At 40.1% G+C, this 113,230-nt stretch overlaps 2 protein-coding genes across 7 annotated transcripts; both read right to left on the bottom strand.

Moving 5' to 3' along the window:
* Positions 1-380: 380 nt before the first annotated feature.
* Positions 381-61,580, bottom strand: bmpr1bb (bone morphogenetic protein receptor, type IBb). Its single transcript, XM_074618105.1, has 14 exons — positions 61,444-61,580; positions 57,015-57,084; positions 54,625-54,780; positions 18,850-19,174; positions 7,009-7,168; positions 6,428-6,530; positions 6,025-6,127; positions 4,633-4,723; positions 3,094-3,238; positions 2,501-2,693; positions 2,102-2,399; positions 1,821-1,990; positions 1,581-1,711; positions 381-599 (listed from the first exon to the last, which is right to left on the bottom strand). Exons 4-14 carry the CDS (start codon positions 18,935-18,937, stop codon positions 474-476), a joined length of 1,608 nt encoding a protein of 535 aa, XP_074474206.1. The 5' UTR covers positions 18,938-19,174; positions 54,625-54,780; positions 57,015-57,084; positions 61,444-61,580; the 3' UTR covers positions 381-473.
* Positions 61,581-62,153: 573 nt separating this feature from the next.
* pdlim5b (PDZ and LIM domain 5b) lies at positions 62,154-109,731 on the bottom strand. 6 transcript variants are annotated; one of them, XM_074618104.1, is made up of 14 exons: positions 109,582-109,731; positions 103,574-103,679; positions 90,666-90,817; positions 81,697-81,730; positions 78,891-78,913; positions 77,259-77,285; positions 76,385-76,539; positions 73,352-73,379; positions 69,778-69,941; positions 66,238-66,421; positions 65,063-65,243; positions 63,971-64,091; positions 63,765-63,880; positions 62,154-63,639 (listed from the first exon to the last, which is right to left on the bottom strand). In XM_074618104.1, exons 2-14 carry the CDS (start codon positions 103,670-103,672, stop codon positions 63,550-63,552), a joined length of 1,374 nt encoding a protein of 457 aa, XP_074474205.1. In that variant the 5' UTR covers positions 103,673-103,679; positions 109,582-109,731; the 3' UTR covers positions 62,154-63,549. The 6 variants fall into 6 exon arrangements, with proteins under 6 accessions (XP_074474205.1, XP_074474200.1, XP_074474204.1 ...); XM_074618099.1 differs by lacking the exons at positions 77,259-77,285; positions 78,891-78,913 and adding an exon at positions 80,858-81,363; XM_074618103.1 differs by lacking the exons at positions 77,259-77,285; positions 78,891-78,913 and adding an exon at positions 80,858-80,973.
* Positions 109,732-113,230: the final 3,499 nt, after the last annotated feature.

The following is a 113,230-nucleotide window of genomic DNA, read 5'->3' as shown; positions in this document are numbered from 1 at the left end:
TGAGCATGAATTAGACATTTCTTTGGATGGAGTTGACAGTGACTGAGTCAAAAACATGAAGACAGCTGTGACAGTACAAAAGACTGCACATAGAATACTGCTATATGGCTTTAGAAGAGCAGAGCAGGAGCTTCCTCTGATTGCTCCCGTCCTGCGAGGATCCCTGTCCGCCCGGACAGTCTGGACCCGACAACCACTCAGCTTTCACAGAAAGCACAACCTGAACACTTGGTCCGAGTCAGACAATGGGAGGTCAGATCTCCCCTGACATAATACATCTTTTGCCTCTCACTTTTCTGGCTCCCTGTCGACCGTTATCTCCATTGCTCATCCTTGCCGTCAGTTTCCTTTGTCCTATCTTTCACAGTCTCTTTTCCCCCCCCCCACCTTTCCTCTATTGGCCAGTGTAAGTGGCGCTGTGCCAGTGGCAGTGACAAGTCTCTGGTGATGAGAGCATCTCTCTTAACTCTCTGTCACAGTTTGATGTCTTGAGTCTCTAACATCTTCGCCAGGGTCTTCTTCACCCTCAGGGCTGTGAGGCGGCAGGTCGGGTTGTGAGCCCAACACTCGGACATCAGTTTTCCCATCTGCCGTAGACACTGAAGACACACATGTACATAATGAGAATATAACAATACTTTTTAAAATGTTTGAAAGTTGTGATAAATGGATTATTGCTGATTAATAATCAGTTATAAGTAGGGCTGTCAATCGATTAAAATATTTAATCATGATTAATCGCACATATTTTCTGTTCAAAATGTACCTTAAAGCGAGATTTGTCAAGTATTTAATACTCTTATCAACATGGGAGTGGACAAATATTGTCCATAAACCCTCACAGGTACTGCATTTAGCATAAATAAATACGCTCAAATCATAACATGGCAAACTGCAGCCCAACAGGCAACAACAGCTGTCAGTGTGTCAGTGTGCTGACTTGACTATGACTTGCCCCAAACTGCATGTGATTATCATAAAGTGTGCATGTCTTTAAAGGGGACTGTTGGGTACCTATAGAACCCATTTTTACTCAAATCTTGAGGTCAGAGGTCAACAAACCCCTTTGAAAATCATCATGCAAGTTTTTCCTCGCCAAAGTTTTCATGCGATGCCAGTATCTTCACTCTAGCTTTTAAAACTGAGCCCGCTACAACCTCCGGAAGATCGATTGCGTTAATGCGTAAAATAAATTAGTGGTATTAAAATGAATTTGCGTTAACTTTGACAGCCCTAGTTATAAAGCATTTTTAAGACCAACATGTCTTTTATCTAGCTCTTTAAATAGTCAGAAGACCGCTTCAATTAATTTATTAACCACTAATTATAATTTAAAGTATGACTGCAGAATTGATGGCTTTTTAATTTGTGAGAAACCCGTGACTCACTCACTTTCTCTGCAGTTATAAATGTGGAGGAGAATATATACCAACCTGGCAACCCCAAGTGTTCTTTTTAATGTCTTATTATTCTATAAAACATGTATAAATAATTTACTAAACATTAATAAAGCCTTTACAACATATAAGACTTATAAATATGCATGGTTTGAAAGTGAAATAGAAAAACATGTAGAATACCTCATCGCTGCTCCAGCGATTAGCAAATGAAGGTCTTTGTTTCTTAATGCAGACGACTTCTCTCATGTCCTCATAGGACGGATCAGTGGGCACGAGGTCATGATAGGGCAGCTGATACTCCTCCACAATGCCTTCAGGAAAAACATATGTGAGAATCAGTATTATCATTCTGAAAAAAATCTATATACATGTATACATCATGTTTAAATAATAAAAAAGATGATTTTTTTTCCCCCTGACCTCCAGAGATGCAACGTCGGGCCATCTCCCAAACGATGAGGCCAAAACTGTACATGTCAGCCATTATAAAAGACTGTGTCTTGTTCAGGGTCTCTTCCAACACTTCAGGCGGCATGTAGCGCTTCGTACCGACTCGTAGGTTGGGAGGGAAATCCACCTCATGGGTGTCACTGCGAGAGGGAGGAGAAACCGAGGTGGAATAAAGATATTTCAGGAAATGTCAAAGACGCTCCTAAACTGTATTTAAATAAGTGTTCAAATGTACAAAACTTATGTTGTACCTGTTGAACTTGACAGCCAGTCCAAGGTCCGCTATACAACAGAATCCGTTCTTTTTTACCAAGATGTTTTTACTCTTCAGGTCTCTGTGTGCGATGGCCGGTTTGCCCTGTGTGCCGTAGATCTCGGTGTGCAGGTGACAGAGGCCCGATATGGACGAGTAGGCCAGCTTCAGCAGAGCCTTGACGTCTAAGGTGTTGGACTTGAGGTAGTCGTATAAAGATCCATTCTCGTGGTAGTCTGTAATCAGGTAGAGCTGAGTCCACGAGCCGGTTCCTTTAATATCTGCTGCTATGAATCCTGGGGGTTGGAAAGAAGGGATGAGAAATATGTGTGGACATAGAAAATAACACAAACAATTTAGGAACATTTGTACTCTGGATCTATTTATATCACCTTACCCAGTATATTGTCATGTCTCATCAGAAAAGTCTGATATATTTCAGTCTCTCTGAACCAGCTGTCTTCTTCTGTGGTGAAGAAGACTTTAACAGCCACTCTCTCTCCTCTCCACTTGCCCATCCAGACCTCTCCGTATCGCCCTTTTCCAATCTGCTTAACCATCTGAATCTGTTTGGCGATGGTGCGCTGCACCTGGAAACAGGTTATTGTAAAACAAAGTGATTTATTATGCCATTTTCCTTTTAAAACTTGTGGTTAACTTTCTTTCTTGTTGCTTTTTTTCATTAGTTGCACGACCATGGAAGACACATTTTGTCCTTCTGTCTCACAAAAGTGCAGTTCATTGATAATTAAAAAAAACCTAATTATTCTAGACAAAATGTGATCAATAATTGTGAATAGTTTTAATTTACATTTTCTAACATAATGCAAAGAGTTTATTGCACTCAAAATCAATGCGAGTATTTTTATAGTATTTAAAAAATAAATACATTCCCAATAATAGCATGAAACTGATTTCATCCATATCACCCAGCCCTCTATGAGAGCTGCGCTTGTGATGTTGAGACAGATGTGAACCAATTTTTCTTACCAGTAGAGGGAGTCCTGACCCAGAGCCAGACCCAACGCTGCGGGAATGCTCTATCAGGTCCTTTAGGGACTCCCCAGGGGGGATATAGGTCTCCTCCTGCTCCAGATCGATACTGTAGCGTGGTCGTGACTCCTGCCGCTTACATCTGCCACAAAAAGGTTATGCAAAGTGTATTAACTGCCAGTGTTGGAGTACTCGAGATTGGTCTTGGTCTATAGAAAACTTTTTGAAGGTTTCTGTGTTGTCTCGAAATCGACCGAATTTGTACCGTCTTGTCTCCATCTCAGACAAAAAGGACTCTGAAATTTATTTCAAGACCAGTAAAGACCACAACTGCAGGTATATTACTAATTTGTCTGTGCATTGTCTGATGTATTTGTTAACCTCATTACTGTGATAACTTATAAAAAACAAGGTAAAATTCCCATCCCTAAAATTCACTTCTGCAATGCTACATTTTATCAGGATATTATAATGACAAATTATTCTATATTATATACTATTATTATGACTATACTATTTTTTATGACATACTATACTGACTTTTTTAGACATATACTACAACTTTTTGGACTTTTTTTGACACACTATACTACGACTTTTTTATTTAGTCAACTTACTACACTAACTTTTTGTCGACATACTATACTATGACTTTTTATCATGACATTTTCGACATACTATACTATGACATTTTATAACATACTGTAATATGACTTTATCTTGAAATTTTCTGACTTTTAATTTTTTTTGACATACTATACTATGACGTTTTTTTCGACATACTATACTTTGGCTTTTTTATTTTTTCGACATATACTATGACTTTTTTTTTTTCCTACACACTATACTTAGTTTTATTTTTTCAACACACTATACTATGACTTTTTTTCGACCTACTATACTATGACTTGGCTGCAGAGCCGGCCAAAAATGGCAAATCCTGTGAGGCAAAAGGCAAAAGAATTGGCAGTAAGCCAGTAAATAGCGAAGCTGTCCATTTCATTACTTGTTTTCATGTAATTAATAAATAGGTAAATTAGATAGTAATCTGCATGATGAATGAAGCAAAACAACAAACATTTCATTATAATAATCATCTGCTTACATTGATCAATTTGACCTGGACACACTGTCATTAATTGTGACAAAAAAGTCACAGTATTATATGTCATTAGTTTGTTATAAAAATGTCATAAAGTCATAATATAGAATGTCATAGGAAATCATAGTAAAGTATGCCATTAAAATGTAAAAAAAAGTCATAGTATAGTATGACTTTGTGACTTAGTATAGTATGCTATAAAAAAGTCATAGTATAGTATGTTGTAAGTCATAGTATAGTATGTCATAAATAAGTCATAGTATAGTATGTCATAAATAAGTCATAGTATAGTATGTCATAAATAAGTCATAGTATAGTATGTCATAAATAAGTCATAGTATAGTATGTCATAAATAAGTCATAGTATAGTATGTCCGCACATTAGGAAGTGTAAATTTGTTTATACACGCATGAGATGTCTTCTAGATTCTTACCTGAAGTAGCAGAAGACGAGACCAAGGATGATACTGCAGACTGTTATTGAAATGAAGAGAGCCATGTACTGGATACTGCTGTCAACGTAATCTAAAAAAATAGGGAGACGCATTCATATTATTTCATGTCATTTTTATTATCTTACCACCCCAAAATGTGAATAATCATGTCCTAAGTGAGATGGAGAGTCTGTAAAATTAGAAGTGATGAATAGGTGGTGACCAGGTCGCTCATTTGTTCAATGTTATCAGCTCCAACATCTTTCTGATTTCCATTGGCAGGGACAAGCTTCTTTTCCCCTTCCTCCCTCTCTAACCCTTCACTGCACCCCCCAACCCACCACCCCTCCCCCTCTCTCACAGCGTGTGATCGATCACATCCCCTTCCTGAATCCCAGAGATCAGTTGTCACACTGACATCGCTACAGAAACCCCAGAGGCCTAAAGCAGCTCTGGGACTCTAGGCTTTCTGCCGTGCTCCTGCCAATCAGACACACATAAACAGATATGCATGAACACGGGGGTATTTCATGATGTGCATAGAATCACACACACACACACACACACACACACAAAATAAGGAGGACTAGTGGACAAAAAAAAACTGCATGGACAGCAATGTGTCCTATGAACACCCTACAAGTTCATAGAGGTAAAGCATAACTGTCCTTAGCCAAACCGTTTTTGGAAGAGAAAACAAAGCACGCTCAGAAAATGATTACCAAAGTACGATACTTGCTCTTAGTTGTTCACTGACAGCTTTTTTTCTTGCTTCGTTGTTGCGATGTTGCCATGTTCTCAAATCTCAGTGATTACTTTGTTGAATACAGTGTTATGCTAGCTGATAGAAATAATGGCCAAAACTATGTAAATAAGACCCAAGTTGTAAAAAAAAAAAATTTGAATTGTCCTTTATTTCTCTCCAACTGACTTGACAATTCGTTTTGACCTTCAAGCAAACAGCGACAAACTGAAGTGTGTGAGTTTGTGTGACAGGGACAGGGAGCGCGAGAGAGAGAGAGGGAATGTGTGAGTGTGTGTGTGTGTTGCGGAGTAACAGATGGACAGATATCTCACATCCGTCCCGAGGCAAGAAACTCAAGCAGGCCCAAGGGAGAGGCTGTCCTTTTCATTAGAGGGTGAGAGAACAAGCTGAGCCTACAGGCTCTGTTTCACCTGCCTCTCTTCCTCTCTCTCTCTCTCTCCCTCTCCCTGCCCCCTGGAGCAGCATGTGCCACTTCACTCCAGCACCACACTGTGGTTTGTAACAGTTTAAACTGTCACTACCCATCACTACCCAGAGTGGCCTGAATGAGCCCGTTCTAAAAGGCCCTCGAGTGGGGGGCAGGATTTCAGTGTGTGAAAACCTGTGCGAACAAGTGTGTGTCTTACCTGATGTCAGGAGTGGAGGAAGAGTAGGTTGCAAGTCTCTGTTGCAATAATCCTGATCCATGCAACACTCCATAGCTCTCCTCGAACGGGAGTTCCACGTGTCCTATCACACATACACACACATAAGACACATGCCTTTCTACATAGCACTAATGAAGACACGAAAGTAGAGGATATTTATAGCCACACTTATTCCTAATGAGAACATTTTACAATACAACGTTTTTTTCCCCACTGTGTGTAAAGATAGCGGGGCTGGACAAGTCTGATTTAAATAGGTCTCATAAAGAGCTGCTGTGAGCAAAGAAAAGCTTGTAAAGGCTTAACAACAGCTCGTGAAGGACACACATACACAGATAAGTGCACAAATACATATACAAAGACACACATACAGCTGACTTACTCTGCACTGGAACTCAAAGCCGGCAAGTCCTAAACAACCTGCGGTGAGTACTGCCACGCCCCCCTCCTCCTCCTCCACCATGGTGAAGCAATAACCATCAGTCCTACCAAAATGCACATACATCATCATATGAGTAAACACAAGCCTGGGAGTCTTTTCATCATTGTCTTCATCTTCATAGGTATTTATTGAATCTAAATCCAGAATTAAACATGCTTATTGAGACAAATCCTTTCAGAATCTGTTTCAAATCTATTTATCTTTCAACTATTATAATAAAACATGTATTTATTATAAGCACCTACATTTCTGTAACACCCAGCACATACCATATGCACAAAGATGAATTAATGCAAGAGGGTTTGCTAATGAAAGTGTTAATAAGCTGCATCTCAAGAGGCTTGAGGGATCTCATTAAAGACTAGCTAAAGTCAACATTTGAGTACTTCTAATCAGGTAATTAGAGGTGTCTCGGATAATTACTGTGGATAATGGTGTTGTCTTTTAATAGCCTTGTTATAGTTATTTTTATAGTCTGCGTGCGTGTGTGTGAGCAGAGTTTTGTGTGTGCTTCACCGTACATGCAAGTGTTGTTGACAGAGTCTTCAGGGCAGTGATGATAGCAATGACAGCGAAGCATGTTCGGAGATGAAACCGTCGCTGTGCTGCTGCTTTCCTCCGGCCTTCGCTCCGATCCCCCCTTCCATCCGTTTCTCAGCAGCATGGTGTCCAACAGGTTGGCTGTAAAGAGAGAGCGATACTTAGCACCACGGCAAGCCAAAACACCTGGACACTCCTCTGGCTCCAGCAATGCCAAATCAAAGGGTCAAAACAACATTTTCTGCTAATTTCCAAAGGCTCTTTTGAATTATATTGTTTGGCCTGACTTGCCACGGTTACCATGGCAATGCAATCCACATAATGTGTGAAGATGTGCTGCTGAAAGCAACCATGCTGCTCTGGACTGGACTCAATGTACCTGCATGAAGTCTGGAACCAGAATATCACTACTCACCAGAAAGAAGTCTTTGTGCTGTGTTTGCGTGCATGTCTGAGTATGCATAGTGGTTTTGAAATGTGTATGAGTCTACAGTACATTACTGTAATATTCAACAGAATCTATCTTTCATATTATTTGGTTAACATAAAGAAAACTTTCCGTGCCTGAGCTTTTCTAATATTAATGGTATTCTTCAATTTAATCCCTTTCTACAATAACTCAAATCCTCCAAACCACAATGGAATTTAATGTCAAAAGAACAGATAATCAAGTTAAACATATTTAAATAAACCTGTTAAATATTGAACTACTCTATGGTGAGAACGTCACTCCTTAAAACATATATATACTAACAAATATACAAACAGAAAAAGGAGAAAGTTCCTGTAATTTGTTAATTATCACCTTCTTTTATTCACTCTGGCTGCACAGAAGCAATAATTTCCATCCCAGAATCAATCTCCAAATAGCACAGGGCAGCTGACAGACCTCATTATTTTGTTGTCAGAACTGCTAAAAAGCAAAGTATTTAGGTAACTGTTTATATGAGATGATTTAGAGTTTACCTACGGAGAGGAGGAATAACATTTCCACTAGGCAATAGATACAATGCCTAGTGCATTGTATCTATTGCCTGGTGGAAATGTAGCAATACTTCAAATGTAGCAATACAGAGTCAAACACAGTAAACGTGTATTCACATAAACCAGGAAATGAATATTATTGCTCTGGACTTGCTCATCCTTGAAAGTGTTAACTTTTGCAGCTGCAGCTGAATACTGAATCACTCCAAGGTCGTGCTTTGAGCTAAAAAGGGAATTCCATCTTTTAGTTCTCAACTGTACTTCATTAAATGTTTATTATGAAGGAAAAAAAACAAGGAACCAACTGGATTTTTTAAAACATTAACGCATAAACTGATAAATGGATTAAAGACAGGATTAACATCCACTGATTTAACATTTAATTGTTTGGTAATAAGAATAATCCAGTTCATTTGTAGTACATGAATAATGTTCATTGTCAAATGTTTAGACAAATGTGTTAATTATTTGATTAAAACTGTTAAATTGTTCATTAAGAATGATTAATACAATGTGCAAACTTTTTTTTCCTAACTATCAAAGTAACTGAAGGTACATAAATTCATCAGTGGAAAATAAAACCAGTTCAGACAGCAGCTCGTCCCTGAAGACCTCTGTGGTCAGAGAGCTGAACAGTGTTGTGCCACACTAGATGGATGTCTTCCTCACTCTCTCGCTCTCTCTTTCCTCTTCTGCTCTCTTTATTATAATATATATATCATAAATCTGTAGATAAGTTAATCAGTTATTCATCTGCATTGAAAATCCTGACTTAGCTTGCGTAACAAGAACGTTCACAAGCAACTATAAACTATGAAAGCCGAGACATCACAGGTGTACATCCCTGCATCCATATATAAAATCCAAGAATAGCTTCCTTATACTGTGGATGGGTTTCCCTATAGTAGCTGTAAGTAGATCTAAGCAGTGCAACAGCCTGAAAGCCAGCCATTGAAAAGGGGGACATGGGTAATACTCCAGAGGACTACGTGATGAAAAGGCTGAATGGGAGTGTGGGACAGTATACACACACACACTGGCTGTTCTTTAAGTGGTACTCCGTGTCCTTCCAGCCTGATCTGTGTTATCGTTTCTGTCAGAGGAGAGGTTTGTCGACGTGTACCGATCCTCCCTCACAGTAGCCTTGGTTTGTCATCACATCTGCTTTGCAAGTGTGCGGGAAATGTTTCATGATGTTGTCAGGCTTACAGATACATTCTGTCCACATCGACTCTGTTTTATTAAAACTTTTACAAAGGTGGTAAGTGAGCAAAGAAGACAGAGGCAGGTCACTCCAAAGAAAAGTGTTACAGGAAAAGCTGACGTAAGGGAAGGAGAATCCTGCTTTGGAGTAAAATAAAAGCGAATGTTGGGGCTGTCAATCGATTCAAATATTTAAAGGAGATCAAACATATATTTTATCAGTTCAAAATGTACCTTTAAGAGAGATATGTCAAGTATATGTCGAGTAAATCGGCAAATATGCTTGCTTTATGCAAATGTATATGTATTTATTACTGGAAATCAATTAACAACAGAAAACAATTACAAATATTGACATTAAATGCACTAAATACATTTTAACTCCTCACAAACTCCGCCAAAATTAAATGATGATTTTTTTTAATCTAGAATAACAGGCTTACAATAGCCTTAATGAGAGTTTGATTGTCATTTATTGTCATGTTTGCTCAGCACACAACTACCACCTAGCATTGACATAAGGGGTTTAAGTTTTAACATTTAAGATCGAACATGCGTGCCATGAAGTATGTAGTAATTTCTCGAGACCTCTAGGTAACATAAGACTGTCTTCTTGTCAAAGAAAGGTGTGTGTGTGTGTGTGTGTGTGTGTTTGTAGAGGGGGGGAGTTTGTCATGCTTGGTATATAAGAGAAGGTTTACTACAGAGTCACTGTGTGTTCACCAGACTATTAAAGAGGCTATAGGATGTCAAGCCAGCAGGAGTCTTACAGTAAGGGAGAGGCCATCTTTGTTATGCTTAGCACAAGTTCTACTACTGTAACAGAGAGCTTTTCTTCCTCAAGTTAAACACCACATTGAGGGAAGAAATATCATCCAGGTATAAAATCGCCTACTTTTATTAGAAGATGGCCCTGCAACTAAACAGACCATAACTTAATAGATTTGGATATATAAGATAAAAGGTTGAGTTATTATTATAAATACACCACAGTAGTCCATTGTTAATCACACACACACTTCATTTTCTCTTTGTTTCTGTATTCACATACACAACAGACTTGCTGTGTCAGCTACGGGGCACACTCAAGGTCACCCCGAAATCTGATCTGCATCCCCCACACATTCCACAGGCTGGTCCTCAAACTAGACACACACACACACATACACCGGCAGTGTATTACACACAAACATACCCACTTCAAGCAATTAGAAGTTACATATAGTGAATAACTCCAGCTGGAGACATTCAGTCACAGCTCGTCACCATCAGTGGCACTGCATCCTTGGGCCCGTCGGCACTGACTTCAGCTTTTCCAAATATATCTGAATGAGTGATGACATATCATGTGCTGTCTTCAAGGCCGCGTTTGTCATCTCTTTTCATTTCTGGCTGAACACTATCAGCGTGGTCTGACACTTCCTCCCTCCTCACTTCCAGTCAAGTTTTCCGTGGTGACGGAGGTAGCATGACTGTGGACTGTATGTCATTCCTACGGTGATACTAAATGGAGACATGAAACGCATATCATTTATCCAACAGCACACATGCTGTTACCTTGGCCTTCCTGTTACCTTGATGCAAAAACAAAACAGATATTAAATATAAGTCTTGGGTATGGCCAGTTTGCCTTAACTACAAAAAAAAATATATGACTTAGCTTATTAAAGACTTACTGTAGCTGTTTTTTGTGCAAAATGTTTGATTTAATTTGAATTATTTGCGTGTTTTTTACGACAAATCCCCCACTATTTCCAATCAAGTGGTTGGCAGCATAAACAGGAGGCTAGAGCATCGGCAAGACATTGGTGATTTTCTTTTCTTTTCTTGCATATGACCATTTCATACCAGTTCAGGAATGATGATGAGGACGATTATCCTAAACCAAGGTACAGATACTTGGATGAACAGTGTATGGTAACAAGTATGACACAAAAGCAACAGCCAGAGTTAAAAGGTGAAATGTAATAAAACCGTTAAATGTTAAATGTGTCAAAGACGGAGGATCTTTGAGAATGGCTCGTTGTAGAACGGGAGTCAGCGATGAGTCATGAGTTGGGCATTTCAGAGAATGTGCTATGTGACCTTGAATATCTGAAACTGTAAACTAAAGCCAACTTGTTCCTTTCATTTGTAGCTCAATATCAGAGGACGTACTGTTGTGCACCGTAGAAACATTTATCTGAAATTGTGTCCCGTGAAAACAATAATTAATTAGATTCGAGAGCTATAGGCAGGATGTCCTCTATTAATCTCTAAATTGAATTCCTGATGAATATTCATATTGTCCACAGCTATACTGGATTTGTTTTGTGCACTAGAGATAGAAGTGTGTGATGTGATCTTTACAACTAAAGTTGTAATCCAGACTGACACTGGCGATCAATAAATATACTGTTACAATATTGGATTTGTTTTTTTCCCATCAAGAGATAACTGGAAATCGATGCAAAACAGAATTACTGCCATTACCGGTGAAGTTAGGAGAGAAATGTTGATGGGGGAATTTCATGTGCAGGAAAATGGAAAAAAAAGAAAAGAAAAACTCTCCATAAAGTGTTCCAATTAACACGGTTGTTTCACAAGAGCCGACTTCACAGCACTACAGCCATTTAATCTGTGAGCTGAGACCTTCACACTGTTCATCACAGGCAGAGAGGAGGACATGAGAGAAAAGGGAGATAAGTTACTCCAGGTGGCCATTGTAAATCACCTCCTCAAAGGAGACATCTTCCCCAGGGGGAAGATGTCTCCTCAGCGTGCACTCTGACCCCGAGGGGGTCACAACCAACCTGCAAAGGGGCCATACATCCTCCTCCACCCTACCACCGCACTCTCATCCCTCTTAACCCCCTACAGGCTTCAAAGGACTCTGCCACTCGAGACACTCACAGATTGTACACGCACACACACACACATTCCACACACTCTCCTCCGTCTCTTGCTGCTATACACCCGCATCAGGTCATCCGTTTCCACCGTGCAGCTTCCAGCAACCTGTTCTGTGTTTACCGGCCGTGACCAGACCGCCTTTGTGAAGGAATGAGATGGACACTTTGAGGCTCCCACCACCCGCAGCAATAACGCCACAACTAATTTATCAACTGTCTGACCGGTCTGCCGTAGTAGACCCCGCTCCACATTGTACCCCAAACTAACCATCTTCAGAAAAACTAGCTTGACTATCAGGGATTCGCAATGTTTGCGCAGAGAAAACTTTCCACAAGGGTGTGTGAAGACAGCAGAGAGCTGCTATATCCACAGCAAAAATACCCAAACACACAGCAGACACACAGACAAACTGACTTCTGCTATATTCCAATGAATGCCAAGAACAGAGAGAGACAGACAGACAGACACTTGAATCAAGAAGGAAAAAAGTATTGTGCACTGAGATGAATCAGACTTACCGATAAATCACAGAAAACCCTGCATATGAAAGTATGAATGATCTTGCATATGGAAGGTTAAGAAAAACTGATTTAGGAGGACAATTGTCTAAACTTTATTATAAGGAACACACACGTTAATTTCTTTAAAAAAAATATATATATATGCATTTCTCAGAGAAATTAATTTGTGATTAGAAAAGTGTGTTTTTTTGCCAGCATGTCAATTTCCATATTTATTTTCATCTTTTTCCTTTTATGTTTAGTTACATATAATATTGTTTAATGTCTTTGTGGATCTCTATGTAATTGTGTGAATACTTTTCTTTCCAAATAACAATGCAGTACTTGAACATAATAATAAAAAAAGAAACATAACGTTCACATTATGTTAACATTCAAGCATGCAAACATATTCTAGTAGAAACCCCAAATACAAGTTTGAACCTGAAAATAAGAATAAAAGGTCCCCTTTAAATTAAATACAACACACATGCGGACAAACAGACACATGCACACACACACGGAACAGGTGTGGATGCAGGCATGCTATGAAACCAAGGCTTTGTATTGACCACAGTGTGGTGTACGTGTGTGGCACTCATCCCGACACACCATCACAATCCCATCTTCTCTTATTTATTCCTGCTCCTGTCAAGATCAAGATATCTTTTTAACATCGTCTATCCACAATGCTCATCAGTTCATCTCACTGCTCGTCTATCTATCCATGTGGTCTGGACTTACTGGAAAAAGCCACGAGCCACTGACTAATGCTGGGCTCTATTACAGACATATTGAGAGACGACAGCCATAGCGCCACCACAATATGTCATTTTACCCCACAATATTACCTCTGCCTAAAGAAAAAGTGTTTTTCTCCTCAAGGTTGTTCAAGGTATTTATAACATAAAACCAGATGTGTTTTAGGTTCATATAAGCTTGAATTTCCAACACTAAAAATGACTCAACCTATGTTATACACTTTGTTGAGTTGTGTACTTGCATTATCCAAAATGTTTCCAACAATGTTCAAGAAATCTATAATTTTATTCAAGGTAACAGCCGGGACACACTGGACCCGTGAGCTGCACGTGACGGCTACCTCGCTGAACTGCTGCATGTCTCACGCGTGTGGTGTCCACACTGGCTGCGTTTTTTCTGCTGCGTGGCTACTGGCAGCCCTTTCTTTCTACATAGAGTTTGCCTTTCTTAATGGCCATTTCATTTCATTATAAATGTAATTTCTGTTTATTTTAGACAGACTAAAGGTTAAGAAGTGCATGCTCATTTGTAAATAATGGTACAGTACTATTCCACAATTAAAAGCTGGTTCTCTATTCATTTATGGAGCCGTGCAAGTCACTGCATTTTCCACAACACTGTCCTGAAAATATTTCAGAATAAAAGCCGTCTGAAGAATTCTGTCCAAACAAAAAAATGCTAGAGGGCTTTTATTTTGAAATGGAAAAAGGAAGTGTTGAGTTAAAAATAAATATTAACTTCGTTCATGTCTGTGACATTTAACAGATATTGACAGTCAATATACTGTCAAAAGATCATTTTCACTGTGTGTTTCATGTTTAAGCTGTGAACTGTGCATGGCACAAGAAAAGAAAATAGGCAAGACCTCGAATCTCTAGAAGAGACGCAGCTGACATGCAGCCGAGCCGCAGCCAACCCACGCCTGAGCCGCGCTGCTCACGCGGGCTGTGCGGCTGCTCTAACCTGTTAACATGGGTGCCGAAATAAAAAGTAAAAGTCCCCATGACGCACACACGCTGCTCACGTGTCAAGTGTGTCCCGGTAATGGTGTGTTTCATTTGGTCGCCTGTCAATGGCGTCGTATCCCATTTACACCATGACATGCGTCAAAGAGTGAGGAAGGAAGTTAACGCCATGTCAACTAATGTTACTTGCGGCTATTTCATTAGAATGAAATGTGAATAAACGTAACGTGAATAAAACTTTAACACATTACCAGATGTTTTTTTCGGAGTCACGTCAGATTGATTTTCATCGGCAATGGTGGTTGTTTAATGAAGACAAAAACTCCCATGATCCCACTCTACTTCACAACGCCATCAAAATCCGTCTTTTGCTATTGTAACGGCAGAAATGACATACCGTGTGTTTCAGTACTCCCTGAATTCACAAAAAGTAGTCCTAAGTGTCCAAATCTCACAAGGCAGATATACTCATGTGGCTCACATGAATAACTTTTACACAAACACACATAATATGCTCCCATGCCTGACTGCTGGAGCAGCACATCTGCCTGGGGATCAAATTCTGTGTGGGGGAACCGTATCCACATCCTGACAGGAAGCAGCTCACAGAAGGCTGGAGAGGCCTGGTCCTGCCGAGGACCAACTGCTGCTGTTTTGTACTTCTGGACCACTGCACCACAGTAACACTCTGACCTTGTTCCACAACAACTCAACTCCACACAGATGTCTTCCAAAGAGCGATAAGTGTAGTCAATGCACCTTCCGTTTCAAACTGTTGAAGAAATCTTTTTATAAATGTCGTTTTTCGTCAATTTCCTACCCTTGGAATATTCATCAACAGGGTTACATATAAACTGATTCTATGAGAACCCAAAAAACAGTTCTCAAATACAACAACCCTTACAAGAATATCACAATTGTCCTGTTTTCCCCTACCTAAACGGTTGCTGATAAAGAAAAGTAATACCTCCTCTGAATGTTCCTACAGAGACGCACTCCTCCAGAGACACACTGACATTTTCAGATATTCGAAAACACTGTGAAAGAAAACACTCGACATTGTACTTGGAAAGGACATTGTTCTTCTCAGAGAGTCTTGTTGATTATACAAGTCTGTTCAGAAGACCAGATGATATCTTTCAGTGGCGTAAAGGGAACTTGTGGTTGACCTTCTGTATTTTGGAGTCACGGGATGAGATTGAAAACAGCAATAGCCATAAACAGCTCGTATCAGTTTGTGCGTCAGTGTCTCTCTAGGTGGGTGTTTTGGGGAGTTGTCGTATTTGCGGCTATGACGCAGACACATTGGGTTCTCATAGTCACTCAGCGGTTTTGTGTACAAACATGGGACAAAGCGAAACCAAAAATGTGGATGAGCCAAAACCAATATAATAAAAAAGAAATGAAACCATCACAAAGTATATTATCGAACATACAACCAACTTCTTTGTATTTCCACTGCATTGCGACCGGAAGAATGAGGCTAGGCCTCATCTACTCTCTGTGAACCTCACCAGCCTACAGAAACAGGTGGCAAATTGACCATGCTGCTTAGATTTATGGGTAACCTCCCACATGTTTTACTCATTTGGGAGACCTTTAAAATATCAGATCACAGAGGAAAAACTGAAAAGCAACTGGTGGCTCAAGTGTTAGTGAAAGAAAGTGGACAAAAGGAGTAAAACTGTGGAAGCCCAACACTGTAGAAAGAGCTTTAGTAGGAAATCTGTCCAAGAGGGCTCACAGCTTCAGTCCGCACTGACAGGAACAAGCAGGAACTTTGCCTCCTGTCATTTAAAATCAGACTGTTCTGTTGAGACTGTGAATCAATGCTACTCTTCATACATGATTCTGTTTGAATTTCACTCCATCTTCCTACATCCTTTCTATCTGTGTGTACTGCTGACCCTCAAACACGCTGGACTAATATTGGATGAGAAGTTAAACACTTTTGCTCAGTCTGCACAGATACAAATGAAGGAAATTCTCTGAAGAAACATCCATCAGCAGCTGAGGTATTTGGTGACCAACTGCGAAAGTTACAGCTAGCTCTGAACTATTCAGTCAGTCTGGGATTTTACAGCTGGTCTTTATTTTAGACGGTGAAGAATCTCTTTGTAACCAGGATTAAAATCAGAGTGCCCTTTGTGTCCTAACGTGAAATCTACCTGCTTATTATTCCTTCCGTTTCATTTTTGAAAGCTTTCCGGTTTTCTAAGAATTTTCCAAAAAACGTATCGATGACAATTCTGTTAATATTCTGTAAAAGCCTTGGTCGGAGATGTATTTACATTTTTACTATATGAGGAAAAAAAACACTAATACCCTGACAAGTCTGCATCAAATGAGTACTGGAAACATATACATATATACACTATACTGTATATCATACACTATGTAACTAAAATATACCAAGAAGAGTCCATGGCAGCATCAGGAGAGCATAAATAGGTCGTTAAATTAAAAGAACTGACACATCATCTATCATTTAAGGGCAATCCAGTTGCAGCAAAGAGTCATATGGTGAAATTTTCCAGACCATCGCTTAATGGTAATATTTATAAACACTGTGCTATTGTGTGTGTATGTGTGTGTGCATGTGTGCGTGCGTGTGTGTGTGTGTGTGTATCCAGATGCTAGCTTTACAGCCTGACACCCAACTGTGTTCTTAGGGCGGCTGTGGCTCAGAGGGCAGTCCACCAATCGGAAGGTCAGTGGTTCGATCCCTGGCTGCTCCGGTCACATGTCGATGTGTCGTTGAGTAAGACACTTAACCCCAAATTGCTCCTGAAGGCAACTATCGGTAGCCATCGGTGTGTGAATGAGTATTTAGATTAGATCCTGATGGGCAAAGTTGACACCTTTTATGGCAGCCTATGCCATCAGTGTATGAATGTGTGTGTGAATGGGTGAATGCTGACATGTAGTGTAAAGCGCTTTGAGTGGTCAGAAGACTAGAAAAGCGCTATATAAATGCAAGTCCATTTACCATTTGTTCTTAATAAGTGTTTGACAACGGAGTATTTCTGCAAAGGTTAAGCTTGTCCACAGAAACCATTAAAATAACAGTAACATTTAGGGGGATCCATTGGCAAAAATGGAATATAATAGTCATAACGGTTTTCTTTAGTGTATAATCACCTGAAAGTAAGAATCGCTGTGTTTTCGTTACCTTAGAATGAGCCGTTTGGATCTACATAGGGAGTGGGTCCTCTCCACGGAGCCGGCCGCCATGTTTCTACAGTAGCCCAGAACGGACAAACCAAACGCTGGCTCTAGATAGGGGACATTCGTGTTTTTACCCGATTTTGCATAGTTCTCCTAAACGCTTGGCACACAAAAGAAGAGACATTTCAGTTGGTTGCAATCTGCAACCTTGCTGCTAGATGCCGCCAAATCCTAAAAACTGTTCCTTTAAAAGTAGGGCAGCAACTAATGATTATTTTCATTATCGATTAATCTGTGGATTCATTTTCTATTAATCAATTAATTGTTTGGTTTATAACATTTTAGAAAATATTAAAAAATGACCATTACAATTTCCTGAAGCCCAAGGTGATGTCTTCAAATGGCTTGTTTTGTCCAACCAACAGTCCAATACCTAAAGATATTCACTTTACTACAATAATACAGTAAGACAAAGAAATGACAATTATAAAAATAGTTGCAGATCCATTTTCTGTTGGTCGACTAATCGATTGATTGTTTCAGCTCTCATAAAAAGCCACACTGGGAAAAGAAAAAAGTAAAATGTGTATATGTGTAACTTAAACAAATGGTTGAATTAGTATTTTTAAAATAGAAAATCCCAAACTCATACTACCACTCACACTGACCAATAATGTCTCTCTCCTTTCTGTGATCACACACGGAACAAATGCACAAGTGTCATCTCCTTGAGGCAGGGAGCTTGTCGACCCTCCCCGCCTGTCACAACCTTACGGGGCACCGTGACACTGTTGGCATTCATCGTAAAAGACAACTGGCTGTCCATCTTCAAACAATTCAAAACATGACCAGGGGGGGGGGGGGGGGGGGGGGGAGAAGGTGGGGGGTGGAGGGGTGGAGGGGTCGAGAAGGGGAGAGGACGGGGCAGATAAATGCACACCCGTTCTCATGGTTGCCCCCGTGGAGATCATAATAGCTTTTGCTCATCATAAATACCGCAGGGTAAAAAATAGACGGGTTAACCTCACAGCTAGCGCGGTCAACCTGCAGCCTGACTTTACTCACAATAAAAAGTGTGAAAACATGCTTCTGACAAAAAAAATAAAGTACAATTAAGCGTCTTCCACCACAAATCACAAAATATAGATAGATACCTAAGAAGAAAATATGCACAAATTTAAAAAGAGGATCTTTCAATTTACTTCTTGCAGATTTTCATTACAGTTCAGCCAATGAGAGACAAACTAGAAGCAAACACATGAAGGCCTCGGCCTCATCAGCCTCGCAGCCACTTAAAACATAAAGGCAGCGGAAGCGTCAAAGAGCTGGTGTCCAGCACAGTACTCACCATCAGACCCACGGCTCAGTGATGCCAGTCCAGTCACCAGGAGAATCGCCTGCCAGGCGTACTCCTGAGGCAGCAACGCCACCACCATCACTCCAGCACCAACTCCAGTCGCCCACCTCCTTCAAATCCCTGTGGCGCAGCCACAACGAACACACCCGTGCAAAGAGACAAAGGTGTGAGACCACGTTTTATATCCTTTCCGTAAAAAAGAGCGCCAGTCCACTTTCTGTACAAGTGTCTCTCTGTGAGTGACTGCCACTCTGCACACTCTCAGGAACTTCCCACAGCAGCCTTGCAGCCTCCAGCTCTACTCCACACTGACAGCCTGGGAGAGTCAGACACAGAGAAAGAAGAAGTGGGGAGAAAAGAGGGAGGGGGGGGAGGAGGGTGTTACTTAGTTGCTCTCTCACTGTGCTATTTGTCCAGCCCTTTCTATGACCGCTCCACTACAGAGGGAACAGCTGAGTATATGTGAATCCACGTACAGCCTAACACACATACATGCACATTACAGATTCTCACATCACTTATACACAGAAAGTAGAGTAGGATGTGAGCCGGGGCTGAACGAGGTGTGAGAGGCAGCAGTGAAAAGCGTTATGAGCTATTGCCACAGGCATACAAACACACAGCATGCCAAGAGGGACACGGGAACTACCGTAAGAACTAAGGAGTATAAACTTACAGAGGGCATGTACATATACTTTGGTAAAACCATCTGGTATCAAATCCTGCAAGGCTGAGCAAGTCAGAGCTACGAAGTGTTTGATGCACTGAAGAACAAGACCTGTATTTGTGGTTGGAGTGAATGGGTCAACGCGGGTTATCCAAGCTGGCTCAGCAACACTGTTTTATGTGTGTCAGTCACTGCTTAGCGATGGTGTGAAAGGCTGAGTTGCTATAGTATTTTCTGCCAGACAGAGATTATGTTCCCGTCAACTGCAAAGATGGTTAAAAATACATTTACAGAAGAAGTTGTTGCATTACATTTCCAAGAAATTCTTTCAAGTTCCTGTTATGTCAGATGTCACCAGATCACCCGTTTCTGTATTTTCTTCATTGTTATACATAATCTCACGGTCATTTTCCATAATAATATACAACACAGAAAAACAAAATAACAAACAAAAAAGGAGACAAAGTGGAAAAACTGTAGAAGTCAAAGTTCAACAATACAACTCCACATTTAAAGGTCTTATTGATAACATTTTTATGTAGATGATTATTAAAAAAAATATTTAAAAAATAATAAATCCACAGAGATGTCTTTTCCTTTCCCTGTGAAATCATCATTTTTGGCAGGTCCAAAATTAATGTTTTGTTTATCTCTGTGGAAGATATCTGACGTTTGGTTCCCATTTCTAACACGGCTTGTGAGCCAACAGTAAAACAGCATTTGTATCACGTGGCATCTCTGGGTTGTGGAAAAAAAAAAGGATAAATGGCTGAGATGGACGGTAAGTACCTGGCAACAACTTGTTGTGAAGTAATTGCAATGGAACAGAGAGGGAGAATGCAACATCTAGAGGCTGACTGTTATCAATAGCACCTTTAAAGCGGTAAAGCCTGCATACGTGAATTCCCTAGAAGGAATGCAACTAACAACCACCCTCTTACAAAAAGTACAAAAGACTTCAAAATAAAAAGTACCTTCATTTGTCATACAATCCACAATGATGAACAAAAAAACAACCTCTCAACAACCCCATCTTCATGTAATGTGTACGGAACTACAGCTGCAGACACAGGTGCTGTGTGAATGGCATTAATCTGTAACCAAGAGTCTGGTATTAAAGGTCAGACGTGGGCTGAGTCGCGTTCAGTTCCTCATGTGAAAGGGGGTGAAAACACAAACACTTGTACGGGGATCAGACCCTCACACATCAGGTGATTAGAGGTGATTAGAGCTCACACCTCCAGGCACCGCCACAACTTTGCAACTTCACACTGATCCAACGTACGCATGCAAACATGCAGTACCACAAGGACAAAAAAAATGATAACAATAGGGACACATTCCAGTGGTGAAGATTTACAAGTTAAGAGGATTAAGTGAGCTATTAGACAGATTACATCAAGTCTAACTACAGCACCTACATGAATCGTAAACATCTCAGAGATGGCCGAATTTCCACAATCGCACATGTAAGATCCTTGTGAGCGAGAGAAACAGTTTCCTTGAAGAGAGAGAAGTTTATCCGTTCCAAATGGTTAATGGGAAGCAAAAAAAAAAAAGTCCCGGTGGTGTTAAAGCAATGATGGAGGAGGGCGAAACAACAACAACAACCAAATGGGCTTCTCTACTCCACACCTGTCCCCTCTTAAAGTCTGACTGGGTGGGAACAGCAGCTCCCAGAAGCCACTTCTCTCCCTTCCAGTGCTCCACTGGCCCTATAGCTGTCACTCCTGATTTGTGCAGCGCTGTGCATTACATGTGATAAGTCAGCCTATTCTGGAGCACGAGTGCATGGGGAGCAATGTGAATGGGTCAGTGCACCTCACACACCCTTCTGCGCTCCATCAAACGCCCAGCGTGGAGCCTCGCTGTATTCTCAGACAGCCCACTCAGCCCACAGGGATGGGGGGTCCAGGGGAGTGAGCAGCTCTGTAGGTGGGGGTCACTCCACCACATAAAGGGGGTTGAAAGTGGGGCAGACTGCTTGGAAGGCTTGCTTTCAGTTAAATTAACTCTTCACTTCCCTTGCTTTTTTTTTTTCTTCCCCTCCCTCTCTTAGTTTGAGTTTTAACTGCAGAACTCATCTGTCATCACGCACATAGTTACAGGATGATTAATACTGTCGGAGAATTAGATCTGTCAGCACCTTGATCGTTCTGTAGAAACCGCAATGTTTGTTGCAACTGGAATGAGAAATAGTCACATTAGACATGCAAGCGCCATAAAATCTGTGTTAAAAGGGCACTCCGTCGATGTCAGTTTACTCATGTGAAAACAGAGGTTTCATTTATTTTGTGGCTCTGTCCAGAGGAGTTGGGTTAACTTGGCTTGAGTTTGAAGACCACACAGTTTTTAAAAGAAAGCTTGTGTTACTAACAGGGGTATGCAATTTAAAGGTTAAGGGCATTCACAAGGCAGGGGAAGTATAAAAAAAAGTTGTATTATGGGAAAGTCAGGATATCTCAGCCTCTACTGCTCTGATTTTGACCACTTGTTTGCCTCTTGCAAGCCGCCTCCCAACTTTCCTGGAGTTTCTATTAATCAATCAATTGTTTGGTCAATACGATTTTTTTAAAATTATGAAAAATTACGATTACAATTTCCTGAAGCCCAAGGTTACGTCTTCAAATGGCTTGATTTGTCCAACTAACAGTCCAATCACTTTACGGTCATATAAGACAAAGCAATGACAAACTATTATGAAAATAGTTCTAGACAAATTTTTCTGTCGATCAACTAATCGATTGATCGTTTTAGGTGTAATAAAAAGCCATACAAGGAAATTTGTATCTAAAAGCATAAAAGCAAAATACGTATATGTGAGACTGGTCAACTCGAATAAATTATTAAATTAGTATTTACCTCTTTAATTATTGCAGACATGAAGAAAACAATTGTTTGCCATGTGAAGGATAGCCTGTCAGTCCACCACAGATCTGCTTGCAAAGACGCCAGGAACAGGGCTAAGCTGTGAGGTGATTCTGGTGTAGTGGCCACAGTCAGAACTGCAGGTCCAAAATAGACTTTCTTTTGCACAATAATTACCACATAAACTGCTGTATCACAATGAATGTTTTTCCCCCAAGTCTTTAAGAGCTGTACTTAGAAATTGTTTTCAAAAGTTAGCAGGAAGCCACCTGAGCTGGCTCAGTCACAGAATGACGTGAGAAGCCTGAGGAAGCCTAATAAAGTTTTTTTCAGTGTATGTGCATAGTGAGCAACTTTTATTGCAATGAATGGAGGGCCATCTTGGAACATGGTATCCAGTTCCCTTAATACATCCATGGTTTCAGCTCTCTAACGTTTTTCAACGGACTGAAAAACACCACCTCAGTGTTCCTGACACCACGCCTCATCTGTTCTCCGATCAGCACTATAAACCCTCTGCTCACTGCTCCTATGATACAATGTTAGCAAAAGAAAAATGGCAGATGCTCAAGCTCAAAGGCCTTCCAACAAAACCCCAGAGATTAAAATATGTGTTATAATAACTGTGTCTAAATAAATAAAACCATGCTCGAGGAGCTGTGTGCATGCCACACATTGACTGTCTGCAAACACTATGCCCATCATAGAGGGCATATTGCCTCTTTTCTTTGACCAAAATTTGTGTAAAATAGAATTTTTTTCACATAAACACAGTCAGAAGTTATTGCGCACGATGTACTTCACTTGGTGGCACATGTAAAGATAACGTTTCTGCTGGCACTGTGTTTTCATCCATGGTGCTCCATGTCTAGCTTTGACCTCTTAGTACAGAGGGCATTACTGTACGTTCTGATTTGGGAGAGACTGGGAGGGAGTTACGGGGAGTAGTTTAGCTGTGAGATTATTTTCAATTTGTTTTGCAGACTCTGCATCGCCCACGTTCTGCCCTCCAGCAGTCAGAGATCAATTAATGCAGCTCGGTTGTTTGTAATAATCTGTCTCCATTTCATAAGCCAAACATTTTCTTATGAAATAGAGACCTTACAATAATACTAGCAGTAGTGTTACAATGCACCGTGAAAACGAGCCACGTTTTTGATTTCAGAAAGGCACTTTAAAGGAGCAAACGCACCTTTCATCATACAGCGAGAGGAGCGGGGATGGATGACTGTGAAAAATCACCGCTAACCTGAGAAACAAAGAGCCATGGCGGAACACAGATGAAGAAATTACTTTTGGGCAAAGATGGAATGCGTATCATGAGCGATGTTCCAGCCGGGGCCACACTGACCCCCAGCTCTGTGAAATTAGGAGGATTTTCAGCAGCTCAGTGTTAAAACTGCTGTCATAGAATCCTGGAAAGCAGTTTATTACCGTGGCAACACAGCTGTCTGGCACCCAGATGGTCCAATCAGGTTGCAAGAGTGGAGAGAGCGTGACACCGTCTTCATCGTCCAGCTAGACAAAGATGTGCCTCCTCTCCTTATTGAGTTTTTAGAAACAATGACTATATTTTGTACCATGGAGCAGCACTTTTATTTGATTACTTTCATTATCAATTCATCAGGTTAAAGGATTAATCATTTAGTCCTACAATACGTCAGTAAATAGATCTGCCACTTCTTAGTCGATTAGTCGACTAATCCGTCGTCTTGGTCTTAGTCGACTAAGATTTCTTTAGTCGATTAGTCTTTTTTAAAGCTTTTCTTTATTTCTAAGAAATGTATGAGCATATGTATGAGCATGAGCATATCTCTGGTAAACACAAAACTTAGTTTTACAGATCTTTGGTTGAGGAAAGCTCTAGTAAATAGTTTAATCCTGCCCATCTCAGTTTCCAGCAGCCTGATGTGACATCTTCAGATTGCTTGTTTTTGTCCAACCAACAGTCTAATCCCAAAAGGAGTAAGCAACTATTTTGCATTTTTGCTTAAAAAAAAACAACTTAAACAATTAATCAATCATCAGAATTGTTAATATCCCATTAATTGATTATTTGACTGATTGTTTCCGCGCTGTGCCGAACAACAACCTCTCTGCCTTTTCAAGTCCCCGGCTATAAACTGCATTGTGAAACAGGCTTCGTCTAACAACAAGCTAATCATTTATGTTTCATTTTTTTATTTTTATTAATAGGAACACAATGGGAAAAGGAGTACAAAGGAAGGCTGGTGTAGTCAACATTTAAGCGTGAAACTTAACTTAATTACTCTGAGACAGTATGTATCCATCTAAATCCAGATACCCTCGTTCACACAAGACATCAGACGATATTTATATGGTTGTAATGGCACTAAATATATTAATAATAATGGGAGTATATATTGTGAGATCCCTGCAGATCCATAGCAGAGTCTCAGCCCTCAAGCAAAAGAAAGACCCTGATGAATATTCAAGATTCACACAATAGTGGGGCCAAATCACTCTGCTGAGATTGACGCTTTGAAGTCCCAAAGAATGCTGAGGGGGAAGAAAAACGTCATTCATAAGGAGTGAAAGGGCTGTCACAGCGAGATTCGCCCTCCTTCCCCTCCCTCCGTCTGTCACGCTGTCTCATTCTCTCACTCCGTCTGTCTCACTGTCTCTTTCTTTCATGATGTGACGACGTAGTGAGATATTGAAAAACGCTGAAACATCAACAAGATCACTTTGAATCAATTATTTCTGCCAATATTCATGTTGTTAGCCAGTATGACTTCTGGGAAACCATGAGTACCATCAGTTCTGAAGAATTATGGAAATGATCTTGAATGAAGTGATCCTATAATAATAATATATCATGTGTCGCTGTTTAATTCAGGATCTGACCTGTCTGATGGAAGAGAGCAATGCTTGTAAAGTCATAACTCAACAAGGAGAGAACAACATGACGTATCCAAATACTTGAATTTACAGCATTCAGATGTCCATAAAGATGCAATGTGTACAGGTAATAATTAAGTTTGTTGGAACGGCACAGTTTCTGTGAGCTGATTGTCTGTGTCAGGCAGTAAATGTCAAAACTTTTGTGATACCCATAAATATTTCACTTAACACGGCTCCTAGCCAGTTAAGAAAACTGAGCCCTGAGACGGCATGCAAAGCAGCAATTTGATGCATTAGTTTTTGTTTTTTAATATAAAGCACAGTAGGTGCTTGCAATATGATATAATCTCCAATCACAATATATGTAATTCTATTTCACTATAGAGTACCTATATCATAAAATATGTTTTCTAAAAATGTCATTGCCAAAAAATAACCAAATGATAAATTGGTTAATCAAGTGAATTAAATACCTGACAAATCAAGGTGATTCATCACATTGATGCAAAAATCCTGTAAATCTAATAATACCTTAAAGTAAAATTGTAGGAAATATAGTATAAAGAACACACCACCGTGTGCATAAAGTCGGAGTAAAAAAAGTAAAGAATTTGATGCAATCAGAACAGTGGGATCTGCATTTACATTTATCACAGTCCCTGTAACATCCAACATCATAGCACTTTGAAAGGACATATACACTGAGAGGCCACATGAAATAATGCATTTACAGAGTTAATCTTTGCATGTAAACTATTAAATAAAAATCGATAGAGTTAAGAATCAATGCAGTATCACGATACTCAATATTTTCTTACACCCCTACCATAAAGTAGTCGGGCACATTCATTTGCAGGACCGCACACAATCTGAGATCCCTGTCCAACAAAGGATTAATTTCAAACAAAGCCCATGACCTTTTCCATCACTCCACTCCATCAACAAGCACTGGACCTGATGTGACAGGGCCCTCTTCACTACAATGACTCATTTTGTTTTACTCACCTAATTTCAGTCAGAGACACCTCAAGGACTTGGTATACAGATGAAGAAGAATCTGCTCTTTGAGTGGGTTATCCAAGAATCCAAGTGGCAACAAGAACCCTGCCATCTAATGTTCAATGTTTGAAGCAGTTGAACCAGTACAGTTTGAAGCTTGGAGCTACCTTGAGGGGAGTGGTTAACAGTTAAACAGCAATACTGTGAATTGGCAAACGCTGCAAATATAAATCGTCAACAGAACCTTTGTGGTTCAGACGGATAATTATAACGTTTCTGAGAGCATTTTTTACAACATGCTTTTACAACAATGTCTCAAACGTATTTTATAGTTATTTTATAGAAGAGGATCACAGACTCATCGCCTTGCAAATCTCTGTGATAACATGGAGTTACATTTTAGACTGTATATGTAATAATGCAACGGTTGTGTGGACCGTTTTGACGGCCAGCTAGAGTCTGCTTGTTATTTGTTTTTTTATCTGTTCCATTTGTAATGCAATATACTTGCTTTATAGGTTTGGTGAAATAACCCTGATGTCAGTCTTATCTTGAACAACTAAGCTGTGGTACATCACAGCAAAGTGTAAACTAAATTGTCAGATTTCCTTATAAACTTTTTCTTTACCCACTGATGTAGCTTCTTCATGAGAACCTTATCAAATCACTCGACGGGACAAGAATGTTGTAATCTCTTTATATTGGACCACTAAACACTGAAACTGAAAGGCTGCGATTACAACAATGCACAAGGGCCTTTCTGTGGACCAACTGGTGACTGCACCTGAAACACACCTGTGGCTCAGGTTTCACCCATGGGCACCGGTGGTTACAAAACAGCCACACAACCTTACAGATGGATTCCATGTAAAGAAGTGTCTGTCTGGCTCTGAAGGTGCCGTTAAGAAAGTGCTCTGTGATTTTCCACGGCCGGGGCAACAACACGCGCCGGCCAAGAACAGCAGAATGAAATCCTTCCCCTCTCTCTCTCTCTCCCTCTCTCTCTCTCTGTCTCCTTCTCTCAGTCTCTGTACCACTGAAGGTCACTGGGCCAGGTCTTGCTGGATCTCTACTGAGTAAACCTCCTTGTTTTTGTCAGAAAGGCCTGGCTGCCAGTGGGCTGTGCTTAAGTTAATTCCCCTCATAGCTCTGTTCCTAATCATTTTCTGGCCACTTGATCACTCTACCCTTACATAATGGTATGCACTCACATTGCAAACATGCACCAAACCAAAGGCAACATTTTGTTTAAATTACACTGTGCAGCAGTGTGTAAACCTATAATTAATCATTTGGAACTGCTGCAATGACAAAAGACATTTTGGAGGAGAAAAAGCATGTAAGCAACGTTTTACAGTCATACTACTGTTTCTACATCAATGTTTTTACAACCTATAGTATGTTTCAGTTCAGCAACTTACTTAAAGGTGTTATTGATAACATTTTTATGTAGATGATTTTTTTTTTTTTTTAAATAATACATTATCAGAGCTTTTATAAAAGGTGCCGAATAAAAATATATTTTTTCCTAAAAAAAAGTTCCGATTGTGAATTAATTATTTAAAAAAGTTTGGCGGGTCCAAAATGAATGTTTTTGTTTAACTCTGTGGAAGATTCTAATAAGGCTTGTGAGCCAATAAAACGACGTTGGCACCGCGTAGTATCTCTCGGTCGTCAATTAGTGTGGAAAAAATAGATAAATGGCTGAGATTGACAGTAAGTGCCTGGTAACGACTTGTTGTGAAGTGAATGTAATGGAACGGGGGAGGGAGAATGCGACATCTAGCGGCTGAATGTTATCAATGTTATCAAAGCACCTTTAATGCCATCTTTTACAGCAGCACTAACAGTTGTATGCTTTTTGCATTGATTGACATTTAGAGACAGAATGAGACAGAAAATCAGCTCAGAAAGTGAAAATTTAGAAACCATCCACAACATCCACCTTGGTGAATCAGAATATTCTACTAAATATGGATTACACAAAGTCACTTCTCAGTGATGGAAAGAGAGGACCAAGGGCTCACAATTCAAAGTGAAAAATCTGAGATTTTCTCAAACATGGCTTTTGTGCAGCAGGAATTGTGAAACCGAGGCTCTTCTTGCCAAGTCAACCAGGAGCATTTAATGAAGGGATTGTTGCCGAGTGTCCGCTGGGCTGCGTCGGGCAGACACCGCGAACCAAAGGGTCTAATTAAGGGGTTCCTCTGACGGTCAGACAAAGCAGACAGCAGGGGTCAAGACACTGGCCCACAAACTGGCTGTGACCCTCACACCTGCCTGGTTGCATTATACTGCAACATGTCGGCGCACAGTGGACACGCTCGCACCGACACATCATTACTGAACTGGTGCCTTATACCACACACACTGACACAGAAATGGGGAAAGAGACCGAGAGAGGCAAGTGATCATGCCGGGGTGTCAGTGCAGAGCAGTAGCATCTTGTATCTTAAAATCTGTATGAACAAACAAAGAGAAAAAAAGATGCACCACAAGAGTTTAAATGACATGTAGACTACCTGTTCAGAGTAAAAGTAGCATTTTGTTTTTTAAGCATATTCATGGAGAGCGGTGTTTTGGCTTGGTTACTCGGAGAACCTTGACATTAACCCACAATAAGTGAAGCCTGGCAGGCTGCTGAGGGGCCCCATAGATGAGTGTGTCAAAAGTTCATGCCCTCCTTCTATCGTTCATGCTGCAAAAACAAGAAGATCACCCAGTGTGAGCTATAGCCCCGCCACTAACAAGACCGATTGATACAGAGGGCCTCCACCTGTCTCTTGCTCCAATTAGTCCTGCAAGCCACTGAAGTGCTAAATAACCAGCAGGGAGGGAAGTGACAGGACAGCAACAGGGTCAAAGAAATGGAAAAAAAAACGCAAGAAGAGCATTGAGCAGAGAATGGAGGATGAGCAGAGACAATAGTTTAGCTTTTTCTTTACATTTCAGTTTAAAAGACAGCATATTTTTGTTTAGGAAAGAGGAGGAAGCATTACGTTTTAGGGGGAAGTTAAGATGTCCCAGTTTAGTCACCCGGAGCACTTGCCTCCTCTAAGGTTCACAGGAGGCTGTAATTATGGGAAACTGGTGGTGTATTTACCATATCACATGCTCTTTAACAAGCACTAATTGTGTGTGTGCACTAAGCGCGTGTAGGAATGTCGTACCAAAGCTGCAGGAAATGTTTAATGAAGAGAGCCGCTTGGACGACATGGTTTGTGTCAAATCTGTCAAAAACAATATAAACCGGAAAGTGTGAACCCGAGGTGACTGGGACAGACCGAGAAACAAAAGAGGGTGGTCACTAAACGGCCAGCTTTTTAATTCTTGTCTGTGACAAAAGCTATTGGTAAGCAGAAATTTAGTTTTAAAATTACAATATCTAATGTTCACCAATTTTCCGTAAAAATAAAAATTTTGGATGGTTAAAAATGGCTCTTCAGATTTTATATGTCAAAAAAGTTCTTACATCTCCAGCTGCAAGCTGTTCATCTCCATTTTACAATAAAGAAGGTCAACATGTCCTGTGGTTAGGACAGCACAGAACGCTTTGGGTAAAAATAAAGTACGACAAAATGAGAAAACACAATGTAAAAACAACAACAAAGGCATTTTTCACACTGCTGATCATTTTCATCTGACTTTCATCAGTTTTTTTTTCAGAAGAAACAACACAACCACACAATATAAAGACTCAGTGATCCCTTCACAGGTGGAAACACAGAGTTCGAAAGTCCAACTGACCAATCACAGCATCGGCAATCTGACTAATCTATCTAACCAATTGCAACATTCTCCTTTAATGCAGATCAATACTGGTTCAAAATAACATCCTCAATGTCATCTTGTAGATTTGTTTGTTGTCAGGCATTTATGTGCATTTGGTTGGAATGTTTTTGAATACTAGGGGTGAAAAAAAAAAAAAAATCAATACAGCATAGTATCGCGATATTTTGCGCGGCAATACTGTATCGATACAGGGATGTCAAGTATTGAACTATTAACCTCTTAACATCAGATCTGTAGAGGGTTCAGTTTTAAAGCTAGAGTGAAGATACTGCTATCATATGAAACAAGAATTAATCTAAGGAATTCTATCCAATTTTGGGCAAGCCATAGTCAAGTCAGCACACTGACAGCTGTTGGTTCCTGTTGGGCTTGAGTTTGCCATGTTATAATTTGAGCATATTTGTTATGCTAAATGCAGTACCTGTGAGGGTTTATGGACAATATTTGTCATTGTTTTGTGTTGTTAATTTATGTCCAATAATAAATATATACCACATTTGCATAAAGCAGCATATTTGCCCACTCCCATGTTGATAAGAGTATTAAATACTTGACAAATCTCCCTTTAAGGTACATTTTGAACAGATACAAAATGTGATTAATGCAATTAATCACGATTAACTATGGACAATCATGCGATTAATCTTGATTAAAGATTTTATTCGATTGACAGCCCTGCTTATTAGATAAAAAACAGATGTTGACAAACCGCATAATTTGCAGTTGAAAAAAGGTACCTTATCGCAATACTCGCAAAATGGTTAAAATCGCAATAAGGTCATATCTAACTTAAGTGTCGTGATAATATCGTATCGTGGGGCCTCTGGTGACTCCCACCCCTCGTAAATATTGTCCCTGTCAATGCCACAAAAGCGAAGTGTCTTTAAACGGCGACATCATATTTTTAGAAATGCCAAAGAAATTATATTAAATTATATTAATATATTAGCTCAAATCCACAGATAAGCCAAACTGCACAAGAACCAATCAGGTCAAATGGCTCCATGTCCCGACAGCATATAAAAGCCTGCATGCTATTCATCAGGGCCTTTTGCACACTGGATCCTTTTTAACATGCCCAGTCCCTGGCTGTAGTAATGCATGAAGGAATGGATACAACCCAACCCTTGGAACAGCTATTGGACCACATTTATGCACCTCTCTACGGACTAGTTGACACAGACAGGTGGGGTTTAAATGGCAAATTAACCGCTCCGTAGATGCCCCCAGAAAGACTCTGTTCATTAAAACAGACGCTCCTAGCCATTGTGATTAATGGTGTTTGGTTAAATTTAGTTTTACTGCTTTATAATTCAGAGGGAATTAATAGAAAGGGCCGGTCCATTGCCTCTGGTCAGACTACCTGCTCTGTGTTGTTGGAGTGTGATTGAGAGGGAGTGTGAGGCGAGAGCATATTTTCCATGTGCACCCACACCCCTCCCTTTGGCTGTAGTGCTGAAAGCTCTTTTGTGTGTTTGTGAGTGGTGTGAAGGCTACAGTGATACAGCGTAGACCTCAGATCTTGACTGCAGGGTCACTAGCAACATGTCAATGGCAGATTGATGCTAAGAGAGGGGATTACAAACCGCAATGAAGCTTTCAAATTATTTGTCATTTCAGAAAAAACACCAGCTTTAGATCTTATAAAGATTTCCTGTATATCCACTTAGCTTTTCGAAAATTAAACCAGGAAATGTAAACACGTCTAACTCTGGACCAGCTTTTCCATCCTATCAAACCGCTCAGCCTTGTTATCAATCGTAAAAGCACATGACGATAATAAAGATCAACCTCAGCTAAAGTGAAGATGCACTGAGAGGCTATAAGCACTCACTCAGACAGCAATTAAAGACAACGGAAGAAGAGAGAGAGAGATGGGAAGATGCAATTACCATAATTGTCCATTACTAGCACATGACTGCTACTTCTTAAATTAAGTAAATACCCTAAATGGGCAAATGAAATGGAGGTGTTCTGGCCAGACGAGGACACACAGTAGTCGTAATGTATGAGTCTCACAGCTGTTGATACTTAAGGTCCTACAGTGTTTCCATTCTGGAGCAAATCAAGCACAGTGACCTTTTGCTGAGGTGGATTGTTTTCCGTCTGTGACGGCTAATGCCACATTGAGCTGGAAGCTCAATGGAGGTACAAATTGGATGTCACACTGCGTGTTTGAACATACAGCACATAAGGACAGTGTCAGGCGAGGACATAGTGCAGCTATTTTGTGCTTCTTTCATCGTTCTTTTTGATCCCAGTAAAAAGTGTCTGCATTGAGCTACGTTATGAATAGATGATTCTTATCAGTCAGCCAAAACTGCTTGTAGGCTGTATGAGATGTTTCAATTTTAGTTTATTAAATCCCCACAGCAACACTTCATCTGCACCTTTTGAAGGATGTGCCGCACGTATTCAAAGCGCCGCAAAATTGCAAAAGTGACCTCCTCCAAGGTGAACACATTAGTTGCAATGAGAAAATGTACTTTGAACTCACACATCAAGAAGGTCACACACATAACAAAGATGTAATGTTTATACAGTGTAAATCAGTGCCATTAACATGGATGGTTACGCATCATCCTGAAGATGAACTGGATGCAGTTCACACAAAAAGCAGGACATTTTCAGTCTTCATTTTGTATCCTCATTAACAAAATGCCTCAGCCGCTACATGCCACCTCTTCTTCCTCTTTTTCTAGTAAACTTAACCACAACTACATTCTATTCAAGTAATGACAAAGAGCCAGCATGCACAATACCAGGACCCTGAAACTGAAGCAGCTAAATGGAATTCAGCCTTCATTCAATTTATCATTTACACTAGTGATGTGTCTATGAAAAAGGACTATTTCCCCAAAAGTAGTACTTAAAGCAATGCTATTGTCCTGCAGCCACACATGTTTTGGTTGATTAGACCTCTGCTCAGGTTAATGTCGGGCAGAGCTATTAAAGGAATAAGCTGATGTCACCGAACTCAATGTGCTAATTAGAATGGTAAAAGCCGAAAATGGTTACAGACTGAACCTACAACAAAGACCGTTTGAAAACTAGTCATAAAATCTATCCAAAGTATGGAGAGAATTACTTTTCTGTTAAATTTATGAGTTGATAAGTTCTTGCAATACTGAGGGAAATGGATTTTGTTTGTGACCTCATGAGATTATTACTGATCCATTGCTTTATGAATTGGCTTGTATTTCCATCGCTATAACGTTTGTATGAATGCATAGGTGACCAACTATTTGTTGTACTATTTATTGTTGTATATACTGTATGCTTCTTTAACAAAGTATAAAAAAAAGGGTAAAAATCTGGTCACTCCAGCATTTAAAACAACAATTTTGTGTGCAAAACAATTTAATTCCATTGGAAACCACATTTGGATGTGGTCACATGGAGAACACAATAGGGCTGAAACTAGCGATTATTTTTTCATTATCAATTAATCTGTTGCTTATGTTCTAAATAAAATTGATTTGAGAAACTGCAACCAGAGAATTTTTCTGACCACCCAGCTTTGATGTTTGATGTGGTCAGAGAGACTTATGCCTTTCAACCTCTAGTGGCCAGAGCAGCCGTGTTTTATATGCTATAAAAGCTCCGCAAAAGAACAACTACACACGGGAAAAAGTCAAATATAAAATAATCATTACGGTTTAAGAGCCTAAGGAGACAGACTGGACCAAACTCTTCATCACTGTCACACTTCATCACTGATGTATCATTTCCACCCACTCCATACACATTTTCCTTCTTCTTCATGACTTTGTCTTTATATCCCTTAAGCCGCCCTGTCTCTGAATCCATCCAATGATAAATACAGATGGCATAAATCTAAACAGATGCTTCTGTTGTTCCTGTCGACAAAAAAAACACACCCATCCATCACAACACTATAACTAAGCCTGGGATTTTTCAGGATTTTCCCCAACTCAGGGTGAATCCTCTTTAGGAGAGTTGGATTAGCAGATGCTCATTTTAGAGAGAAACGCTGTTGATGATAACCACCGTAAACACAGATCTTTCTGTTGTCCATCCCGTAGTCAATAAGCTTAGATAGGCAAGAGCAGATGTGGATGTTTGGATGCAACTGCACATGGACTGATATGAATGAAGGAATAACATGAACCTTTGACATTGTCATCATTAGATACCAGGAATGTGATTTCTAGGCAGCATAAATCCAAGTCCGGCCCCAGCAGAATTTAACATAATGTGACGTTCAGATGTGTCATAGTTATACATAGAAAATAAGCACTAGCCTTTCTATACAATGCAACATTCAGTGGTGCACAGTTGCTCACAGTTTAGAAGTCAGTAATCTGGAGTTAAGTATGAAGTCAAGTGAAGGTCGAGTCTGAAGTGTAACTCGAGTGCAAAATCAAATCTCCATCCCATGCACACTACGTCTACAAGCTGAGAGATTATGCATCTACTGCATGCGGAAATCAATCAATAACACTCAGCAAACAACAAATTCTATTTGTTATTTTTTTGTACAGTAATCCAACTTGTTGCTGTGCTTCCTTACACATGTTAATCCCACAGCTCTAACAAAAGCAGATGAGACTTCCCCGTTTCCTTCGAGGAAAGCTCTGACTGAGCGTTAAACCGCCTGCTCCCCTGGCTGATGGGAAACCCAGGGGCTTTGCAGTCTTGGCAGGGAAACCCTGTCTCTGGTTGGCTGGCTGACCCTGAGCTCATTTGTCAATCAGGCGCCTTTTCCCTTAATTAGGAGAAACAGTCCACCAGTTTGAGTTGAGCTTCAGCAGGAACATGTCATTCAGTGGGAAAAGCAAGTCGGTTTACAATTCTCTGCTTCTCCGTCTGTATTCCCTCTCATTTATCCAATACTGGAAAACATTGACACCTGTTTTTTGTCTTTATGATGAAATTATCTAAACTGCTTTGAAACAAATTCTTAACACAAACTACTTTTGATGTTGTATTATTTAAACTGCACAAAAAAACACTTCACAGTCCTGTTCCAGATGAAAATAAATATGTCTGTATAGCGGAATATTTATTATTTTAGGCACCGCATTTGTGTTCGAGGTAAAAGAATGTGACGAAAAAAAAAATATCCTTTAATACGAGTCAAACGTAATTTGAAACATTCATATCCTCGGCGTGGGAATAACAACAGACACGCTTGATGTTTGTGATGGACTGTCTGTGAGGGAGTAGAGTGCCACATGAGATGCACAATAGTTTGTCTCGATAGTTCACATCTGTGTGAAATTATGGAGCACTTTGGATGCAATTCGTGTGCAGTCGTGGTGTGGAAATTACCAGAAGAATCATGCAGTCCATGCACATGTTCCTCTTAAGTCATTAAGTCAGCGGAGACGTCATACAGCGGCTTCTCCTCTCTTAAAAATAGCTTTAACAATCTTTAGGATTAACTTTTTTTTTTTGCACTGAAAACAGAAAAAACAAATACAGGTACAATACAGTACATTTATTTAGATACATACCAACTAAGCCTATTCATTTCATCTAAAAAAAATGGAGGGGTCTTCAGAAATTTGTTTCAGTTGGGCAAGTTTTAATTGTTCTTTCATGTCCGCTAGTACTGGCCATGTTTCAGGTTGTCTGGAGACAAAGACAAGTGTTTGCACGTTATGGGAATATCCAGGTCATGTCTAGAAGGCAACTCTAAGACATGAAATCTGCAAAAACTCTCGCGAGACTCGCAGCCCGATGACTTATCCTAACCTTAACCATCACACAAGAGTTTCCCCAACTCGCAGGTTCCCTTCTAGACACGACCAGAAGTCGCCGACAGCGGAAACGGACGATCAGTCATGTGAGTTAAAAGTTCGCTACGTCAGAATTTATTCCTCAAAGGCGTTTCCATAACACATTTAGCACATTAACTCTTTTCCATTAAAAGGCAAAAACCACCTCAAGCGAGCGTAAAAACTTTTTTCCATACAGTTTTTCTAATGAGATACTTTAAAATGTGCATTAAAATATGTGAATGGAGACAACAAATGACTAAATCAAGAAGCAAATTTACTGAATTATCAGGAACTCTAATGAGTAAATTACAGTACAGCCATTTTATACTTACTAGTCCATGTTGCAGATTTAAGAGGCTTCCTGGTATACCCATACATTCTACACAAAATGTTTATTTTTCATCTAAAAGTCAAACTATTAAGTCGATTTATATGATCAAACTACTACCGATTAGGCTTTGAAGGGTTTTCTCAACATGACTTCCACTGCAGTGCTCCTAGCAATAAAATATCCGATATAAATAGAATGACTCTGGACCTTTGTTTTAATACCAATAAAAGACACCACTATTGGACACATATGAAGCAATAACTACTCTGTGGCAGTGTGTATGCGTAATATAACTGTGTTGTGAGAACGTTAATTGTAACTATTACAGCTCTCATTCCAGCAGTAATAGCCTATTCAGTGGCATCCAGACGTACATTATTAGGCATTCTAGTTCATGTAAATCTCTCTCCCCGGAGATGCAAAGCACATTAGATACAGAGCTATCAGTAGCCTTTCCCCCTGACGTTGTTGTTTGCTCTCATCCAATGATAGCCCAATGAAAACACAGGAAGCAGCTCAGAGAGCAGTGGGGCTGCGATCGATGCCTCCGTGTCAGACTATGAGCTAGGTGATGTCTTAACGTCTGCCCTCCTCACTTCTCAGCCCCCTCTCTCTCTTCCTCCAACAGGCCCGTCAAGTCTCGCTCTACCGCTAATGTATCTGAATGCAGTGTCATCCAGGGCCGCCTCGCAGCAGTCGATAAATACTGGAAATGCTATCCATCTCTGAAACATCACTCCTTCACTTACTGTAAGTGCGCATCACTGCGGGCACCATCCCCACGCTGCTGACAGGGAGGAAGACAACACCAGGCGGCCCCAGCTATGACCGAGCATCATCAGATGCAACCACAGACGGAGTTGTCACTGCTAAAGTTGCAGAGGACAGACTGCGTGTCTGAATTGGGCTCTCGTTTGTAAAATATGAGCCGGTGTTTCAAATCATTCTAGGAGTAAGGAATAAGGTACAAAAAGCAGACCTTATGAATGATGAAGTATGATAATATGCACTTTTTCTCCTCATGCCCTCGGAAATTGCAACATCTATTGACTTCAGTGTTGGTATTTATTACTTCTGGGTAAATGACTATTTCACCAGAATGATCCACTGCCGAGGACAACTAATTTTAGTTTTTAAGTCCTACTGGACTAGGTGGATAAACACCAGCTGAAGGTGAATTTGAATCATGCATGATGTCAGGAACAACACCGTCCAAGTGTATTAAACTCTTTAAACTTGTTAACCATTTCTTTGACAAGACATTTTGATTATAATATAATATAGACTTTCTAATTCAATAAAACCACAGTCAGAAGGTCTGTCATGGATAAGTCTTAATTATTAACTGATCTGCGATGGAGGGATTGATGGAAAGAAATACAAAGCCCCAGGCCTTTCTGACAGAGCTAGACTGATAAATCAACCTGGCTAATATATCGCTAGATATTAGCTTATGGCAGATATTTTGGTATATGTTTGCCAATAAGTAACAGGAAATTGCAGTATGGAATGCCAATGATGCATTTGAGGTAATGTAGAAACAGTATTTTAATGATATAGTTTGTCACTAGAACTCACTGAAGCTGTAAAATATCCCACTCACTACATTTTGGTCACAATTCTCTAGAAACCATATTGAAGGGAATGTGTTTATGGGTAAAGTTTTAGCCTGATTTAGCCTAAAAAAAATCAGTATCAGTCTGGCAATACTTTCAAAGAGAGGCAGGTTAAACAGCTAATTAAACAAGAATAAATTCATACTGTCAAGACTATAAAGCTTTCTGTTTTTTGAACCAACTGGTATAAAAATGGTGTGTAAAATTCGATTAAACAAAATGTATCCAGCAACCTTTAAAAGTTTTAAAGGAGGAGGAAGAGCATCAGCAACACTTCTGTGATTTATTGCTTTGCCTTGAGACTTAACAGTAAGTCCACGGTAGACTGAAAACAGTTCCCGTGAGAAACTTGTATGACTCATAATATTGCTCAGTAGCACTGCAGACAAAGTATCTTGGATCAATTAATCTATGATTCACACACCAATTCACCACCATCCTTAAAGGGATAGTTCAGGTGTTTCGAAGTGGGGTTGTATGAGGTACTTATCCATAGTCAGTGTATTACCTACAGTAGATGACCGTCGGCACGCCCCCAGTTTGGAGAAACAGACAGGAGTACCAGCAGGGGAGCAAAGCAATGTAATGCTGTGGACGGGAGCAGCATCAAAACGTATTTTAGCCACATAAGACCTAAACAGACTGGTACTCCCGTCTGTTTCTCCAATCTGGGGGGCGTGCCGACCGCCGTCTACTGTAAGTACTATACTGGCTATGGAGAAGTTCCTCATACAACCCCACTTCAAAACACCCAAACTATCCCTTTATTACACCTGGTGAGATGTCAACTTCTGTACCTGATTTACAAATACATAACTACCTCCATCTCTCATCTAATCCTTAAAACCATACATCAAACATCTTTTATCTGTGATAAACACTGTTGGCCGAGAAGCCATCGCTTGTCTCACAACAAGAGAATGCTTTCAGTCAGCGCACACTAGTAAAATCCACCCCCGACTCCGTGGAAAAGTGTTGATTTTCTGAGAATAATTGCATTCGGTTGTTTTCTGCTCTCTTGACTCGGACTATTGGCTGTGAAGGCTGGAAACTTGTTGGCAGAAGCATCTCATTAGACCGTTCAAACCTTCTGCTCTCTCTGTACACTTCTGGAATATGCAACAGCAATTACAAGTCTTGGTTATTGTGATCATGATTGTACGATTTAAGCTATAGACTTGAGGAAACTATTATGCACACACTGTAAAAAAGTGCATGCAACATCAATGGAGCAGGAATAAAACATGTGGAAACAGAGTGTGAAGAAAATTTAAAAGCTAAGTCAACCGTATTGGAGCTGCACGGAGAACGTATTATTGTCTGTGTAAATTATATAGACAGTGCTCTATTTAAGTTTAGAGCAAAAATAATAAAACTACACCCGAATGTGTTGGAATTCACTGTTGTATGTTAAGAAAATGTTTGAGCTCCAAAAATATAATATCTGAGGACATTTCTTCAGCTGCTTCATGGCTACACACAAACAAATCAATAATATAGTACAGTAAGGCCTGCTTAAAATGTAAATACTGAGTGCTATTTGTATGATTTATCATAACTGTTTCTTTTGCACCACTTAGGGCTTCATGGCACCGAGTCAGACAGCTGGGCGCACCGTGTTTAAATTCTCATTAGAGCTTTCAGTTTTTCCTTTCCTTTGCAATAAAACAAGCTCTTGTTCGACCACATCTGAAAGGTGCCTTCTGTCTTAATTCTTACAAATTCCTATAAATTTTACACCTCTATTATATTTGTCAATTTTAAGAGATTTCCACCTGATTCTTACCCGATCTAACTTCCACTGACAAGCGCAATAAATCAGCGCACTTTCCAATAATATTTTGAGTTCACCGTAGCCTCCACGGTCAGTGTAATTAATGGCGCCATGGGTCCTGTGAGAGTGGGACCAGCTGCTTGTTATGTCTTGTCACCAGTCCCACTCTCTTTGACACCTTCGGCCACGGCCCTCTCTTCCGATGCCAAGAACACTGGCGGAGTACACTGCTGGGTCTGAGGACTCTTTGTGCCCACCCTGAGAGAACAAACACTATTAAGACTCGACAGCGTGCCCCTTTGCCCATCCCCAGAGTGCAGGCAGTGCCAGCGTCTGTAACTGGAGAACAGCGAGCAAAACAGCTGCTCCCAGTCTATCCTGCATCTGCCACAACTGTGATCTCATGGAACAAAGCGAGAATGCAACCACACGTTTCGACTGGGTGTTCAATCACACTCCCGCCATTGTCCTCTCTCTCTCACACACACACACACTAACACTCGCTCTCTCTACCTTTTCTTCTTCTGTCACACTTCTGTCACACCCAGATGCATAGCATGGATATTCATCTAACATATTTTCAACCCATCATCAGTCATTGCTCTGATTTATTTTTTTCTTTTGCATATTTAACTTAACGCTGTACTGAGAGATCTGGATTCTTTCATGACAGACTTTTATCCTGTAAAGCAGCGGTGCACCCCAGTTGGTCACCAAAGCCACTGGCTGAGTTCTTCCAACTGATTGATGGGGATTTTTTGGGTAGCTGCTGTCCCACAGACAGGTGTCTCAAACAAGCTGGCTGCATCTACCATTGAAACCTAGACCGCCCGTTTACTGATTTACTTTTACTCTTATTAAAAGGGGCACTTTCATAAAGTTACGGGACTTATTATACACAGATTTTCAAAAATAATGGTTTCAGCAGAGGGCAGGATATACTGATTAAGGATTTCACAATACCAGAAACTTAGTACCTTGATACCAATACCAGTCACATTCCACAATTCTCAATACAAAATTTGGTACCACGGTAAAAAACAAAACTATAAATCCCAAGTACTTCAACATACACGCCTTTATTAACATTTTCATACTGGTTTTTGCAAATTTATTATTAATCCTTCATGATCTGCCTCAAATTTCTCACCAACCCATTATTACTGAATAGTTGTAGTTACTTGAACACATCATAATGTAATTCAATGCAACCCCCGTACGTTAGCTGCTAGCTTTGTCATTTAGCCAAGCAGGACTGTGCTGCCTGCCGGCTGCTAACAGCTAACGTTAACTAGCTCTCCTCCTGCCGATTTAAACACGGATTTGTTGTTCACAGTGCAGCATTATTATGGAAATTTTCCATCGTCCCTGAGACGATGGGACGACATTAATCTCGAGCCCTGATCCCCGGTACCAAGTGTACCTGCGGTACTGAAGAAAAACGAGTACCATCAAGTTTTCAGAATTTTGGCATCGACTTGGTACCCAAGTATCGGTTCTCATGACATCCCTAATACTGACTGTATGGGTCAGGCTTAAAAAATGCTCAATCTTACATTTCCCGTAATGCAACAAGGGAACGTATTGAATTGACTGGTAAACAACTTTTTTTCACAGGCAGAGTAGAACTGCTATTGGACAGCGTTGTGACAACATGATTTTTCAAATGCCAATATGCCAATATTTATTTTAATTAGAGATACACTATTTCAACATATAGGAAAGACTGATTGCATGAAACCAGTGTTTAAACCAAGATTAGAGCAAGAGTCAACTAATTACCAGTGTTTTCCTTTAAAACACCCAATGGCTGAAATCAGAGTCCATTTGTTCAGAAAGCATGAAGTAAAAAGGGCAACATTTATAGCTACAATATGTACTGATCATCAGTAGCATGTCTGTGTCTGTAACTTGATCCAGCGCCAAATACAGTTGAATTCCTTTCATTCCATAAGTCGAAGCTTATACAGCGTGGGTCTCCTGGGAAATTACAACAAAAAGAAATCTACCTCGAACTGACTCACTCTAATTCTTATTCACAGATCCCTCAAAGCTCTTTGACACGTTCTCAATGAAGCGTTAACAGCTGCTTTTGACAGCACACCTGAACACCGCTCCCTGCACTGGCTGCATCATTTTACTCTACAAGAAACTGGAAGGTATTTGGGAAACCACTCAGCACTCTGGCACACATCAAAATTGAAGCACTTATCTCAGAAAAAGAAGTAACCCTTTTTCAACACCCACCTGCAGCAAAACAGTCCGTCCTTACAAAATATAAACATTACTTGACTGGAAATAGTACTTATCTGTTAAAGAATGCAAGTTGTGAGTTTTTTTTTTAAGATGCAATTATGTGTGTAAAGTTTCCCAATCCTATCACTGGCCAGTTCCACACTACCAGGCTACTGGCCAATTACAGCACTGGTATTGGCAAGCTACTCCCGTGTATAAAAAGTACTATATAAATAGCAACATGTTACAATCAAATGTTCATTTATGCAATCCTCTTCAGACACCGGTTTTACCTCCAGTGCTCTCGGCCAAACAAAATCGCACAATTTCCAGCATGCTCAAAGCTGCTTCAGGAGACAGTCTGCTGGTTAAAATTACACTATGTTCTCATGAAAATACTATAACACTTTGTTCTTCCAACAACCATCTCTTGTACATGTTTTCTGTGTTCGGTACATTTGATTCTGTTTTTATTGCTCATCATTCTGAGAATTATTAGCCTCATAAAAAACAGGTACTATAAACACTGCTATAAATTCTCCTACTTTATGACGCTGCCACTTCTCTAGTTACCATGATATTTGCAATTATATAATTATATTGATAATCAGGGATGGATTGTCTCTGAACTGTGGGGACCTTCCATGTGGACCGGTGTGCTGATGAGGATCACAGCAATACCAATACAAAAAGACAAACTGGTTTTGAATAAAAATGTTTTTTTCTGCAGGAAAGAAGATTTATAGCAGGAAAAAAGCACGTATAAACCACTTCAATCTCTGATTTGTTTCATTTTAGCTGTTCAAATTAATTATGATGTCAGGTTCCATTAAAATTGTCCATGCAGTCGCTGGTCTACAAACGAAGCTAAATGCAACATACTTTTGTTTTAGGATACTCAACAATACTGTTGGATTTCTTAGCAATAAAATAATTGAAAACATTACAGATGCAATTAAATGAATATTACCTTGATTTAGAGCTAGTTACTTTATTACCATCTATTAATGATGGCTGGTTTACAGACCATGTGCGTCTAATCATTCTTGTGTAATGAAACAAATTAGAAAGCAGACAACAACAAACAGTGGGGCAACATTTGAGCTTGTTTATAGAGACTCCCGGCTGGCCACTTTTTGTAAAGTAGCTGATTTCGCTCTTAAGTGCCTTTTAGTTTGATAGATGGATGCAGCGTGTTAGTCAGCAGCAGTGAAATGTCCACACAGGCTTTACATACAACAAGCTAATAATGCATGGACGTCTGGGACTGACATTTAAACTGGAAAACAAAATGGTCAATTCTGCCGTTCTCTACCCAACATAACGACTCCGCCATGTGCCATTAAATCTGCCACAAATTGGCCTCGGCTTGTATTCACTTCTATAGTTAGATGTGGTGAGGCACGCAGCCAGCGTGGCTGTGTGCATGTAGGTATGGCAGAGTGTCAGTCCACCAGACAGCCCGTCTAGGAAGGATCAATACTGGATTACGGACAAATCCCTCGCTTCAGACCTTGTTTTTAAGGGCGTGCGATCCTCAAGCGTTAAAGGTTTCCCCTCATGAAGCCAGGTGATTTCCGAACTTTCCAGCTTGCCTGTCGGACAGTCAACTGCATGAACCATCTGTTTCTATCCATCACATTTTAACATAAAAACTATAGGCAGAAACAAGAAAATTAAGTCTTGAATGGCAGCACTTCCTTGAAGATGCCTCAGTTTTGGATGCAAGTGTGTGTGTGTGTTCTGAGCTGATCCAGGTGTGTCCATGTGGGGAGTGGAAAAATAAAACTGAGGAAAGCCGAACCACGGTGCTTATTTTGACATCACAGTGGAAGAGGTTGACTTTGCAGGCTCCAGTGACTTTAAATAACTAAAATAGATGATTGACAGAATGAATGACACTTACTGGTAAGCCTGCTCTGTGCGGCCTGGGAAAAAATCTGCCAGAATAAGCTATATGGTCTATTTTTATATTTTACATGGAAGTGATCCTGTGCAAAGAATTCCTGCCTCACCGCCTTGGTGGTTTTTAAATGGTCACAAAACAAACGTGGGCATTGTCTTTGCTTTCTGACTTCTGTTGTGAATCACTTTGCTGTGCAGAGATAAAGTCACTTTTCTGGCCAGACAGCTTTTAATGTGGCTTTGGTCACTGTATTTCCATCACAAAGTCACACAGAAAATGCCATCCTTACAGCACAATAATACATACAGCATGTCATCTGTCTGGGAATATTTAGCCCCCTCTCCTGAAAATAAGGGGAAATAAAAATGTGAGCAGGCCCACACACACACACACGCTGCATATTCCCAAATAAAACACACAGAGGAAAATCATAGACAAAACAGAATTTCTTAATTGACAACACAGGCTTCTTAAACATACAAACCATCTCACCAAATGCCATGAAGTCAAATTATTCTCGTTGCTCAGCTAATTCCAGAGCTTTTCAACTTTGAAAACAACACCGACAAACTATCTAGAAGAGGGGAACACACATCTGTCTCGTCTGTCAACACATCATAACTGAGCCAATAACAAACTCTGAGCTCACAGCGAGGTGGCAGAGAGGTCAGTCGACTGTGTATGTGCGCGTCTGAGCACCGAGCAAAGAGAATGAGTGTCTATTCAAAGCGCGGAGCTGCTCTCCAGGTCTACGCTCAGGCTCCCCCCCCCTACATACCCCCCTACATACCCCCCTACCCTTACCCCCTGGGAAACTGAAGCCACAGCGGGCAACCTGAGACCCCATGATGTCATCCTCAGAGAGCACGGGCTACCGGCAGTCAGTGAGAAAGTGTACAAAACCCAAAGTCAACATCACACAATTACTGGGGTTAATTGTATTTACAGTTGAGCAGCTGTGGTGGATTACGGGGCTCGCCGATAAAGTCTGGTGCATGTGTAAGGAGAGGCAAAGGGTCCTCGCGCGGGAGGTTTGAGAGAAGAAAGTTGAATTGACAAGGATTCATTTGACTAAAAATTCAACACTGGCTCTTTCTGATTTGAGTGATGAAGTAGAACAAAGATCCATGTGCCAGAGTCTGCAGGTTTTAATTCCAACCTACAATGAGACTCGGCTTGTGTTTTCACTGATAAACTCAGCTTCGACCACAGAGGAGGAACTGATCAGTATGATCACAATGCTCTAGTGTTTTGTTGGAATGAAAACCTGCACATTCTTGGCTTTCCCATGGCACATGATTGGCTATCATAAGAACATTTTGTTATTCTTTTTTTTTCTCATTTTGTTCTGTACACACATGAAAAATGCAGTTCTTAAAATCCAGAAAATGAAGAAAATAAGAAATGTGACAGGAGAGGTCATGAAGCCACAACCCCCCCTCCTCAACATAGGGAGTAAGCAAACAATAACACAAAAAATATATATTATTAATGCCGTCCATATCTTTATGTTGCTGTAATACATAACTGGCAGCATAGGTAAATTCTCTTTTAACAGCCTGTTCCAAGAACAGAAATGTTTTTCCCCAGCTACAGAGGAGTGGACTTGAATATGGTGGAGATTGACTGTTCTTCTAAAAGACATACTGAGTGACCTCCGTACATTTTTTGTAATTATACGTATCTTGGGTCTGTGAACAGCCGATACGAAGCCTTGCTGAACTATTGCCATAATGCAGAAAAGTTTAGATGTATTAGATGCTTTGTTAAACAAATCAGATGATCACATTGATTTGTGTGCAAGCAGAAAAACTCTGCTTCGTTTTTCAATAATTTACAGAATTGTCCCCCATTCGTATTCCTTTTTCAGTCAGTGGTCAATGTATCCATTATTACTACCTCCGCCAAGGAGGTTATGTTTTCAGTTTGTTTGTCCGTTTGTCAACCGGATTACGGAAAAATGTACTGGCCAGATTTTCATGAGAACTTAGTGTAAGGGTGAAGCATGGGCCAAGGAGGAATGCGCCAAATTTTGGGGGCGGATCCGAATAATGGGGCACATCCAAATTATTTTTCACTTTCGTTAACATTGCGAGATAGGACAAGGCCTTGGTGAATGTCTGCACGCTCTGAGTGCCCTTCTAGTTACATTATGCTATATTTAGTATAATTGAGGACTTTGTCAAGGTGAAAAAGTCAATGGGAAATACAGGTAGAAGCATTCTGAGACATAGTGATAAATGGCACTAAATGAGGAAACAATGTGATCTGAGGCGAAGCACTGGCAGCCAGACTACCAGCATTATGTGTGTGTCTGAAGAGGGAGAGAGAGAGACAGAAAGAAAGAAAGAAAGAAAGAGAGAGATAGAGGACACGGGGTCAGACATGTCATCACATGCTATCCATGATGGATGGCCATTTCCTCCCACTCCACAGGTTCTTATAGAGGACTTCTGTTCCTGTTCTGCTTTATCTTAGGGCTGGTGTGCAGGGCTGATACGAGGCTCTTTCCCCTAAAGGACCCACCCAACACAAAGGTATGAACCCTGGATCCTTAAAGCAACTACTAAGACTATAATATTCCTATCTCCGTGGGCAACTCAGTCTCACAGGAAGGCGTATCAATAGTGCAACATTACACGGACATTCCGCTTGTCATGAGGACGCATTTTAGGCTTTTCGCTTGTCATTTTTACGCCACCCAACAAAACTACGGTAACGTCCACAGGTTTAGGAAAAACGTCATGGTTGAGCTTAAAATAAGTACATAAACTAAGTAAAATACGTACAGAAACAACGCAACATGGAAAACACAAACGTCACTAAAAAAAATATGACAAACATCAGTAACGTAACTTACAAAACAAAACACAGGTCTCGAGCACCAGTCTCCTGGTGGATCTATCCACCTCCCCATCCGCCCACCACAAGGGATCTTATTCTACGTTTTCTACGAAGCGTGGCATATTTACATGGATGCGTTTACATTGCAGTCAATACATACTACATGGTGTACAAATGACACACCAAAAGCGTTCTTATTGCACGCTAAATGCCTTGCACATTATCGTGCCATTCATACGCCTTTTTTGTGCAAACAGGCGGCCGTGGGTATTACCCCACAGGCATCATCCATTTACTACAATGCCAAATTATGTTTTTTGTTGTGCTGCAACTGGCTTTGTAATTCTTTTATGCAGCTACTTGGGCATTCCTGCTGCCATAGCCTTAACTTTAATTTCTCCTGGTTCTCCGAGTGACAATTTTCATCTCTCTGACAACTGCTCTATATCTGCCACTACTCCCGAGTGACATTCAAATGTATACTTTTATACATTATATGTAAAAACTATTCATGATCATTCTTGGGTCACAGGTAGGGATGGGACGATAAAGGATTTTGTTACAGATCGCAATAAAAAACACTCCCAATAAGTTAATCGCTGTGAATTTCCATTATCGAGATAATCGTGAATATCATCACGAGTGACTTGAAAAAGCTGTCTAGTGTGCCATTATAATGAAGTGAAGAAGTGAAAAATAGAGCCTGATTTTAAAAAAAATACAGGAATTATCATGCAAGACAGAACAGACACACAGAATGTTGCTATTTTTTTTATTAATTTATCCTATATTTATGCAGGGGGACCTGATGATTTATTATTACCTTATTTAAGATTAAAAAAAGTGTGTCCTCTGTGATGCAATAAAAAGATTAGTTTCTTAACAAAAGTAAAGTGATTCCAGTATGTTTTAGTGCCATTTTAACAGTTTTAAGCATATATTTTGATGATTAATCTGAATAATACCATGAATCACAATAATTTTGGCCAAGATAATCATGATGTGAAATTTTCACTGTCCCATGCCTAGTCACAGGAATATTTCATCAATTGTGAGGTCACTATGGCGTTTCTTACCTTGCTATTATGTTATATATGTTGCTTTGAAAATATGGTGTGTTTTTTTTTTTTTACTGTTCCACCACTCTAAATTAATATTCTAACTAAAAGCCTAAAAGTGAATTATCAAACAGTAAACTACAGAGCCGCCGTAGCAGAGCAATCCTGAGAGGACAACCTAAAATGAGCTTTGAAATGTAACCATGTGACCCTGCGTTCTCTCCTAACATGTGTTCATCATTAATGCCAGGATGCTGCGAGAGCAACATGTTGGACTACTTTCTAAAATGTTTTAGGCTGACTAAGAACTGGGTTGAGTGTCAGTGAAATGTCAGGATGATCTTCTACGGTACGTTTATCATCTTTTCGCATGCCGATCAGCAGTTTTGACTCTTATGATCTGCTGAGCTTCTATCTGAAGGCTCTGTGTGGAAGAATGTAAACAGTCATGGCAAGTAATTATAGTCTCATTATGGTTCCTGTTTGTTTATGACAGTCATCTGTGCTTCTTGGCCCTTAAGATGAAGTCATTTGTTCTTTGTGTTTCACAGCAGGAAACTTGTATTTGATTGACAATTGACCACTAGAGGCAATTTTACAGTTGCCTGACAGACAAAGTACACTCTACTGTCTACATGATAAATTTTGCATTGCACATAACCAATTCTTTGGCATAAGATGAGTGTGACATGTTTTCCTCTTCACACAGCGCATTAACCCCGCACCCTCACTGGACAGCCCTGTGATCAAAGCCTGCCAAATTCCTTGGTGATGATTCCCCTTTTGGGTCCAATGTCAGGATCAGAGGCTGGAGCAAAGAGACAGCGTACTCAGTCAAACAAGCCACATAACATTAATTTGCCATGCCAGATCTATTGCAAAGGCACACATGCATCCCTGTGCATGGAAACGTGGACCAAGACGAGGCATGGAGACAGCTGTCCTGTCACCCTGTGTCTAATATAGACAGACAGTGGGTGAAGAAACGATTGGACGCAGTGAGACATCCAGTCAACTCACAGGGGGGCTGAGAACATCAGGATGATGATTGAACTCCGTTTGTACTGGGTCCACGCAGTATTAACATGTGTCTGTGGACAAGAGAATTACGGCCTGCTTATGTTTCTGCAGCAACATATCAACTGAAACAAGAGCAGTTTAAGAACTGTATCTTCAAAGTCTTCCCAAAAAGTCTAATTTATGTTTTAAAAGACAGACGGTGGTTGCATTTTCATGCACGCCAATAAATTAAATTATTGCATGATTTAAGAAGTACTCAAGACAGTTTGGGTAATATACATATTCCCTTTCTTGCTGAGGGGTAGCTGAGAAGATCAATCCCACATTCATGTGTGTACTAGAGCCAGGAGACGATTAGCTTAGCTTAGCATGAAGACTGAACACAGGGGGAAACAGCTCGCCTGGCTCTGCCCAGGCAACCACCGGAAAGTGCAGAAAGTCTCTTGCAGTGCAGTATAAATATAATGTTTGCACAGAGATATCCATGAAGGTACGCCACAATATAATTGTGACAGAAATATCTGGGTTTGGGTTAAATACCTAAAGGAAAATGTGAAGTTCTAATGTATTGTGGAGGGGGACCCCAGCCAATAATGCTCTGTAGCATGGAAATACAAGTCATACAAGCATCTGCTTTCTGTTCCGTTTTAGTTTTTTTCAAATGGAAACGCTCACTCAGCCGTTGCAAAAAGCAGTGATGCAGGTTACCAAAGTAATCCAATTGAAGCAATCATCAATCATAAATAAGGTTATGAATAAGTAAAGAAGAAGTGGGATGTGTATACTCCAGTGTGAGGTATAATAACTGCTTTTGTTAATGGAGTCTGGTGGCTTTGAAGGGAGCGGCTTCAGTTCCCTTTCAGAGAGGGCTGTCTGACGGCGAGGTAAAGCGACTGTGGACGGGAATAGAAGAAAAATGTATTTTAGCCACCTAAAAAATAAATAAATAACAAAAGAATTAATATAAGTTTAAGAGTGTGCTATATTTAGAATATTTTCACAGCTTTACTTCGCCATCACACAGCCCTTCCAAATGGGGAATTATCATTTTACCTTGCATTTTAGAAGTGCTTGGGAAAATAGCATTTTGACACTAAAACATACACACTGTGATCAAAATTTTAATGTTCGGATTTGAATACATAAGGAACACAATAATATAAAAAAACATTTAAAAAATATTTTTTTACCAAGTTGTTGGTGTACGATTTATTATTTCAATAATAATAAAAATGGACCCGTCCTTTAATGAAGTGTGAATGGATGCTGAAAATATTCAGTTTGTCACAAAAGAAAGGCAGAGAAGAATAGACACAAATCTGAAAAATACCTTCAATACCTACTTCATAACGCCCCGAGAGGGCTCGACCACTACGCTGAGAGCCACTAGACTAAAGAAAATGAACAACATTCTTGTATCTCAACTATTCATTCCTCTCCCCTTCCCCAGATCCATACACTCGGTAGGCTTCACATGTAGCACTCTTGACACACACACACGCATTGAGTTTGTCATTCCAGACATGTTTACACAGACGAAGTTAGATCTCAGAGCAGAAACCCCGGGGGCTTTCGTCTTTGCCAGAGGATCCCCCGACCCCCTCCTTCCATCCCTCGATCCCTCCTTGTCCTTCTGAACCCTGGTGAAGGTTACATTTTAGGGACTAAACTCCAGCTTGGCCCCTCAGGGCTGCCCGTCTCCCTTCGCTCTGTTTTTGCTTGGTTAAGGCCAATTTACTGCCTGCAGTTATACTGTTACCAGTAAACTGTCAAGCCACCATGAGAATATTCCCACAACACACACATAGATGGTTTTCATGATCCGCAGCTAACACCGACACTGAAACCTAATAAAACAACACAGAGGAGGATCTATGTGAGCGCTGCCAACAGGCCGTATTGACAAGTGACGGCCATTAGCTCCACTCTGCCGCTGACGTTGGTTTGATGTGATGCCTCATCATCAGTCAGTCTTGAACGCCTTGGAGGAGTTCCAACCAAACCTGACTCAAGAGGCTGCAGTCAGGTTCTGGGAACGCAGCCGCCACCGGCACATCCACACGCAGAGAGCGGCCAAATAGACTGCCTCCTCTCTCTCCGAGCCTGTCAGCGCGACCGAGGGCCTGCCGTCTGTGATTGATGACCAGCGTTTTTCTGAAGCCGCCGACACGTGTTGGCTCCGTCGGCTGGGTGTCGTCTCTGCTCTGTTTAGTTTACATTATTCTTTTTATTTCTCTGACCAACCCAGCTGTTGAGTGCATGCATGTGTGTGCGCTTGCACATGTACGCACGCACGCAGGGAGGGGTTTTTCCATGCCCTCAGTTGTCCAGGTATGTGTAATGAAATCTGGAGTTGTGTTTTGAAAACCCTCGGAGTTCCAGTCATTTTCACATTTAAGGTTTTTTCTCTCAGCTCCCTCTCTTCTCCTTCTCCCTCTCACTCATATGTGCTCCCATGGAACAGTCCGCCCAAGGTTACTTACAGCTTAATTTGCAGCACTTTCAAAAAGTAAAATAAACACAGGTTTTTAAAAAGGTGGGGAACACCCACCATCTCGACCACTTTGTGTCCAGAAGCGGAAAACAGTTCTTAATTGTAGAAAAACTGAGTGCGTCTGTGTGCTTAAATCAAGCCTTTTCAGCTCAGACTTGAATCGGGGAAACCAATAAAGCCACAAGATGTTGGCACTCGAGACAAAAGTCGCTTATCTTCCAATTTCTTGCCAGAGAGAGAGACGTGTGCTCAAAAAGCGGTGCGATCGTTAATTAAACTTGATCTTTACGAGAAGTACAAGAGAACTACTGTTGTGTTGTTCAAAGCTGCGTTACACAGGTGGAGGAAAGGAGGAGCAGCTGTTCACTGACACAAATGCAAGCACGATCCTACAAATACGCACACACGGCTCGTAAAAGTTTTAGGGAGTGAACGTGGACTCTAAAACAGAGACGTGCTCGTGATAAAGAGCTGTTTAAAAAACAAACTACTAGATTGTACTGTGCTACCAGTTGACTTGAGAAGCGGATTAAATATCGTTGCCATAATTCATGTGAACATAATGTTCCTCAAATGAACGCTAAGTTATCTAAAGTATCCCTTACAGGCGAGTCACTCAATTTAACGGCTACTCATTTAGCCCTTTTTTCCTCAAATTGACACGTCTGACATTGAATACTCATCAGCCTCTCTGTGCTGTTTCAGCACGTGATGATGTGATTGATGTGTGTTGACAAGCAGAGGATGGAGCTGGAGAAGCACTCAAGTCAGACAGACCAGGAAAATAAAACCAGGAATGAATGCTCCAGTCTTTGTCCCATATGTTAGTCTGATACTGAAATGATGGACAGACAGTGTCCATCTATCTGCAATCTAATTTACTACAACTATGGGCTTTATACAAACATCTGTATTACTGAAACCATTGTAAATATTTATGAAAAAATCTAATAAATAACCTGAAATATGTACAGAAATTGTATTTATTGTATTATGCTACTTTTAAATTTCTTGGCAGGAGCTGAGAATCAACTCTGTTTGCCAATTTCGAAGGCAAATCTACACAGCTAACCCCCAATTTAAAGTACAAATGATACACATGTGATATACGAGACAATTTACCGGAATGTTCTCACTCTCATGTGCACTCACATACACGGTCGTTCAAACAGCACAGATAAAGCAAATGTTCCAGATTATACATTTTCAATGCTCTTCTGGACAGATGTGGTTGACTGCTTTTGGCTGCGGCAATGAAACCGACTTCCTCAAAACTACATGTAGCCAAAAAAAAGGCCAAAGCAAATACGAGCGATTCAACCAGGAGATTCTATAAACCAAGAAAGCATTTCATCCCCTGAAACTCTCTTCTGATCCTTAAATCCTAATCTGTGTATTCTGGCATGCCAACGTGCACTTGTATGAGTGCCATTCATGTGCGAGTGCAGCTCAACGTGTGCAGTTACGTCCAGTTGAGGTAATTAACAGCTGTGTCTGCTCTGGAACACCTGCAATAACAATCCAGGCTGTAGCAGGTTAGCTAGCTGCTACTCTCTCTCACTTTCTTTTTATTGTAATCCGATCCAGCCTCTCCTCTCCTCTACGTAAAAACTCTCGGAGCCACCGAAGAGGCCAGACTCGGAGAGGCAAGCAGAGAGGGCGATCTCTTCTCAGACTGTACAGAAACCGTAACGAAAGGTGAAGGACAACTGAGTTGGGTGTGGCTGAAGGTTGACTTGAAAAGCAGAAAAATGCTCCACATGTAGGGATGTCACGGTACCAGAAATCTAGTGGTCGATACAAATACCAGTGAATTTCCACGATTCTCGATACCAAATTCGATACCACGGTAAAAACAAAACAACAATAAATCCCATGTAATTCAACACGTACTCTTATTAAAAACATTTGTACATTACAAAAAACAGGAGGCATGTAGCCCTTTAAGTAATAAATAAAAATAATTTACCAATTTTGTTCATTTTGGCATATCAGCGGCATGTTATCAATCGATAGTCAGACGACGGACACTACATACTGACCGTGAACGCATTTGGTCCATCAGCTCAGAGTGGTAGGAGTAGGAGCAGAGGATTTGTTGTCGAAGTGAAAAGCAAACGCACCTATTTGGCAATATTTCACATTTAATCCCAATGCTATAAGGGAACCATAACGTTAATGAGGTAATCGCCGCGAGGCGGATGGAGCCATCACAGCCGGTGTGCACGGAGCAGCGGCGCCAGGTGGGCCCCCGCAGTGGAACCCCGCAGCAAAAGCGCTACCGGAGAGGCCAGACACACCGCCACCCGACGGTAAAGATCAGAGTCAGCGTTCTGCACATATTGACCGTAATCTTTCTTGTAAAATGTCCGGTGTAATCGGTAACACCGGTGGGAAAATTTCCCTCACTGTCACATCACCACCAGTGACCATTACAGGCATCGTACCTTTGGTACTGTAGAAAAAGAGTACCCGAGTACTCGTGTAATCCCTATCCACATGTCTGGATCAAGTCTTTGTTTTTGAACTGTAATGTCACACACCTACTTGCAGAGTTGAAAATTATTATGACGCTATAAATAATAATGTTTTTACGAGTCATATATGAAATAATACAGCGCTACAGTACAGACCAAGTCTTCAAAAGCAGCCAAGCTGCTGAAAGTGTTATTTTCCCGCTTGGTCAATTGAGGTCATCGAGGAAGTCTGTATCCTTCAAGAATGTCATCAGGCCTCTGTACCACAAACATAACGGAAGTAACTTAATCACACTTACAAACACTACTACCAAGGTGGGTCACATAAGGCTGAATGTTACTGTAGCAGTATTTATACTGTAGCTATAAAGAAACCATCAGCGCTTTGATATTTTCTAAGTAACACAAGACACCTAATGGAGCTCCAAAGAGGATCAATTCTGGTAGCCAAACTGCAGGAGAACTGGTCAAAAATAAACAGAAAGAAAAAAAAAAAACATTCAACATGTCACTGGGGAAAGACTGGAAAATCATGACAACTCGTGCCAAAACACTAATCTGCTCCAACAAAGAACAACAGCTGTCACAAGTTGAAAGTGCCCAGCGGGGATGTGGCAGACTATACTGTATATACAGCAAACAGGGGTTAACAGCTACTACAAACTGACATGGGAGCTACAGTAACATGACTCACCTTTTGTTTGCATTAGTAATTTAGTTAAGCCAATGTTAAAGTCCTTTTCACGGAGTGTTGACAAGAGATTGTCACCTGTCACCTGTTTTGGCTGGCTTCCTAATCCCGCGAGCAATGCCAGAACCTGACAGGAATTGCGATGCGATGGAGTATCGTGTGTGTGTGTGAGAGAGAGTGTGTGTGTGTGGCTAGATAAAGCAGCGTGCTATTGTGAGCCAAACATCACGACAGAAGCTGAAAACACATGAACGTATGATTTCTCAAAAACACAGATGTTATTAATACTCACACACACTCCTGTTGTTGCAGGAAGTGTGAGTCTTTAATTAACGGATTAGCGTTGCATTGATAAGGGATGTCACCCAGAGGGCGAACTCACCTGATAAGGATCTATGCAAAACCCGTCTTCTTCTGAATCGTCACTGCAGCATCCTCCTCATCCGCCGGTTTGAAATGCAACGCTCTGATGTCAGCACATTTCCCTGCAGACGGCCTCACAGGGACGACTCTAAATGCCCTCTGCCCTCGCCCGAATCTATGGGTGGGAGAAAAAAACAAAGCACATATGAAACCCATTTCACAATCTGTCATCAGAAACAGAGTGCTGAGCAACAGGAAAAACACGAACAAGACAGAAATTGACTTCATCTGTTTCCCCCATCTCCTCTCACAGTCTGAGTGGCACTCGCTGTCACTTGCTATTTGGCGGACAAGCGTGAGGTTCAATCGCAGAATCAGATACGGCGCAGAATGAAAAGGTCTACGGCGGAGCAGACGTGCAAGAATTCAGAACAAAAGCTTTTCAGATCAGCCTGTTGAAAGATCAAACTGTCGAGGGAGATCACGCTGATCTGTTTGGCGAGACACAGAACCCCTTCTTCACGCAGATATGAGGAATTATGAACTTTAAGCAAGTGTCGCTAAAACATACTCCGGTAACCTTGAGGCAATATTGTATCAGCAAAATAACACGCCGAGTCACAGCTGGGCGCCGCGCTGAACTAACACAGCGAACGGTGTTGAGTCTCGGACTTTCCCTTTCAGCTGAAACAGGTGACTTGTTCTGGGTGGTCTCGCTGACCTGTCTTTTCTTAATAAACCACTAAATTAGGGCATAATTATGGGCTGACTTCCTGCCTGCTACCTGCTCGTCAGGCATGTACCTGAGAATGAGAGAGACTCTTGAAACATATGCATGAAAAATAAGTCAATGACCTTCAGATGCAGTAATAATATTTGCATAATATTCTTTTGTTTTCTGTCTTTTTCACATGCATGCGCACACGCAGCTGCCTTTTATTTGCCAGGATCCAGCCGCAGATGGCGATACAGTGTGAACTTTAACACACGGATTCTTGGCATTCTTCGCGGGTGTGAGTTACTCTCCAACTCAAACCGGTGCTCGGCCCTCTTCACTTTCCTGCCAGCAGGCCACTGTCACAGAAGGAGTCCTAGCGAGCCTCTCCCAACACATACAGGCTGCCATTGTCCTCTCTTTAGGTACAGTTTTTCACAGCCCTGCATGGGTTCGGCTCCCGACCGTACACCGAGCCTCCACGTTGGAGCTGTGTCAGCATATTCTGCCGTTTATGATGAGATCCTGTAGTGGCAAGTTTGCTGCTTAATGTAAAAGGAATGCTAATTAAACAATGCAGCACGCCTGCTCACTGTTGAAATCGAGGGGGCAAAATATACAATGAACTCATCAGAGACTAACAATGATTTCTTTGTGCTGCAATACACTCAATGCATGTGCTCAAAATGTCTTAATATTTCTATTTGACAACAGAAAAAAAATTTCCAAATCTGTTACATAAATGAGTGAAAATGGCTGTATCGATTAGTTGTTTGGTCTATAAAATGTCAGAAAATTGTGAAAAATGTGTCTCCCAAAGCCTAAGATGACGTCCTCAAATGTCTTGTTTTGTCCACAAATCAGAGATATTCAGTTTACTGTCATAGAGGAGTAAAGAAACCAGATAATATTCACATTTAAGAAGCTGGAATCAGAGAATTCTGACTTTTTTTCTTAAAGATTACTAATTATCGATTATCAAAATAGTAATTAATTTAATAGTTGACAACTAATCGATTAATTGTTGCAGCCCTAGCTGTATTCATTACTCTTAGAAGAAGAATAGAATAGGACATTGTCAGATAAGACATTTAGCAGACATTCACGAGCCCTGCGCTGCTACGGTAAGTTACTCAGGTGAAATCAAAGCTTCTGAGAGTTTCTAAAATTTACTACACTCTATCAGATGTTGATCTCATTCATTTCCGGCACTCCAGTCGGCAGACGGAGTCTGTGTCTAGCCAGATACTTCAGTGGAGAAAAGAGGATTCTATTATAGTCTGTGTGGTTTATTTTACATAGCCGTCCACATGCTCAGCAGAAAGTCAATTAGCTCGCCACTTTGGAGGCAAATCGCTGCCGAGACGGCATGACAATCAGAAAACACACTAACAAACACACACATGATCGGCTCTGCCAAATACCACCTCTACTGCATGAGAGTCAACGCTCAGTATCTATCTATCTTGATCGATAACAGCTTTTAGCTTTGGATTTCACTTTCTTCACAATATCGGCGGTTTGGGAACATCAAGTGAAACCGCTCCAAGTTACATTTGACAATTTGTATTGAACTTTTATCAATACGTCTCAGATTTAGAATCAAGACTTCGCAGACAAACATGTGCCATGTCATTCAATTTGTTATCAAGTTGAAAGACAACAGATATGGAGCGGCCGAGAGCTCGACTCACCATCCAAACATAGGACATCAGAAAGCATCCTGTCACTGTACCCAGCCACAGCTCCAGCGCTTGTCTTTCTCTGGAAGAAAAAAAAAAAAAAAAAAAGGTTATTAGAAGGAGCTCATATTATGCCTGCCGTCTATAACTGAAAGGACAGACTAGATTTCAAGCTCAGGTCACTTCCCCACTTTGACTTTCAACCAGTCATGCAAAGTACCCCTTATCCTCTTCTGTTCTTCGATCTTCAATCATCCCCCACTCATCCTGTACCTCTTTCTCCTTCTTTTTCCCCTCTCTCTCTCTCTCTCTAATAACAGGATGTCGGCTTTCTCTCACATGGTTACTGACCTTCCAGGCAAAGAGCAGAGCAGCTCGCAGCTTTAAGCAATTCCTGTTGCCTGCATTTGACTCTCATCAGCGACTCTACAGATGAAACAGTGAGCGGGGGGCATCTGTACTTTGGTCGCTGCTGAAATAATTGTCAGCGGAGCCTACAGGTAAGAAGAAGATTATCCCTAAGTGGAACAAGATCAGCTGCATTACGCCTGAACTTCCTAGCTGATGGGAGCCAGAGGAGGAGGTAGAGCCATAATACTCTCTGATTAGTTTATCTCAAAGTTGAAATTCAAAACTTGAGTTAAATTAAAGAACTTTGGCTACAAAGTGATCGCTCAGACTGTGTATCCTCCAGAGAGGGACAAGGCTGTCTGGAACAAATGGCAAGCACAGGCCTGCATCACAGGCAGCATCTCTGTGTTGACAGTGTTGTTGTTACAAAGACTGTCTCTCTCCTTTGGTATGTATGGGTGTGCACGGGAGATACAGCATAGTGTTAGTGTGTGGGAACGAACAGCCAACCACTGGCAGAAATCAGTGAGTGAATGACAGATGGGAAAGCCATACGGTACCTGTGGAAAGCCTTGAGATGCTTCTCTATCTGTGTGTGTGTGTAGAGGAGAAGGAACTAAAGGAAACGTCCTGGCAGCTGGAAAAGACATCGAACAAAGTCTGCCTGGGACTGAATCTCTGACAGTTTGTCTCTTGATATACTGGAGCTCCACCATTTGAACTGTCTGACAGTCACCGTGCTCACGTTACACGACACAGACTGCTTAAAGCCGGAGTGTGAGGTGATAAACTCAAAACTTCGGTGTTACTTTTCATCCGCTTTCAGACGGAGATTTCCTGCAAACCTGAGCGCTCCCCAATATCTAACATCTTCCAAACCTTCTGACAAAAACACATACTTTGGTCATTACCTGTCCAGTCCTCAAATACTGCTCCCATTGAGCTTGTTAATATGTGCCACATCTCTCTGCTCTGATTGGCCAGACTCATTTCCTGTAATTATAAGGGAGGAAACTGGGGTGAAGGGTTGCAGCTTGCTAAGTTTAGCCCCTGTGGACAAATCCAGAGTCAGGCCTGTATCTACCTAGATCATGACTGTTTGTTCGTGTGTTTATGTGCATCAGAGAGTGAATGACTGAGTGTTTGTGTGTATCTGTGTGTAGGCGCTTGTGTGCACAGGTATGCTCACGTGGGAAGCCGTTTCTAAGAGGAGCTGGTGTAAAAGATGTTTTCATTTCCAACACATTTGTGATGCGATTTGTGATGTATTAAAAATACATTGTTCCGATTTCTTGTTTAAGGGCCGGGTATCAAATGTACTTAAAAATCCTATAATCCAATAAATAATGTAAACACTTCTAATGCCATCTTATTCTTCTCTTATGTCAGTTGGGCAGTTTCATGATTTTTCTGCAGCCATATTTCCATCAAGCTTATTATATTTTGGAAGCGTGTGATGTCTCACCATCCTTCACTTTTCCATTTGTGGTGGTTTCAATCAGCCACGGATAGCAGTCCATTAAGAAGCCCGCAAGCGTGCACATAGAAAGTGCTGTTCAGTTTGAGATCTTAATTTTTCTGGAATACCATTAGCCAATATTATACTACATACAGAGCTCTGTGAGGACACCGTCGCTGGCCTGCCTTCATGCTGTTACCGTAACTGGGCCTAACAAGACCAATGTTGGTACATTTCACTCTCACTCACTCACTCACTCTCACACACACACACACACTGTGCCGGAGAGTCCAACAAGCTGAAACACTTGTGGTAGACCACAAAGCGCTGCCTTGCCATGCACCCTCACATGACATGCCATCCCCATCGTGTAAGCCTAATAACGGGCGTTACTCCTGCCAGGGGCAGAGCCGGTTCAAGGACTGGGTGGTGGTTTGATCGCTCACTCTCTGTGTATTTAATATTACCTCAAAACACTCACTCAGCTCTGCTTCAATGAGCTTCTCTGTCCTGTAGAGAGTCAGAGGGTAGTGGTGCACTCAAGGACAACACCACAGACCTGAATAAGGTGCAGCCGGTTGAGTGTGGCTTCCCTCTGCGCTCTGAGATGCTGATGTAAACATCAGGAGCTCAGTGATGTCACAGACATCAGCTCAGGTTCACACACGCTCAGTGATCAACTGCAGAGCACAGAGAGGTTTTGTGCCATGCATTCAACAGTCAAATATTGCCATTGACGCCATGCCACTATACACCGACTGGCGATGGAGTCTTTAGCTCGCTGCCAGACATTAACACACATTGTGGGTTTTTCCCGCCCTGTATTTAAAGAGGACCTATTATGCTTTTTCCCCTTTCCTTTAGTGTGTTATGTAGTTTTTTTGTGCACGTAAAAGGTCTGCAAAGTTACAAAGCCCAAAGTCCATGGCAAAGGGAGTTACTGAACAGAAACACTGCACCTGAACAGCCTGAAACGCCATGCTTGAAGTCCTGCCTTTTCTTCCGTAACATTGTGATGTCATCAAGTAAGACACTTTGCCTAGCAGCTAGTTCGGCACGCTCTCAAACGAAGCTAGTGCGAGCAGAGCTGGAGCGCAGTTTCCGAAGAGTTTTGGTGAGTTTAGGTGCCGCAGCACAGCCGGTATGAGAAAGATAAAGCGTTTTTTGAACATTAAAGCATGTAAACATGTTCTAGTAGAAAACCTTTAATACAAATATGCACCTGAAAATAAGCATAATAGATCCCCTTTAACTACCTCTACACCGTTAACCTAAATCCTAATTGAAAAGTGAGCACAAGAATCATCAAATCACATCATTAAAGCTGAGAATTAAAGTTCCATCTTGACCTTGGAAGCAGAAGTTGAGAAAACAATCTCACTTCAAGCTCCATTCATTAGCTTTCGATCATGTCAAATGATCTTCAACAGCAGATGGAGTGGGCCCTGTTTTGGAATGATAAGTCAACTTTTAAAGGTAACATGGAAAATGGAAATTTGAACATGACATCATGACAACTAGGCAAACTGCATGTGGTGATGAAGATGATGTGATATGGTGGAAAGCTCCAGATCGGCTACTAAATGGACCTTGAGATTGGTTTATCAACCAAATGTTTCAGTCAAAACAAGGCACCCAAAAACTCTGATGTTTTGATTTTACCTGGACGCACCTTCATGACTTTAATATGTTGTCAGCTCAATAAAGTGGTGATGTCTAATTATCTTCTGATATGTTTAAATACATTTTCTTTTTTTCTGTACTGTTTTTTGTATGTATTTCATTGTTTTTATTGGATTGTTTTCCACTGTTTGGTTAGGTTTTTCCTGCACATTTTGTTTACTTCTTGTTGTTGTTTAACTTTTGTTGTATTTTAAAAATTATGTTAGTTTAGATCTTTCTTCCTTTTTTGTTATTGTTTTTTTCTCTCCGGGTGTTGGGGGGGGGGGGGGGGGGGGGAGAGATCCTTTGTATATAAGCCTGTGAGCTTCTTGACCTCTCCTGACACTTTTCCTTTCACTTTTTTTTTTCATTGACTGGATTTCGTGCAGTTTTATATATGTGCAAATAAATATAAAAAATAAATAAATAAAAAAGTCATGACAAACTGCATGTGGTGATGAAGATGATGTGATATGGTGGGAAAGCTCCAGATCAGCTACTAAATGGACCTTGAGATTGGTTTGGTTTATCAACCATATTACAAATGTTTCAGTCAAAACAAGGCACCAAAAACTCTGATGTTTTCATTTTACCTGGACACACCTTCATGACTTTAATATATTTTCAGCTCAATAAACTCAACTGCATGTTATCTTAACGCAATTTACAAGCTATACTCTCCCTAGTGGTACCTATTACTGATAAGCATCATCATCATCCTCATCATCACAGACTCCACCAATAATACTCCCGCTTATCACCCGCAGCTGCAGCCAGTATCAAACTCAGCACATGCAGTAATAATAAGCACTTCAGTTGAATTGTAATGAACAGCAGCACCGAAAATGACGAACCCCCCTCTGGTGTCAGCCAGGAAATAGTTTGTTAATCACAACCGCAGGACTGTCTGCAGCTGCAGCTCCAAACACAGACTACTGTTGTTTCCTTTAAAGGTTGAAGTGTCCTTACCGTCTCCCTTTCGCTTCAAAAACGCAGCTCGACGTGCTCCCGGTCCGTCTGAACTTTACCTCTACCGGGCTCTGTTTTAATTGAATGTGTTGCCTCTTAGTCTCGCAGCAGACTTTTCCAAGTGAACCACGCGTTTATTCGAGGCTGGTTAAAATCTCGCATCATCCCGCGCGCACAGCGCCCACCCTCGACGTCATGGAGAAGTGCGCGTCATTACGCGCGGCTCAGGTAGACGTTTTCCTCCAATAACACCTCGCATAATGACTCAATTCACTCAATATTGTGTTTCCTGCTGTCTGTCATTCCTAAATAATGTGACTGTTTATAAAGCAGAGTTGTTCACATGATACAAGAAAGAATGCACCAAGTGTGTGTGTGTGTGTGTGTGTGCCTGTTTCTCCTGTCCCTATGGAGATGTGTACTTTTCCCTCTTGACTGCAGGTGAAGCTCATGCTGGTGCCTGTCTGCCTGCCTCTTAGCCCACTCTGAATAATTACTGTCACAACTTTAGATTTATAATACACATACCAAGAGAGATGCATCAGTTTGATTAGCTGCAGTGCTTCCCATGCACTTACAAAACATAAAAAAGTGCATGTGCACAAAGCATTAAACAAAGTATTTGCAGGAGGAAGAGTTGCTATTTAGTGTGAGCCACAAATAACAGGTTCAGAATAGTGGTCAAAAAGCTTTATGACATACTCAAGAGCTTTGATTATGGTATTGAATGTTGAATGTCTTTTATTTGAAATGACAATAAGGAGAGAGGTGCTTATTTTATGCACAGTGTCCAATGAAAGTGCATACATATATACATGTTTAGGGCTGCAACTAACATTTTCATTCTTGATTAATCGATAAGTTGTTTGGTTTATAAATTGTCATAAAATGTGATGATGACGTCCTCAAATGTCTTGTGTTGTCCACAACTCAAAGATATTCAGTTTACTGTCATAGAGGAGGAAAGAAACCAGAAAATATTCACATTCAAGACGCTGGAATCAGAGGATTTTGACTTATTTTTCTTAAAAAATCACTCAAACCGATTATCAAAATAGTTGGCAATTAATTTGACAACTACTCGATTATTCACTTAATCGTTGCAGCTCTAAACATGATGCCGTTTTTGATAAAGGATAAATGAAATATATAAGCATTGTTTTGTGTTAATTGAACAAATTCCATCAAATGTAACAAAAACATTACCAGTGAGAACAAATTCAACATGACAAAGTCCTGGTGGGTAGAAACAGTCCCTCTATGTTTAAGAAAAACAATGAAAAAGAATTCAAATTTGATGCATTTTAATACCAGGAGCTGGTTGAATGAAATACAGATGCATGTAGGAGTTCACTGGAAGCATGCTGCCCCTGAACTATACTGTATGTATAACAAAATATAAACAACAAAATCTATTATGGAGTCCTCTCCATCATGACCAGACTTTATCCTTATATGTAATTTGTATGCATTAACAATGAAGCTTGATCTGCACAGTGTCTAATGTACACACTGCTGTACTTTTTTTGTACTTTCTTTTGCTGGGAACGGTTATATATCATATTACTTTAAAACAAATAAAAAATAACAATATAATATTAAAAGTTCCCATTTTTTATTCTGAAGGCCAGAAGTCTTTTTGTTGCCAGAACGTAAGTTGACTGAGCAATCCTTGCTTACAAATAAATAATTGTCCCCCTTAATGTTAAATAATCATAGTTTCTAAACCTTTCACTCGCTTTACTAATAGCATATCTTTCCACATCAATATTTCTTTCTAATATGTGACCCCCGAGGGGCTCAGTAGGTCATTGCAGTAAACTATCCTATTATGTGTGAAACATAAAATGCCCATCAAGAGCTCAAATAAAAAAAGCTCAGCACAAACACGTGTAAATCCACTTTGAACTGGCAGGGGGGCTAACAGTGTATTGAAATGTACTCTTGCATATAAAACTGATATCACATAACAATATTCGAGCAAAAATAAAGCTTATAGTGGAACCTCTGACCCAATGTTAGTTCTGAAAATAATTCTGAAAATATTTAACATCTGACTGTACACTGACACCGTTGCCCTTTCCCATTCATATTCATGGGGGCAGGTCAGACGTTGACAGTGTGGGCATGTTTCTTGCACAAAGGCTTGTCTTTTTTGGAGAAGAACGCCTGACCTTCCAGACTAGCAGAGCAGACCTGTGGGGAGACACAACGTTAATACAGAGCAGTGTTGTTATTCCCATAAATATTCTCAACATGTTCTTATTTATTTGTTTTTAGATCCAACCCTTGTTGTTACTGTGAGAGAAACCTGCACCTACCGCGCACACAAAGCAGGTGTCATGCCAGGTGAATCCTAGAGCGTCCAGGAACTTGTCCCCGGCCTCGATGGGGAAGTCACAGCCGTGGCAACTGGACCCGAACAGGTTGTAGTAGTCTGAGTGAAACGGCACGTTGACAAAATGTTATTCTGTTTGCACACATGGTTTGCTTTACGATGTTTAATTTACTGTTTTGTGTACTCAACCTTTTTCACAGTACGGCTGCCCATCCTCCATGTGAAATGTGCTGCCCCTGATTGGCTGTTGGCAGGCGACGCAGACGAAGCAAGACACGTGCCAGGTCTGTTTCAGGGCATTCATGACTTCCTGCAGAGATAATAGAAGAAATAAATGAGGAACAGCTTGTTTTTGAAGTTGTAAAACTCCAGGATTTGATTTCTTTGAATGCCTTTAAATCCATTTTGAAAGACCTAGAGACAGAATCATTGGGGTGTCGGTGCTTAAACTGATATTTTGGATGAAACTTTTTTTCTTGGGATGTTATATATTGTTTATAGAATATGTACATATACAGTATATTGTATACGTACATATTGTCTGTTCTTCTGTTTTGCGTCTGTTTACAATCATGTGTTTGTTCTTTTAACTTGTGCTGCTACCTTTCTTGACCAGGACTCCCTTGAAAAGGAGATTTTTAATCTCAACGGGATCTATCCTGTTTAAATTAAGTTTAAATATATATATATTTTTTTAAAGTTAATATTATAGTACTGTATATAGTCCTCATATGATCCATCAAATAACTTAAGGACATTAAACATTGTTTTTGTAAATGAAACAAAGACTCCAAAGTTTTGACTTTGAAGATAGGTGAAGACATATTTGTACATTTTTTCTTATATTTTTTATTTGTATTATTTATTTATTTTACTCTACATATACTGTGTTATATATTGTAGCACTATGTACATCATTTACATTTTACATATTCCTTTATTACTATTTTTCCTATATTTCTTTATGCTTATATAAAAGAGCAACTGTGATGCCCAGGGCTCAATAAAGTATTTATGGTTCTGAATATATTGTTCTCTCATAATTATCCTTTAGATGACAACAGATAATGTACATACATTGGTTGTTTTAATGGTTAAATTCAAGTGTTATCATTCAGTTTAATCACTTTCACCACAATGGATTAAGCTGCCGGTCTCGGCTTTATTTCTCCTTAAGTGATAAAGAACAGTGCCTGATGTTTATAGTGTTAGTAAAGACAGAGTTCTCATTACAAGCAGACTAAAGCAGAGAACAATCTGCCCTTCAGTTTAGTAACTCACCCCCAGAATCTTCTGCTGGCAGCGGCCGCAGGTGGGAGCCAAGTACTGCTCGTAGCAACGTTCGCAGTACACCTGGCCCTTCTCCTCCACAAAACAACCGTCTGCCAGGGAGGAGTGGCAGCGAGAACAGTTGAATTCCTCGGGGTGCCATGACATGCCCATGGCCACGAGGAACGGGCCCCTGGTGAGGATAAGCAAGGGACAGAGGATTCAAAGAAAAGTATTCAAACATTGAAAAAAACATCCACCAAACTGAAGCTTTTAAGTTTTTCATGTGAATTTTGAGATTTTTTGCCATTTTGCTTCCATAACTTTCAGACTAGTGGAAAGAAAACATCAAAGGTGTTTATTTTCTTTCACTTTGTCTATGTGTGTCTGTAGATTTCTCCTAAATTCACCAAAAGTTAGCATTGGATAATGGTTAATTTGCATATTTAAACATACAATTTTAGAAAACATGTAACTGTCTTAATGTAAGTAATTAACTGGGGAAGATTCATAGTGATATCTATTAATTATTATTTTACCCTATCCACCTGTGATGGCTTGTATGGAATGTATGGAACTTTACAATCCATATCTTTAAAGGCTGTTTTCTCAAAATTTGTTTTTTCTCAGACTCTGAGCCAGAAATCTCCACTTCAGTAGCTCTCACATCCACCAAACTTTCCAGTTTCACTCCTGTCTATATTCTGAAGGTTTTTACAGAGGGGTTTGTTCATATAACATTCATAGCCTGATTTATACTTACTACTTACCTACAATTTACCTACTTATTATTATTCATAAAAACAAGGCGAAAAGGGATTTTTTATGGCTGTTATGGCAGTATTTTCTGATTAATGGTGTGATAAAAAGAGATATCCAAAAATCCCTCTGTAAAAACCTTTGACTCTAACAACAAAACTAGCAACAAAATTAAATCTGAATTTTGAGCCTTGCTTTATCCAATGTTCAGATTTCTGTTCTGAATGTATGCAAATTAATAAATCAATGCCTTGATTACATATTTAAACATAAAATTTCAGAAAACTTGTAATACAAAAAATAATTGCCTTATTGTACGTATTCAACTGGGGAAGTTTCATGGTGATATCCATTTGTTAAAATGTTTTACCCTATTCACCTGAGGAGTCTCCTCTTACTGTAACTGCAGTTTTTCTGATGTTATTTACCTGATGACATTGTTGCACTTGTTGCACATCGGGGTGCGCTTCCCGGCTGGGATGTGCTCGGCCCGCTGCACCAGAGAGTTGAGGTCCTGTGGATGTGGCTGTGGGGTGGGGCGCTCTGGACCTTTGGGAGCAGCAGGGGTGGTAACTTTGCCAAATGAAGGAGCTGCTCCTCCCTTAGGAAAACCTAAACCAGCAGGGAACATAATGGGTCAGTATTCAAATGGAGTATTAGACGAAATGTTTCATTGATAAACAGTCAAGCAAACCATTTAAGTGGCAGTCGGCAGTATATTTTTGGCATCATTGGGCAAAAAATCCATAATAACCTTTCAGCATATTGTAATTCAAGTGTTCTGAGAGATAACTAGACTTCTGCACCTCCTCATGGCTCTGTTTACAGGCTTTAAAAAATCTAGCCCGTGACGGGAGACTTTGATCAATCATAGGTCATTTCATTGAGAGAGCGTTTTACAGCGTTTTACAGCTAAACCGTGCACTACAAGATGATTCTGAAAGTTCACGAGTGATTGACAGCCGGCTCTCATAGACAGCAGCTGGACAGCAGACCTAAGATCAGCTCTTACTGCTTGTTTTCCTCTGGTTTCATGTACTACTGTCACGATATAGCGACCGTTTTATAAAAATAACTTTTTTTAATCATATTTGCTCCAATCTCGCCTACTTCAGCTTTAATACAATGATTGTAATAATAATTATTTTATTCCACTGATCCACTGTTTCTCAGCATTACTTGAGTAGAACACATGTGCCCAGTTTAGGTGTTCAGATAACGAATGGGAATGATTTGAGGAACTCTGACCTCCATGCCTGAAGCATGAGACAGCTGGGTTGGACAGAGCTACTCCACCCAGCCAAGACAAGGGATACATTTTTTCCCACTGAAGGAAACAACACATTCCCAGAGTCAGAGGAGACACCTGGAAAAATAATCCCCCACTCCTCTTATCTCAAACCATATGGAGAGGATGCACAATTTTCCCTTCTCTTTCTCAGTGAAAAGAAACATCCAGGACGGAGGTCAGCGCTGTCCGCCCTCAGAGGGAGTGCTTGAGGGTTAAAGGCATTGGGGACAGAGACGCTATTGAAAGAGAGCGCCGTTATCAAAGAGTCGGGAGGTCAAGGGACAAGTGCTCCCTAAATTTCCTCGCAACGGAGAGCAAACAAACTGAACAAACAAAGCGGGGCACTGGCAGGGATGTGAGAGGACTGTGGGAGTGGGTTTACTGGGAAGAAAGATACTACAGAGTAAGTGTGATAGAGAAACATAATGGGCTCCAAACAAAGAAGTCTCTCTCAGTTTTTAATTACTGGGTAAAATAATGTTTCTGTTACGGTTAATTTGAAGTGCTGCTCTTGATATAAACACAATTATCCAATTATGCTTAAAATACCCAAATTGCCCACATTTCTGTTTTTTTTTTTAATTCAATCTGGGAGGAGTTTATTGTTAAAAGCATACACATGGAGCATATTTTGTAAGTTGATTCCAATATTTTTACACTCAATATATTCAAAACAAAAAAGAAACAAGTATTCTGTATGTTCTATAATTCTCCACAAGAACTTTACCAGTGTCAGTATAGAGGAGGCTTTGAGACAGCATTTGGACCTTCTTAAACCTGCAGTAGGCAGAATGATTTTGGCATCATTGGGCAAAAATTCCATAATAACCTTTCATCCATTATCTGTAACCGCTTATACTATTCAGGGTCGCGGGGGTGGGGGGCAACCGTCTTGCTGTGAGGCAACAGCCCATAACAACCTTTCAGCATATTGTAATTCAAGTGCTCTGAGAGATAACTAGACTTCTGCACCTCCTCATGGCTCTGTTTTCAGGCTTTAAAAAATCTAGCTCATGACAGGAGACTTTGGCAAAATCACAGTCATTCAATGGAGGCAGCTGTCTGGTGGGCGGTGCTTGGTATTTCCTCAATTGATCTCAACATGGCTACCGAATCACAAACGTTCTCATTTTACAGCTAAACAGTACACTACAAGATGATTCTGAAAACATTTGAGACGAGAAAAAGACATTACAGTAACAGAATATTGATTGATATTTGATCAGCGCTGCCTAGTTTGACCGTTTGATCGGAGTTCGCGAGTGATTGACAGCTGCTCAGAGACGGCAGCCTCAAGCTCGGCTCTGATTGGGTGTTTTCCTCTGGTCTGTGAAATATTGCAGATGCCGTTAGGAGCACCGGAGACACATGATTTTTTTTTAGATTCTGTCTCATGCATTACTGTCAGGATAAAGTGACCGTTTTATAAAAATAACTCTTTTTTTAAAATCATATTTGCTCCAATTCTACGCACTGCAGCTTGAAATCTGTTTAAAAAAAAACAAATTGAAAATATAAAAAATGGATAAACACATCAAATGTAACTGAATGCGGTATTGATGCAGGGAATTACGCTGGATATTTTTCTGTGGCGCTTCATGACCTTATCTGTGTGAAAGCTGGCACAGTGAGGTGCATGGCGACAAGCTGTCAGTGGGGCAAAAACATTCCCGACGAATCCTTTTGGCAAGAGCAAAGATTGAGGGCTGAGCCACATGAAATAAGACAGAAAGTGAAACAGACATTTGTGAGTCTGTCATTGCTGTCTGGCTGTACGAGGAAGATAAGGAGAAAGAAAAACCTGAATCAGAACAGGACTGCAAATCTCTGTTTTGTCTGCTCTGTCTCTCTGAATTCAGAGGCAGCGGGATGGAGAGCAATGCAAAGGAGTCACTCTGACAAACTATATATGTATAATCCCCTATGTATAACATTTTAATGTGATTATATGACCTATAAAATGATTTTTTTGTAGGCTTAAATATTCTACAAATGTCTTGCTTTAGAAGGTCCTTGCAGTTAAAGTGCCAACATTATTAATTCATGTAAATAAATGTCACATTCCACATATCCAGCCCAATAGCACATGGCCACTATGAGATACGTGCCTGTTTACTTGAACTCAGGTATGTGTTAATCTGATAAATAACACAGTCAACAGAGAACTAACTGTGTGCCTCTCTAGCCCTCTCCCTGTGGCACCTTTCAGCAGCCGTTTCATAAAAAGGCCTCTGGGGAAATACGTCAGGGCACATAGTGCATCTGTTCATGTATGAGTAGACACTTGTGTCTTAGTACTGCTAATAATGACTGATGCCTTTCAGCAAATATTTACCCCGACCACCTTGAGGTCTCGTGGCAGGGATTGCTGGATTTAAAGAGCGGCCTTCACACAAAATAAAATACATAATTCTCAGTTTCACAATCTATTTAACTAAGGCGATCTTGGGAAAATCCAATAATCTGAGCTCATTAACGGAATACCTCTGTTTTTATAGAGCTCGTAATCTTAGATGGCTTAGCGTCAGGTATTAAACCTGTGATAAATGTTATGGCAGAGCAGTAGTGATGTGAAAGAATGGGGCTGCCCTCTGTAGGCTAAAAGAAGCAACTACACAAAATCAATTTTGCAAAACTACAACCATTTAGGTGGCAGTAAATAACAGTGTTCCTCTACCTGGTGGACCTCCAGCCTGGAAAACAGACTTGTTCTGGGCCGCTGGGCTCTTGTATGTGGAAGCAGGGACGACGTTGCCATTCCTGGGTGATGCTGCAGATTTGGAAAATGTTTTGGCTGCAGGCGAGGTGTACGCAGCGGGAGTGGTTTGGTCAACTGCCTCACTAGGAAAGAGATGTACATATTTTATATTTTTCCTAAATCACTACAACACACATATATATTTGTACATACATATACTGTATTTGTTCATCTTCTCTGACCTTTCTTTTTTTTTGTGGAAACACCCATCATGGTCACAGCTTTTCTCTCCTATGTGGTGTGGTATTTATATATCATGTTGCTACGATTTAAACAATTTTCTGTGTAACACTTCATTTTAGAGGTCTGCAAAATTCATGCTAAATAGGTGATCATTAGCAAGTAACCTATTTGAAATTTCTTTGGAATTACTGCCAAATTACCCCCAATATTTACCTCAAAATCTATCAAAAATGACTTTATTATAAACATTATTTAATAATTATATTACTAATTTATTATAAACATTATTTAATAATTATATTACTAATTTATTTAATACATTTCCAGGAAAAGAATACAAAGTTAATTGATATGCTTTATTTCCATGTCTGCTGATAAATAGATAATAATTAGCAAATAACTTATTTGAAATATTTTAACAATTATATGCTATTTTATATTTATTTATTTATTTATATTTATTTTATAATAAAGTAATTTTTGATACATTTTGAGTTAAATATTGGGGTAATTTGACAGTACTTCCAAAGAAACTTCAAATAGGTTACTTGCTAATTATCACCTCATTACCATGATATTTGCTGACCTGTAAAATGAAGTGTTACCGTTTTCTGTACAGACCGTGGAAAAAGCTTGAATAAGAAAGAAATCTAAGAGTGGGACTGTGCCACCAGTTGAACTGAACTTCCAGTACAGACTAACTAAATGCTTAGTGTGAGCTGGTCAACTGCAGGTACAAACGTTTACAATCAGCTGGTCGGATCTCAGTGACACATGGTAACAATCAGGGCAATTATGGGGCGCTTTCCAATAAGGATATGCACTGCTGCCCACTGTCCACATGGTTTGTCAATTACTGACATGAGGAAACAATTACAGGTGGTGATGTATCTGCTCTACACGTAGCTATAAGCTCACCCCACAATCATTTCTGGAGGTATAATTTTAGCTGTGGTTATTGCTTTTATTCTCCTGAAACAGCAGAGACGGAGACACTTTGGTGGTTTCTTTTCCCGTGGCAGCGCAAAATGTTAAGAGCCACAATATATTTTAGTAGAAAATGAGAAACACCGGTGTTCCTAGTCCCCACTCCTTGTTAAGTTTCACAGCTTTCATTTCAAGCTGATTAGCTTGGCAAGCTACTTATTCAATACATTTTTTACTGATTTAATACAGTTTGGTAATCTGCTTCTCTAATTATACAATATTTGATTAAATCTTAAATATTTTTCACTCAGAAAATCCAAAATCAACCAGACAAAGACAAGTTCGTTCCGCATGCATCATGTAGGCTCTGTTGCTGCTCAGATAGACCGGTTGAGCAAAGGATTTGCACCAACAGGTTAATAATTTCTAACCCTGAAGCTGTTTGGGTTTGCATGCTACTAACAACAGAGCCTGTCAAGTAAGGATTTATGTTTTATATCTCATCATGTTTTGGATCCTGACTCATGTGTTTTCTTTCCCTTATCCCGCCCGTTAGGTGTTTCTGTTTGATTGACATGAGAATCAGGACTAGGAATGAAATGCAATCGCCCGCTGGTTTGATATCTCACGTCTGTGGCCTAAAATCCCAATGATGACCAACCTGAGCTCTTTTAATGGAAAACAGATCATAGCGTGTTTAAATTGATTAACTACATGTTTATTGCCTTTAATGATGCGTGACAGGACCAGGTATGAGGCTACCGATTCATGTGACAATCAGTAACTTCCAATGACAATAATAACAACACAACCAAAATAAATATAACAAAAGGTTCTTGTTGGTGCTTATAGAGAACTATTACCGATAACAGAACTGACTCATATTGGATTGTAATAAGTACACTAAACACATTTTTAACCCTCTACTCTTCATGCACAACTGATTCCTTCATATCAAACTTTTTTTCTGCCCGGCAAGAAGAAAAAGAAGAAGCGAAAGATTAAGAAATAAGCAACAGCAGAAAAGAAAGAAAAAGAGTTTATTGAGGTAAAATCATCCAAAGCTGACAAATGGATCTACTTTGGTTAGTGTAGAAAATAGAGGAAAAAGACAAAGACATGCTCAGAAAAATTTAATATAAGATTACAGAAAGTGTGCAGAGGAGTGGAGGCTCGGAAATAAACCATATGCTGCAAAGAAGAATGCATGCTGTAATGTTGCACACATCCATATTTACTTGCATGCATGCATTTCATTTACATTTTGAAACATAGCTACATATAGCAAGATAATATGTACCGTAAAACAATTTTTACACAAAGAGTTTGTTTGTTTGTGCATAAAAAACATTCTCTTTTCACTTTTTACTCTTGTTGTTTTAACTTTGGGACATTGAAGAAGTCCTTATATAGTGTGCCAGATAAAGGCTGGAACTATTATTATTATTCTTGGTATGCAGAAAGGAGGCAATGCACATAATGATGCTCAAAAATAAATAAAACGTGAAACAAGACAAGACAAAACCGTGCCTACAGCACGTTTAGCACACCCGCCGAAACACCATGATGCCAATCTCTCAGCTTGTTGTACATGACTCCTATAACTTCTGGGTCCAGTTTGTTTGTTCTGATTTTCCCCATAGGACAGGATTAAAAGAGAGAAAAAAAAAGGAGAGAGAAGGGGAAAGTTGGAAAGGTTAGAAGAAAAGTCAAAGATAACACAAGAGAGACCACATGGATAAATGAAGGGGAAAATAGGCACCAAAAAGTAGCACAGTTGGAGATGAATATGAAACGAGAGACTTGCAGATGTGTATTTGAATTATAAGCCAAGGCAGATGTGTAATATGCCCTAAAAAATCTCACGAACAGAAGGAGAGCAAGAATCTCCTTCTGGCAGGGCTGCTAATATTACCCACAATACCACTTCATTACCCACAGGTTCCAGTGAGTGACACACTGATTGGTTGAAAAAACTGGTCCTGGAGGGCAGACTGTGTTTACTGCAGATCAAATTGACTTTAAGACTGAGGAGAGCAGTAGCAATCACAGCCTAAGCTGAGTCTACGTCTGTCTCCACTCAACCGTCTTCCTCTCAAAGCGCTTTCTCCAAATTAAGCTTTAAATTAAGCGTGATACTGCGGGACGATGAGATCAGGAAATCAGTGCTTAACTCTGAATCACAGGCTCCTAGACATGCTAACATGAGTACTTTGAGGGCCAATTCTGAATGTGAAACCTCCATGATCAAGAAATTATTATTATTATAAAATGGATTGCCTTTCACTCGGTAACATACAAAAATACTCAAAAGACGGAGAGGGAATGAACACTCACAACCACATACCAAATGAAATTAAATTAAAAACCACCAACCACTTACTTCTTTCCACTGTTGTCTGGAGCTTGCTCTGCAACAGAGAAGAAGAAAAAAACACCAATGAAAATAGAGTAAAACAACGACGCTGCTACTGGTTGCAGCTCTATATCTGCTCCAACTTGTTCTAGGTTCATCTTGTCAGTGTTAAGAACTGAATGAGCGAATGAGTGTAATCTCTGCAAACCAGGAAGAAGTGGAAGAAGTACTCGGATCTTTTACTTAAGTAAAAGTACCAATACCACGATGTATAAGAACTCCAATACAAGTAAAAGTCATTCATTTAAAATCTTATTGAAGTAAAAGTACAGAAGTATCATATTCAAAATGTACTTAAAGTATCAAAAGTGGAGAGGAGGTCATGTTGCTCTGGCTCTATCTATTTGGCGTGGAGAGGAGGTTGTGTTGCTATGGCTCTATCTATTTGGCGTGGAGAGGAGGTTGTGTTGCTCTGGCTCTATCTATTTGGCGTGGAGAGGAGGTTGTGTTGCTCTGACTCTATCTATTTGGCATGGAAAGGAGGTTGTGTTGCTCTGGCTCTATCTATTTGGCATGGAGAGGAGGTTGTGTTGCTCTGGCTCTATCTATTTGGCGTGGAGAGGAGGTTGTGTTGCTATGGCTCTATCTATTTGGCGTGGAGAGGAGGTTGTGTTGCTATGGCTCTATCTATTTGGCGTGGAGAGGAGGTTGTGTTGCTCTGGCTCTATCTATTTGGCATGGAAAGGAGGTTGTGTTGCTCTGGCTCTATCTATTTGTCGTGGAGAGGAGGTTGTGTTGCTCTGCCTATATCTATTTGTCGTGGAGAGGAGGTTGTGTTGCTCTGTCTCTATCTATTTGTCGTGGAGAGGAGATTTTGTTGCTCTGGCTATATCTGTTTGGCGACGCCGGGAAGCTGCTTGACATCCTCCTGGATCCACCTTCTCAAATATGTTCACATTATATGTATTAATTTTTGTCATATGGATTGTCTATGTTGTATTTTCATTATGTTATTACTCTTTACACACAAAATCTATTGCACGTCTGTCCGTCCTGGAAGGGGGATCTCCCCTCTGTGGCTCTTCCTGAGGTTTCTTCCACTTTTTGTTTTTTCCCTGTTAAAAGGGGAATTTTGGGGGGAGTTTTTCCTTATCCGATGAGAGGGTCGCACTGTAAAGCACAGAGGGTGTCGTATCCTGCACAGACTGTAGGGCCCCGTGAGGCAAATTTGTGATTTTGGGCTATACAAATAAAATTGACTTGACTTGAAAAGTAAAAGTACTTGTTTTGCAAGTTATATATTATTATATTTATATTATATCAGTAGTTTAGTTCAGTGGTTCACAACCCTAAGGTCAGACTCCACAGGGTCACAAAATAAATCTGAGGTGGTCGTCAGATAATTAATCAGGTAGAAAAGAAAAAAAACAAAGTTCTGCTTCAAAAATTTAAATTTTTTATTTTGGGCTTTTCTCTAATATTCGATTTTTTGTGAAATGCTGGAGAATTTGATCTCTTTGGAATTCAAACAGTTATTTAAATGAAACTATTTAAAAATTTTGGGGGGCCAAACTAGATCAGCCACTGGTTTAATTCTTAACAAATTGTATTTTATAAACTGAATATATTTTTGTTTTTTGTAACTAGTAATTATATTTTTCTTACATTAATCTAGTGGAGTAGAAGTATAAAGTAGCAGGAAATGGAAATACTAAAGTAAACCACAAGTACCTCAAAATTATACTTAAGTGCAGTATTTAAGTAAAAGTACTTAGTTACTTTCCACCACTGCTGCAAACTAGACCCTATTAGGACTTCCTGGACCTCCCCCCCCCCAATTGTTCACAGCTGCAGAAACACCAGGCACACTGAATACACATCAAATGTTCAAAGCACATCACATATTCCAGCACACCAGTCTGGTAACATCATTGGTCAAAAAGAGAGAGAACGAGACAGACAAATCTCTCATCTTACTTCGTTTCTAATAACTGAGTTACTGTAAATGACATTTTGCATCGGTTAAGCAGATCCACACACACATCCACACAACCTCTATGGATGGAGGGAGACACAAAGCCGCAGCCTGCTCGTGTTACCATCAATGTCACTTATAGTCAAAACAGTAATATAAAAAAATAAATAAATCATACAGTGATGAAAGCCGTCTTAAAGTACTCTGACTAAAGAGAGTATATCGCTGTAATCTAAAGAGGCAATGACGTTTTGATGAAAAGAAATATGATCATAAAGCGGTGACATAATTAAAGTCATGTGGAAGCTTCTTAGGAAAATATGTGGCAAAGGATTACCCTAAAATTGGTCAGCTTAGATAAATCTGTCATGTGTTCCGGCCCTAAAGTGGTTTGATGGTTTGATAGAAGTGGTTTTGATCTAAAATGAACTGACAGAAATACAAAGCTGAGCCTTAAAATATTCCTAAAAATTCCTAAAATTAAAAAATTCAGCCAGTTTCACCACTTAAAACAAACATGCACTGTAATAAGCAGTGGTGGAATGTAACTAAGTACATTTACTCAAGTACTGTACTTAAGTACAATTTTTAGGTACTTGTACTTTACTTGAGTATTACCATTTTATGCTACTTTATACTTCTATAGCACTACATTTTGGAAAAAAATATTGTACTTAGTTACTATTTACTTTACAGATTTAAATTATTAATTTAAAATGAACTAATAATTATGATGTATTATTATAGGTTAAGTTACCCAGCAGTAAATAAAGTAGTTGAAATTAGTAATAATAATAATAATAATAATAATTTACCAGCTGCAACATTAGTGATGAACACATTAATGCATCAATAATTACAATCCAGTGATATAATATATATGATTATGAAATCCTGCATAATGAGTACTTTTGGTACTTAAAGTATATTTTGATGCCAAAACTTTTGTACTTTTATTTAAGTGAAATGTTGAATGCAGGACTTTTACTTGTAACAGAGTATTCTTACACTGTGGTATTACTACTTTTACTGAAGCAAAAGATCTGAGTACTTCTTCTCTGCAGAGTAAGGTTGGTGGTACATACCATTCTCAGTGCCGGTGAGCTGAGCCAGGATACGGAAGGAGCGGGACTGGGAGGTGCCGGTTCTCGGGTGCCAGTCCTCCGTGTCCTCGATCAGACGCTTCTTGCTGGCGTCGCTCAGTGGGGACGCGTGATCCTCGGCCTCCACATTAGGTTTCCTGTACAGTCAGATCAACCAAGATGAGACAAGTTACAGACATGGAGGGCAACATGTGACTGACTTAACTTTACAATAATTTGTGCAATAATTTAACTGTGTCATGATTACTGCATTTGTACAGTACATTTCAAGAAATATTCTTATTTATGCCATTCTGGCATTTATATTTAACACACTTAATAGATCCCACTTCTCAGCATTTTGTATTTATTTTACTTGCACTGTAGTTATTTATTATATATTGCACATCTTAATGAAAATATTTGTACATATTTCATATTTCTTATATTCTCATTTCTTATTTTCAATTTTATTATTACTTACTTATATTTCTTTACTTATATTGTAGCATTATGTACATAAATGTACATACTCCTTTATTTCTATTTTCTTACATTTCTTTGTTACATTATATAAGAGCAAATGTAACGCGAATACTGTGACCGGAGATCAATGAAGTATTTCTTATCTGATTGTGAGATCATCACTGCTAAAATCAACTGTTACAATAATGTTCAAGTTCATACACACACACACACACACACACACACACACACACATGCAAGCTCACAAACAACTAACTTTCCCAACCAACACACACAGTAGAAGTATTATTGTACTATGCAATGGGTGCTCCACATTCAATCAAGGGTGCAGCTTGTAGATACATGTTTCATATTATATTATGACCCAGCTGCTGTTAGATTTCACAGTTACCTCCTAGGTCTAGCTGGAGGTGGAGTTCTGCAGGCGAGCAATGAGAAAGTAGCAGAGGGAAAAATGCACAAAGGTAGAGAAGATCACAAATTCAAAAGTCACATTAAGTGCTACAGTAAACTGTACAACACTGGGCTGTTTATAAGTCAAGAAACTGTTCTGACCTATACTTACTTAAAGGTCCCATATTATGTTCGTTTTCAGGTTCATACTTGTATTTTGTGTTTCTACTTGATCATGTTTACATGCTCTAATGTTAAAAAAAACTCTTTATTTTCCTCATATTGTCGGCCTGAATATGCCTGTATTCACCCTCTGTCTGAAACGCTCCGTTTTAGCGCATTTTGACGGAATTGCAACAGAATTGTATTGCTAGGCAACGGTTTGGGTCCATGTTTACTTCCTGTCAGCTGATGACATTCACATTACACTGCAACCAGGAATAAACTGGGACACATTTAGAATGTTTACGTTTAAAATTGTGTCAAGGGTCTAAATGTTGTATATTTGTGACATCACGAATGGGCAGAAAATCGTGACAGCTTGTTTCAAACGCAGAGTTTCTGAATCCAGGCTGTGTGTATTTCCGTGTGGATTGAGTGTTTTGATACGTTCACAGTATTTATATAGGACTTAAGCCAGCTTTATAATAAAAAAAACATGAAAATCTCACTTTTTTATAATATGGGACCTTTAATACTTCTCTGATGCTCACTATTAGAAAGGAAAACCACAGAGTAGATGAGTAGAGGTCAGACAGATAATACAACTATGTGCATTTTCCTTAAATACTCAAATAAATAAATAAATAATTGATAAAGCAATTAGATTTATCATACTAAAATGGTGAAATTAAACACACCGTCTGCATGTTAACAACAGCGAGTGTTCGAGAGACGAGAGTGACAGTGACCTCATCTCACCACAAGGTGGAAGTAATGTGCTTTGAAAAATAAAGGTTTTCTTCCTAAAATAATTTGAGGGTACTCTAGAGTGCAATAATATTTATGTTAAAGAGTTTACATGCACAGTTTAGTTCAAGAGCTTGTTTCAAGCTGTGAGTCAATTCAATGTCAAAAGTCCAAGTATGTGCAATTTTTCAATCTCTGTGTGTGTGTGTGTGTGTGTGTGTCAGGTGAGTCGAGGTGAAGGATGATGAAAGACAGCCCAAGTCAGTCTATTCTTAGCCAAAGCAGAATATAGTTGGCAGTGATTTGTGTGGCCTTGGGTAAACACACCGACAACAGTAGCAGACGGAGCTAGACAGATGCAGAGCTGGCTGACTTGAGCAGCCGTGTGTGTGTGCTGCTGACAGGCCTGGTTGTAAATGCAGTATTATCTAACACAGAGCTCTGATGAAGGGACAGTATGAGCTGACCCCCCCGCTGGGTGTCCCGTGGCGCCTCAGAGATGAATTATTTACGGGGGGTTTCGCAGCTTGTTTGGACCTTGAAATGAGCGTGTACTGGAAGTAGATGAGCATGGATTGGGAGGTTTGTGAGGGGTTAGCTCAAAGAGGTGCAATAACATGCCTTTGGTAATCATAAACCAGAGAGACGTGAAGGCTGTAATCACATTCCGCGTGGTTAGAAAAGCTACTGCAGCAGATGTATTATCATTCACAGCACTAACTTGGTGTCTGTCTCTTCTTCCTCCTGCGGGCAAAGAAGGGGCAAATGGGGAAAAAGGATTGAAGCAAAGACGAGAGCATGAATAGAGCAGTTTGAGAAATGGAGCTTAGTCCGAAACCCTTTAAGTGAAAAGGCCCTTCTGAGAGTATGCGCATTAAGAAAACCACAAACAAAGCATGCTGGTCAGGACACACACATGCTGCAAGAAATACACTCCACCTCTGTATGATGACAGTCAGAGTTTTCTCACTACTGTTCACTTAAAACAGTAGTGTTGTAGGTTTCAAAGATGTATTTAAACCTGCAGTAGGCAGAATGTTTTTGGCATCATTGTACAAAAAATCCATGATAACCTTTCAGCATATTGTAATTCAAGTGTTCCGAGAGATAACTAGACTTCTGCACCTCCTCATGGCTCTGTTTTCAGGTTTTAAAAAAATCTAGCTCATGACAGGAGACTTTGGCAAAATCACAGTCATTTCAGTGAGAGAGCGTTCCTATTGGCTGTGCTCCGGCTGGTGGGCGGTGCTTGGTATTTCCTCAACTGATCTCAACATGGCTCACAAACTTCCTCATTTTACAGCTAAACAGTACACTACAAGATGTCTCTGAAAACATTTGAGGCAAGAAATAGGCATTACGGTAACAGAATATTGATTCATATTTGATCAGCGCTGCCTAGTTTGACCGTCTGATCGGAGTTTGAGTGATTGACAGCTGCGCATAGATGGCAGCTGGAAGGCAGACTCCAGATCAGCTCTGATTGGTTGTTTTACTCCAGTCTGTGAAACCTTGCAGATGCCGTTAGGAGCATCGCAGGACAACGCAGGCACATGTTTTTTTTTGGGGGTTTTTTTCAGATTACCTGTCTCATGCACTACTGTCAGGATATAGTGACCGTTTTTATAAAAATAACTTTTTTTAAACATATTTGCTCCATTTCTACCCACTGCAGCTTTAAGTGTAAAGCCACTTGCTCGCTTAAAGCCAATAAAAACAGATCTCTATGACCTATTTTTTTCAGGTGACATAGAGTAAAAGAATGAGTGGCAAAACACTCAAACCTAGCTCAGTCTACTGTAACCCAACCAGTGAGCCAAAATCTGCTGATGAAGCCAAACTTAGCTCCGTCCCCGGTCCCTAGAAGGCCCAGAGCTGCCAGAAGTCTGGCTAATTAGAAACAAGTGTTGCACCAGCAGTGCCTGTTGGGCAGACTGCGTGTGCTTGGCAGTGCTGCGAACCACACTGTCAATTATAGATGCAGTAGGAAGGCGGTAGCATCAGTTAGCAGGTTGTCTAGACTCTCTAGTTGCCCTGTAGAAGATTCAAACAAGATGTGCTGCGGATTTTCCTCGTATGCAGCTGTGTGAAAACATACAGTAAGTGATGGGGCTGTTTCAGTGTTAGCTTTCCAAATGAGACACATATTTTGGGGTGAAATCGAGAACGAGGTTTAGGAAGAGCAGAGTGGAATATTTTCTTTTCTTCTAGGCAGCAAAAAATGTCCACTAATCTGTGGCTTTTATGAACCACAGCTCCTTCTGGATCTGCTAACTAAAGCGCTAAATCATTCTATGATATGTTGCACTGACAGCAACATTAAAGAAATAATATAGTAACCTATGGAAGTTTTTATTGGACTTTATTAGTTGTAATCCACAGAAGACATTCCACAAATGTGTACCATGACCTGAAATATTTCACTATCCACAAACATGTATTTTTGTATTTGTGTTGTGTAAAGTCACATCCACAAAAATAATACAGGGTGATTTGCAAATACACATAACTTACTCTGTAAATACGTATTTTAAGGTTTACATGTAAAGTGATATCTACACATTTGTGCATCTATTTCGCATTTGCAGATCGCTTCCTGTGCATTTGTGGAATGTCTTCTGTGGGTTACAACTAATAAAGTCCAATAAAAACTTCCATAGTAACCGGGGTTTGTTGAATGGTACCTACCCATTGAAGTTCTCTGACAGCCCCTGGCTCTCCAACAGACCTCGTCTCTGTCCCATGACCACCTCACAAGCATTGTTGTTGGAGTAGAGGTTGATAGGTGTGTTATAGACGGAGGGCTGCGGGACATTAGGGTTGGAGGAGGGGGCTGTCACTCTGGCTGGAGAGGAGGAGTTAGATGAGGAGGAAGAGGCAGACGGGGAGGTGAAGGCGGAGGTGGAGCGACCAGGGCTGGGCCTGGGAGCTGAGTCCGGAGCGGGGATGCTGGACTTCAGCAGAAACGGAGGCTGTGGCGGTTGAGAAGGGGCAGCCGGCTTGAAAGCGGATGACTGTGAGGGAATGGAGGGGGCGGCCGGGGAGGAAGCTGTGACCACACTGCTGTCCCCCCCCCCAAAAGGCCGGGCCGTCTTGTTGTATGCAGCACTGGGCTGACTCAATGGCTTGGTGTATGCGGTGCTCGGGGCAGGGTGAGTGATGGGGACAGGCTTAATGATTTCTTGAGGTTCGTCCTGGATAAAAGGTGGAGACACACAGCGTGCACGTACAGCAAATCCACAATAAACTCATGCAGCATTCTCAAAAGCACTGCACAAAAACAACCACGTCAAAATCAAAAGGTGTTTTCACACTTCTCTATGAATAAAGTCATGCCTGTGCCATAAGAGGTGCTATAAAATGTGGCCTCTCAGGTCAGCTATGCATGCCAAGCCAATCTGTGCTCTGACATAATCTCAGAAGGGCAAAATAAGCATGCTCACCTTTAATAAACTGGTATAATATTTTATAAACAACATGGAATTCAGGTGAACTTTAGTATTTATGTGAATATTTTTACTTCATACCTTGGGTACGCCATCTTTAGGGGCACTGGAGGGTCTGTGAAGACAGAAAGGAAATCATAAAAACACTGCACACACATCTTTAACGCATCTTCAACTACACTTCTGTGTACATTGAACGTTTTATTTTGAAAGGATCTACCGGAAGTGAGAGTATGCTATAATGTCTGCATTGATGCTACTTTGACTAATATCACAGTTCCTTGCTGTCACCACTAGAGGGCAGCAAACACGTGTGATTTTAAATAAACAGATCAACATCTCCTAGCATTAATGTAGAGGTAGACTCAGGAACTGATAATGCTTTAAAAATATAACATTATTCCGGTTAAACAACTGGTAAATAAAAATGGCCTGTTTCTAACTTAACCTGTGTATTAAAATCACGAGTTTTAATGCCCTCCAGTGGTCACAGGTAGGAACTGCATCATAGGATCTGTCAAGCTAGCGCAATTACAGACTTTAGTAGGAATAATACAGCTATCAATACTGATTATATTCTTTAGACGTATCAATACGATATTTATATGTTTATAATAGTATCTGTATTGCTAGTGTATACTTTGTTATAAATCAATAAAGCCCTGTATCGTGTAAGCACCTAAGCATTAGCATTTCCTCATTCTCGCAACTTTAAATTAGTCAAAGTGGCGTCAATGCAGACATTATAGCATACTCACACTTCCGGTAAAACATTTCAAAATAAAACTTACACAGAGGTTAAACATTGATTTAATTTTTCTTCTATTTTTTTTTTTTAATCACAGATATTTAATTTGATCTTGGATGTCAGAGCACCATTAAAACACCCAAAAAGGGAGAAATTTAAAAATGAAACTGCATTACTGTGTAATAATAACATAACTTTAAAAGTGATAAATAAATAAATAAATGTCCCCAGTGATGGATTACCTATCTCAAGCACGATTCAAGCTCTGGAAGTGGACTTTTATTGTGCGTAACAATAAGTAGGCCTATATGTAACTTGTAGGTAAGGTGCTAAAACATGCAAAACTGCCAGTATGTGTGAACACGCTGTACTGTAGGGTGTGTGTGCATGTGCAGACTGGTGTTGAAGTGTGACATCTGATTTACACTTATGATTGAAGCAGCTGCCACAGTTATATCACCTATGGGAGAGGAGGGTGGTCTGTTTGTCTGAGCTCTTGAAATGTTCGGGATAAAAAATGGCAAATATCCAACACACCTTTCATTCCCTCCTTTTGTGTCACTCGTATTATTTGCAAGCACAATATCAAAATAAAAAAAACACATATTAGGATCTATTGTGTATTAATGCATATCATTCATTCATGTGCAAAACCATATACCCCCCCTTCATCTCACACTAGGGACAAGTGAGTCCCTGTCTGGTAACTTAAGATTCTTAAAAGTGACGCATTAAAACTCAAACTCAAACAGATTACTTTGTTAACAGCGTGTGCTATACTTAGTCTGGACATGCAGACAATGTGTCCCTAATTACTCATTAAAAACAAAATACAAAAAGACAGTGAGTCAGCAGGTGAGGCTCCGGACCAGGAGCTACAGTATGTCCGCTGCCGTCCTTCCTTTCTCTTCCATATTAGGAAAAAACAGTCAACAACCTCTCAAGCATTTCCTTTCTGACTGAGCCGAGACGCAACAACTGGGCTTGGCATCATCAGGTTATTGAAGAGCCCCACCCTCCAACAGATGTCGATGTCATCATCTGTGCCCATACTTGCATTTACACTTTCCACTACGCAGCGAATATACAGTATGCTTATTTTCCAGTGTACTGGTATTATTGGAGCTGCTTATGGAGAAGCTGCGGGCTATGCCAAGGAAAGCAGTAAAAAAGGTCTAGAGATCAAACAGCACATTCCAGTACAAATGTGGACCCAGTCTACAATGAGGCAGTGTGTATCTGCCATCAGAGGTCCAGAGAGGGGCAGCTGGGCAGATTCACTCCCTATCATTCTCTTCCCAGAGTGAAACTGAACAAACACTGTGAACATCTGTTGAGCTCAGCCCCTCTGGGCTGTCCCGCTCCCTGCCTGGCTGGACCTGCTTTTGTTCTGCTGTGACAAAAAGACAAACAGTGGATGAGTGTGCGGCCGCACGAGCGGAGCATGTGTTTACTTTTTGGTGTCCAAGTGTACATGTACATGGTTAATCTCAAAATAACTGGATCAAGGCTCCAACTGGTGTGTCATTCTGATGGAAGGCGTCTTACGTAAACATTTTATATATTTGAAATAGAAAAGTGGATCCCTTTGTTGTGCTTCCTGAAATCTGTAATGAAGTATTATACTGTATATGTTCCATGTATCAACTATTATTATTCTCAGGGTTATTCAAAAGGCTAGATTTTTAAAAGGCTAAAGCCTTTTGAAGGCTAGACATTTAAAATAAATAAATTCTAATCCTGTTCTTTTTTAAATCATGTATTAAATAGCAATTATGTAGTAATGAAAAAGAACCAATAAGAGTATTGATAAAGAACCGAACCAATAAGGAGTATCGATAAGAGTAGTAGTACAATACGTTATGATTTCGTTATATTGCCAATCGTTCTGGACCTCTGACCTTGAATAAAAATCAGATGCGGACCTTTGAGTAAGAAGTTTGAGAACCCCTGGCATAGGACATAGGACTTGGGACGTATACATGAATACCTACTAAAACGTATCATTTAGATTAGCCTATAGTTAGGAAAGAACATTAAGCATTTTATATATATAAAGCATATATTTGTCATCTTTTATGTGTTACTACAGCATATCTATTTTCATCTGTACTTTTTCATTTCTCTCTAACGAAGAAGATGAAGAAAACAAGATATATATATAATAATTTACACTTAACTGTGTTATGCTCTGTATTATGATGGATATGTATTCATGATATTCTATGAGGTTTCTCTAATGTTAATTGAATTATCCATAAAAACCAAAGATCTGCCTGTATGTCAAAGTACCACAGTTTGTGCTACTGTATGTGTTTATAATACAGAGAAAACCCAGAACACACTTCAGTTGGTTCCCCCTAATCGAATCAGGATGAGTTCTTCTATTAGATTACAGATGCTGATATCTTACAAGATTTATTTATGGACCAAATTTAAAGACTATAACGATGTAAATAAACATTATCTTGAAAGCAAAAATGTACTTGGAAGGAAGAAACGTAGAATAAGAGAATGATGAACCTCCTCAACTGGAGGAATAAGCCTGAGGGCAAAGCAGACTGACACATTTCCACCCTGCCCGTCTCTTTGAGGGCCAAGAGAAACAGACTGGCATACGACATCTGACTGAATCCACACACACATCTAACATCTCACCAGCTACCAGCTACCAGACTCTCATATCCATTTCTTAACATGCAGGGAAAATAGAAGCCTTTAAATTTCCCCTGTGTCGTTTTCACTTGACTTTCACGCACAGTTTCTTTTGGAAAAGTTCCATAGAAACATCTTTCTGACTCCAAGCATCTGTCACCGTCTTTCGCTGCGATATCTCAACATAGTTTTGTTCCCTCATTATATGAAAGCAGGCTGGGAGACAGAATTTGGTACAGATAATACAGAATTCACACGCTATCATTACAGCAATGTCATGCGCAGGTTACATTATTCCAAAACCTTGCTGAACAAGACCTGCCCTCTCGTGTGATAGATGTTAAAACTCAGTGGGAGACCTGGCAAACACACTGTTTTCTCACATGTACCGCTGCATGAAAATGTGAGCCAAAGCATGGAGAAGAAGGAAAACAAGGAAAGAGGAAAAAAAACATAGGAAAGCAAAACAAAAACTCCAACAGAGCGATGTGGAAAATAACTTTTCTGTCTGTTGTTGTGTTTTTCTGTGCAGCCAGCCTATCCGCTCGGTGGCAAAACTCACAGCTTGTGTCTGGCACATGGCCCCTCCTGTCATTACTGCTCCCTCATATTTCACCGAGAATGAGCATCCCGGAGGAGGGAATTTTCGTGCCTTTAAGTAGAGCTTGTGAGGACATTTCATTAGAAAGAGCCAGAACAGATGGTTTTAAAAGAAAGGGGCAGAGATTTAAAGCCGTGACAGCGCTAACAATGACAGATACGGGACGGCTATTTCCAGAGTTTATTACCATGTAACTGGGCAGCCTGTTGCTGCTGTCAGTTGCCTGGATACCTGCCCGTGTCTGTACACGTGTCGAGGAGGAACCCTATGTGCACTGGACATATCAGCCATCACATGCATCACAGTGACGGAGGGGCATTCATACCATTCATGTGCCTTGTCGTGGGCTCTCTGGTCACGTGTGCTCGTCTTGGCAAGCAAATACTGGAATAAAGGTTAACCACAGGCTAGACGAATGCAATTGCATTTAGCAATCAAACCTGCATCAAGACCAGATCGATGAATAAAGAATTTAAGTGAGTTCTCCTCGAGGTCAGACCTCTAGCTGCAGCAAACCACCACAGAATAAACTGCCACTCGAGTTAATATATCTTTTTAATGCAGGTCCAAGCGATGCAATAACAAGATCCCATCCTTTCTTACTTTTCTTCCGACCACCACACCACATCTGGCTTAGGCAGCCAGGAGTCAGTGGGGGCTCTGGGCTGTATTGGATTGTCCTTTACTTCACCCCATTATAGCCATTCCATAAGACTCGTTGGGTGTACATTGGCCATGTATATGAGAATATCTTGTAGATTAAACCCACAGCCGCCTTGCTGACTTGTGTTTAGTAAGTGGCCAAACATCTGTATCCTATACTGCAGCTACAGCACTGTGTGTGTGTACGCGGGACAGTCCATGTAGGTTTAAAATAAGATTGCAGTTTTAAATCAAAACGTAAAAGAAAGGAGGTTATGTAATCAAAAGAAGAGAAAGAGGATATCTCGAAAGTTGATGTATGTCATTTCCTCCGTTCATCCAGTGAAGGAACATTCAGTTAATGATCTGTTCTGTCAGGCAGCATTTCACCTGATGGATTGATACAATAGTAAACACTTTCCAAAAGCTTCAAGCTGTCCCATTTCCCCACAAACAGCATGAGTCTGAAGCACATAAAGTGGAAAACACACTAAATCTGAACGAAACGCTCTCGTGCTGCGGGAGCTGACACAAATTCTTGTGTAAAACATCAGAAGACGGTGGGATCGCAGAGCTAGCTGTGTTGATACGTATTATCTTTGAGGTTTTGGAACCAGGTGCAGCCACCACAACCTCTGGGGAGTGGGCTTTCATTGCGCTGCGCTGCATATTTCAATGACAACGAATAAACATCAATTATCATACTTTCCTAAGGCTACTTCCCACAGCCGCCCGCATGGTGGGACTGACTGCGAGCTGCTCAGCAACAGGATATCCAGGATGGTAGAACAAAAAGTACTCCTAAAATTCACAGGTCATATCAATTGCAAATACGAATATTAAAAGGACGGGCGATCGGAAAACATGATTTGATAAAATCACTGTCACAAGCTTAGAACAAACTGTACTGTATGCAACCTACGTGGAGCTGCTGAGGTAAATGTGCGTAGGACTGCATGTGGTGGTTGTTGGTGAAGTGGAACCCACTCCCAAACTGAAACCAGTCTGGTCATGGAAACTATGGTGTTAGCCAAACTTAGCGAGCTAAGCTGTCAGACGCTGTTTAGACACGTTTTCCTGAGACCACAATCTTGGAAAGGAAAACTTGTTTTCTCCCTCGGTCACAAAACACATGGCAGCCCTCTGCACACTCAGACTCATCTTGACAGTTGATGACAGGATGGGGAGAGTACTTTCAAACCCCGAGTCCATTTCCTCTCTGAAAAAAATGTTTCCCTTCTATAGCAACCAGGAAATAACTTAAACATATTGACATCAATGACTGTGAGTGCCTTTTTGGCTAGACAATATACTGAAAGACTGCATGGTAGTAATACTTAGATCAGTGCCTGAATTGGACTAAAACAGGTGCCAGTACCCAAATTCAGCAGTTGCATGACATGATTATCGCATGTGTCTTTATGTTTATACCTGGTAATATATCCCAATTCAAATGTTATGTTTATTTTCATTACATATTGTATATTAGGCCTACGTACAACATACATTTCCACAGTTTGTACAGAAATGTATATTTGGTTAATAAAAGCTTTTTTGCGTAGCTTTTGATACAAATCAAATTGTACACAAATATAATATTGCATATATGCTACAATAAAACCAACTCAAAATAATGAATAAGAATATCAAAAGCACTGTTTTCTCAGCATTAAGCCTGCGATGTGTTTACACAGAGACACAGTTACGCCGCGGGTGTTTCGGGTTGCACACCTAGACCATGACCCACCAGGAGGTGATGGTACGCAGTAAGAAGTAAGGGTACTCGTGGACAAAAATCAGAAGTGCCAGTTCTCAGTTCCTGTGAGTACACAACCTGTTTCAGGCACTGACTTAGATGATGGTAATTGGATGCTTTTTTTGTATATTACAGCATTTCTAGCTATTGGAAATAAGATAACCACTTGTATTTTATGTATGTAATGTTAAATTTTTGCCATAAATGTGTGATTCCAGTGTGAATAAAGCATAGAGAGACTTCATTATCAAGCCCTTGATAGTGAATTCATGCATAGAGCTGGGCACATTAGTGTGTATAGAAATGATATACATGTTCTGTTTTTATATCTCTATCTTTTTTTAAATAAATAGGCTAAAAAGGTAAATACATGGAGGGCTGTAGTGTTGTTGTTACACGCCTGAAAGAGTCGTTTTAGGGAACTGCCCAAAGAATGTGAACTATGACAAAGTGACATATTGGCACTAAGCTGTAGTCACATTAATCATCTCTTGGCACTCTTGGAATGTTGTTATTATGATAAGAATAATCTTATCAGTGATCATCAACACCATAAATCAAACGTGAGAACATGGATGGAGAAAGTGGTGCATGTCAGAGAGAATTATTCTAGTTAAATAGTGTTCCCACAGAACTAATATACATATATTATACTGAGCTATAGCTACTTTAGAAGACAATAGTGATCTAAATTAAGCCATACTAAAACAGTAAAGTGTTTTTTTTCTCCTTCTTTCTGTGTCACTGGTTAAGGACATGCAACATCAACCGCATGCAAACCATCCTCTAAAAAAATGCAGCCAGAAATGGAGCAAACTACAATCACATATCATTTGTAACGAGGAAACCTTTGTTGTTTCTTGGGTGATTTTGGTTGTAGTTTACATGTCCTGTGAGACCAGCGTGTTTGATGTTTCATTGTGCAGCCATTACCCACAGTAGATTACATACAGCTGTGGATGAGCGCTATTTTAGGACTATTTTCCCACGATTAGAGCGCAGAGGCTCCTTTCTGCTTTCATGTGGTGATGGAATGACAGGACATGCAAACCGGTCTTTGAGTTTTTTTGTCAACATGTTTTACAGCTCGGAGAGTGTGCGTGCTTCGCCTCCATTTGTTTGTGTCCGACGCTAAAGTTACTCCTCTTTACGCTTGGCTGCAGAAGATGTTTGGCTAAGATTTGTTGGAAGGGATCGCTCTTTATTCTTTTTTGATTGATCTCCTTCAAGAAATGCACAGCTCATTCCATGAGCTGAGTGAACTGATCTTGGGGCATGCAGTGCTGCCTGTGTAAAGTAGTGGTATGTTTGAGCTATTTCTTCTTCTGCAAAACCAACTCAAGGCATTGTAAGAGTGAAACTTGACCTTCCTGTACATGGACGATAAAAGTTGCTTGGACTGAAACTTTTCCTTGGTGGACAAATTTAATGGCAACCTCAGTTGAATCCCTGTTTTCTTTTCTGTGAAGCATATATTAAAGCTTAACGGAGGGCTATATTAAGTGCTCTGAGCGATACGGCTTTAATATACTCAAGAGCCCTGGAATACCAGATTCTTCTTCCTTTTGTCTGATGGGAGAAGCAGAGGATCAGTTGATGAACTCAGCATGACCCAACCAAAACTGATCTGAGGAGGACCTTTACAGATCATGTGCAATACACCAGGCAGGACATGTGTAAACCATTAATTAAGAACTTGTTTGTAATAAAAATATGTGTGTGTGTTGTGCAGTATTGTTATGCTTCACTTTCTGATGAAGTATCTAATCACATGTTCTTACTGGAGATCCAAGGACCAGATATTGTGCCCACGGTGTAACTGGAACTTAACTTTCAATTCTATTGATTTGCATTAAATGTGTTTAATAAAGTCTGAAAAGTGATGCTACACTCATGCCGATGCGGAAGTGCCTTAAACTTGCATTCTTTCAACTAGCCAGCAGGGGGCGACTCCTCTGGTTGCAAAAAGAAGTCTGATTGTATAGAAGTCTGTGAGAAAATGAGCCTACTTCTCACTTGATTTATTACCTCAGCAAACATTGTAAACATGAGTTTATGGTCTCAATCGCTAGTTTCAAGTCTTCTTCAATACAGCATGATGTTCATTTAGTAAATTATGGTCCCATTTAGAGTCAAATAGACCATAAAGCAGGGGTTGATTTAGGGCGTGGCTACCCTGTCGCTGCCACAGCATTGCTTGCTGGCCAATGTGATCAAATTATAATGAAGATGACAAGATACATGAACCGTGCAAGAAAGCTTAATTCAGTCTTCTCAATGTTCCCAAACATCCTGTAGGACCTCAGGGACACAGCATCTACTGTGGCAGAAACACTGAGCTGTTTTAAATTAGCACAAATGGAGTTCATCTGTTTCAAATAATAAAAAGCACAAATAAACCAATCAAGTTTCCTATTGCCAATAACAGATCTTGTTGTTTGTCTGTTCACTATCCTGTGAAAAGTAGCTTCACAGACATACAATACAGACACTCTCTTGGCTCTGTACAAGTTCTTCAAACAGGCTTAAATACACACTGGCAGGCAAAATCAACAAAGTATGCATTCCATTGCTGAGCGAGGAAATCCATAGATTACGTTGTAGAAAGTGTGTGCTCATGTGTGCATGCTCATGTGTGCAACTGTTACCTCTGCATAGTGAGGCTGAGGTTGCCTGTGCAGGCCTTAATCTTGTTCTGGGCCTCGAGGTGATTCATGCCATCTGTGGAAATGCCATTAATGGACTGAATGATGTCTCCAACACTCATCTTGGCTTTTGCTGCCTTGCCTCCATCAGTCAGCTGTAATGACACACAAATGAAAGAAAAAGAAGCTCATAATTGACATAATTGCACCAACAAAGAGCGTTTAGTCACATCAACTCCACCTCTTGTTCTTTATTTAAAATTGCGCAGTTAACCGTCGGAAATTCCGGGTTTCAGGCATGTGCAGTTTGAATAAGGGAGAGGCATTTAACTACAAGATGTTGTGCACATTTTGAGGATTTATTTCTTGTAATCACCAAGCTGTGCTCTCCTTTCCGTTTCCTGTCTTATGTAACTGTTGTCGGATGAGATAGGCATCATCACAATATCCATGGGACAGGATTCTACATCCACCAAAACAAGTCGAAATGCTGACTCACACTATCAAAATGGTTTCTAAAGTTTGAGTATGTGCTGTATATTTAAGTTACCGACATATCACACATCAGGATACAAGTACATTGTTAAAAATCAAAAACTGTTTTCTGGTAATTCAATAAATAAATTGTCTATATGAAATTGCATATGGCAAAGTCTATTTTTGTAAACCCGTGTGAATTAAATACTTGACAAATGAAAAGTATTTTATCATTTAATTAAGAACTTTTATGCAAATTGAACATAACTGTTTCAAGTGAAATAATAGGGAAAAACATCTACTGTGTTTACATGCATGCAAACAAATACTAGTAATCAGTAAAACGATGAATCAGATAAGATAATAGTTTGATTTAACTACTCTGGGATATTCCCATAAGCAGAATCCTTATCAATTTAGATTTTCTGGGAAGTTTGAGTTGGTATGTGCTTGTTATTACGACTTTAAACGATGTAATTGCACGATATGATTCCATTGAAAGAAGATAAATTATCATATTGAAGTATCACCCAGCCCTAGACCACATCCCCTGCTTTCAGTGGATCTCTCCAGGACAGTCAGAGACTTGAAGCCACTCCAGGGTTTTCTGTGCTGTGTGTTTCTGTTATCTGTTATTGTGTGTTGAAAGGTGCTAGTGCCCAGGTTTTCCTTTGGGAGCTTAGTGTATTTGGCTCCACCTCTTGTCTTGACCCAGCCTCCCAATCAGTAACATTTTTGTCTGACCACTCGGGGTGTAAGAAAGTATTGAAAAAAATATTGTGATAGTATGTTTTGTGATACTGTATAGATTCTGTGTCCTCTCAGTGTATGTGCCATCTCAAAGTAGCGCTATGATGTTGGATTTTACAGGGACTGTGATAAGTAAAATGCAGATGCCACTGTTCTGATTGCATAAAAAAGGCAACTTTTTTTACTCATATATTTTATACATATGGTGGTGTGTTCTTTATACTATAACAGTTTCCTAAAATTAGATTTAAAAAATCGCAATATATCGCCTTACTTACATTATCGCCATGTATTGAATCGTAACCCCTGTATCATGATACGTATCGTAATGCCAGATTCTTGCCAATACATATCCCTACTGATCACACGTTTTTAGCCTTTTTATGGAGTACCTTCGATGTAAAACTGGGATTTCTGTATTTCAAATGCTATATATGTTGTAAATTAGACCTGTGATATGAGGAAAGTGTAAAAAATGTTATGTATTCTCCAAAGTAAAGGAATATTGAGGAAAAGCTTATTACTTTTAATATGGGAAGTGTAGAACCATTCAATGCTTTCGTAGCTTTGACTCCAACTATAGTACCAAGAGTTTAAAAGCTTAAAGCTCTACAACTGTCTGTCTACCAGGGAGTAGCGTGAGGGTTGAGGTTCATCACTTCTTCTATCCCTTTCCACAACGCTGAGACTCGCATTTCACACACGAGAAGTATAACATAATAAAACTATGACGATGGGATGACTCTCTATACCAGGTGTGGTGATCGCCCAGCGATTATGTAAAAGGGCTGTGCATACCTCATCAATCACTGAGCACACCCAAAACCCCGTAAGCTACAATCAAGCAGGAACAAAAAAAGGAACGCTGTGTACTGTACTTACAGTATTATTTTATCCTTTGTTATAGGATCATATTATCTCTAGGTCATCTCTCAGCAGTGTGGAAAAAACTGCTATATGCTTAAAATAGAGACACAGGAAGCACACACACATGTACATAAAGTGACGGCTCAGCTGAGATCTATGGATGTGTTGAGAGACAAAAGAGTATAATGAAGAGGGTGTGAAGCATGATGGGAGGAAAGTGATTTTACCTGTCAACTCTTGAGTGTTGAATATAAAACTGGAGCTTAAAAGGTTCAAAAAGTAGTTAAATGCTCCCCCCACTGCCATCTACAGTACCATACAGTTCTATGAATGAATAATAAATGCATGCAAAAGACCTTCCACTTTTCAGTCACACACACTTGAGAGTTATTTACATGAACCAGCTCTGATTTAGATAAAAAACAAAACAACATATTCCCGCCACCGCTAAAGAATGCATTCAGGTTAGATAACTCTAAAAAGACTTCCTCTTTGGTTTAAAAAAAAAAAAAAGGAGCCGACGAGACATAAAGAATGTGCCATTGTGTTAACCCTCATAATAAAATAGGGGAAAAGAGGGGGGAGGGAAGGGGGGGGAGAAAGAATGAGGAAGTGACAGAGGCGGCGGCAGTGGCCGACACATTTTTCTCTGGAGCTGTGCTTTTCCTTGTGTCATTATCAAGTAGAGCAGTAGCGGGAAGTGTAGAATGCATAGCCGGGGCTGATGTATGCATACCAGCGTCCTGGAAACCTATAGTGCAGCGGCCAATAAAGAGAGTTTAAGCACTCTTCAGAGATCACTGACATCTGCTGGCTCTGCTTTACTCTACTAGACTACTCCAGAGGTCAACGGCAGGAAAAGAAAAAGCTGCAGGATTGTTTAATGTCTTCTCTCTCTCTCTCAATCTCTCCCTCTCTGTGTGTTAAAGAGGAAGAGAGAGAGAGTGAAAAGGAGATCTCTCCTTGTAGGGATGTGAGAAAAGACAATACTATACAGCTCTATATATGGCAACTCCTCAAACGCTATTTCAAGACGCAAAGAGAGGAGAAGAATCTCAAAATATGTGTTTTTTTATATGTGGTTAACGACGTTTAATGCCGCAGTCTGCGGTGAACAGAGAGCACTTTGTGAATTCTTTCACTCAAACACGTTCTTTTCTCACATGGACACAAAACAAATAGATGTTACAGTAGGAATCCCTGGCATCCGCTGGCTATAAATATAAATCAAGAGAGGTCTGAAGAGCTCGTGACGGAGAGCAGATAAGTAATGAAGTGGAACGTTTGGCTGTTCTACTCTCTCTCTCAAGAGAGAACAGGATGTTTCAGCAAGATGCTTTTACAGAATACATCGTCGACCCACGTCACATTATGTAATCCGTGCACTTAATCATAGTTTGTAAAAAACACAAGTTGCTATTTTTAAATCAACGGGAAAAAGTCATCCAAGGCCGTTTCACACAACTCAAAACGTTTAATTTAAACAGTAAAAAGGCTGATGGCTAGGTCTTTATGTTAGTTTGGCAGATGAGAAGGACGTCTCCAAATGAATGAAGTGTCTTTCCAACTGCGTTTACATGAATGGGATTCCAGCCACATAATGGTGTGGCTGCTGTGGTCCTCTCCACACTGCTGATTTTACTGCTGTGCAGTTACCGGTAATGACTAGCTCTTCCAAGCTACACATGTTCCTGTGCTCCAACTAAACGTCGCTTGAATGCAGCATATTGCACAACACTTGGCAGATCTATCTGAAGGCTTATGGCAAATCCTATAGGATACTGGAGATTAAGATATTACGAGCTGAAAAGATCCTTAATTTATCACTAGTATAAATGTCTTAGTGGAAGAACTCCATCTTCACAAAATTGTAAAAAAAAGAGGAATTGAGAGGGATTTTGTACCAGACTTAACTATAAAAACACAAGAAGTGGAGCAGAAGCCTAGACAAATTAACAGTCTATTGCTTCCATGTGTCTTCAATCAATCTGTTATACAGCCATAATCAAATACAGTCATAAAAGCAATAAAATAACATACATCTGGTTCATTCCAAAGAAGATTTAGATGTTTACTCTGTGATCAACTTATCTACAATAAGGCAATAAAAGTCATGAAGAAAAATAAAGGATTCTATAAGAGTCAGAGATTCTGTTTTGGAGAGAAAGCAGCTTTGCTAAGTAGTTGATCCGGCTAAATGTATGACCTCCAGTGCCTCCCCAGAGATCTATCTCTACAGAGGCACTGGAGGTCATACATCTCTGGAGAGGTCCAGAGATAGTCTCTGTTCAGTGGAGTAGGCTGCTGCCAAAACTCCTAATATATAGGCTTTACACGGTGCTCTGGCATACAGCGATTACAATACTTGCCCACCGTCGCTTTGCTTTTTCTATAGAAATAAAACCATTAAGTTCATTTTCATGTATCAGTGCTGTGTCATCAACACATAGTTGAATGATAGACGCTACAAACTGAAAGTGAAAGTGGAGTCTCAGCACAGAGTAGCAGGAGTCAGATTTCACACACACATGGGATGAGAGAGAGTTGATAGACAAGACGATGGTGGAAAATTTGGTATCAAAGCGAAAAGCGAAAGGGCCTGTTTGGCAATATTTTGGATTTAAACCCAATGCTATAAGGGAACCATAACGTTAATGAGGTAATCGCCATGTGGAAGACGGAGCGGTTACATGGATGCATAAAGAGAACTGGAGAGGTTACAGCCAGTGTGTGTGGCGCAGCGGCGCCGGGTAGACCAGACACCTAGCCATCCAATGTTAAAGATCAAAGTAAGCACTCCACAGATTTTGACCGTCATCTTTTCTTGTAAAATGTCTGGTGTAAACGGTAACACCAGTGTTGTCACAAGTTTATTAGCCAGTGGGGAAATGTTCTCACTGTGACGTCCCTACTAATATACTGGAATTCTTCAGATCATGCTGTATTTTGAAACCACTGATTCACAGTGTTTCGTCAAACATCTTCATTTCCAAAGAAAAGACATTTAAGGTAACACTTCAGCACTAGTGGGATACTCATCATCCTCCATGCTGGTGTAACTTCCTGCCTTCAGTGAAATTAGGGAGTAAGGAAGAGGGCTGTGTGGTCTACTCACTTTTGAGAAGTCATGTTACAGGAAGCGTCTTGTGGTGAAGGCTGAAGGCCTTTGAGATGCATGTCATGTCTGTGTCTAAGATTGAGGACCTTATATGGAAAAGACTTGGGCCTAACATGAGGTCATCACAAACACACAAGGCTAAAGCAGATCGACTCACTGCACCCATTCAACCTGTAAAGCTCATCAAAAAAGAAATAGTTTACCCTGCAAAACCTCTGGAATGAATCTGTGAGGAGAACTTTACAGCGCACAGCAACCTGCTGGGTTAACACAAGCACAAGCCATAAAGTACAGTTTATTGTCTGGAGAAGCCTTCTCTTTTACGCTTGGACACCTGCAACACCTTGCACAAACTATTCAAAGAGGAGGAGAGATGAGAAGTAGGTGGAATACAGCAGTTGGGAGGGGACCAAATAGCAAGTACTCCGAGCCAAACATCACAATTAAGGCCACTTGAACAGAGGTAGACCCGCGGTTGTCATGGTTTGACCCCCGTCTCTCACTACATCAATCAGGCTGCTGGAAAAACGCTAGATGCCAAGCAGACCTACGTACAAGCTCTTGGTCAAATCGCCATGACAACGCAAACAAAACAACACAAAGCGGTACCAACCCCTCACTGAACACTGAATGCTCTTTAGTCGGGTCAGAAACGAGCCCGGCTGACTAGCGCTGCTGAGACAGATGAGATGAAAAAGCTTTTAGTCGTGGTGGGGCTGCAGCCAAGTGCAAGTGCTGGTTTCCACCTCCATCCATGATTCATTCAACTCTCATTGGGGGTTTAAATAGGGCTTTTTTGGATTCAGCCAAACGGCATAATGATTGTTAAGTGGTAAAATGTCCTGGCTGTATAATGTATTAACGACTGGACTGACAGAAAAAGACCACTACCCTATTAGCAGAATATACAGTCTCTCGACTTTTTAAGCTATGACAACACAGGTTTAACAAAGGTAATAACATAAGTGAGTGACTGGAATATTAAAGGAATACTTCACTCACAAAATGACAATCAATTACTCGCCCCGTATTACCTTGAATTCTTGAATAGAAGCTTTCTCAAATGTCTCCACGGTGAATAAAGAATAAAAAATGGAGAAAAGTCTTGATGAATTGAAGTAAACGGGGTCCACATTTAACAACTACAAAACATAAGTTTACAAACTCTCACACAACTCGTACAGTATAATCCAAGTCTCATTTATCCAGTCATATGCTCTCTACTTCCCAAACACATGCATCTTTGCTAAAACCTCACTGTTTAAAACACTTCCGTATAAGCGGTCTCACGCTTGAGCAGGCACGCTACTCGTACGTGTGAGTCCAAAGTGTATTGTATCGTAAGGTTTTAGCAAAGATGCATGTGTTTGTGAAGTAATGAGCATACAACTGGATAAATGAGAGTATCCCTTTCACACATATTTTGCGTGATTGCACAAGATCACTGTTGATGATGTCTTTAATCCAACTTTAAAGGAACAGTGTGTAGCATTTAGGGGGATCTATTGGCAGAAGTTGGAATAATATTAATAATATATGTTTTCTTTAGTGTATAATCACCTGATAATAAGAATGGTTGTGTTTTTGTTATCTTAGAATGAGGCGTTTATGTCTACATACGGAGTGGGTCCTCTTCACGGAGCTGGCGGCCATGTTTCTACAGTAGCCCAGAACAGACAAACCAAACACGCTTGGCACGCGGGAGAAGTTTCAGTTGGTGTCAATCTGCAACCTCACCACTACATGCCACCAAATCCTACACACTGCACCTTTAAAGCACAGCGCCAATTGTAGGTTGTGGTCCAAGCTGCAACCATGAAGACAGATCGCGTGCAGCGGCTCATTGTGTCTTTGAATTGAAGTTTCTCATTCCTCTCTCTTCTCACTCTAAGAAAAAAGTTTATTGTTCCTTACAATAGCTTTCATCAAAACAAAAAAGGAAAAAGTGTGAAGAACCTAAATCAAAATCAAGTGACAGCTTGGTTATTCTTTATAGCTCTGCCATATAGCATTAGGGAGATTGAAAGCAGATGCCCTCAAGACAACTCTAGACAGACACCAGGGAGATCATACTGGGATCAAACACACTGCAGATAACTGTTTTCTACTAAACCCATATGTAACCTGAACACATCTTTACGACCCTGCGTAGAATCACAGATATGCCCTGTGAAGCGTATATTCACGAGTCTGTGAAATTGGGGATAGACTTAACTGGTTTCTGTTGAATTTCCATGTAAAAAATCCTCAAGAGACTTTAATACGAGAGACGGATCAAAATACAGACAAACTGTTTGACAGCTATGCAGCACGGACCACAAGTTATCTGTCGCAATAGTTTCCTGAAATACCAGGGGAGTTTTTCACTGCTTGGTTTTATTTTCTTCCCTGGATCTGAGCTGAACCGAAAGTTACGGCTCACTTTCAGACAGATTGTTCTTTATCCAATGAGCTACACGGTACACACTTCTTTCTGAATTTAATGTAAATCAATGGCAAAAATACAACAGGCAGATTTCCTCTAATGGCAGCGATTCTATTACTTGCACTTTAGCACTTGCTGTCACATACTGTCGTAATATCTGAGACTCAACCCTTAATCCTTTCTTACTATTAGAATAACCACACTGTAAAGCCAATTCAGTCAAACCACATCCAAATGGTTTGCATGTGGATGGTTTTAAGAATGAATGACTTAAGAAAACATTTGAAGCACCAGTAGTAAATGCACGATGAGGTGTCAGAAACACTACAGTATGTTTTTGAGCTGTTAAATGCTGAGTGTTCCCAATGCATACAGAGTAAACAACATCCTCACTACAAATCCAGCTCGGTGGCACTTGTGTGCAAAGAGGGAATTAAAGTGCAGTTTTGGTCAGCCTTTCAAGTTTTAGCACATGCTGGATGTAAAGCGACAGAGTGAATGACTGGTGAGGAAAAGATATGTTTACAGTCCGATCAAAGAACGCATGCGAAGGGTGTTTCAAACCGAATTAAAAGAACAACAGCTGTCTCGGTTTCTCATTGGAAACCCAAAGAACATAGCTCAAGAAGGTTTGGTTCACTTAGGGCAGGCAAAGTTAACGCGTGCTAGAGTGAAGATACTGGTATCATATGAAACCTAAGAAAATGAAGGAATCCATTGGTACCGACCAATTCATACTAGCTCGTCGCTTAGGAGGTTAAATAACGCTCCAAACTTAAGCTAAATTTTGGCGAGGAAAAACTGTCATGGCCATTTTCAAAGGGGTCCCTTGACCTTTGACCTCCAGATATGTGAATGAAAATGGCTTCTATGGGTACCCACGAGTCTCACCTTTACAGACATGCCCACTTTATGATAATCACATGCAGTTTGGGGCAAGTCATAGTCAAGTCAGCACACTTACAGCTGTTGTTGCCTGTTGGGCTTGGAGTTTGCCATGTTATGATTTGAGCATATTAGTTTATACTAAATGCAGTACCTGTGAGGGTTTCTAGACAATATTTGTAATTGTTTTGTGTTGTTAATTGATTTCCAAGAAAAAAATATATACATACATTTGCATAAAGCAGCATATTTGCCCGCTCCCATGTTGATAAGAGTATTAGATACTTGACAAATCTCCCTTTAAGGTACATTTTGAACAGGTAAAAAATGTGCGATTCATTTGCGATTAACTATGGACAATCATGCGATTAAATATTTGAATCGATTGACCGCCCTAAAACATATACTTGGCAGATATAACAATGTTATTATTTATTGAGCTAATAATATTTGCCAGCTACCCAATGTGGGGCTGTCCGCCTCTATTGGCTCCTCTTCTCTTAAAATGAATGCACAAAGAATACCTATTACCCCTAATGTTGATCCTGGTTGCCCAGAAACATCACACCATCACATTCCTCTTCTTTGAGAGTGAAAGTAGCCTCACCATATTAACACATAATAGTGGTGTATATCTGGAAGTTCAGAGCCTACTGCAAACACAGAGCTAAACTTAGCTTGTATAATGTTCACTCAAAGTATCGCATGCCACTAAAACAACAATCGAAAGACAAGAGGAGGAAGTTAGGGGTCAATGGTGAGAAAAAAAAAGAGGAACATTTCTCTGTGCTGACCACCAGCTGACCTTTAGTAACCTATCATTACTTCAGTTTTAGTTCTGATAAACTTTTCTAACATAATGTGTTTTTAGAATAACAGTCTAAGGAATTTAAGACCAAACTGTTTATCAAGTCAAAACACAATTTACTGTGTGTAAATAGATTTGATTCACTCCAGTGTTATTTCCAATGTTTCATAAGCAATGCAAACAGAATTGAATTTTGAGTGTGAGTCTTTCCCACGAGGAAGCCTGTCAAGAAATGCCTAAAAAGGAGCTGGAGTAACTGCAGATGATGACGGAAAGAGCACACACTGTACATAACTGGGCCCTTCCTCCTTAGGTCATCCTTACATTATTAGGCGACCTCAGCTCTAACAAACATCCCATCGCAATATCACACGATACATATGACTTATGTTATGTACTCCATCTCATACTTTGATTCAGTGTCATAACTAGGCCAAAGCCAAATATTCCTGAAAAAAGGGGCGTCAAGCTAACAGGCTGTGGTTGTCTTGTAAGCAACCAGGTTTATATATACGGTACTGTAATCTTTGGATCAGTTACATATGGTAAGCATATGTAGAGTCATTACATCATTATTCCACGGCAATCGCATCCATCTAAGCGACATAAATGGGAGGCATATACTTTACTGCAAATTCAGTCTATTTAGCTCCAGTGAACCCTAAAATAGGCCTGGGATCTACACACTTTTATCATCACTCTAATGAATGAACTGAAGTAATAGCTAAACTGTTGGCAGATGTTTCCATATACAGTATATTAGTCTTAATTAAACAAGGACCACGCACATTAATCTGAAAATGAGAAAAGATGATTTGTGCCAGATTTAGCAATAAGCTTATTTCCATGTGCATGTCCAGTCTACACAGAGAACAGTCACCAGACACTAAAAACATTCATTTACAACACCTCTACTCTAATCGTACAAATCTACAAGCACACATCAACATCTACTCACTTACTCCTCCCTTTGTAAATGCTGTTACTCCTTTCACTTAGATTACAGATACAATAATCATTACAGATTACTGAGTAGTGATAGATATGACATCTAACAGAAGGAAATGTATGGATAAACTTTTCAACTTTACTACGACATAAAGAGCACATGTCCCACATTCGCTGTGCCTTCTGCGACATTAGGATTTGGAAGATAAACACACAAAAGGGAGACTTATTCCTGGCGTAGAAATCGGAGCCATTTGTGGTGTCATTCGCTGGTCACGCGCTGGGATGAAAATATGTCACAGGAATGACACTAACCAACATTGTGATATAATGAAAAGCTATGAGGGTCATGTTGTCTGGCCCAGCAGTACTGTGGCATGCTGCAGACCACGGATGACTCAACACCAGGGCTGTTGCTGGACACAGGAGGTGTATTCAACACTTCTGTGGTCAATGGAGTAGCTCTACCCGCCAACATCAAAACCACCACATTACAGGCCTTTGTGATTTTAACAGATTCAAGGCTTCTGTCAGGCTTTTTCTTTTTACAACTTTCTGAACTCACCTGTCTCATTTTATTTTAAACTCTCTAGTAAAAAACATGACATGGTAAATCCCTACAAATACCACAGTCAGGGGTAAGGAGCCCATCTGCTCTTCATTTTTCCTGTGGGTTTCTATACAGTGTGGGTTGCATAGTGCAAAATATCAGCTGAAGAAACAGTGTCATCACTTCACGTCTTACCTTTCATGAAGATACAAGTACATATTCAAGTCTAAATAGTAAAAATGCTGTGTGCAATTAGGGTCAGTGCACTCTTGTGTTTGCACGCCCTCAAGAATGCCAAGTGAAACTACATTGTGCTGTTAGAAGCGGAGTGGAGGGGAATTTTGAGCGGATGTGGTTCTTGAGGGTTTTTTTTTTGTTTTGTTTTTTACTTTATCTTTATTCTCAGTGAAATCATATTATCCATTACAGTTTTGCATAATAGAAAAGGAATAAGTGAAACATAAATAAATAATACATGAAATAGAAAAATAATTTATGGTACCTTGATGAAGACTTAAATAAAGGATTAATAAAGGATTTTTAATTCACATTGAGAGTGCTTCGGATGCACTCCTATTTTACAATAAATAATAATAATTTAAAAAAGAAAATAAAAAACCCACAAAGAGACTAACGAATTTGATTCATAGCAAATAAAATAGCTATACATCCACATATATCTATATATCTGTCTTTTTCAATGGCCAATGGCAAAATTGAAAGGGAAACCGAGGCAAAATGGCCAATTTGATGCTGATTTTCTTTTCCTCTTCCTCTCTGGAAAGGCTTGGAGGTTTTCTATTTTTATATATTCTTATTTATAAACAGTGCTCCAACATCTAATCAGGTGACAAGTGCGGAGCTGCTTCTTACGTGTATTGTTTTTGAGATATGATGACAAGATGTCTGCTGACAGCTACATGCCACTATGACAACATAATGTCCTTCATTCCATTATTATCACAGTGGCGAGGCATAAAAATAGCCACGCTGGTATTTTCATGCTCTACGGCTATGTTTCCACTTGAGAAAAAGACACTCCTCCTCTTCATGCAACACTTTCAAATGTCTGTAACTGATCCGGCCAGCAACAAATAAACAGAGTCACTGACCTTGGCCATGACAAGGAGATTACAATTACATAACAGGAAGCAGCGTGAACTGAATAACACTGTTCATTCTGCCGCGAAGCACAGACCTCACTGGTAGAGGACACGGCTGCCTACTTTTAATCCTGTTTGACAAGAAGCAATGCTCGTATAATTGAGACACTTCAGACACCCTTGGGTTGAAAAAAGACTGCTACTAGACCGACTAATAGTAAGCTGCGCTGCAGACTTCTTGTATTTTATGCAACAATCACAGTGATTTGCACAGAAGGCCCTCACACTATGAACATAAACAGTGTGACTATGTATAGGCTGAGGCTGGACCTGTCTCATAAACACTACAGGCCTGTTTTTCAATCAGTCCAGCAGTCCTTCTCCCCGCTGAGGGCTCAACAGGACCAGGTCAGCCAGAGCCAAATCCCAGTTTGACTTTATGTGGCCCAAATAGTTATTACAGAACCACTGTGTCTTAGAGTTTCACTCAGATGGGCCGTTAAAGGACAGGTTCTGAGGTTTCCATTGCAGACCCAGTATACATAGCCTCCTGCGCTTTACATCAAGACTAACGCTATAGGGAGAAAAGGCCAGGACGCTTAGCACCATACCTCATTTGAATGACCAAAATGACAGGAGCCGTAAACAACCATCACCTTGAATCACCACGGATGCTGTGGTTACGGTTCAGTTATGTAACATTGTTATGACAATTAGTCATAAGGTTGGTCATGACCGGGAGTGAACTGAGCGACAGAGGCCGTGATCTGTTAGAAGAGGTGTCTAAATCCAGCAAAGAGTGTCACACAGGAGATGAATGGGACACGCACTTTCATCACCGACTGGGCAAATGGCACAGTGAGCATGAACAGCATTCCTCGGAGGTGACTGTCATGGAGTGAAGGGTACATGAATGTTGTGTGTGTGTGTGTGTGTGTGTGTGTGTGTGTGTGTGTGTGTGTGGGTGGGTGTCCACTCACCCGTGAGATGGTGAGAGGCAGACAGAAGTCCTTCCCTCCTTGCAGTCTGAAGCCCCAGGGTGCAGGGCCAGCCAGGGAGACATTGTAGCTGCTGCTCATGATTCACCTAGAGACAGAAGAAGAGATTTTTTACACTTGATTGCGCATGAACCCGAGTTACCATATAATCCACCAAAAGACAGACTCCACACTGACAGAATCAATATCAGAGAGTCAAAAGGACAGGAAGAGAATAACAGGAAAAAGAGGATCACATCATTTATAATTGTTGCGCAGCCAACTGGCATTTAGAAAAGATTACTATTTTCAAGAGAGAGAAACCGCATTCTGCTAAACCCAGAAGCATTCCTCTGATGAGTCTAGTTTTTCTCCTATCACTGTGTGCTCGGAAAACTATCTTCTTAAAACACAGTAAAGTATATTCATTCTTTTTCTTTTTGTCGTCCAATAACATCTCACCATACCTGTTACTGTGCTGCTGTCAAAGCTTTATAGCTAGCTTAAACTTGATCCCATTGACACTATCTGAATTCAACAGTCTATCAATAGTCCGCCTCTGAAGCTCAGAGCTTTCTGCTGACAGCTTTAGTGCAGGCTCCCTAGTCCTAGGCAATGCCGTTTACAATGGGGATAATAATGTAATATATCATATATACCCTCTCTAGTGCTAGTGAACAGGTACGCTGGACTGGCAAACAAAGACGTAAGAGATAACCTATAATGAGGTGTGCATTCCTGGATTTAATATGCAACCAGAGGTCAGAGAGATGCCTGATGAGAGAGCGCTACAATTCTTAGATGCACACTTCAGAATGGATTACTCCACTATAGCACAGTCGTTTGACAAAAATAGAAAATAAAAGCTTTCACCTATTGTCTATAAGCATTCTGGTAATTTAAAAAAAACAAAAACATTTTAGGAGCAAAAGCATCAAATGCTGTTGATGCACATTAGGGCTGAACAGTTAATCAAAATTGTATCGACGTCGCAATATGGCCTATTTCAACTTTCAAATCGCAGGAGGCGGAATATTTGTTAAAGGCAAAATGTGTTTCAGAAAATACCAAATAAATATTGTCGTACTGCAGAGATGTCCTGGCCTACACATCATATTCTACAGACTTAAGACTACATCTTTGATTTGTACAGATCCCCTGCAAAAATCACACCATAATAATTTGAAGTTTTTCAATGAAAATGAGAATGACGATGCAAAACTTATCATTCCCTCCAATATCGCAAATCATATCGCAATATCAGTCAAAATAATCTCAATTAAATATATTTTTTAAATTGTTCAGTCCTAATGCACATCCCCTAGTGAATTGGAAATGGGGCTTGCAATAAGCCACAGTAGTTAAAAAAAAAGAAAGAAGGAAAAATCAGGGATATTTATGTTATGACTGCGTATGCATATATTTATGACTATCCTTTGTTTACCACAAAAGAATCTCAGATCAATGACTCTGGAGCTGCACTTTGGACCTATGAGGTCAGTGTCCTCTCACTGAACCCACTGCTTGTCAAAAATATGTTCAGACAAAAGGTACCCAGGCTGAGGTAAACTATATTAAAACATAAACTGGTATTATGGAGAGATACTGTATGCCAGTCTATTGTAGATTAGATCATATTGTCCTTACAAATTTTTGGTATTCATCTTCCCAGTAAGACGTGATCTACTGAACAGGCCAGTACCTGTATCATCCCTCTCATTCCTGGGGTAAAGAAATGATGATTAAGAGATTGAAACCTTGATATAAAATATCGCCTAAGCATTCAAATCCTGCTAAAACCCCTTTTATTCCTAACATATGAGTGAGACCTGGCCTTTCCTCAGGCAGCTGTGGTGCTGCTGGGCCTATATAGGGTCCGAATAAAGGCCAGACACACCCTGGATGGTCGAAGGAGAATTGATAGAACTCAGCTGCCAACTCAACATTTCACTGGAGAGCACGTTTGCCCTGTACAGTATTCCAATAGCTAAATGCACCATCATCTACATTACCTCATGGATGGATACAAATACCATATCCTGATTATACATGTGTGCATTCAAATCAAATGGACAGTTCCAAAAGTTGAGACACAGCGAAGACTATTTGGTGCAGTGAAACATTTCATGCACTATTGAGTTTCACTGTCATGCATTCCTTTTCCCCCTGAAAAATTGAAGCTGCAAGCTATTTAATGGAAACAAGACCGAGGTTAAGTGCAGTCACATGTTAAAATTTAGTGCAATGTTACATTTATTAGGTTAATGATTGAGGAAATTATTGGTATAGCGTATTTGCAGAATAATTGACTGGAGTCTGGCATGAGTATATTCAGCTAACAGGCTGTAGTGAATCTGTCTGTGAGCGCCTCTGTGCACAAGTTCAGAAAAACCACACATCATGTGGAAATATGTCACCTTTGCCCTGCCCAACAGGAAGGGTGCATGTTGACATGAAAACATGGCATCAAAGGGTAACCCGCAAGCATTATATGTCAGTCACATACAGTGCATTGCAATTATATGGAAAAGGGGGGAAATGTAGAAGCAAAGCTGAGTCTAACTCTGAACAGACGGGTGCATTGTTAGCGGTTATCAGAATTTACTGTTGAGAGAAACCGAGAACCAGAGAAAGACTTATAGTTCTGATTCTTCTAAAAGTTCTAAAGGTATAGATGCTCTTTTATTTCTGGCTTTGGTGAAGAGGATTTCACGACTACAGCTGGAAGAACATGTGAATGTGACTTCTTAAACTAAGCAATTAAACGTTTCAATGCCTGAAAAAAAGACATATTCACACATTTGTGCGCTGGGCAGTGCAGAGAAAACATAGTTCCCTGGTGAGTATTTCATGAATAATAATGCCTTGTCATGCTAGAGGCATGTCATTTTGAGGTTGTAAGTCATGTTGCCTTCACAAATTCCCTCAGGGACGCAGCACCACCTGCTGCAGCCCATCACCTGGTCAATTGTACAACACACGCATCAAATCAGAGGGTCGGCCTACCTACACACTGTCATCTCGCCTGGAGGCGAACGGGAACTTAAAAGAAGTCAGCAGAGGAGCAACGAAAGGGTGTGGGGAGGTGGGGAGATAGAAATAAAACCATGTGGTGTGAAAGTGATAGGGAAGAATTGAATACCTGGAAGGCACAGAGCTCTATATTTATACGTACAACACACTTCAACCCAATCAAACTAAACACACGTGCACGCATGCAGAATATGCAGGTCTATAATAAGACAACAACAAAATAAAGACAGCTGTCTCCCTCTTCAAGGTGACCAAAGCCTGACCAGTAGGCAACTCCGCGATCTGAAAAGTTAAGTCAAATGCTGAAGTGCCTTAAACTCGCATTCTTTCTAACAGCCAGCAGGGGGCGATTCCTCTGGTTACAAAAAGAAGTCTGATTGTATAGAAGTCTGTGAGAAAATGAGCCTACTTCTCACTTGATTTATTACCTCAGTAAACATTGGAAACATGAGTTTATGGTCTCAATCGCTAGTTTCAAGTCTTCTTCAATACAGCATGATGTTCATTTAGTAAATTATGGTCCAATTTAGAGTCAAATAGACCATAAAGCAGGGGATGCTTTAGGGCGTGGCTACCTTGTGATTGACAGGTCGCTACCACAGCATTGTCCGGTCTGGGTGTTGTCCGTGTTTTCGTCTTACAATTACACAACTTTCACAGTGTGTTTTCAGTTCATGAAAGTTAAGTGTCACATTTCGGTTGCCTAAAAATGTCTTATTCAGCGTTCAGTTGTCCTTAGCTCCACCCTCTTGGGTCACTTCTGGTTGCAAAAAAAACCCAACATGGCTACAGCCAAAATGCTGAACTCCAGGCTTCAAAACGGCAGTCCACAAACCAATGGGTGACGTCATGGTGACTTCTGTCCATTTCTTATATACAGTTTATGAGCCTGACTTAATGTATTGTCCATATTTGTCACCAATAAATTCAACCCATTCTCTTTAAACTCATCAAATACAAAAGCATATCCTTCTTTGCTGCAACCTAATGAAGCTAAATCCACCAACAATGCTTTAGAAACAAAGTCATGACAGCAGTTGAAGTCCTCTAACCTCAATATAAGGAACTCAATGACCCTGTTGCAAGCTTTGTTTACCATTTCAATTGAGGCATCATTTAATTTTCTGGGGTGTCACAAGACACAATGGACGAAAATTACTGTAAGTTTTATTCAAAGATCTTTGAGCCAAAAGTCATGGATCGAAGTCATGCTCCCATTGTTAAAACAACCCTTGAGGAATACATAGCATTGAATAGCTCTGTCTGTTGTTCACAACAGATTCCTTCAGTATTAGATTTCACAGCCAACTGGGACATCTCGTTCAAAGCTACATAAAGTTCAGATCACGCTCAAGTCATACCCACATATCAGTAGCATTTCTTTTCCAAATATGAACAGAACAAGCATTAGGCTCATCTCATGCCCCTGCTTGTTTTGCAATCTCTAATGATATCATGCATAGACACGAGCAGACACACCTTTCAGTGTTCCCAAACACGGAGAAAACAGTTGAGCGCTGCACAAGCAGTTTTATCAGCAGCAGCACTCACATCAACCCCTTCTGCAGCTTAATCCTGGTTATTTTCCACTCTACGGGCCTTATCTTTCAAGTTCCTGTCATAATGGTGTTTTATTGTGCTTAATGTTTCAGCACGTTCACACCAAAAACAAGATTAAAATACAATCCTGTCAGCACCAGCACAAACAGGACTTGCTGACCAAGTTATCTGCTGTCTCAGACATGTATACGTTCTTGTAGATGTTATTTTAACTTGCTTGATCTAATTAGTGGGTAAATTATCCAAATAGTCTGAAATGTTGTTGAATTTACAGTTAAATAAGACGTGCCAATTGGGAATTAGGAACATGCAGGCTTTTTGGGAGATATTTGGGTTCAAATTTGGGGAAACTTTCAAGTCATGGTTGAATTGAAGAAAAACTTTCTTAATTGGGAATCAAACAGGTCAACGGGGTCAAATGTAAGTCTGACCTCCGTGCCCTTTCCACTGCATGAGTCAAAAAATACAGCTGTTTCCTTCAAGTAATCTTTAGGTATTGGGTTATGTCTCTGAGTTTTGGTGATTTGCCTCTTCAGAGTTTCAGACGTCATGCTCATTTCACAATGCTTTAGGACACAATGTTGCCTGGTGACATCATTGCAGGACATGTTGACTCACGGAGGAGTATGTGTTCACAATGTACTGCACCTAGTTATTACATTATGATTTGTCAAATAGCCAAATCATATCTTTTTTTTTGTTAGACAACACTGTATTAAAACAAAAAACAAAAAATCTGTTTCCGACAGTAACATGTAGTGTTCAACACCCTCGGCGTACCCAGTGTCAGTGGGACAACTTGTTCCAACCTGACTTTATGGGACACTTTTTGTACACTGGCTGATTACACATGTTTGGTCTAAACTAAGCAACCTCTGTAACACATTCTCTTACATTCAGTACAGCAGCATGTCTACTACTTTCAAATGCATACTTTTAATTCACTAAAGTGTCTTTACCTCAGTGTGTAAATTACATAAATAGATCTTCTAAAAGGGTAATAACCTATCATAACAGTTGTAGTCATGGGAACAGCGTCATAACTCCCCAGGTCGTCCTCAATAGTGTGTTTACTTTAGGGACCGCACATTAGCGTCTGTGAAATCCAGCACTATTATCTTTTTCTCACGGAAACTGAAGCTTAATGTGTCTTCAGTGGGTGTGACATAAAACATATGTCAGACATGGTTAGTGCACTTTATCCGACAACCTGTCAGTAAGTGTAACTCTGTTAGGAGCAGTGTTTTATTTGTTTGTAAAGTTACAGACTAACAACATATTTCTATGCGCTTCTTTTAATTGCAACTTTTGTAGCCGGCACGTAAAGCGGTGAAATAACAGCAGTAACACGAGCAGTGACTTCCACCTGTGTGTCATTTAATGGAAACATTAAATCAGATATAGTGTACAGTACTCACCTTGCCTTGTGAAGCCGGGTCTGGTGTGCAGAGAGAGAGAGAAGCGGGACTTTAGTCCGTCTGGTCTCAGTTTCGAAGTGAACTGTGTCTGAGCGGAACTGAAACTTCCGCATATAAAGCCAGCCCCATCCTCATCTGGCTGCCGGTAGGAGGGCTCTCACACACACACACACACACACACACACACACACACACACACACAGCAGGCAGGCAGGCAGGCAGGCAGGCAGGCATGGGCATGTCAGACAGAGACCGTGGGACAGGAACAGGTGAGTTGGAGGAAAGAGAACACCCTGAAGTTGTGCTTTTGTTGTAGGACTACTAACATGCAAGCAATTAGCCCTCCTGAGGTAAATGATACCCAGACACATTATGTAAAAAAAAGACTAAATCACAACGTGATCTGAAAGTTGATAACCCCTCCCAGCTGTTCAGAGAGGATTTATCTGCAGTTATTATGTAACTAATCTAACAACCTACCTCATCGTCCTGTGTAGATTTCATAGCCTATTGCATTGATGGTTCCTTATTATGTGTAAATATATAAAACAAAAGGAAACCCCAATACATTAGTATTTAAAAGTATTATTTAACTGTCTGAGACCCACAATAGACCAGTTTTTGTCTTCTTTTTTTTACAGGGGGTGTTTAGGGGGAGATAGCAGGTCAACAGTAGATGTCACATAAAAGTGGTGTACATCATCTGAAAGTCAAGTTGTTCTAGTTATAAATCAGAAATAAACATTTATTAATGATTTAAAATAAATTGTAAAAGTGTATAAGAGCTTTGAACATTATGATCGAAGTATATGATGGTCATCCCCATGCTCTATTATGTCTCATAAGTTGTTGCAATAATTTTGGGGTTGATACCATTTGTTACACAGATTTGGTGCTAAATTTAACCATCGAGAACTGATAAAGATGATCAATAATCCCTCCAAAATACCACATTAAGACCCCAGGACCTTGAGGAACACCATAGAAAAGCCATGCTGTGATTTGGTATCAAAAACCTTTGACATTTGGAGATTTCTGCAAGAATTGTATTTTTTTGGTGATTGGATGGCGAGCACTTCTGTTCTGGAAACTGCTCAAAACCCCCCATATTATCAATCTAGCTAGGAATGCCATCCATCCTCTGAATGCTCTAGTTCTGTAGTTTGTGGTTGTAAAGTTTCATGAGGCTGTGATTATCCTAGAGGTCACCACAGGTCATTTTATACAGTGAGGTCAAATTTTAAAAAATGGTCTCACTATATGAAATGGCTACTATGGGGACTAACATCATCACACATGAATACAGTTGGGTTCGTTGGATCCACAAGAGTCTCAGCTTTACAGTGATACCCAATTTATGTGATTCCAAGACTGTTTAGGGACACCCGTATGAAGAAATATTCAAAAAACATCATTTTAGAATAGGCGAAAATAACTGCATGTTTTTTGCCCAAAACTGCATGTGATTATCATAAAGTGGGCATGTCTGTAAAGTGGAAACTCGTGGGTACCCATACAACCCATTTTCATTTACATATCTTGAGGTCAGAGGTCAAGGGACCCCTTTGAAAACCCCCATGCCAGTTTTTCCTCGCCAAAATTTAGCCCAACTTTGGAGCGTTATTTAGCTTCCTTCCAGACATGGTAGCATGACATGTTTGGTACCAATGGATTCCTTATGTTTTTCTAGTTTCATATGATATCTGTATCTTCATCACTCTACAGTATAGCCCTAAAACTGAACCTACTAGAGCCTCTGAAAGTCAGTAGCGGGTCTCAGGGGGTTAAAAAGCTTGAATTAAAACAGAAACAGAAAACAATGATATGAAGTCAATAGGGACAAATTGATTGACAAAGTCATGAAGAAATGGAATGATAGAATAAAAAAACAGTGAGATATAACAAAAAGTATATCCGCAGACAGCTGGTAGGTTGAGGGTTAAATTGGCCCAAATGATAGCCTCTCTGGTACCCCTCAAAATCACAGTTGAACTGAAACATTCCTGCATGATTTGGTCACAAGTCTCTCTGAAATGTCTCTATATTAGATCTTAGAAATATTTTACAAAATATAAAATTTGACTCTGTGATATCTGCCCTGATTGGATTAATCAGGGCAGATATCTGATATCTTTATATCTGATATCTGATATAAAAATATTTGCAGCGATATGTTTGAGTTATTCAAATAAGGAAGCAAATCGTCAGTGGTCAAATGATTGTATGAGGAGATTTATTTGTACGGCGTTTTGAAAGAAATATTTAAACAAGGCAGGGCATCAGCTTGCGTTGTTGCATCAGTGAACAATGATGTCATTCTTTCCACTAAATGCCTCCTCCTGTATACAGGATAGACGAGTCACATGCCATCCTACTGTCCTATAAACCACCAAGTGTGCTGAACACTACACAGTAGTGAAATCCAAAATGCATGACAGTTACAATACTTTGTAATCCAGTTTCTAGTTAAGATTTTATTTATATTTGGTTTTATTACTTATTTCTTCTTCTTTATGTTGTGATTCTCGTTGATTTGGCTGCTGTGACGGTGCAACTTCCCTTAGGGATTAATAATGAATTACTCTTCTGGAGTTATTTGTTCTTTGACAGACATAGCAGAGCATTATTCAAATATAAGGTCAAAGGATAGAGGGCGTATGATGTAGGGATTGTAAAGCCCCTTGGAGATTTGTTATTTTGGGCTATATAAATCAAATTAATGTGACATATTTCCACATAAATTACATATTTGTGTTTTATCTGTTTTAGGATTTCATTGCATGTTTTCACTTTGAATTTGTGTGCTCTTATTCACTGTAAAGTTTTTTGCAACACTGTTATTATTTATTAATTTTCCATTATGTAGCTGTGATAGCAGGTTTCAGTGTTTACCCAGAGTGTGGTGGCATGGTGTTGGTATGCCCTCTAGTGGACAGCAAAGAAAGTGCATGCTTCACAGTTTGTGAACATATTGTGGATTTAAAGCCACTAAGATATTTGTGGCCCGGGGGTAAGAAGTGCTATTGCTTATCCTTCATACCTAAACATTTGTCACTCATCTTGTTGTCTTGTTTCTTGTCTATTTAGACAAGACATCTAGCCTGAGGCTGAGGTTTTCTTGAAGCCAACTCAAGGCAATTAAGATAAAATAAAAAGAGTTCTGACCATCAAAACTTTTAATGAAAAATAAAAAACATTGTTGATAGTTGATGATTTATCAGGGTTTAATACATTCCCGGCTTCACTGTTCTTCTTTACTGATCTCTCAAGTTGTTGTTGACTGAGCTTTGGCCACTCATTTATGGCCCACCACACCTACAATAAGCAATGATTTATGACTCAAAATGTTCAAATATAAAAACAAGGGCTTTAGAAGTAAGATTAGATTACATTTCCATACAAGTTGCTGTGCATATACCATTCCTCTAGCACCACCATGAGGCCAATATCTAAAGATGTACAGAAAATTATCAAACACTGACGGGCAGATTCATATTGAAACTATTGAGCTCAATTATGCTCCTCTGAGGATGTAGATTAGTCGTTTAATCAATTAGTCAATCAACAGAAAAATAAATCAGTAATTTTGATGATCAAATAATTAGTCATATTTTAAGCAAAAGTGGCAATCACTGCCTGGTTCCAACTA

The sequence above is a fragment of the Sebastes fasciatus genome, chromosome 19, assembly GCF_043250625.1.
Source record: "Sebastes fasciatus isolate fSebFas1 chromosome 19, fSebFas1.pri, whole genome shotgun sequence".
NCBI classification, from domain to species: Eukaryota; Metazoa; Chordata; class Actinopteri; order Perciformes; family Sebastidae; genus Sebastes; species Sebastes fasciatus.
This window is presented reverse-complemented; position numbering and strand designations above follow the sequence as displayed.

Coding starts and splice junctions, on each gene's coding strand:
- pdlim5b (XM_074618099.1), bottom strand. CDS start 103,672: ATGAGCAGCAGCTACAATGTCTCCCTGGCTGGCCCTGCACCCTGGGGC. Junction 81,364..81,696: donor CTAAAGATGGCGTACCCAAG/GTATGAAGTAAA, acceptor CCTTTTATCCAG/GACGAACCTCAAGAAATCAT. Junction 64,092..65,062: donor GCCAGCAGAAGATTCTGGGG/GTGAGTTACTAA, acceptor TTATCTCTGCAG/GAAGTCATGAATGCCCTGAA.
- bmpr1bb (XM_074618105.1), bottom strand. CDS start 18,937: ATGGTGGTGGCGTTGCTGCCTCAGGAGTACGCCTGGCAGGCGATTCTC. Junction 2,694..3,093: donor GGTCAGGACTCCCTCTACTG/GTAAGAAAAATT, acceptor ACCTGTTTCCAG/GTGCAGCGCACCATCGCCAA. Junction 1,991..2,101: donor CTGGCTGTCAAGTTCAACAG/GTACAACATAAG, acceptor TCCCTCTCGCAG/TGACACCCATGAGGTGGATT.